General features: G+C 43.7%; 3 protein-coding genes, 1 long non-coding RNA gene, 1 other non-coding gene and 1 pseudogene across 12 annotated transcripts; 3 read left to right on the top strand and 3 right to left on the bottom strand.

Moving 5' to 3' along the window:
* Positions 1-7,443: 7,443 nt before the first annotated feature.
* On the bottom strand, positions 7,444-18,201 carry Selenbp1 (selenium binding protein 1). The gene is made up of 12 exons (XM_090341012.1): positions 18,089-18,201; positions 14,862-14,918; positions 14,588-14,700; positions 14,169-14,354; positions 12,980-13,100; positions 10,479-10,661; positions 10,092-10,270; positions 8,830-8,908; positions 8,623-8,744; positions 8,264-8,356; positions 7,992-8,110; positions 7,444-7,846 (listed from the first exon to the last, which is right to left on the bottom strand). The coding sequence occupies exons 1-12, from the start codon at positions 18,090-18,092 to the stop codon at positions 7,684-7,686; spliced, it is 1,419 nt and encodes a 472-aa protein (XP_090197138.1). The 5' UTR covers positions 18,093-18,201; the 3' UTR covers positions 7,444-7,683.
* Positions 18,202-24,777: 6,576 nt separating this feature from the next.
* LOC150058276 (small ribosomal subunit protein eS27-like pseudogene) lies at positions 24,778-27,541 on the bottom strand (annotated as a pseudogene).
* A 9,901-nt stretch (positions 27,542-37,442) lies between these two features.
* On the top strand, positions 37,443-40,211 carry Psmb4 (proteasome 20S subunit beta 4). Of its 2 annotated transcripts, XM_090341003.1 has the most exons (7): positions 37,443-37,614; positions 37,753-37,959; positions 38,451-38,597; positions 38,983-39,064; positions 39,390-39,506; positions 39,673-39,761; positions 40,091-40,211. In XM_090341003.1, the coding sequence occupies exons 1-7, from the start codon at positions 37,475-37,477 to the stop codon at positions 40,101-40,103; spliced, it is 795 nt and encodes a 264-aa protein (XP_090197129.1). In that variant the 5' UTR covers positions 37,443-37,474; the 3' UTR covers positions 40,104-40,211. The 2 variants fall into 2 exon arrangements, with proteins under 2 accessions (XP_090197129.1, XP_090197130.1); XM_090341004.1 differs by lacking the exon at positions 40,091-40,211 and having other exon boundaries at positions 39,673-39,765.
* A 1,882-nt stretch (positions 40,212-42,093) lies between these two features.
* On the bottom strand, positions 42,094-92,982 carry Pogz (pogo transposable element derived with ZNF domain). Of its 7 annotated transcripts, none has more exons than XM_090341005.1 (19): positions 92,687-92,982; positions 83,761-83,882; positions 82,662-82,820; positions 76,385-76,560; positions 74,878-74,986; positions 73,296-73,586; positions 72,998-73,216; positions 64,095-64,201; positions 62,569-62,906; positions 61,865-62,019; positions 54,259-54,359; positions 51,696-51,842; positions 48,106-48,240; positions 47,829-47,995; positions 47,416-47,556; positions 46,961-47,017; positions 46,180-46,292; positions 45,862-45,886; positions 42,094-45,739 (listed from the first exon to the last, which is right to left on the bottom strand). In XM_090341005.1, the coding sequence occupies exons 2-19, from the start codon at positions 83,879-83,881 to the stop codon at positions 44,068-44,070; spliced, it is 4,233 nt and encodes a 1,410-aa protein (XP_090197131.1). In that variant the 5' UTR covers position 83,882; positions 92,687-92,982; the 3' UTR covers positions 42,094-44,067. The 7 variants fall into 7 exon arrangements, with proteins under 7 accessions (XP_090197131.1, XP_090197132.1, XP_090197133.1 ...); XM_090341006.1 differs by lacking the exon at positions 92,687-92,982 and adding an exon at positions 91,530-91,977; XM_090341007.1 differs by lacking the exon at positions 92,687-92,982 and adding an exon at positions 91,609-91,977.
* LOC150058274 (U6 spliceosomal RNA) lies at positions 68,906-69,006 on the top strand. Its single transcript, XR_016536945.1, has one exon. It is a non-coding gene; the product is annotated as a U6 spliceosomal RNA (small nuclear RNA).
* Positions 92,595-93,707, top strand: LOC150058272 (uncharacterized). The gene is made up of 2 exons (XR_016536863.1): positions 92,595-92,707; positions 93,198-93,707. It is a non-coding gene; the product is annotated as an uncharacterized LOC150058272 (long non-coding RNA).
* The last annotated feature ends 16,999 nt before the right edge of the window (positions 93,708-110,706 follow it).

Raw genomic sequence — 110,706 nt, 5'->3', positions numbered from 1 at the left:
AAACAACAACAACAACAACAGCAAATGGATTTCCAAGGAATGGGGAAATGACTCAAAATTTCATCAAGAGGATAGAGAATATCACAGATTATTTCGACAACAACACTCCAAAAGTTAAGGTTGAATGGGGAAAGGCTATTATTGATGCCAGGTATTATACCAGGAGCTCGGAGACAGAAAGATAAGATGTGCTTTGCCCTGAGAATTGAAAAGAAAAAAATGTGAGCCGGGTGTGATGGTTCACACCTGTGATCCTAGCTACTCAGGAGGCTGAGCTCTGAGGATCAAAGTTCAAAGCCAGCCAGGGCGCAAAAGGACCTGAGACTCTTATCTCCAATTAACCTCTAGAAAATGGGAAGTGGGGCTTGGCTCAAGGGTAAGGTGGTAGCCTTGAGCTGAAGAGCTCAGGGACAGCGCCCAGGCTGAGTTCAAGCCTCAAGACCCCCCCAAAACAAGAAAAAGAAAAAATGTGGCCAACCACTGGAGTGACTTATGTCTGTAACCTTAGCTACTTGGAAGACTGAGACTGGGAGAATTGCAGCCTGGGGGAAAATTCTAGAGACCCCTTTCCCAGCTGAGAACTAGATACCAGTTATCCTAGCCTAAAATAGGTAGTTCCTGCCAGATGAGCTACTGTTAGCACAAAAAAGGGCTGTGCATGACTAAAACGGTATAGCCCTGCCTAGCAGGTGTGTGGGGTTCTGAGTTCAAATCCTAGAACCACCATAAATAAACGAATGAATAAGAAATAAACCAAGTTGGATGCCCGGTGACTTTTGCCTATAATCCTAGCTACTCAGGAGGCTGAGATTTGAGAATCATGATTCAGAGCCAGCTCAGGCAAGAAAGGCTGTGAAACTCTTATCTCCAATAAGCTACTCAGAAATGGTGCTGTGGTTCAAGTGGTAGGGCACTAGCCTTGAGGAAAAGAAGCTCAGGGACAGCACCCAAACCTTGAGTTCAAATCCCAGGACCAGCCAAAAAAGAAAAGAAAAGAATAAATATTGTCTCATAACTATCATCACAACAATGACAAATATTTCTATAGCTATATTATTATGTTCTGAGACTGGACAGAGCACTCACAGGTGCTAACATATTGTTTTATGACATGCATCAGAAGAGGGCTATGGATACTCCCGATGTACAGATGCAGAGATGGAGGCATTGAGAGTTTAATTATTTGCCCGAGGTTACACAATTAGTAGGCCATAGAATCAGAATCAGAATTAAGGCATCTAGGTTCAGAATTTTCTCCTTGGCACTATGGTACAGTGGCGCCTAATACTGACAATCAACATATTGAACAAACATGAAAGAAAATATTGATGAACTTAGAGATATTATTAGGAGCACATGGCAGTCAGGAGCAGATATAACCTTCAAAGGCACTTCCCCAAGGTGACCTGCCTCCTGAAGCTAATCCCTAAAGTTTCCAGAACCTTCTCCAAAGTGCCACCAGTTTGAGTCCAATTGGGAAGCAAGTTCCTGCTCAAGGCATTGCATGCCTCTGTGAATGGAATGTTCAAGAATGATTCTGCAAGTCTGGGTGAGACTGTCACTAGAGCTTCCTCTTTGCTCTTGGTGAGTAAACTAGCCCCTTTGGAGCCTAGACACCAAGGTGCGAGGGAGCCAAGCAGTCACATGGAAAGGCCATGTGTCCATGTTCTGACCATAGTCCCAGCTGAGGCTGCACGTGACAGGCAGTAGGAGTGGACAAACATGTGAGAGAGTGAGAGTGAGTGAGCCAGAAGATGATTCTTCCTCTAGCCTTTAAATTGCCCCAGGCCAGAGGGAAGTGGACAAAGGCCAGCTGGTCCTACTGAATCCTGTCCAACCTGCAGATGAGTGAGCAAAAATTATGGCAGTTTTTGAGGTGGCTTTGTGACACAGAACTAGATCACTGGAACCTTATGTATTATGTATTTACATTTGCAGATTGCTTTTAGAACAGTTTGTTAAGTTTCAATAGAAATTCCTTTCCCTTTGCTGGGCAGGGTGGCTCATGCCTGTAATCTTAGCTACTTAGGAGGCTGATATCTGAGGATCACAGTTCAAAGCCAGCCTGGGCACTAAAGAACCTGAGACTCTTATCTCTGGTTAATCACTAGAAAACAGGAAGTAGGGCTGTGGCTCAAAGAGTAGGGCGGTAAGCCTTGAGCTGATCTAGGACAGGGCCCAGGCCCAGAGTTCAAGCCCCAGGACCCACCAAAAAAAAAAAATCCTTTCCCTTAATATATAATATATTTAGGAAAATATCTTCCCATCCCCATTTCCATATTCTTATAAACATACAAGATTTTCGTTGCTGCTGTGGTTGAGTTTAATCCTAGAATGGACAGAATGGAGAGGGGTACCAGTGGTTCATGCCTTCCTTCTGGGAAGGAAGGATTCTCTAAGAACTGTGATCTGAAGCCAGCCTGGGTAGACAGTTCTGACAGACTCATCTCTAATGAACCAGCAAAATCCAAAAGTGGAAGTGTGGTTCAAGTGGCAGAGCACAGCTTGGAGCAAAAAAGGCAAGTGAGAGCATGTGGTCCTGAGTTCAAGCCCCAGTTCGTGTGTACTCTTACATGTGCACACACACACACACCCCGCAGGTGGGGGCAAGGGATTAAGGGACAGAGGATTATCTCAATGACAGATCACTTGCCTAAATGTATGCAGCCTGGGGTTTGATCCCCAATATCCTACTTTTGTTGCACACGTAGTACCCAGGATACAGGGTAACAGTACACAGGCTAATTTGTATGTATTCCTGAAGGTCAGGTGGTGTTCAGAGCAGAGACTCCTAAGCATTAAAACCAGTGGGTCAGGGTAGAGACTCCTAATAGCATTCCAGAAAGATGGCTGGGAGAGGATGGAGCATGCCGCTGGTCAATCAAATACTTGGAAGATTCCAGTAGGGAGGGCTGGATGGAGGTTTGAAAGAGGAGGAAGGGGCTCTGCCATTCCCAAGAAGATACAAACTGTGTAACAGCTTGTGTGAGGGCTGTTCCCGGGGCCGCTGCTGGCTCGGCTGTAGTCCTCCATGCTCTCTCATGTCCTTTGGGTGTTTCTCAACTTGGCAAACTCTTTAGAAGCTTCCACATGGCCTCACAGGCGAACCTGTGGAGCTGGCCGTGGTGCTAACAGGAGAGCCTTTGTTAGTGGCAGGCTCAGCGATTACTCTTGTTTGTCTAGCCCAGTGCTGGTGTGGGAGGGTGTATAATGTTTGTGGGTTTCAGCAGAGAGAGATGGCAGGGTGGGCAAAGCAGTCCTTACTCAGGTGGGTGTGGGTGCCTGCGTGGGCAGTGAGGGGGGCCTCTCTTGTTTTGGGAGTATCTGTCTTCAAGATGTAGGCCCGGACAGAGATGAGACCAGGATCTGCAGGAAGGTAAGCAGAGTTTCTAATATTTTCATTTTTGTTTGCCAGTCCAGTCCTGGGGCTTGAACTAGGGCTTGGGCTTCGTCCCTGAGGCTAACTTTGCTCCAGGCTAGGACTCTACCACTTGAGCCACAACACCACTTCCAGCTTTTTCTGTGTAGTTTATTGTAGATAAGAGTCCTATGGACTTTCCTGCCTGGGCTGGCTTTGAATCATGATCCTTAAATCTCAGTCTCCTAGCCATCGCAGTGGCTCACGACTGTAATCCTAGCTACTCTGGAGGCTGAGATCTGAGGATCAAGGTTCTAAGCCAGGAGCAAAAGGACCTGAGACTATTTTTTTTTTTTGCCAGTCCTGGGCTTGAGCTCAGGGCCTGAGCACTGTCCTTGGACTTTCTCAAGGCTAGAGCTCTACCACTTGAGCCTCAGCACCACTTCCGGCTTTTTTCTATGTATGTGGTACCGAGGAATCGAACCCGGGTCTTCATGCATGCTAGACAAGCACTCTACCACTAGGCCAAACTCCCAAGGACCTGAGACTCTTATCTCCAATTAACCTCTAGAAAATGGGAAGTGGGACTTGGCTCAAGGGTAGGCCGGTAGCCTTGTGCTGAAGAGCTCAGGGACAGTGCCTAGACCGAGTTCAAGCCCCATGATCCACAAAAACCAAAACAAAACAAAAAAAACCTCAGCCTCCTGAGTAACTAGGATAACAGGCATGAGCCACCTGTGCCTGATAATATGGATTTTTTTAAAGCATAAGTTTTATGTTTTATTGTATATATTTAAGTTATATATACTATGAGATACATAGAAACCATTTTTTAAGGGTTTTAAGCTAGACAATTGATCTATGCCCATTCCATAATCCCAGCTATGGAGCAGAATGGCCCTGAACTAAAAATGAGACTCTATCTGAAAAATAACCAAGGCAAAAAAGGGCTTAAGTGCTAGAGTGCTTGCCTAGCAAACTTGAGGCCCTGAGTTCAAAATTCCAGTACTGCCAAAAACTCTTTCTTTTTTTTTTTGTGGGTCATGGAGCTTGAACTCTGGGCCTGGGCAGTGTCCCTGAGCTCTTCAGCTGAAGACTAATGCTCTACCACGTTGAACCACAGGGCCAGTTCCTGTTTTCTGGTGGTTAAATGGAGATAAGAGTTTCTCGGTCTTTAGTGCCTGGGCTGGCTTTGAACCTTGATCCTCAAATCCCAGTGTCCTGAGTAGGCAGGATTACAGGTGTGAGCCACCTCGTCTAGCTGCCAAGCTGTTTTTGTCGGTCATAGAGTGGGCCTGGTCGCTGTCTTTGAACTTTTTTTGCCAAGGCTAGGTCTCTACCACTTTGAGCCACAAAGTGATTTTTGTTTGGTTAATTGCAGATAAGAGTCTCATGGACTTCCTTGCCCCAGCTGGTACTGAATCATCATCCTCAAATCTCAGCCTCCTGAATAGCTGGAGTTACAGGCATCAGCCAGCAGTGCCCGAGTACTTTTTATTTTAAATTTTATTTATTTATTTATTGCTAGTCCCGGGGCTTGAATTCGGGGCCTGGGCACTGTCCCTGAGCCTCTGTACTCAAGGCTAGTGCTCTACCACTTGAGCCACAGCACAGTTCCGGCTCTTTCTGTATATGTGGTAACAAGGAATCCAACGCAAGGTTTCGTGCATGCTAGGCAAGCACTCTACCTAGGCCATGCTCCTGGCCCCTTAATTTTAATTTTTTATTGTTATTATAAAGGTGATATACAGAGATATTACAATTATATAAGTTAGGTAATGAGTACATTCCTTTTTGAACTATTTTTTTAGAGTGATTGCTTCTTTTATAACCTTTTTTTTTTTTTGGCAGTCCTGGGGCTTGAACTTGGGGTCTGGGCACTGTCCTTGGGCTTTCTCAAGGCTAGTGCTCTACCACTTGTGCCATAGCACTACTTCTGGCTTTTTTTGTGTATGTGATACCTAGGGCTTCATGCATGCTAGGCAGGCACTCTGCCACTAGGCCATGCTCCTGTCTGCCTCCCCCACTTTTTAGCTTTTTTTTTTTGGTCAGTCATGGGGCTTGAACTCTGATCCTGGGTGCTGTCCCTAAGCTCTTCAGCTCAAGACTAATGCTCTACCACAGGGTCACTTCCTGTTTTCTGGTGGTTAATTAGAGATGAGAATCTCATAGACTTTTGTGCCTGGCCTGGCTTTGAACCTTGATCACAGATCTCAGCCTCCCGAGTAGCTAGGATTACAGGGTTGAGCCACTATATCATAGTTTTTTGTTTTTTTGCCAGTCCCAGGGGGCTTGAACTCAGGGCCTGAGCACTGTCCTTGGGCTTTCACAAGGCCTAGTCCTCTGCCACTTGAGCCACAGCACCATTTCCAGCTTATTTCTATGTACGTGGTACCAAGGAATCGAACTCAGCCCTCCATCATATTTTTGACCTCAGTGTCCCTAGTGAATAATGAGTTGACCGTCTTTTCATGGGCTCATTTACTATCTGTAAACATCTGTGCATGTCTTTTTCCCATTTGTTAATTGTACTGTTTCATTTTCTGGTGTTGAGTTTTGAGAGTTTTCTATGTACTCTGGATGCAGAATATGTTTCTTTTGTTAGAAATATTATGTGTTTGGGCTGGGAGTTTGGCTGGCCTAGTGATAAGAGTGCTTGCCTAACATGCATGAAGACCTGGGTTCGATTCCTTAGTACCAGATACATAGACTGGAAGTGGGGCTGTGGCTCAAGTGATAGAGCACTAGCCTTGAGCTGAAGAGCTCAGGGACAGTGCTCAGGCCCAGAGTTCAAGCCTCATGACCAACCAAGAAAAAAACAAAACAAAACAATGTATGAAGAAAGGTACAGGTAGAGTTATTCATTCTAGTGTGGCCTCGAGTTCAAACTCCAGTACTACTAAAAGAGAAAAGAAAAAAAAAGTGGGGGAGAAACAAAGAAAGGAAGGAAAGAAGGAAAGAAGCAACAAAAGAAAGAAATACAGATAGATAGTAGGTAGTTAGATAGGACTCTGTTGTCTGTGCTTTCATTTTCTATCTACCTAGTTGTTGTTTTTTTTTTTTTTTCTGAGACTGGGATTGGTGCTGGCACTCTGCCACCTGAACCACACCTCTAACCCCCGGAGTCCTGTTTGAATGTTTGATTTAGGCAAGGGTCTAAGGGTGGAGGCAACAACCGTCTCTCAGGCTGGTTTACCTCAGTGTTCCCAGACCTCCTGTGCAGTCATGTGCCTGTCTCCCACGTGTGAGAGAGAAACAACAGAAAATTCTCCCAGCAGTCTCACTCATGGTAGAAATCAATTCAACTACCTACATGAGAGGTCTACGGTGTGTGTGAAGATGCACGTTATATTCCCTTCGGTTGTTAAGACTTTAGTTCCATTAAAAGAAAGCATGTACAGGGGCCGGGAGTTTGGCCTAGTGGTTAAAGTGCTTGCCTAGCATGCACGAAGACCCGGGTTCGATTCCTCGGTACCACATACATAGAAAAAAGCCGGAAGTGGTGCTGAGGCTCAAGTGGTAGAGCTCTAGCCTTGAGAGAAGTCCAAGGACAGTGCTCAGGCCCTGAGCTCAAGCCCAGGACTGGCAAAAAAAAAAAAAAGCAAGCATGTACAGAAATGGAGAGACAAACAGTGAACAAATGCAGCAGTGCTGCTCACTAGACACTATGGTGAAATGAACTGGACAATTTGTGGGTGAGATGGAAGGAGAAAAACTAGGAGAGAGCAAAGGACAGGGTAATATTATCCCAAAAGAAATGTATTCATGACCTGACTTATGTAACTATAACCCATCTTTATATCACCTTTATAACAACAATTTTAAAAATCTAAAAAAAAAAGCATGAATTTTAAAATAGGGTAGAAACACTAATGGACATTCTCTGTCCCTGGGTATCCTTATAGCAACCACATTCCAAAACATTAAGTTCTCTATGACCCCCAATCTCTACTGGAGTTTCATTAGCATCCCTAGTGTGCACTAAATCACTGAGCCCCTGGAAATCCTCAGCAGGCCCCTCATACAGGAAGGGATGGGTGCGCAGAAGAGGAGTCAGGTGCCTCAGAGACAAGACAACCTGAGGATAGAGTCACCAGTTTATTTCCCAGTGCTTCTGAGAGCTTGTGTACAAACAGCACAGTGAGCAACAAGCGACAGTGGTTAGGAAGGGAGATGGCATTTGACATGTTTGGAATGCCTCTTTTCAGTTTCAGTGGGGCCCACTGCCCCGGGTGAGGGTCAAGAGCGAGCAGAGTGAAGCCAGGCGCATCCTCTCATCCTCCGTGGACGCCGAGGATGAGAGGAAGAGGCTCTGAGGTCAGACTTCAGAGCCAGATGTCTGAGCTGCAGTCACCTCCTGGGTAGCGGAGTTCGTGGGCTAAGGCTGGGCCCAGGGGCTCCTTCCCAAAGTCCACAAGGAAGTTGGGGTTCAACTTCAGGCCCCCATTGACGGTGTCTACATCAATCTGCAACATCACAGAGCCTTCCCTGGTAGAATGAGGAAGTGGGTAAAGAAGGGGTGAGAGGTGACTGCTTCCTTCCTGTAATCTGAGTTTATGGGGGTGGGTTCCCCATGGGTCTTTAGCCAAATAACCCCTCTGAGAGAGGAAGGTGGGGGAGGTAAACCTCTTACCTGACTAGGTCAGGGTAAAACTGCTTGTCCCAGGCACTGTACAAGGATGTGGTGAGGTACAGACGCTTGCCGTCTAGGCTAAGCTGGATCATCTGAGGGCCTCCAGGCACCCGTTTTCCCTTGGGAAAGCCAAGGGTCAGACTTCAAGGCAGCACCCAGATCTGGGGAGGGAACTGCAGGCAGCACCCACATCCCCCACACATGCTCCCACGTGCCCGGCTTCCTCCTGGAGCATGGAGGCAAAGGGGGCATGCACAGGGAACAGTCCTCACCTTGACCACCAGTGGCTCTGGCGGGCACTGCAGCTCCCGGTCCTCTAGCACTTGCACGGGGCCTCCCTTAACAATGCTGCCCCCAAGGAAGATCTGGATGGGGAGGAGCAAGGGACAAAGTGGGGGGCAATAGTGAGAGGCACAGACATGGCAGGAAAAGCAGCTGGCCTCGGGCGGGTTTCCACCCCTTCCACACATGACCCTTTGTTCACTCATGGTTTCCACAGCCCTGAGCCTGATTCTTCCCTTGGCCCTCAGTTGTACTTTTCCCATTCCTCCCTCATCATCTTCCAGCTCCTTCACAGCCTTCTCTTCATCGCAGACTCCCCCCTCTTTCCCTTTCCTTGCCCAGTCCCTACCTGTCCCACGAGGCGGGGCTGGTGCGGGTTGGAGATGTCATACTGCCGCACATCTCCATGCAGCCAGTTGCTGAAGTAGAGGAAGCGGTCATCCAGCGACAGCAAGATGTCAGTGATCAAGCCTGGGAAAGTGGGTTCAGGTGCTCAAAGGCCTCTTGCTTCCCAGACTGGATTCAACCTCTGATTCCACCCCTACCAAGCACTCACCTGGCATTTCTGGCAGCATCCAGCCCTTCACTTTCTTGGGCGGCACCTGAATCACCTTCTCCACTGACCAAGTACCTCCCTACATCAGAGAGTGGAGGTAGGTTAGGAGGCAGACAGGGACACTCATCAGTCAGGAGCCAACAGAAACGGGGGACTTCTTGCCAGAAGGGTCTCCTCCCTGCTTCACCATGGCATGGCTGGCGCTTCTTATCAGAAGTGCCTGACTTACAAGATCACAAAATTGTTTGGGAATCAGTCAATTAATATGGCCAGTTAGGATTCAAGTGTGCTTGTGTGTGTGTGTGTGACAGTACTGGGGTTTGAACTCAGGGTCTCATGTCATCACTTGGTTTTTTACTCAAGCCTGGTTTCCAGTGTGTTCATGTTGAAATGTAATCCTCGTGAAGCATGAAGAGGTGGTACAGGGAGGATCTCTGAGAGGGGAACATCCATCCTGGGGGCCACAGAAGGCCCTCAAACGCATTTAGTCCAGTAGGTAGGCATGTAATGTTTCTCTTGTGTTTATTGGCTGTCTTCCTGTATTGATCATTATAAGTATTCAAATAGCCTTTGGCAGAGAGATGATCTCCCATCCCTGGGGATAGTTGGTGCATTATTTCCTGGATGGGTTTGTTATAAACAACATTTTCTCTCTTATACATGCCTCGGTCACCAGGTGGTACCCTGTGCTATCTCAAGACTCTGCAAAGAGTTACCAATAGCCCAAAAGCTAGTGGCTCACACCTGTAATCCTAACTAGTCAGGAGGCTGAGATCTGAGGATCACAGTTCAAAGCCAGCCCAAGGAAGAAATGTCTGTAAGACTCTTATCTCCAATTAACTACTAAACAGCTTAACATGGAGCTGTACCTCAAATGGTAGAGTGCTGTCCTTGAGTACAAAAGCTCAGGGACAAAGGTCAAGCCCTGAGTTCGAGTCTCAGGAACAGTATGCACCCCTTCACACACAAACCACCACTAGCAAGAAGGCTCTTACCAGATACCCCTCCTCAACCTTGACTCTTTCAATCTCTAGACTCACGAGTGAAATCAATCTCTAGTCTTTATTCCCTGTCTGTGATGTTTAATTGTGGCAACAGAAAACAGACTCAGATGAGAGGGGGATGAGTCTGGCACTGAGAGAAGAGAGCCAAGGCATGTGGCCTTGTTTCTGTTCCTGGAGAAGCCTGAGCTGGTGGAAGCAGGGAGCAGGGCTCTGAAGCCTGGGCACAGGTGCTGAGCCTGCTGGGAGGGGCACAGGTACCTCATTCTTGTAGAAGTGCTGGATGGTGGAGCTGAGGGCACAGCCCACAAAACCATGGGCAGCATCTGGGTTGTGCAGGAAGCGGACCTCCAGGGGAGCCAGCCCGTCTTTCATATGCAGGGTCTGGATGATCTCATGGCGCTGCCAGTCCCACACATGGATGCTGCTTCCATACCGTCCTGGAGTGAGGGTGACACCCAAGAGTGGCCTCAGAATCAGGGCCAGGGGTAAGGACTAGGGCAGAGGGTTAGACAGTGGGTTCAGGGGACATAAACAAATCTTCATTACTCCAACAGTCTGGATCTATAGGAGGAGGCAAAGAGGGGTGTAGGTCTGGAGTGGGGCTTGGGAGAAGACCGCTCCTGCCTGGCCCAGCGTGGTCCTCACCTGCTTCTGCGTCAGCTGGATTGAAGCCATCTTTCAGGACATTAGGAGGGCCCCACTCAGTGCTGATCATGACATTGTGTCGAGGCTGGTACCAGAAGTCGTAGCCCATGGGGGCAGCGCCCCCAGGCCGCTCCCACGACCCCTTCACCTCAAAGGTCTCCCCATCCAGGAGCACGAAACCTCCTGTGCAGGGGAGGAGGAGGAGAGTAAGGTTGAGGTAGAGACTCCTCCCGCCCAGTCCTTATCTCTAAAGCTCCTCTGCCCACCGCCCTGGTTCTGCCAGCTCCTTAAATTCACAGGTCCTGGGCCGGGAGTTTGGCCTAGTGGTTAAAGTGCTTGCCTAGCATGCATGAAGACCCGGGTTCAATTCCTTGGTACCACATATAGCAAAAAGCTGGAAGTGGTGCTGAGGCTCAAGTGGTAGAGCTGTAGCCTTGAGAAAGTCCAAGGACAGTGCTCAGGCCCTGAGCTCAAGCCCAGGACTGGCAAACAAACAAACAAACAAACAAACAAAAAAAACAAATTCACAGGTCCAAAAGATCCCTCTCAGAGCCAGCCAGGCGGGAGGTGATGCTCCTGCCTTGCCTTCCACCTTTATCCCCAGACTACAGAGGCCATTGTTTTCTCCCTCTGACCCAAGAGAACTTTCTAGAATTCAAAACCTGGGCTTTTCTTGCCCAGTTTCCTACAGCTATAGCAGGATTCTTCCCAGGGTCTACATTCTACTCTGTTCCCTGCATTTTCCCCCTCATAGAGCAGGTATTTCTCTGTTACACGTTGCTCCTTTGCTGAGTATGTTATGGTGCCTTGACACATCTTTGCAATTGCAGGCAGCTGTCTACTCCTAGGCATTACTAAAGGTGCATCCTTTCCATCAGGACAAGGCAGTCAGGTGACATCTAGTGTAGTCACTGCATGGCCTAATCCATATCCCACTCGGCACCTGTACATGGAGGTCTCTGGTGCAGTGTGACAGAGGCAGTAGGTATTGGGGATTAGGACATAGATTCTGGAGGCAGAAGCCAAGTGTGACGGTGCATGCCTGTGATCCCAACACTCAGGAGGATTGCACTGTGTGTGGCTAGTATGATGCTTAAAAAAGAATAAAAGAAAAGCTGGGAGTGTGGCCTCCTGTTGAGCCAGCCGACCTTGAATGGAAAACCTCAGTATTACCGAAAACCAACGATTCTGGAGCCAGATGGCTGGATTTGAGTTCCAGCTCTGGAATTTATTGGCTATGTGACCTTGGGTCAGTCACTTAAATAGTCTGTGATTTAGTATTCTCACCTGCAAAATGAATTTTAATGGGCCGACCTCATAGATTGTATCTAGTACACAGTAGACATTTTGTAAGTGTCAGACTTGATCATAACCATAAATGAGGTAAAGACTCTCAGGGACCCGAGCTCGGTGGCTCACACCTGTAATCCTAGTTACTCAGGAGGCTGAAATCTGAGGATCATAGTTCAAAGTCAGCACAGGCACTAAAGAACATGAGACTCTTATCTCCAATTAATCACTAGAAAAGGGGGAGGGGTAGTAGGCTGGTAGCCTTGAGCTGAAGAGCTCAGGGACAGCACCCAGGCCCAGAGTTCAAGCCCTATGACCCACCCCCTGAAGAAAGACTCTCAGGAACTGAGAAACTTGCTCATAATCCATGAAGACTGGTATTAAGTATGTGTATTTTCTGGGGCCATGAATCCATTTGTATTCCTCAAGAGCTTCTGCTTGCCAGGCAGTTCTGTAGCACTGAGCCACTCCTGTTCTTCACTGCACTGGTCATACACAGGTATGACAGGTGAATGATATTGCATCTAGCTTCATCCACTGTGATGTAGTATCGCAGACTTTTCTTGAACTTTTCTAGAATCATGGCCTAGAACCATGATCCTCTTGATTCTAGCTTTCCATGTAGCTTAGTATAATAGACATGTGTCATTGTGCACAGCTGTTGTCTGAAAGTGTTTCTCAAACTTTTCTACTGACACTGTCATGATCCTCGAATCTCAGCTTCCTAAGTAGTTAGAATGACAGGTGCTAGCCACCAGTATCCAGCCCATTCTGGCTATACTTCAAACTTCAGTTTAGGTTCATCTTCATAGGAATGCCCAATACAATTAAAGTTACTTGCTAACTTTTTTTTTTTGTTTCCAGTCCTGGGCTTGAGCTCAGGGCCTGAGCACTGTCCTTGGACTTTCTCAAGGCTAGTGCTCTACCACTTGAGCCTCAGCATCCACTTCCAGCTTTTTTTCTATGCATGCGGTACCGAGGAATCAAATCCAAGTCTTCGTGCATGCTAGGCAAGCACTCTACCACTAGGCCAAACTCCTGGCCCCTACTTGCTAACTTTTAAAGCATTGGATGGTTCTCACCAGCTGGCTTTCCCCCATTCTCTATCCTATAGCTCCCCAAGCTTGGGATCTGTTCCCCGCATACATACAAATGCCACGCCCTCCCCCCAGCTACATTAGCTTTCACAAGCTGACAGTGCCAGGGGATACCTTTGCCATTGCCCTTAAGGTCTCCCAAGGTGCTGATCATCAACTCCCCGCTGGCCAGGCAATGGCTGGTATGCAGGCAGCTCACATCGCATTTAGCTTGAATCTCCTTGGCCTCGATGACCTAGACAGGGGTGGGGAATGGGGTCAGAATTTTACATAGCCTGGAGTCCCTATTCTCTATCCCCACACTCCCCTATTTTATTGGCTTTTTTCCTTTAAAAAAAAAATTAAGGAGCCATGTGCCAGTGGTTCATGTCTGTAATCCTAGCTACTCAGGAGGCTGAGATCTGAGGATCCCAGTTCAGAGTCAGCCCAGGCCGGCAAGTCTGTGAGATTTTTTTTTTTTCCAGTTCTGGGCTTGAGCTCAGGGCCTGAGCACTGTCCTTGGACTTTCTCAAGGCTAGAGCTCTACCACGTGAGCCTCAGCACCACTTCCGGCTTTTTTTCTATGTATGTGGTACCGAGGAATGGAACCCGGGTCTTCATGCATGCTAGGCAAGCACTTTAACCACTAGGCCAAACTCCTGGCCCCATCTGTGAGATTCTTATGCCCAGTTGACCACTAAAAACTCAGAAGTGGAGCTGTCACTCACATGATAGAGTTTTAGCCTTAAGCTAGAACAGTGCCCAGGCCCTGAGTTCAAGTTCCAGGACTAGTGTGCACATGTGCATGAGTGCATGTGCACACACACACACACACACACATACACACACACACACACACACACACACACACACACACACACAAATTACAGGACATTTCAACAAAAAGAAAAAGAATTGAAGGAAATTTCAACAGCTCTCTCCCCACAGGAACATGGTACAGAATCTGGTAACTTCTACAGAACAGCAAGGGAAAGTCAGCCTGCTAAAGATGTCCTTCTAGTGGAAGGCCTGGAGGCTCCAGCCTCAGGGAAACTGAGCTCTTCATTGGGTGTGGGGGCGGGGGAGGTAAACTGGATCTCTTCCTTCTCTGTAAAAGAAGCCTCTTCCCTCTCCTCTGGCATTCTGGCTGAGCAGCTGAGTAATGCCAGCTCAGCGTGCCTCGGTAACTCTTCTCAAGCCTGCCCTCCCTGCCCCCTCTCTGCTGCTGACCCTGACCCTGTGTCGGAGCAGGCAGCAGCTCAGTTGGGGCTGACTTCCCACCCATGGCGGGTTAGAGCTCCCAGCTGAAGAGCAGAGAACATGCCTTGTGCAGCTTAGGGGCGCGGGGCTCGGAGCCCACGTCCACTATGTAGACGCGGGAGGAGATGAAGCAGGGCAGCACCAGTTTGTTGCGTGACTTGCTGCTGTCCCCGAAGCAGCTGCTGCAGGTGTTCCAGCCTGAGTGATGCAGCTCGTCTTTCAGGTAAGGCATGGGCAGCCGGTGGATGACCTGGAGAGAGGCAGCAAGGCCGGGGGTGCTCACCAGGTAAAGCCTCAGGGGCTCCCCCACCACCACCCCTGCCTGACAGCACAGCACAGATTGGGTCTCTACACTCCCTTTGTCCCACAGGCAGCCTTGTGCAGTGAACAGCGAGAACAAAGGATGGAGTTAGGGAGGGACGGCCCTGGCACCATGCCCAGGGGTAGAGTCCTGGAGGTGCCAGTGTCCACACCCTGCCTCACCTGGCTATACTGGGGTGACCTGGGGTCCACGTCCACTGTAGCCACATAGTCCGGGGCCTCAATGCCCGTGTTTCGGTAAATACAGGGTAGGTAGAGAATCTCCTCTCGGGGTCCTGGGGTGGGGTGGGGGGAAGTAGCCAGTGGGGTGGTAGGTTAGGAAACGGTGGAAGCTTACATGCACCAGGGGACTAAAGCCAGGCCTGAGGCTCCCAACCCTACCAGCCATGGGGGCAGTGGAGGGAGGGACACTGGCTCTCACTCATTGGGCAATTACCTTTCATGGCTTCCAGAGGGGTGGGGTAGCCAGGGCCACACTTGGAACATTTTGTAGCTGTGGAAACAATGGGGCATGTTGGCAGCCGGCCTGCACGGGAGGATAAAGGCTCCCTTTTCTGCTTACCTGGCTGGCTGGCTTGGGCAGACCAGCTCTGCCCAGGTTCTCACTCCAGCCCCACCACCCGGTCACCTGTACCTGTGGTGAGCATGTGGCAGTGGAGCTGGAGGTGGGTTAACACTGTAGTGGGGTTTAGGAGGCAAGCCAGGCCAAGCACAGTAGAGGCTGTGCTTGTGCCTAGGTATGCCTAATAGCCTAGCACTGCCTAGCCATAGGAACTTGAGCAAGTTACCTAATCCTTAACCTCAGCTGCTACTTTGTCTGTGGAAAGAGGATAATGAGAGCACCACACATGGGGCTGGGAGTGTGAGGCCTAGTGGTAGAGCACTTGCCTAGCATGCACAAAGCCCTGGGTTTGATTCCTCAGTACAGCCAGAAATGGCTCTGTGGCTCAGGGGTTGAGTGCTAGCCTTGAGAACAGTTCCTAGGCCCTGAGTTAAAGCCCCAGGACTGGCCAAGGCGAAGGGGGCGGGTGGAGAGACTACCACACAAATATACTAGTTGTGTTCTCTTGTAATCCCATCATTAGGGAAGCTGAGACAAGAGGATAGAAAGTTCAAGGCTACCCTGGGCTATATAGTGAGACCTAGTCTCAAAAACATAAGGACTGGAGAGATAGCTTTGGGACAGAGCACTTACCTAGCACATGCAAGACTCTAATCTCCAGCACCATAAAACAAACCAAACAAGCAAATAATGGAACTGTTCTTGGGGAACTGCACTTAGGGAGAAAGTAGCATGCTGAGTCAAGGTGGGTGGGGGCCTTTGGCTCATACCTCTAATCCTAACTACTCAAGGGGCTGAGATCTGAGGAACACAGCTGGAAGCCAGCTTGGGCTGAGAGCCTTATCTCCAATTAACCACTCAAGAACCAGAAGTAGAGCTGCAGCTCAAAGTAGTAGAGTAGGGGCAGCACCTATGCCCAGAGTGCAAGCCCCACAATGGACAAAACAAAAAACAAACTCAGGCACATGCCCAGGCTCCCAGTGCAAGCCCATGACAGATGGAAAAGGAAAGAAAAAGAAAAGAATGTAGGGTGTTGGGCTCAATACTCTCCACCAAGGCACTTCACTGGCAGGGGCCAGGCTTCATTCCTGCTTCTCTCTCCCTGGTCCTGAGCCAGGCTGCTGGTCACATCCTGAGGTTATATAACTGAACCAGGGGAGGAGACTGGAGGTCAAGGCTGGGTGCCGGTCCACTTTCTGCCTCCTCCCCTCTGCCTGGAGAAGGACAGCCCTCTCAGAACCTGGGAAGAAAGGTCATGTTGACCACTGGAAAAAAGTTGCCTCTGAAGGACAGTGGCCAGGACCCAAAGCTGAGAAGTTCGGGACTTGCTAGGAAAAGGAGTTGAAGGACATCTTGGGGGAAGCTGCAGGGTAAAAGAAATCCTGGAGTGGAGTTCCCTGCCAAGTCTCATGGCCACAAGTGAGAATCCTGGAGTAGTCAGAGTGGAGCCTCTACCAGTGCCTGGGAGCCAAATGACTTAGGAGACCAGGAGGCAGCAACAGCATTCAATTCCAGAAGCCTGACTTCCATTTTCTTTCATTTCCCCAAAGCAGGTGATAGTATAATTTACCTACTTCTCCAGCTGGATTTTAAGATAACATAGTCAGGGCTGGGAGTTTGGCCTAGTGGTTAAAGTGCTTGCCTAGCATGCACGAAGACCGGGGTTCGATTCCTTGGTACCACATACATAGAAAAAAGCCAGAAGTGGTGTTGAGGGTCAAGTGGTAGAGCTCTAGCCTTGAGAAAGTCCAAGGACAGTGCTCAGGCCCTGAGCTCAAGCCCAGGACTGGCAAAAAAAAAAAAAAAAAAAAAAAAAAAAAGATAACATAGTCAAAAGCACTTTTCCAAGTAAGAGAAAATATAAAAAGGAAATGTGTAGCAATATGAGTTACTAAGACAATGTATGCAAAAGTTTTTCATGCAGCTGAAATAAAGGTTATAAAAATAGGAGTAGGTTGCCAGAGGAGGGAGAACATGTTATCCATGCTCAGAGAAAGAGGAAAAGGCCAGAGAAAGGGGACCGGGGTGGGGATGGGAGGGGGGGGAGAGAACCAGTGAGAGAGATAAAGTGAGAGGAAGAAAGAGAGGAGATAATGAGAGAGGAGAGAACCAGAGAGGGGGGAGGGAGAGAGAAAAAGAGAGAGTGAGGGAAAGAGAAAGAGAGAGAGAGAGAGAGAGGGAGAGAGGGAGAGAGAGAGAGAGAGAGAATACCAGTCTCAATGAATAGAATTTGAGGCTTGTTGCTGTTAGCAGGGTTTGGCATGTGATTCCAAGGAGAGAGAAAAGAAGTTGCTGGGAACAGGAGGGAGATTCATAAACTTCAAGACATCAAGATAGAGACAAATACTACAAAGAGAGTGAGAGATGTAAAGATGTCGTGAAAGCATGGCTCTTTCCACAGCATCTGCCAGGCAGCTCTGTCTCTCTCAGTCTTCCCAAGTGTCAGACTCCTAAGTCTACTCCAGTTGCAGCGAGTATCTCTTCTGCTTGAGGGGGTTATAATGCCCCCCCCCTCAGCATTTCAAGCAAGGTATCTGACCATTTTGAGTTGGCAATAAACTCAGGCAAAAGCTCAGTGGATTTTCTAGGCTAGCCCAGAGAAGAACCAGCTCCAAAGGGACAAAAAACAGGTCCCCAGGAGCAAACAGAAGCTCGAGGGACTCATTTTGTTCCCTGATAGTATGGAGCTTCTAGAGACCCACACCCCAAAGCCTGGCATTGCCTACAACTCTCCCAAGGAGAAGCTGAAACCAGGACTGCCTGCCTCCTCCATCACTGCTGCGCTACGAATCTGCTTATTTGCTACAGGAAGCCCCTCTCCTGCTGAAAGAGCAGGAGGATCCCAGGACCACCCTTCCCAGCCATCCCTCTGTCCTTCTTCAGAACGTAGCCAAAGCTGGTGTGTGCACTGTCTAGGTTTGATGAGTTGTGCTTGCCTCTCTGTGTGTAAGTGTGGACACACGTCTACGTGTGTGCGTTTGTGGTACAAAGATAAATCCAGCTCCTCTTCCTCTGACTGCTCCCTCCCCCTGGTTTTGGATCATTTCTGGAAGGAAGACCCTACTAGGATCTGGCACCGGGTAGGCACTGCACAGTCTTACCCATGCTGCTGCTGGCTGGTACAATTTGGTCCTGGATGGTTTGCTAGGAGAGGGCAGAAGCCAGGTACAGTGCTGTCCTTGTGTCACAGGCTGGCTGTGTTGTTGAAGGGGCAAAGGGAGGGAATTTATGCAAGTGTTAGGGGGATGGGTGAGGCGAGGCGAGGGGAGGGACTGGGCTGCAGTCCAGGGCAGGAGGCCAGAACACGCTCAAGTGGCTTGACTGCTGGTGTTTGAGTTAAGGGGTGTGTGTGTGTGTGTGTGTGTGTGTGTGTGTGTGTGTGTATGTGTGAACTTGGGCACATGCAGCTTGGTCTGTGCCTTCAGTAGGTGCCTGGGCATGGTGTGTGTGTGTGTGTGTGTGTGTGTGTGTGTGTGTGTGTGCGCGCGCGCGCGCACGTGCACGCGCATGCTCCTAGGTAACTGTGTGTTCCTATGTGTGTACAGTGTGCATTTGTGTAGGTGTGTGTGAACTTGTGTTTATGACTGTATGTGTGCACATACCTGTGTCTGAATTTGTGTATATTTGTGTGTGACTGTGTGCCTGTCATAGTATTCATGGCCTGTGCAAGCATGTACACACGTATTTGTGTGTCTCCAAATGTTCATCTACATATTTGGTCAGGACTCTTGGCATTGTGGGGTACCCAGGGATATGAGCCCGTTTGTCTCTCTTTCATAGCCAGGGTCTGCTCTGCCCTACTGTCCTTATTTCAGACACAGATGCTCCAAAAGACACAGGACTATGTCTTCCTTAACTATGTCTTCCTGCCCTGGCTGCCCCAACAGAGCTGGGCTTGAGGGAAGATCCAAGTTCTACTTTTCTCAGAGCTATTCAGTTTGTTTGCCCCGAGCTGAGCTTTGAAGTAGAAGAAAGGAGGCAGTGCCCATTATTATCCTCATTACCCTCATAAACCTCAGGAGGTGAAAGTGGAGTACCTCCCCCTCATCTCCCAGTCTGATGCCTCAGCAGGCCCCAGGGGCTGGAGGGCAGAGTGTGAGGGTAGCCCAACACACGCCAGCCACTGTTCCTAGCTGAGCCATGACAGTTAGAAAACCCTCAGGGTCCCTGTCTATCTTGGAAGATGGATCCCTCCAGCCAAAAGAGTCGGGGGCTCTCCAGGTGGCATGCCCTCCTGGGGCCGGGCACATGACTGCTGCTTGCAGAAGAGGTGGACACAGGGTCATTCAAGGCAGGTGTGAGGCCTGATCCCGTTAACTTGCTCTGAGGCTGCTAGTGGTGGAAGAGTTGGATCAGAGACAGAACAAGAGAATCCTCCCAACCTGGTCTGAGCCTTAGAGCTAGGGGCTCTCTTTCCTGAGCACTGGCTGCTTGCCCAGGGAAACCCCTGTCCCCTCTCTTCAGGAAATCTGCTGACGCTGTGTCTGCAGAAGCCACTTTCATCTCCTTGGATGAAAGCTCTACTATGAGGTTTTTATTGGATAGGGAAAAGGGTACAGTTTGGGCTTGAGAGCATTGCCAGGAGAAAGGGCTACAGGTATCGTTAAAAGAAAGGAGAAGCCTTTGAGGGGACAGATGCAGCTTGTGGGATGCTTGTGTGAAGCTTTGTGTGATGCTTCTGGTACAAGAAGCTAGAGTTATACTAATAAGCCAACATTTCTTTCTTTCTCTGTCTGTCTCTCTCTCTTTTCTCTCTCTATGTCAGACAACTCAAGGCCTGGGCACTGTTTCTGAACTATTTTGCTCAAGGCTAGCATTCTACCACTGGAGTTACAGCTCCACTTCTGGGGTTTTGGTAGTTAATTGGAGATAAGAGTCTTGCAGACTTCCTGCCCAGGTTGATCCCCAGACCGCAAGCTTCTACCTAGCTAGGATTATAGAAATGAGCCACCATTGCACAGTGAGGAATCTCTTTGAACTAAACAACTGTGTATGGATCACTTATATACATTTATTATGTCCAAAAAGGAAGAAGCCAGGTGCTGGTGGCTTCTGCCATAATCCTAGCTCTCTCAGGAGGCTGAGATCTGAGGATCATGATTTGAAGTCAGCTGAAACAGAAAAGTCTTACCTCAAATAAACAATTCAGAAGTGGTTCTATGGCTCAAAGAGTAGAGCACCAACCTTGAGCCAAAGCAGGTGAGGGATAGTGAGTGTTCAGGCCCTGAGTTTAAGCCCCAGTACCAGCACAAAGACAAAGAAAGAAAGGAAGGAAGGAAGAAAGGAAGGAAAGAAAGAAAGAAAGAAAGAAAGAAAGAAAGAAAGAAAAAAGAAGGAAAGCAGAAGAGAGAGAGAGAGAGAGAGAGAGAGAGAGAGAGAGAGAGAGAGAGAGAGAGAGAGAGAGAGAGAGGAGTCATGGCATTTCTAAACCCTAGAGAGCAGGGGAGCAAAATGACCTTGAGCCTGATAGCAGTGGCTCACATCTGTAATCCTAGCTACTCAGGAGGCTGAGATCTGAGGATGGAAGTTGGAAGCCAGCCAGGGCAGGAAAAAGTCCATGAGATTCTTATTTCCATCTAACCACGAAAAAGGAAGAAGCAGAGCTATGGCTCAACTGGTGGAGTGATAGTATTGCGCAAAAAAGCTCACAGATAGTGCCTAAGCTCTGCGTTCAAGCCCTAGTACTGGCACAAAAACAAAACAAAGAAACCTAGGCCTTGTGCCTGTTCCCCTGGTTTTCATCACGTAAGATCATGTACCCATCAAGGAAGGAAGACTATGTTTCTCAACTCTTGGATCTGTCCTCTGTCACCACTGTGTGTGTGTGTGTGTGTGTGTGTGTGTGTGTATGTGTGTGTGCGTGCATGCATGTACACACATGCGTGTGCCTATATTGGAGCTTGAACTAGGATTTTGTGCCCTTGATTGACACATTTACTCACAGCTGGAGCTCTACTATCTGAGCCAACCTCCAGTTATAGCTTTTTGTTGGTTAGCTGAAGATACAAATCTTAGATTTGTCTGCCTGGGTTGGCTTTGAACTGTCATCTTCAGATTTGAGATTGAGGAGCTAGAACAATAGGTATGAACCACTAGTGCCCTGTTCTTATTTTTTTTTTGCCAGTCCTGGGCTTGAGCTCAGGGCTTGAGCACTGTCCTTGGACTTTCTCAAGGTTAGCACTCTACCACTTGAGTCTCAGCACCACTTCTGGCTTTTTGCTATGTATGTGGGGTACCGAGGAATCGAACCCAGGTCTTCGTGCATGCTAGGCAAGCACTCTACCACTAGGCCAAACTCCTGGCCCCTCTTATGTCCTTTTTACCTTGCATAGTCATAATGAGGCCATCAAAGTCAGCCTTATAGCTGGGTGTGGATGTATCCTGTTGCACTGGGGCACAGGGTACATCAGTTAAGGTACATCTTTATGGGGATAACCGATACAACTAAAGTTACTTACTAACTTTTAAAATAGTGGATGAAGGGGCCGGGAGTTTGGCCTAGTGGTTAAAGTGCTTGCCTAGCATGCACGAAGACCCGGGTTCGATTCCTCGGTACCACATACATAGAAAAAAGCCAGAAGTGGTGCTGAGGCTCAAGTGGTAGAGCTCTAACCTTGAGAAAGTCCAAGGGCAGTGCTCAGGCCCTGAGCTGAAGCCCAGGACTGGCAAAAAAAAAAAATAGTGGATGAAGCCAGATGCTGATAGCTCATACCTGTAATCCAGCTACGTAGGAGGCTGAGATCTGAGGAATGGGGTTCAAAGCCATCCTGGCAGGAAAGTCTGTAAGAATCTTATATCCAATTAGCTATCAGAAAACTGGAAGTGGCCCTGTGATTCAAAAAGGTAGAGTGCTAATCTTGAGCAGAAAAGTCCCTAAATTCAAGTCCCATGGCTGACAAAAACAAAACAAAACAAAATTCATGAGATGCTATTTGAAAAGTAAAGTAAAAAGGTCTAAGAAAAGAATAAAAAAGGGCTAAATGTGTGTCTCAAGTGGTAGAATACTTGCTCAACAAGTTTAAAAGGTCGTGAGTTTAAACTTCAGTACTAAAAAATAGAAATCAGTCTCCCATACACAGTGGCCTCGCAGGGGAAACCTCGTGGAGATGGTTCCTTGCACGCACTTACCATCTCCTAAGCTATTTGCACTCACCCTGCCTTCATCCAGAACCTCCGGCCTTTCTCCTCTCCTCAGGTCTCCATTTCCTACCTTCTCTCTATTCTCATGTTTTTGGCTTGAGCTAGCTCACCATCTAAGATCTGCCAGGGGAAGAAATCCCCACCCCACCTTCTTAATACAAGTTCTTGAGGTGGGCGCTGGTGACTCACACCTGTTATCCTAGCTACTCAGGAGGCCAATATTTGAAGAACACAGTTTAAAGCCAGCGTAGCCAGGAAAAGCTGTGAGATTCTTATCTCTAATAACTACCAAGAAGTTGGAAGTAGTCCTGTGGCTCAAAGCTAAAGAACACCTGCAAAAAAACAACAACAAGGGCTGGAAGTCTGACCTAGTGGTACAGTGTTTGCCTAGCATGCACAAAGAGCCGGGTTTGATTCCTCAGTACCACATGCACAGAAAAAAAAGCCAGAAGAGGTGCTGTGGCTCAAGTGGTAGAGTTCTAGCCTTGAGAAATCCCCCCCAAGGACAGTACTCAGGCCTTGAACTCAAGGCCCAGGACCATCAAAAAAATTAAAAAAAAAAATAAAAACCACTACCACCACCAACAAACTTCAAGCTCTGAACCTGCACCAAAAAAAAAAAAAAAAAAAAAGAAAGAAAGAAAGAAAGAAAGAAAGAAAAAAAGAAAGAAAAGAAAGCGAGAAAAGCTAAGTGACAGTGCCCAGACCCCAAGTTCAAGCCCCAGTACTGAAACAACAAAAGTTATTGAGTCATTAACTCCCCCAAAAGAAGCTTATTTTGTTGTTGTTTTTGGGTGTGTTGTTGACCACCAGTTCTTTCACTGATCCTGTTCTCTGACTTGGCTGCATTCAGTGACTTCTCTCTCTTTTTTTTTTGCCAGTCCTGGGCTTGAGCTCTACCACTTGAGCCTCAGCACCACTTCTGGCTTTTTCCTATGTATGTGGTGCCAAGGAATCGAACCCAGGTCTTCATGCATGGTAGGCAAGCACTTTAACCACTAGGCCAAACTCCTGGCCTTCAGTGACTTCTCTACAGCACCTCTAACCTCTTCCTGCTGCTTTCTCAACCATATTTTGCTGTAGAGCCAGCCAGCTGGCTGGGGAAAGCTGGGCTGAGGAAGGAGGGAGGAGGCCAGTGCCTGAGAGGGTCTTCCTTTCTGGTACAGACAAAAGAGCCTGGGCTTTGGGCAGCAGCATCTGCTAAGACCTGAGTTTGTTTCTCAGGAACAAAGGTCTTCCTTTCCAATCTGATTTGCCCTTCCCTCACAGAAGTGGAGCACACCAGCTCAGGATTCACAAGCAAGAGCTGTGACCAGGGAGCATTTCAAGCTGAGTTGGCACCCTCTCCCCCAGAACAGTGTGTGCAGAAGGCCGGGCTAGCTGAGGCATTTTTGTTGTTTGGTATCCAGAAAGCATTAGAGCTCTGGGCCTGGTTATCAGGCTGGTGATTGCGTAACTGCTGCTTAGGAACTTTAGCCCTGTCCCTTCCTTCAACAGAAAGTGGAATGTGGGTTGTGGAGTGTGTGTGTGTGTGTGTGTGTGTGTGGTGTTTTTGTGTTTGTGTATGATGTGGGAGGTAGGAGGAGGGGGTTGGACATCAGGATTCTTGGGGTGCATCTCCTTCTTACTACCCTCAGACAGATTTGGGAGGCATCTTTCAACCAATCTCAAATCTGTTAACAGGGGTGGCAGAAAAGTGAGGGAAATAAACTAAATCCTATGAAGAGAAGAGAAGGAGATGATGCAGTTACCTTTCACTGGACACTTTGTGGTTCATAATCTATAATCCTAGCCAGGCTTGAGCAAAAAAGGTAAGGGACAGTGCCCAGGCCCTTAGTTTCAGCTCCAGTACTGGCACAAAGAACTAAGTAGGAGAAGGGGAAGAAGGAAGAAGTAAAGGAAGAAAGGAAGAAGGAAGAAAGGAAGGAAGGAAGGGAAGAAAATCCAATTGAGCTGAGCACTGAGTTGGGCTGAGTTTCTGAGGATCATAGGTTTTTTTGTTTTGTTTTGTTTTGTTTTTTTGGCCAGTCCTGGGCTTGAGCTCAGGGCCTGAGCACTGTCCTTGAACTTTCTCAAGGCTAGAGCTCTACCACTTGAGCCTTAGCACCGCTTCCGGTTTTTCGGCTTTTTTCTATGTATGTGGTACCAAGGAATCAAACCCGGGTCTTCGTGCATGCTAGGCAAGCACTCAGCCACTAGGCCAAACTCCCGGCCTGAGGATCATAGTTTGAAGGCAGCCAGGGCAGGAAAGACCTTTAGACTCTTTTTTTTTTTTTTTTTTTTTTTTTGCTGGTCCCGAGGACTGAACTCAGGGACTGAGCACTGTCCTTGGGCTTTCTTCAAAGAGAGCTCTACCACTTGAGCCACAGCACCACTTCCAGCCTTTCTATGTATGTGAAACCAAGGGATTGAACCCGGGTCTTCGTGCATGATAAGCAAGCACACTTACCTCTAGGCCAAACTCCCAGCCAGATCTTGAGACCCATCTCCAATTAACTACCAAAAAGCTGGCAGTGGAGCTCTGTGGTAGAATACTAGTTCTGAGCAAAAAAGTTAAAAAACAGCTCCTAAGCCCTGAGTTCAAGCCCCAGTACTGGCACAAAAGGAAACAAACAAACAAACAGGTACAGAAAAGCATCAGACATATCCGTCAAATTGTCAATGCCTTCTTATCATCTTAAAGGAAACAGCCGAAAAGTCAGGCGACCACAGACCTGGCATTTCATTCCTGTCCCCATTGCAGTGATAAATGCTAACCTGTGGAATTCCTCCAAGGAGATAATGGTCAAGCCTGTGATTTGGAACTATTTTAACTATGCATATTTTTCCCACCCCATCCCTCCAATTCTCCCTGTTTGACTGTACTCCTGAAGAAGGCTGAAGATGTACTGAAGAGCTGTCAACCCTTGGCTTCCGTGTAATAACTCTCCTTTCTCTGCTCTTCTGCGCATCTTTATGGGAGTCGGTGGCAGGACCTCACTGGGGACTCCTGAGTTTTGGGCCTGGGGACCTAAAATCTCAGTTTCCATACCATCTTCATTTTACCTCTGAGAAAACTGAGGCTTAGGAGGGGCCAAAACTACTGACAGATGGCAGAGCTAGGTTCTCAGCCAGACCCCCGGACTCCAGAGCAGAGTTTGTTTTTGTTTTTGTTTTACAGGAACTGCATGCTGTTTTACATTTTGCTTTGATTTGTTTGGTTTTGGGGAAAAGGAGAGAGGAGACAGAAGAACTGGAAGAAAGTATAAAAGCTGGAGATTTTGTTTCTGGGAATCCCATGAGAGAGAGGGAGAGGATAAAGAAGTTGTGTGTGGAACTCAAAAGTAAGATCTTCATGGAAAAGGCAGGGAGGAATGGGGAGCATTAAAGGGGCTGATAGGATATACACACCCCAAGTGCTAGTCACCTTAAGAGAAGGTAATGGAAAGAGGGCATGATTTTCCATCTTTCATATATATATATATATATATATATAGATAGATAGATAGATAGATAGATAGATAGATAGATATAGATAGATAAATAGATACAGTGTGTGTGTGTGTGTCTCCTGAGGTTTGAACTCAGGGCCTGGGTGCTGTTCATAAGCTTCTATACTTAAAAGTTAGGGCTCTATTGAGCCACAACTCCATGTGTGTGTGTGTGTGTGTGTGTATGTGTGTGTGTGTGTGTGTGGTTTCTTTTTTTGTTTTGTAGTTAATTAGAGACAAGTCTCACAGATATTTCTGCTTATGCTGGCTTCAGTTTCCTGAATAGATAAGATTATAGGTATGAGTCATTCGTACTCAACCTTTATATAATTTTTGTGTGTGAGTGCTGGTACTGAGACTTCATGCTCCTGCTTGGCTTTTTTATTTAAGGAAGGAGCAAGGATAATGCAAGCATGTTCAGTATTCCATAAGATTGTCTCATAAGTACACTCAAGAATTTGTATGCAAATACACAATATAAACAAACTAAAGATAGCAGCTCCCCACCCCCTCAAAATTCCAAATAAATGTAAAATGTCTAAAAGACATAAAAAGCAGCAGCTTGGGAAGCCTGAGATGAGACTGGCTGGCTAGGTTGAGCTTTGCTCATCTAAACAGAGTTTCTGAGCACTCTCCTGCTCAATTCTCCAGTGTATGCAACCCTCAAAGGAGGAGCACAACATGAACTAAGAGCATGTTACCAGATGTGTTAGGCTTTTAGTCACAGCCTGCTCTCCAGCAGTTACCCAGGGGCAGTCCTCTAGTCTAAGACTAGAGTGGCATGCAGCTCTTTTCTTCCTCTTCCTCTGTCATATGTTATGTATGTATGTATGTATGTATGTATGTATGTATGCATACATGCATGTATTATGGGGCCTGGGCGCTGTTCCTAAGCTTCTTTTGCTCAAGGCTAGCTCCATTTCTGGCTTCTTCTAAATAGTTTATTGGAGAGAAGAGTCTCATGGACTTTTATGCTCCAGCTGGCTTCCAACTTGGAACCTCAGATCTTAGCCTCCTGAGTAGCTAGGATTACTGACAAGCACCACTGGCACATTATCTATCTTTCTTCCTCTCCCCCCCTTTTTTTGGTGGGTCTTGAGGCTTGAACTCATTCTTGGCGCTGTCCCTGAGCTCTTCAGCTCAAGACTACCACCCTATCCTTGAGCCAGCCCCCACTTCCCATTTTCTAGAGGTTAATTGGAGATGAGAGTCTCAGATTCTTTTGTGCCCAGACTGTCTTTGAACCTTGATCCCCAGATTTCAGCCTCCTGAGTAGCTAGGATTATAGGATATGAGCCACCACGCCTGGCTTGCTTGCTTGCTTGCTTGCTTTTTTTCTTTCTTTCTTTCTTTCTTTCTTTCTTTTTTTTTTTTTTTGCCAGTTCTGGGCTTGAGCCAGGGCCTGAGCACTGTCCTTGGACTTTCTCAAGGCTAGAGCTCTACCACTTGAGCCTCAGCACCACTTCCAGCTTTTTTCTATGTATATGGTACCGAGGAATCGAACCCGGGTCTTCGTGCATGCTAGGCAAGCACTTTAACCACTAGGCCAAACTCCCGGTCCCCCGGCTTTTTTATAAGTATGTGGTAACAAGGAATCGAACCTGGGTCTTTGTGCAGGCCAGACAAGCACTCTACCACTAGGCCAAACTCCCGGCCCTCTTTCTTTCTTCTTTCTTTTTTAATATTCAAAATATGTTTATTGGGACGGTTTCCCACGCATTTTGGTTCACGGTGCTCTTGGTGCTGCTTCCTTCTGAAGGAACATCCTTCTGTAGGAACATCCTTCTGTAAGCCTCGCTTTTTCTCCTGTAGGCTGGCAGAGGACAGTGGATCAACCAACACACAAAACTACTGTTTGTGAATGGCTTTAAATACCGTGGTTAAAAAAAAAAAAAAAAAAAAAAGCGTGGTGATTTTATAGCATCCTGGGCCTTTCACATCCATGAGGATCCCTAAATACTGATTTTTCTGTGTAAATAAAGGAGGGCTTGACTAGAGCAGGAGGTAGGTCTCTTGTTCTGCATCAGTGGACAGGCATAGAAGGTGACCTGGGCTAGAGTGCACAGTGAGCAGCAACACTGATTGCAGGGGCAGATACAGGTAGAAAGTTTGTCATCACCAACACCCTCCCTTCAGCCCTCCACCTGTGCCAAGCCTGGCTCCAGAAGAGCTGGCACAACAGCCATAAAATGGCTTTGATGCAACAGTCTTCATCTTTGCAGAAACCTGCTGGGCTAACACCCTCGTGGTGAAGAGCCCTAGCAAGAAAGAATTACATCAGTCTTGGTTAATGGTCCAAATTAAACCATCCACCTTCCTAATAAAGTTTCCATTTTGGACATGTTACAAAACAAATAAAATATCCAAAGCGGGGCTGGGGGGTGGGACGCTCCTTTCTCTGAGGCTGGATGGACCTTTGGTCCCTAGAGTCATATCCTGAGTTACAGCTTCTCTACGAAGGCTCAGGACAGACAAAAACGGATCCCCCACTTCTCAGGGGGAGCCCAGAGCCACCACTTCTCCCCTCAGCACCTGAATGCTACCTGTGAAGAAAGTAGAGATCCTTCTTGCATTATGCCAAAAAGATAGGACTCTAGAGACTGGTGACTTGTCTTCAATTCTGCTCAGAATCAGGAAGTTGCTGGGCGGTCCTCAATTCTGCTCAGAATCAGGAAGTTGCTGGGCGACTCATTGCCTGTCCTGGATTTGTTCAGCATTCACTAGGCCATTTTAGTTGCTGGCTTCCACTAAGATCTCCCCAAGATTGTTGCTGACTCAAAAATATTAAAAATGCTCATGGGATGGGCAAGGAATATGGCTTAGTGGTAGAGTGCTTGCCTAGCATGCATGAGGCCCTGGGTTCAATCCCTTTGTACTGCATAAAAACAAAAAATAATGTTAAAAATTCACAAAAGTGCTGGGTGCAGTGGCTCCTGCCTGTAATCCTAGCTACTCAGGAGGCTGAGATCTGAGGATCTAGATTCAAAGCCAGCCTGGGCACTAAAGATTGTGAGACTCTTATCTAGTGGTTAATTGAAATTAACCACTAGAGAACTGGAAGTAGTGCTGTGGTTCAAGGGGTAGGGTGGTAGCCTTGAGCTGAAGAGCTCAAGGACAGTGCCCAGACCCAGAGTTCAAACCCCATGACTGACAAAAAAAATTCACAAAACTTTAAGAAAAATGCTCATGGGATATGAATAGTGTGGGATATGGGACCCCAGGATTTCTAGTACCTACACTGAAAAACAAATAACAGTTTAAAATGTTGTGATCCTAGCTACTCAGGAGGCTGAAATATGAGAATGGAGGTTTGAAGCCATCCCAGGCAGAAAAGTCTGTGAGAGAGTTAGGATGTAGCTAAATGGCAAAGCGCTTGCTTAGCAAGAGCCAACATCCTGGCTTGAACACCTGTTCAGCAAGTAAGAAAGCTGAGCAAGCAGAAGGCCCCAAGGTCAAAGAGCCAGCAAAAAATGATACATTCATTGATTTAGTTATATGTACATGGAAAAGAATTTGTAAACATTCCCTTATAGAATGCAACTATGGAAGTGGCACTGTGGCTCAAAATGGTAGAGCCCTAGCCTTGAGCTGAAGAGCTCAGGAACAGCACCCAGGCCAATGACCCATTAAAAAAAAAAAAAATCAGCCTAGGGGCTTGAACTCAGCCCCACTTCTTTTCTTTTCTTTTTTAATAATTTTTTATTGTGATTAATAGAAGGGTTACATTATATTCACCAGATAGAAGGTGCATAACTTCACAAACATTGATACTCTTTCTCATGACATGGTCCCCATTTCCCTTCCACCCCCACCCCCACTTCTCCTTTTCTAGTGGTTAATTGGAGATAAGACTCTCACAGTTTTTAGTGCCCAGACTGGCTTTGAACCTCAGTCCTCAGATCTCAGCCTCCTGAGATTAAGGTCTGTGAGCCATTATGCCCAGCTGATTTTTTTTTTAATATAACAGTCATTCCTTGGAAGATTTGTATTGTGAAGAGCTATTTTTATTTTTCTTATTTTCATAACCAGTTAGATGCTCAATTTTCCATTAGGTTTGATAAGCATGTAAAATTTAAGAATTGAAATAGTGAAAGAATACAAAAATGTTGCTTCCTATTACACTTAATGGTTAAAATCTACTGGTGGGCCAGGTGCTGGGTTCATGCCTGCAATTCTAGCTAGTCAGGAGGCTGAGAATTGCTTTGTTTAGAGGCAGCTTGGACAGACAAATCTGAGATTCTTTTTTTTTTTTTTGTGGGTCATGGGGCTTGAACTCGGCCTGGGCACTGTCCCTGAGCTCTTCAGCTCAAGGCTACCGTCCTATCCTTGAGCCAAACCCCACTTCCCATTTTCTAGAGGTTAATTGGAGATAAGAGTCACAGGTCCTTTTGTGCCTGCTGGCTTTGAACTTTGATACTCAGATCTCAGCCTCTTGAGTACCTAGGATTACAGGTGTGAGCCAACCACACCTGGCTTCCGAGATTCTTATCTCAACAAACAAAAAATTTAAACCAGGCATAATATTTTGCTAGGAATTCTAGGATATAATCCTACAAATACCTACACAAGGAGGCAAGAAATAGGTAACATAGAAACAACTATTACTTATTAAATTCTATGTCCTGGTGCTGTTCTAAGCATTTAGGGATGGGATAAAGAAAGAGAGATGGACCACTCCTATCTCATATGAAAGCTGACTAGGTACTTAGTGTGTTTAGGTCCTAAACATTTAAGTACTAATGCCTCTAAGTTCTTTACGTTTGTTCTTCTTAATCTTTACAAGTCTGAACAATTCTGCGAAGTGAGCAAGCTTTTTAAATCCAGTTTACAAGTAAGGAAGTTACTGCATAGTAACTTGATCACACAGCTGGTGAACAGCAAAATTCAAGATTTGAATGTAGGCAGTCAGATGTTTTCGTTTTGTTGTTCTTTTTGCCAGTCCTGGGGCTTGAACTCAGGGCCTGGGTGCTGCCCCTGATCTTTTGTGCTCAAGGCTAGCCCTCTACTACTTTGAAGCACAGTGCCACTTCTGGCTTTCTAGTAGTTAATTGGAGATAAGAGGCTCACAGACTTTCCTGCCCAGACTGGCTCTGAACTGGCTCTCAGTCTCTAGAGTAGCTAGGATTACAGGTATAAGCCACTAGTACCTGGCTTTCAGAGTCTTACACTCTGAATCCATAACCCTTGCACTACAGTGCCATTAAGTTGTACTACATTCACAAGAGCCCCTGAGCCAGATGTTTTCTTTCATTGTTCTTGTTTATTATTTTTATAGCATTTGCTGGTTGGCAAAAGACCAAATATGCTTTCCTTCTCTGGCTTGTTTGCAGAGGACAGCCAGCTTGTGACTGGCCTTGGACACATCCAAACATGCCCCTTGAAGACTCTGACCTGGAGAAGTAGGGCTGGTGGGGAGTGGGCTTTGAATGATGGGGGAGGGGGTCCTGGCAGCGTTACAGAAGCTCCCAGGGCCCACACTGCCAGCTGGGGTGTAGGAGGGGGCAGTTGGAATGTGAGGGACACAGTGTTCTCTGAGAACTTGGATCAGGAAAAGCTCTCTGGCTATTTCCAACTGTATTCCAACCACATCTGCCTCTGGGGTCTTATGACTCTGCCAAACCCAATAGTGCTTAGCAAACTGGGGTGATCTGTGAGACCATGGGGAAAGCCTCAGGGAGTGGCCAGGAAGGCATGAAGCAGAGCAAAGCCCATCCTATACAGCAAGAAAAAAGTATCCAGCCTGAATGCTGGTGGCTCTTACCTATGGCCCAAGCTTCTCAGGAGGCTGAAAGCTGAAGATCCCAGTTTGAAGCCAGTTGGGGCAGGAAAACTCATGAGACTCATCTCCAATTAATTACCAAAAAGCTTGAAGTGAAGCTGTGTCAAGTGGTAGAATACCTAGCCTTGAGCACGCACTCTAGGGCCAGGAATTTGGCCTAGTTGTAAAGGGCTTGCCTAGTATGCACGAAGACCCGGGTTTGAGCACACACTCTAAGGGAAAGTGAAGGAAAGGGTAATGTCCAAAAGAGAAATATACACATTACTTGAATTGTGAAAAGATGGAACCCCACTTTAAGAATATAATCTATTTTTTTTTTTGCCAGTCCTGGGGCTTGAACTCAAGGTCTGGGCACTATCCTTGGACACTTTTTGCTCAAAGCTAGCCCTCTGCCACTTGAGCCACAGCACCACTTCTGGCTTTTTCTGTGTATGTGGTATCAAGGAATGGAATCCTGGCTTTGTGAATGCTAGGTGAGCATGCTACCACTATGCCACATTCTTGGCCCTAAAATCTTTTTTTTTTTTTTAAGGGCTAGCACTCAGGCCTAAAGTTCAAACTCTGAAAAAATAAAATAATTACAAGTATAAATTAGCCAGGAGTGTGGCATAGTAGTAGAATGCTTGCCTAGTATGCATGAAGCTCTGGGTTCCATTCCTCAGTACTACATACATAGAAAAACCTGAAAGTGCTGCTGTAGCTCAAGTGGCAGAGCACTAGCCTTCAGCAAAAAAAAGGTCAAGGACAGTGTCAGGCCCTGAGTTCATGTCCCAGGACTGGCAAAAAAAAAAAAAAAGGAGGAGGAGGAAGAAAAGTCCCACTCTAGCTTGGCTTACAGGTGGCTAGCTTCACACCATCCACCATCATCAGTCAGCTGGCCTATTATTAAGAGATTAACAGCATTAGAGCCAGCTTTCTCAAGTTTGTTTGACTTGTAGTTCCACTAGTTACTAGCCAAACAAATGTAGGCAAATAATTTCACCTCTCCATAACTCATCTTCCTCCTCTCTATAAGCTTGTCTCCACAAAAAGAGGACGGAATTGCTTCACTGAGCCAGAATTAGAGGGACTGCTCGCTGGCTAGTTTGTTCTCTTCCAAGCATGGGATGAATAGGCAAAAAGGTGAGGTATGTGTTCAGGGACTGAACCTAACAGCTCCATGACTTAGAGAAAGTAGTGTCACTGTTACACATAGGTTCTGGGGTAGGATGGGGTAATCCAGGGCAACCCCCAGTGGTACTATTTCCAATAGTTAAGGCTAACAGAAGATCAAAGTAGCCAAAATAAGAAAGCTGAGTCCAGAGCATCCACCAGAAGTAGACTTTATTTACTCCACAGGAAAGAGCCCCAGTAGCCTGAAGTCATGGCCTTGTAACCCGTGGTTTAAGAGGTAGCCCAATTCACCTGGGCTCAACTCTAAGTGTTTATAAATGCTGGCTGTGTACCTCTCTCTTCATTAGTTCCCACATCAGTTAAATGTGGGAAGAGGGGTGATAATAATTCATACCTCAAATGGTAATTGTGAGAATTAAGTGGTACTTTTAATGTAGTTTGTACAGGGTCTGGCATGTAATAAACACTGTAAAAATGTAAGTTATTAGTAAGGTACAGGAATAAGAAGCAATAGAGGAAACACCAACTGCATACAGCCTCAGGGCCGGTTGTGAAAATAAAAGCAGTGAGCACAAACCTGCACAGAAATGCTTGGGCCGGTTTTATTTGTAACTGCCAATACTGGGCATAAAATATCCCAGATCTCAGTCAATGTGTGATTGAGGAAATGAACTGCACATGGCAAGCCCACATGGCTATTGTTAGCTGGCCATAGAAAAGAACAATTACTCCAGACCAACCACTGTGTGAGTGACAAAAGCCTAATGCTGTATGATTCTCAAAGTGACAAAAATTATAGTACTAAGAACAGATTAGAAGTTGAGTTAAGGGGATGTAGGGAGGAAGGGAGGGAGTCTGGTTATAAAAGGCAAAATGAGGTATCTTTGTGATTAAAATTGTCTACCTTGTGCCGAGTGTGTCCACTGAAATTCTAGCCCTTGACAGCTGATGTAGGAAGACAGAATTGGAGGATAATTTGAGTTACATAAAAAAGGCAGGAAAGCCACTCCACTCTTAGTTTTCTGGTGATTAATTGGAGTCTCATGGACTTTCCTGCCTGGGCTGGCTTTGAACTGCAATCCTCAGACCTGAGTAGCTGGGATTACAGACGTGAGCCACTGACACTCAGCTTTTACTCAAAATTTTATGTCACTTTTTAACTTTTTTTTGGTCAGTCGTGAGGCTTGAACTCTGGGCTTGGGCACTGTCCCTGAGCTCTTCAGCTCAAGGCTACCACCCTACCTCTTGAGCACCACTTCCAGTTTTCTGGTGGTTAAATGGAGATAAGAGTCTCTTGGACTTTAGTGCCCAGGCTGGCTTTGAACTGTGATCCTCATATCTCAGCCTTCTGAGTAGCTAGAATTATAGGAATGAGCCACCATGCCTGGTACTTTTTTACTTTCTTATTTCTTCAGTTCCATAGAGGCAAAAATGATGATTAGTAAGTGCTTGTACAAAGAGATTACATTCTGTCATGAATACAGTGACTTTTGGTCAGTGGTATCCCTCCCATTGGTCTCTCCTGTTGTTCATCTTCTCATCCTTTTTTTAATTTTTTTTTTTTTTTTTTGCCAGTCCTGAGCTTGAGCTCAGGGCCTGAGCACTGTCCTTGGACTTTTTCAAGGCTAGAGCTCTACCACTTGAGCCTCAGCACCACTTCCAGCTTTTTTCTATGTATGTGGCACTAAGGAATCGAACTGGGGTCTTCGTGCATGCTAGGCAAGCACTCTACCACTAGGCCAAACTCCCGGCCCCTATTATAATTTTTTAATTTCAATGTATAGAGGAGTTACTATCCTCTCATCCTTATCTGCAAATAAAATGCTGTAGTTCAATTTTTACATTATGTACAATGAATATAAGGAGTTCTTTTGCTCAACCATCCTCCCTCCATTCCTGTGCCATTTCTCATTGTTCTTCCCCTCAAACACATTGCTGCTTCCTGGCTTTTATTTTTCTAAGCTGTTCATTAGTTATTCAGAGGAATTACCCCTTTGAATTCCCCCCCTCTGCATACCATCCTTTAGTCAGCTTGTGTATATATGCAGAAAATCCTAAATACGTTAAAACATATGCTTGTATTTTAGTGGGTCTTTTTGTTTTGTCAGTCCTGGGTCATTAACTCAGGGGCTGGGCACTGTTTCTGAGGTTTTTTGATTAAGGCTACTGCTCTACCACTTGAACCACAGTTTCATTTCCTGCTTTTTGATGTTTAATTGGGCATAAGATATTTATGGACTTTCCTGTCCTAGCTGGCTTCAAACTGCGATCCTCAGATCTCAGTCTCCTGACCAATCAGGATTACAGACATGAACTACTGGCACTCAACAATGCTTACACTTTGAACCTAACTTCTACTTATGAGAAAACAAAAAACAAAAACAAAACATGTGAGAGGCAGTTGGGCACAGTGGCTCATGCCTCTAATTCTAGCTACTAAAGAGGGTCGAGGTTCAAAGCCAGCCCAGGCACTTAGAATGTGAGACTCTTATCTCCAATTAACCACTAGAAAATGTGAAGTGGGGCTGTGGCCCGAGGGTAGGGTGGTAGCCTTGAGCTGAAGAGTTCAGGGACAGTGCCCAGGCCCACAGTTCAAGGTCCATGACCCACAAAAACAAAACAAAAGCAAAACAACAAAAAACAAACAAACAAAAAAATGTGAGAGGCAATTTTTTATTTGTCAGCTAAAATCTTCAAAATGGCATCGAACAATTATAATGACTGTGAACTTGCTTGTTTCCATTACAGAACCCAAGCCCTTTACTCTCCACTTGAAAAGGCTAAATTATTGAGGCAACATCTTTGAACAAGCATGAAGAACCCAAGTTCAATCTCCAGTTCTGAAATAAACAGACATGACTCTACAGAAAATGGTGGAATGCCATTCCTTTCAAACTAATAAATTCATTTCTATTAAGAGTGCAAGAAATGGAATCAGGAGTTTGGCCTAGTGGGAAGAGTGCTTGCCCAGCATGCATGAAGACCCCCCGATTCGCTTCCACATACATAGAACAAAGCCGAAGTGGTGCTGAGGCTCAAGTAGTAAAGCTCTGGCCTTGACAGTGCTCAGGCCCTGAGCTCAAACAGGGAGGGGCGGGGAGAGTGCAAGAAATTATTTTTTATTTATTTATTTATTTATTTATTTTTTTGCCAGTCCTAGGCTTGAGCTCAGGGCCTGAGCACTGTCCTTGGATTTTCTCAAGGCTAGAGCTCTACCACTTGAGCCTCAGCACCACTTCCGGCTTTTTTCTATGTATGTGGTACCGAGGGATCGAACCCGGGTCTTCATGCATGCTAGGCAAGCACTTTAACCACTAGGCCAAACTCCCGGCCCCAAGAAATTATTTTATTTTATAGTTCATATTGGAGAATGCCTGAAAATTGCCAAGAAAATTATAAAAATGTAATGTCTGAAGCTATTGTTTTACTCTACATTAAAACCTATTACAGTTGGGAATTTGGCCTAGTGATAGAATGCTTGCATGCACGAAGACCTGGGTTCAATTCCTTGGTACCAAATACATAGAAAAAGCCAGAAGTGGTGCTGCGGTTCAAGTGGTAAAGCTCTAGCCTTGAGAAAGCCCAAGGAACAATGCTTGGGCCCTGAGTTCAAGTCCCTGGACTGGCAACACCCCCAAAACAAACAAACAAAAAACCTATTACAATTGGAATAGTAGTGCCCAGCCATAATCCTAGCACTTGAGGCTGAGACAGGAGGACAGAGAATTTGAGGTCAGCATGGATACACAGTAAGACCCTGTCTCAAGACAAGCAAACCAACCAAAAAAATCTCCAATTACAAAGTAACTGTGTGGCTGGGAATGTAGCTTAGTGGTAGAGTGCTTCCCCTTGCCTAGCACCCATGAAGCCCTGGGTTCAATTCCTCAGTGTCACATACATAGAAAAAGCCAGAAGTGATGCTGTGGCTCAAGTGGCAGAGTGCTAGCCTTGAGCAAAAGAAGCTCAGGGACAGTGCCCAGGCCCTGTGACAAAGCCCCAGGATTGACAAAAACAAAAGCAAAAAACAAAACAACCCTCCCCCCCCAAAAAAAAACCTCTGTGAAACAGATCTGTGGAGTAGATCCTACAAACAAATTTTAAGATTTACATGCAAAAGAAAAGGTGGTTTAGTAATCCAGTCTTGGATTGCTTTGGGAAAAAAACTAGATTCAGAATCTCATAAGATATACACACACACACACCCCACAATGAAAGAGAATAAAAGATCCAAAATTTCAAAGTAAATCAAACAAAGTATAAAAATTACCTGGGGGTTCTGGGTGCCAGTACCTGGCCCTTGTAATCTCAGCTGAGATCTGAGGATCTGCTTTGAGCACAGATATAGTTGATTGAGTTTGTTGGTGTGGATTTTTTCCCCCTGGTACTATGGTTTGAACTTAGGGCTTTGTGCTTTCTCGTCCAGAGCTCTACCACTTGAGCTGCACACTCTCATCCGTCCACCCACCCACCCATCCATCATTGTAGGTCCTGGGACTTGAACTCGGGGCAAGGCTGGAGCTCTACCACTTTGAGCCACACCTCCTCCACTTCAGGCTTTTTGGTAGTTAAGTGTCTCACAGACTTCAGCCCCGAGTCAGGCTAGGATCGCCGGGCGCCGGGGGCTCCTCAGGAGTCTGAGCCATGCGGCTCACAGTTCGAAGCCAGCCTGGCGGGAAAGTCCCCGGAAGTGGCGCCGTGGCTCCAGTGGTAGAGCGCTGGCCTTGAGGAATCCCCCAGGACAGTGCCCAGGAGTTCAAGCCTCAGGACAGGCAAACAACAACAACATCAACCGACACCACCTCAGATCGATTCCTAACTCTCCCGCGTGGCGGCGACTGGGCGACCGGTGGCGGCGGAGGCCGTGACCTCATCAAGATGGCTGCGAGAAGTGGCTTACCGGAAGAAGCCGGTCGCGCCGCCGAGGATCACTTCCGCTTCCGTTGGCGCATGCGCTTTCATTTCCTCCCACCGCGACCGTGACTAAGATGGAAGCGTTTTGGGAGTCCCGGTGTGGTCACTGGGCCGGGGGCCCGGCCCCGGGACAGTTTTACCGCGTCCCGTCCACTCCCGGATGCGTGGGGGAGCCGGTGTCGGCGCTCTACGACTCGCCCGTCACGCGCACGCAGTGAGTTCCCCGCCGCGCCCTCCGGGGACGCGCGCAGCCCCGCGGCCTCCGCTTCCACGGCGGGCGCCCCGCGCGCGCCCACGGCTCGGGCTCTGTCCCCGTGCCGCCCGTCCCCCAGAAACGCTTCTCCTTCTCCAGGAACCCCATGGTGACCGGGACCTCGGTGCTGGGCGTTAAGTTCGACGGCGGAGTGGTGATCGCTGCTGACATGCTGGGCTCCTACGGCTCCCTCGCTCGTTTCCGCAACATCTCTCGCATTATGCGAGTCAACAACAGCACCATGCTGGGTGCCTCCGGGGATTATGCTGATTTTCAGTATTTGAAGCAAGTGCTCGGCCAGATGGTGTAAGTGGTCCGGAGGACGGGAGATGGAGCCCCCCAGGGCTTTACAAGTACTAATGTGAGGGAAGGGTTCTTTAAAGTCTGGGATTTTATCGGTCGTGGGCCTTGAACTCAGGGCCTGGGCGTTGTCCCTGAGCTCTTTTGTTCCAAGGCTAACACTACCACTTTGAGCCACAGTGCCACAATCCAGTTTTCTGGTAGTTAATTGGAAACCAGACTGGCTTCTGTCCGAGATCTTCCGTTCTCAACCTCCTGCGTAGCTTAGGAGTGCTTGGCTGAGGGTATGTATATGATCAAACTACAAGTATATACGTCTATAGAAATACCACCGTAAAATAAATCCCTTGGTAAAATTAAAGCCAATGAAAGTTTTTAAATGTGCATCTGTTTCGGCATTAGGGAGTATAAAATGAGGATGACTGGGGCAATTTCTTTTGGAGGTGAGTGGTGAACCCAACTTGTGTTTCTCTTTTCTTTTAATCAATTGCTTTAAGGATTGATGAAGAGCTGTTGGGAGACGGACACAGCTATAGTCCTAAAGCTATTCATTCGTGGCTGACCAGGGCCATGTACAGCCGCCGCTCCAAGATGAACCCTCTGTGGAACACCATGGTCATTGGAGGATATGCTGACGGAGAAAGGTTGATTTGAATACAGTTTCCTTGAGCTCCCAACCTGACCATCTGGTGTTTGGCCTTTCCCACTTTTTTTTTTTTTTGGTGGGTCATGGGGCTTGAACTCAGCCTGGGTGCTATCTCTGAGCTCTTCAGCTCAAGGCTACCCCTTGAACCACAGTGCCACTTCTGGTTTTCTAGTGGTTAATTGGAGATAAGAGTCTCACATTCTTAGTGTCTGGGCTGGCTTTGAACCTCTATCTTCAGATCTTAGTCTCCTGAGTAACTAGGATCACAGGCATGAGCCTCTGTGCCCCACTCTTTTTCCACTTTTTCTCCCCCAATCATTCCCTCTTTGAACTCAAAACACTTAATATTAAATGAGTTCTTTGAATTTTTTTTCTTCCGTTAGCTTCCTTGGTTATGTGGACATGCTTGGTGTAGCCTATGAAGCCCCTTCGCTGGCCACTGGTTATGGTGCGTACTTGGCTCAGGTAAGAAGTAAGTCTAGAGGTGAGGGGAAATGGAGAGAAAGGAAAATGGGCCCTATGGATTATTTTCCCCCTGGGATCCTACTGTGGTTAGTTAGTTTCTTGGTATCTGAAGACAAGTAGAGTAGGTACTTTGGTTCCAGGGACAAGATGAGATAGAAGTCAGTTGATTGATACAGATTGAATATTCTAAAACTGCCCTTTTAAGAGGGTCTTAGTAAGCAAGCAAGCAGAGAAGTTGTCTTTCCACCTACTGTACTTGACACAGTTAAAATACATATAACTCAATCTGTGATATCTGCCATGTTTTTTTCCACCATCTCCCTAGCCTCTGCTTCGAGAAGTTCTGGAGAAGCAGCCGGTATTGACTCAGACTGAGGCCCGAGAGCTGGTAGAACGCTGCATGCGAGTGTTGTACTATCGTGATGCACGCTCTTATAACCGGGTGAGGAGTGGTATGAAAAAGTTCTGGTGAACCTAATTGTTAGGCTGTGGATTCTTGAATTCCTAGGTCTCACCTCTGTGACTGGGGGAAGACCCTCTTTTTGACCTTTGATCAGGCCTCAGGGACTTCCTTTCAGGATAAACATTTCACTGGGTTTTCTTTTCAGTTTCAAATCGCCACTGTCACTGAAAAGGGTGTAGAAATTGAGGGACCACTGTCTTCAGAGACTAACTGGGATATCGCTCATATGATCAGGTGAGTCCTTTGGTTTGCATTAAGCTCATCCTTTTTTTTTTTTTTTTTTTCTAGTCCTGGGGCTTTTACTCGGGGCCTGGGCTCTGTCCTTTGACTTTATTTTGCTCAAGGCTAGAGCTTTGCCACTTGAGCCACAGCACCACTTCTGGCTTTTTCTATGTTTGTGGTACTGGGAATCAAACCCAGGGTTTTATGCATGCTAGGCGAGCATTCTACCACTAGGCCAAACTCCCTGCCTAAGCTGATCTTTTTTAAAGGATTCAACTGGGAGGGTAGAGCTTTTAGGGATTGATTCTTTTATGCTTCACAATTCTTTTTTTTCTTTTTAGTGGTTTTGAATGAAGTACACATGCCTTATCAAGAGTTGACATTTTACCCTCCTTTTACACTTGAACTTGTCTAGTTCAAAGGTAGACTTTCTTTTGTAAAATAAATCAGTCTTGCAAAGTGTGTGCCGAGTGGTTTATTCTGAATCACCACAAGAACTACACTGCCGGTAGTGGTGCTGTGGTTCAAGTGGTAGAGCACATTAGCTTTGAGCTGAAATGCTCAAAGACAACGCCAAGGCCCAGAGTTCAAGTCCCACAACCCACCAAAAAAAGTTTCATGGACTTTTCTGCTTTTCGTGGACTGGCTTTGAACTGTGGTCTTCAGATCTCAGCCTCCTGAGTTTCTAGGTAAGATTACAGGTGTCAGTTACCAGTACCCAGTTCATAAATGGCTTTGTGTTTAAATTTTCCCAGGATTATTTTCCCTTTGCTAATTTTCCTTCTGGCTAATGTTAGCTGCAGATGTGCTTTAAAGGCACAATGTCAAAGATATGCAGTGTCTCAGTGGAGCTGCTCTTCATAAGGAGGCTGCCTGAAAGTGGCACTCCAGCCCACGCCAAGTCCAGTCTCTTGTCATACAGGGAACATGAAACAGTGTAAATGTCTATAGCTTGAACCTAAAGTCTTGTCAGAAAACTTTGAAGTATTGTATTGCTGATCATCATGAAAATTTAAAAAATGATTCTTCAAACCCACTAGGATGTCTACTATACTGCAAGAATATATTTTTAATTTTTATTTTTAATTTTATTATTTTAAATTTTTTAAATTATTTTTATTTATTTTTTTTTGCCAGTCCTGGGCTTGAGCTCAGGGCATGAGCACTGTCCTTGGACTTTCTCAAGGCTAGAGCTCTACCACTTGAGCCTCAGCACCACTTCCGGCTTTTTTCTATATATGTGGTACCGAGGAATCGAACCCGGGTATTCGTGCATGCTCTGCAAGCACTCTACCACTAGGCCAAACCCGCGGCCCATAAATTTTATTTTTTTAGGGTTTGATTTCTGGGCCTGAGCACTGTCCTTGAGTTTTCTCAAAGGTAGCGCTCTAGACTGGGTGTGGTGGCTCACACGTATAATCCTAGCTACTCTGGAGGCTGAGATCTAGGATCAAGGTTCAGAGCCACCCCTGGCACAAAAGGACCTGAGACTTATCTCCAATTAACCTCTAGAAAGCAGGAAGTGGGGCTTGGCTCAAGGGTAGGGTGGTAGCCTTGAGCTGAAGAGTTCAGGGACAGCATCCAGGCTGAGTTGAAGCCACATGACCCACACAAAAAAAGTGCTCTACCACTTGAGCTATGGAACCACTTCCAGCCTTTTCTGTGTATATGGTACCAAGGAATCAAACCCAGGGCTTTATGCATGCTAGGCAAACACTCTACCACTAGACCACCCTCCTGGCATTTTCTTAATTTTTAAAGAATATATTAATTCTTAGTTGAGCCCTCGAGTGTGATTTTAGAGGCTTTGCTATTAGAAATACTCATGCCAAATCACCTAGCTATGCCATCTGCGTTTCTGACCCCTCATTGTGAAATGGTTTTAAGGGGGAAAAGGTATGTGTTCATTACAAAGTGGGAAATATAGCTGTGGGTTAAGTCAGCATGTCAGCCACATGCCATTGCTACAGGTCCATTTTATTTGGGAGTCGGGGGGGGGGGGGGGTTCTGGTACTAGGGCTTGAACTTGGGGCTTCACACTCAAGTTTAGCACTGTGCCACTTAAGCTACAATTCCAGTTTTGCTAATTGGAGCAAGAGCCTCTGATTTGTCTTCCTGGGCTGACTCTGATCCTGAACTCTCAGATCTCAGCCTTCTGAGTGGCAAGGGTTATTCAGGTGTGTCATTCCTGCTGAGCCCCTAAGTGATTCTTCTGCATATCCTCTCCAAACTTTTTTCTTCTGAGAAATGGGTAAGGCATCAGCAAACAAGTGAACTAGTAAATGTAAGCAAGAACTATGAACTTACAATTGAAAACCTCCACACATGTAGTCTCAACACAAAGTAAGTCAATAAATACGTGTTTATTGATTAAACTGAATTATAAAAAAAACAACCAAAAAAACTTCTTTCTACTACTAAGCCATGCAGGCGGAGTCCACAAAGACAACTTCCTGGCCAAAACCCAGTTGATCCATTGCTATGATCTTAGAAAAATTTACCCATCCAGAAAGTCAAGAGTGCAGAGACAAGGAACCCAGCTCTGCTAAGGCTGTGGCTGCTGCAGAGACTACCAAAGAGGAGGGTTAGGGTGTAGACAGAAGTGACCAATCATAGTTCTTCAAATTTCTCAAAAGCAGAGGGTTGAACGTTCAGTCCTTCAAGAAAATGGCATTGGGCAAAAAGCTGGGGAAGTGAAACCCAGATGGATCCTTAGTTCAGTTTTGAGATGCCATGGGTGGAAAGCTGGCCAAGCTGTTCTGGAAGAGAATGCTCCAGTTCACTATATTATAGTGTGCTGGATGTTCTTTAAAACAAAACAGCAGGGAGAGGAACTGGTAGTAAATATCATACCTGTAACCCACCAGTGTGACATCTTGAGTGTCTGAAAGCCTACAGGGTCACCTAGGGTCTGGGGGAAATTTATAAAATGTTCCCGTTCATTTTATTAAATGTTCCATTTATGTACATTTTAAAGATGAACCATTTACAAGCTTGTGCAGGTTGTCTCCTTGGCTCATAGGAGGAAAAATTGCTGAAAGCCTCAGGATGGACAGAATGGTGTAGCTGTGGGAAAGGTAGACTTGGTTTTTTTGCTCTTTTTCTCTATATGGTACAGTACATTTTGGCTTATAACCATGAATTTTTTATTTTTATTAAAAAAAATCCCTCATGCAAATTGTAGAAAAGAATTTTCCTTCAAGCTGGCAGTGAAAAATAAAGATTCATGGTTTCTTTTCTTTGCACACACTCCCATGTTTTTCCTTCGCATCAGATTCTTCTCTATTAAGAGAAATAGGGGAAAGCCACAAGGTGATAAGCACGATTTCAGCACTTAAGTTTGCATAATTAGTTCCTGGCTGTAGGATCTGTGATGCTGTCCACTTAAGAGGATGAAGTTCAAAAAGGAGGGAGGGCTCGAAGGGCTTGCAGGATGAAGACAAACTGAGAATGGCTTCCACCCTAACACTCTGATGACCTCAGGACCTCTGCTAAGGATATGTGTGTTCCTTTGTCCAGAGTGATGGGCAGTGTGAGACTGGGGCAAGGAGAGTTCAGGGATCCCCAAGAGCAAAATACTGTTTTTGTTGGAGGGAGGATGGTGAGAAAAAGACAAATCTATTCATTCTGAATAATTAAGGGTGGTTTCATGCATTTTTAAAGCCACAATTTTATATCTAGAGTTGTTGAAACCAACATCTCTGGAGAGGGAAGGTAAGAAAAGGAGAAGGAAGAAGAGGGTTTTTTTTTTTTTCCTTGCATTTTCATTTTTATATAAAAGTGTTAAGACCACAATGAAAAAGTTTATCCATATACATAGTAAACCAGTTTGAACTACATATTTTTGTCTTTCCCATCTTCAGAAATGTTCTCACATTAACAATGGTTATTAGATAGTATCATGCCCAAAGACATTGGCCACACACAGTAAAACAAACAAAAAACCCGGAAGTACTATGATACAATTGAGGTAAAGGGGGAAACAAAACAACATTCACCCACAAAGGGTTTTTTTTTTTTGTTGTTTTTCTTGATTTTTTTCAGAAAAATACTGAACACAGTGATTTAAATTTAGAAAAAAAAAGTCACAAAAGCGCCTTTTTTAGCAGAAGTGAATGACCAATGGGGTCAGCTCCTCGGCTCAGAAATGATCACTATTGACTTCCTAATCACAAATTCACAGGGAAGTATAAGTCAACATCGGGGAAATGGCATAAAATTAAAAATATAAACCAAGTACCCCACCTGGTATGTCCTTTTCCCTAACCCCCTCTACCCTCCCCCACTTTCCAACCTGGCTCCACACTCATGATCCCGCTCAGATCTCCATCAGATCCAAGTCCGCCTCCTCAAAGCCATAGAAAGACTCTGTTTCACTTTCCCCCTCAAACAGCTGGTGAAGGCTTTCAGGCTCAACTGTCTCTTCAGGAGATGATCTGAGTCGGGGAGTGGAACATGAGGGTTCCTCAGACTGTTCCCCACTCAGCTTTAGCTGCTCCTCTAGGGAGGCAATGAGCTCTTCCTGCATGTCAGCATTGCGTGTAGGTGAGTTAATGTTGCCATCAGGCCCTGGCAGAACGCTAGCCACAAGGAAGGACCGCTGAACTAGTTCTGGGCAGTCTCCAATGACGCCCAACACCTCACTCAGCCAGACTAGCACTAGCTGAAGCAGGACACCAGAATCACAAGCAGTATCTGCCATTTCCCGAGCCTGCTCCTTCCACTTTTTGTGCAGAAAGTTCTTAACAGTCCGTTTGATACACACATCTAATGGCTGGATTTTGGAGCTGCAGCCTGCTGGGACCACTGCAGGCAAAGTGCTAGAGGCACTAAGCAGGGCCAGTACCTCTTCAGACAAATGAGTGCGATGACAGTCCATTACTAGCATTCCCTTGCTACGTTGGCAAGCTGTGTGCTTCCTCCACACGCGAGCTGACCACAGCTCCATGATCTCATCGTCACTGTAACCACTTTCCTTTGCTTCTAGCAATATAGACTCTGGCACATTAGCAGGCTGATCTATGTGTCCTCGATAGAAAACCAGGGTAGGGAGAATAGTGCCATCTGCCAGAATGGCCAGCACAACATCACACCAGGGTTCCCCTGTGCCCACTGTCTGCAGGGCATTCTCCTTGCGGTCATCACTGCTCAGCACCTCTGTATCCAGGAACAAGGAGATCTCATCAATAGCTACAATCATAGACAAGGGCAAGTCTTGGTTGTGAATTTGCCGCTGTACAAATTCAATGAAGAGTCCTGCATTTTCTGCTACATCCTTTGGTAGGGTGTGAGCCACAGCTCGCCGGGCATGGGGAGTCAGATGGTGCCGCAACATGAAGCGCACAGCCCATTCATAGGAGATCTTAAACCCCCCCTCCAAAGAACGTCCTATTTTAGTGGCCTTCTGGAACAAGGTCTCCTCATTCACAGGGAGCTGTTGTTCCCTTTGGGTCAGCACCCACTCAGCCAGTTTCTCTTCTGCCTCAAAGCTGAGGTATTTGCCCTCTAGATTCTCCCCTTGGGAGGCCTGGAATCGACGAAGCCAACGCCGAATACGTCGCTGGGGGTTTCGGAAATGTTCAGCTGCCTGTTCTGTATTGCAGCAGAGAGCAAACAGTACTACTCGTAGCTTCTTCACTGATAGCTGCTCTTTCTTGCCAATTCCACTATTACCTCCACCCCCTGATGCTGGCTCAGCTTCCTGGATGACTGGTCTGCCTTCATCCTGGTCATCAACATTCAGACACTTGGTCCCCTCTGGGGCCAAGGGTGGAAGGACTAAAGGCTGCGAGTGAGTGGGGGTTGGCGGCGGGGTTGCAGTTGAGGCTGGTGATGGGAGTGCTTGAGCCACAGGCATTGGGAGCTCTTCAGGCTCAACGGGGGTGGCTCCCGCAGATTTCACAGTGGCAGCTTTGTTAGGCAGGGAAGAAAGAGGAGGGTATATATTCTTCAAGTTCCGGTCATGTACTCGGTCATGAGTCTGACCATGCCTAAAGTGTAGGTAGGGGAGCAAAGAAGAAAGAAAGACAAGTTAAACAAGGAAAGTGAAATAGTAGAAATAAGAGCACACACTGCAAAACAGCAACTTAATCATTAAGTGAGAATTTGTTACCTTGAGTGAGATAGCCAATTGAGTCCTAGGGAAAAGGAGGGGAGGAAAAAAAAAAAAAAAAGCTCAGTGAAGAAAGGAGTCCTCCAAAAGACGGCATCTAGTATTTCAAACACTACATCCAAATACACTGCAGAGAGCCTTATAAACTTCAAGTTCCAATGTTTCTAATTTAATGCAGTGTATCTAAATAGTGAGTAGGTGACACTGAAGAATATTCATGGCTTACAAAGAATGACAGCAAGTATCTTTTTTTTTTTGGGATAGGCATTCCCTCGCTCCCCCCACTCGGCCCCAGTAACCTTCATCTCTCCTACTTACCCCGTGGCAGAATACTACTGGATCTGTGGGAGGGGTTGAAAACCAAATGCTTGGCCATGGCATCTCCCACAGAGGTAGTAAAGGTACATGAGGTGCAGGCCAGCTTGATTCCACTGTGGAAGAGAGTCAAGAGTATAAGACGAATATGGCAATGACACTAGAGAAAGTTAAAATTTTTAGGCTTAGTAAATGAGAAGCCAGTGACTCATGCCTGTAATTCTAGCTACTCAGGAGGCTGAGATCTGAGGATTGTGGTTTAAAGCCAGCCAGGGCAGGAAAATACTCGAGACTTTTATCTCCAATTACTGGGACACCAAAAAACAAAAACAAGGGCCGGGAGTTTGGCCTAGTGGTAGAGTGCTTGCCTAGCATGCACGAAGACCTAGGTTCGATTCCTTGGTACCACATACTTAGAAAAACCCAGAAGTGGTGCTGAGGCTCAAGTGGTAGAGTTCTAGCCTTGAGAAAAATCCAAGGACAGTCCTCAGGCCTTGAGCTTAAGCCCAAGACTGGCAAAAACAAAAACAAAAAAACAAAAAACTGCAAGTGAAGCTGTGGCTTAAATGGTAAATCATTAACCTCAAGCTGAAAAAGCTCAAGGAAAGTACCCAGATCCTGAGTTCAAGTCCAAGACCAGCAAAAGAGAAAGAAAAAAAAAAGGGGAAAGAAAAATATATTCCCTTTTCTCTCAATCCACACTATCAACCACCCTATAGAACAACTAAAAGCATATAATGTAAAGATTTAGAAAATTACAAGACTACCATAAGCTTTTCCTTACCTCACAGAGTTTTTAAACAAAGCCAAATACTTGGGGCTCTTCCGTGGAACATGATTGCTGGGAAAGACAAAATGTGAAATAAGGTTTTGCCAGCTAAGCTAGAGGTTACCAGCCAATGACAATGTGCAACGTAAGATGCTTTCTATCATATATGATACTTCCTTCAACTGTAATACACATATGAAATCACGTCAGGACCAATTACAATTCACACCTTGATCTCAATTAGGTGGACTGAGAAAGTGTTTCTAACAAGCTCCCACCTAATGTTGGTGTTTGGTCCACACTTTTGAGTAGGAAGATCCTACAGAATCAGGAATACACACCATTAAAATCAAGTGAACATGGCTTTGGTCTCTTATCTTGCCTGCAGAAATAGTTCTCTAAGAGTTCAAAACAAATTAGGAAACAAACTATGAGCAGGGAAGGGAGTGAAATGATTCTGAACAACTTACTTGATCATGTGGTTGGCATAGGCTCGGGAGCAGCAGGTACTATAGCGACAGAGAGAGCAGTGGACGTAAGTAGGGAAATGATTAGGGAAATCTGGGATCTCAAAGCTACATTCCAGACATGTCTGCCGGCCCATGACACTCCTGAGGAGAAGAAAGAAAAAAAAAAAGAAACAAGAAAGGAAAAGTCTCATTACTGTTCCAAGTATCCTCAAGTTAAGATTAAAGGCAGTAGACGCTGTTGATGCTTACACTGCATCAGAAATACCCCTGCCCAGGGCTGGGAGTTTGTCCTATTGGTAGAGTGCTTGCCTAGCATGCACAAAGACTGGGGTTTGATTCCTCAGTACAAGAAAAGAAAAGAAATAACCCTGCCCACACAGACCTCTCCCAACCAGCATTTAGAAAGCACTGACATTTTCCTCACGGCTCTCTTCTGGACATTGCGTTGGACAGGGGGATAAAGGAAAACAGGCAGGGGGTCTGCTGAGGTCAGTGGTGCTGCCTCCTGCAAGGTGCTGGGAAGTGTATCACTGGAGGATATCACAGTTCTTGGCTGCCCTCGGGATGCCCGGATTGTCACCTGACAGTTAGGAAAGAAACAGTAAGATTCTACCCACAGTAACCATGGAATACTGAAAATCTCTACCTTCCCCTTTCTGGTTCTGTAAAAGACTTTGGCAAACCCTTTACCTTGGTTCCTGGTTTCAAGCCTTCTAGCTGCTTGGGTTTACGGAAGGTTTTATGATGCTGAAGCTTGTGTTCAATTTTGTCCTTGGCAAAGAGAAACTGCAGCCGGCACTTGTTGCAGTGATAAACATTTCTCTTCTGAAGGGGAAAGGCAAGAATTCTTTAAAGGTCCCCAATAACTTTCCTTCACTGAAAAGGTAGTTCAGCATTACTCAATGTAGGGTTCTTTCCAAAGAGAGGTAGAATCAAGGCTAAGATGAGTAAGCCATTAATTCCTGACTTGTCATAACTTGGACCAGTGTCATAAACTTACTGGTTCCTACTTTATATAACCCCATCCTTACATTGTTGTCAGTGCTACCCATTCCTGGAAATGCTTCTTTTTTGACTCTTTAAAAGATAATAAATGGCCCTGGAGTGTGGCCTAGTGGTAGAGTGCTTGACTAGCATGCAGTAAGCCTTGGGTTCAATTCCTCAGTATCATATACACAGAAAAAGCCATTAGTGGTGCTGTGGCTCAAGTGGTAGAGTGCTAGTCTTGAGATAGCTCAAGGACAGTGCCCAGCTACTGAATTCAAGCCCAAGTACTGGGGGGGGGGAAGGGGGGATAAACATGGTAAAACTATCAAACAAATCAACTTATACCTTCAACCCAACCTATGTTGTAGATTTTTTTTTTTTTTTGCCAGTCTTGGGCTTGGGCTCAGGGCCTAAGCACTGTCCTTGGACTTTCTCAAGGTTAGAGCTCTACCACTTGAGCCTCAGCACCATTTTCGGCTTTTTTCTATGTATGTGGTACCAAGGAATCGAACCCGGGTGTTCGTGCATGCTAGGTAAGCACTCTACCACTAGGCCAAACTCCCGGCCCTGCAGATTTGTTTTAATTCTTCCCCTCAGTTCCTTTCCACATTAATAGCTCATTACTCGTTTTCCTTCTTTCTTTTCTTTTCTTTCGTTCTTTGTCAGTCCTGGGGCTTGAACTCAGGGCCTGAGCACTGTCCTTGGGCTTTCTCAAGGCTAGAGTTCTACCATTTGAGCCACAGTGCCACTTCAGGCTTTTCTATGTATAAACTCCTGGCCCCCTAGTTTGTTCTCTCTCTCTCCTTCCTCCCTCCTTCTCCCTCTTTCTTTCCCTCCCTCCCCTCCTCTCTTTCTTTCTTGTCGGTCATGGGGCTTGAATTCAGGGCCTCAGAGCTTGTCCCGGGGCTCTTTTGCTCAAGGCTAGTCGCTACCACTTTGAAACTCAGTACCACTTCTGGTTTTCTGGTGGTTAACAAGAGATTGAGTCTCAGAGACTTTCATGCCTGGGCTACCTTGATCCTCAGAACTCAGTCTCCTGACTCGCTAGGATTACAGCTTTTTTTTTTGACAGTCCTGGGGCTTGAACTCAGAGAATTGTCTTTAGATACATTTTACTCAAGGCTAGAGCTCTACCACTTGAGTCACAGCACCATTTCTGGCTAGTTCTGTGTACATGGCAACAAGGAATCAAATCCTGGTCTTTGTTCATGCTGGATGAACACTCTAGCATTAGGCCACACTCCTGGCCTCATTTTGTATTCTTTTAATATGCCTTCCTTTCCTGTTTTAGTGATTCCTTTCTGGATAGTATTTTAAAACAATGTCACATTTATTCTATCTCCTAAAAAAATATACCACGGCCACCCAAAACCTAAATTTTCTCATATTTTGCTTATCACTTCATAAGCATCTTTAAGTTATGTTTCCTTCCCTCTTGTTTATTTCTAGAATTTGACTTTAACAACAAAATGGTTCTTGTTTATACAAATTAATGTCTATCTTGCTTGCTACCTTTTTGCAGTATGTGACATTTTCATCTTTTTTGAAATACTTCTTAGCTTCCCTTACAAGTCTGCTGCTTCCCTCTAAAACTATTGTGCTGGCTTTATGGATACAGACTTTAAGAATCCTAAGCCTTTTGTTCCCCTGTTCCAGACAAGGCTGGAGAGTTCATGACACTTAAGAAGTTAAAAATCTACTGGATTTATATAATAATGATGCCCAAGTATCTTTTTATTTTTATTATTATTATTTTTTTTGTCAGTCCTGGGCTTGAGCTCAAGCCTGAGCACTGTCTTGAGACTTTCTCAAGGCTAGAGCTCTATCACTTGAGCCTCAGCACCAGTTCCGGCTTTTTTCTATGTATGTGCTACCGAAGAATTGAACCCCGGTCTGTGTGCATGCTAGGCAAGGACCCTACCACTCGGCCAAACTCCTGGCCCCCCAAGTATCTTTTCAACACAAGTTTTTTTTTTTTTTTGTCAGTCCTGGGCTTGGGCTCAGGGCATGAGCACTGTCCGTGGGTTTTTTCAAGGCTAGAGCTCTACCACTTGGAGCCACACCACTTCTGGCTTTTTCCTATGTATGTGGTACTGAGGAGTTGAAACTGGGTCTTCATGCATGCTAGACAAGCACTCTATCACCAGGCCAAACTGCTGGCCGACTTTAGACTATTTTTATACCTATGAGGGCCTGAAGGATTTCATACTTGCTCTGCTACTTGTTTCATTGTTTTTTTGTTTTTGTTTTTTTAACAACTAGTATCTACCACTCCAGCCATGATCCAGCGTGGCTGTTTGATAATTAATTGGAGATACAGTCTCCTGGAATTTTCTTCCCAGATTAGCTTTCAGCCTCCTGAGTAGCTAGGATTATAGGCATGAGCCACCAGCACCCAGCTTTTCCTACTAATTGCCTAATACATCTCCAGGTCATAAATATCAATATATCCTCAATTCCTCATATATATCCTTTTTTTCATTTCAAAAACCAATAATCAGGGCCGGAAGTTGAGTCTAGTGGTAGAGTGCTTGCCTAGCACGCATGAAGACCCAGGTTCAATTCCTCGGTACCACATACATAGATAAGCCAGCAGTAGTGCTGTGGCTCAAGTGGTAGAGCACTAGCCTTGAGGAAAGCCCAAGGACAGTGCTCAGGCCCTAGATTTTAAGCCCCAGGACTGGCAAAATCATCATCATCATCATCATCATCATCATCATCATCATCATCATCACCACCACTATATAATCAATTAAACCAATAATCATTTCTTCAGCAGTTTTACTGCTGAAAGAGCCTTTTGACTAGTCTTATTTCTATCTTAATCTTTTCATCCATTTGCCTCAGAAGAACCAGAATAAAATTGTAATAAGATCCTCCCCTCCTGTTCTGTCCTTCCTAACTTCCCATCCTCATCATCTACATTGAACATACCTTAACTTTGTAAATCTCCAGTAAAAAAAAAAACTCCTGTGCCCACAGGTATACTATTTTCTATTCTATTTTACTTGGGTGTCATTTTTACTCATCCTTCAGGTCTATAATACTACTACATTCTGGTTCCAAAAGAGATACATAATTTTCTGTATCTATACTTTCTCCTAACAAAAACTCTTGTCATATTCACTGCACCATCATTTATCTACCACTACCACCTACCTTAGAAGATGGCACATAGTTGAAAATGAGTAATTTTTGCAAGCATATGTCTATTATGTTCCCTAGCACAACTATTTGCTCAGCATTAATAAATGAAACAAATAAGAACATAGGAATGACTTGGTGCCTGGTACCTGGTGTCTCATGTAATGTAGTTGGAATGCATTGCCATTTTTGAAGACCTTCAGGCAATAAGGGCAGAGTAAATGCCGGGTATCTTCATGGATCATTCGAAAATGGACATCAACCTCAGAGTAGAGGGAGGAGCGATACTGACACACCTGAGTCACAGAAGAAGAAAAACAAGGCTAAGAGTGAACAACTGATTTAAAACAAGGTAACAAAAAATGGTCAATATGAGAAGTTTTCCTAATCCAAGTCTACATCTGTAGTGATCTTACCCATGACTTAGGATAAACACTGTGAGGAAAGGAAAACATTACTACAATCTATTCAATAAGGAATAAAACATTCCCTGTATATCTTTAAAAGTCCAGGAAAATAAATCACCCTGGCTGGGTGCAGTAGCTCACACCTGTAATCCTAGCTACTCAGGAGCCTGAGATCTGAGGATCAAGGTTCAAAGCTAGCTCGGGCACAAATGGACCTGAGACTTTTTTTTTTTTTTTTTTTTGCCAGTCCTGGGCTTGAGCTCAGGGCCTGAGCACTGTCCTTGGACTTTCTCAAGGCTAGAGCTCTACCACTTGAGCCTCAGCACCACTTCTGGCTTTTTTCTATGTATGTGGTACTGAGGAATCGAACCCGGGTCTTCATGCATGCTAGGCAAGCACTTTAACCACTAGGCCAAACTCCCGACCCTGGACCTGAGACTCTTATCTCCAGTTAACTTCTAGAAAATGGGAAGTGGGGCTTGGCTCAAGGGTAGGGCAGTGGCCTTAGGCTGAAGAGCTCAGGGACAATGCCCAGGCCAAGTTCAAGACCCATGACCCACAAAACAAATCAAATCAAAATGAAGAATTATTTGCATTCACACATTTCAGATTCCATCTCACCCTAGATTGACCACTATGAAGAATTCAAATAATCACAAATGCTGGTAGGGATGGGGGTGGAAAGGACTCCTAGTGCATTGCTGGTGAGACTGTAATTAGCACAACCATTCTGGAAGGCAGTTTAGAGATTCCTCCAAAAACTAAACATAGAACATCCCTATGACCCCACCATACCACTGTTGGGCATCTATCCAGAATGGCACAAGTCAGGATACCATAAAGAGACTTGCATATCCTTATGGTCACCTATTGCACTATTGACAAGATCCAAAATGTGGAAACAGCCCAGATGCCTTTGAGTGGATGAGTGAATCCAAAAAAGAAGTAGCTACACATAATGTGATTTTGCACAGCTATGAAATAACAAGATGATGTTATTGGTGGGGCTGGTGGCTCACATCTATAATCCTAGCTACTCAAGAGGCTGAGATCTGAGGATCAAGGTTCAAAGCCAGCCCAGCACAAAAGAACCTCTAGAAAATGGGGCACAAATTTACCTCTAAAAAACAGGGAAGTGAGGCTTAGCTCGAGGGTAGGGCGACAGCCTTGAGCTGAAGAGCTCAGAGACAACGTCCAGCCTCAGGGGTAGAGTTGTAGCCTTGGGCTGAAGAACTCAGGGACAGCACACAGGCTGAATTCAAGCCCCATGACCACCACAAAAGAAAAAAAAAAAAAAAAAGATAATGTTATTTGCAGGTAGATAGATGGACCTAGAAAAAATTATCTTAAGTGAGGCAAGACAAGCTCAGAGACACAAAGGGTGCATGTTTTCTCTCATATGCAGAAGCTAGATCTGAAATATAACTGGATGTGATAACTTACATATGATTCCAGGCATTCACAAACAATAGTCAGACCAAAGGAGGATACCAGTAGGGGAGAAATCCCATAGGTCTTAAAATACTATTTATTGGAACAAATTCTGAGAAATGGAAACACAGGTGGCACCTTTTTTCTTTCTCTTCTGTTTTTTCTTTGGGGGGGACAGTAAAGGGGGCACATGGAAGGATAAACAAAAGTAATCATGATATTCAGTACACACTATGTGGAAAATGAACTATGCAACTTGTGAGCAAGGATGGGAGGAGGAAACTGGAGGAAAGCAAAGGAAGTAGTGACACTGTCCAAAAGAGAAATGTATTACCTAAATTATAAATGGTAACCCCTACATATACCATCTTAAAACAAACACACAGATATATACTTACTGATGGTCACAGGACTGGGTGCTGGTACCTGAGCTTTTATACCCAAGGCTAGTACTCTATCACTTTGAGCTACAGCACCACTTCCAGTTTTCTAGGGCTAATTGGAGATAGGGTTTCACAGACTTTCTTCCCTAAGGTGGTTTTGAACTGTGATCCTCAGATCTGTCTTATGAATAGCTAGGATGACAGGTTTGAGCCACTGGTGCTCTGATATATATATATATATATATATATATATATATGTGTGTGTGTGTGTGTGTGTGTGTGTGTGTGTGTGTGTGTGTGTGTGTGTGTGTGTGTGTGTGTGTGTGTGTGTATTATTTTTAAAAAAATAATTATTTGCCTTCAGCCTGAGAGCAATGTGTGTGTGTGTGTGTGTGTGTGTGTGTGTGTGTGTATTATTTTTAAAAAAATAATTATTTGCATTCAGCCTGAGAGCAAACTGGACTAAAATTAGAGGGAGGAAAGGGCAATACCTGACAAACATAAGGCATCTCTCCAGGCTTGTGTGTATCCTTCATATGCTGGAGAAACAGTGGTTCACTTTCAAATGCCCATTCACAGATCTTGCATTTGGCTGTAAGAATAAGAATCAATAAATTGACCTTAAGTAAAACCAAAATCCTCCTGATCAGTTCCATTTCCCTCCTCCACCTCCTCCCCTTCTTTCCTGCCAATTCTGGGGCTTGAACTCAGGGCCTGGGCACTGTCCTTGAACACTTTTTGTTCAAGGCCACTTGAGTCACAGCACCACTTCTGGCTTTTTCTGTGTATGTGGTTCTGGGGAATCAAACCCAGGGCTTCGTGCATGCTAGGCCAAGCACGACACCACTAGACCACGCTCTGGGCCATTCCCTTCATTTTTAACAGTCAACACATAATTTTCTGCTGGACTTTCTTTAAATCAAGTTGTTTTTGCATCAGCATTTGAATTTCTAATAACTAACCTTTCTCTAGCTCTGAATTCTTACCATAGGTTCACTCTAGATTATGAACTATTTACATTTAATTTAAGCACAACTCAATTCTTCTGCTTATTATACCCTTCTCCTCACTTCAACTTCTTCTTTTTTTTTTTTTTGCCAGTCCTGGGCTTGAGCTCAGGGCCTGAACACTGTCCTTGGACTTTCTCAAGGCTAGAGCTCTATCACTTGAGCCTCAGCACCACTTCTGGCTTTTTTCTATGTATGTGGTACCGAGGAATCGAACCCGGGTCTTCGTGCATGCTAGGCAAGTATTATACCATTAGGCCAAACTCCCGGCCCCTCACTTCAACTTCTTCTACCTTAAAACACTGTATTGTCTCAGATTCTATAGGCATCTTCTGATACTGTTATTTCAAAATGATCTAGGAATTATTTATTTATTCATTACTATAGGCAAAAACACGATGGAAATTCCATTTCCTATAACTGACAATCAACATTTGTAGTCTCTCAAATAAATCTACAAAGTTACAAGGTATTTCCATTCTTTACACACGACTAACGCATTTTTTTTTTTTTTTTTTTTTAAACTCAGGGCTTAGATACCGTCCCTGAGCTTTTTCAAGCTGGTGCTCTACCACTTTGAGCTACAGCATCAATTCTGGTTTTCTGGTAGTTAATTGGGGATTAAAAAAAAAAAAATCCCTCAGACTCTCTTGCCCAGGCTGACTTTGAATTGTGATCCTCAGAGCTCAGCCACCTAAGTATTTAGGATTACAAGCACAGACTATTAGCACACAGGTGATGCATGGATTCTTTAAAAAATTCCACGTACTACATTTCTATCATTAAGGGCAACAATTCTGTGGCTAATAAAACAAATACCTGAGTATTTACATCTGAGTATAATTAAGAATTTGCTCCCAAGAGACAATAATTTGGCCGGGAGTTTGGCCTAGTGGTAGAGTGCTTGCTTCCCATGCATGAAGACCTGAGTTCAAATCTTTGGTACCACAAACATACAAAAAGCCAGAAGTGGTGCTGTAGCTCACATGGTAGAGCACTAGCCTTGAGAAAGCCCAAGGACAGTTCTCAGTCCTTCAGTTCAAACCCCAGGACTGGCAAACATAAATAAAAATAAAAATGATCCTTGGTTATCTCATATTGTTACACTATCTCACTTTGTTACCTGATATATCGGATATATTTGTATTTGGTTATCTGAAATTGGATAGGGAACGGGGGAAAACAAGATGAGGGATGGGGGGTGGGGGAGAGGGAAATGGGGACCAAGACATGTGAAAGGGTATCAATGTATGGGAATTAATGCACCATCTATCTGGCAAATATCATGTAACCCTTCTATTCATTACAATAAAAAAATACATGGGAAAAATAAATAAATAAAAATGATGAGCTAGGTGTAGTGGCTCATGCTTGTAATTCTAGCTATTCAGGAGGCTGAGACCTGAAGATCAAGGTTCAAAGTCAGTCAGGGCACAAAAGGATCTGAGACTCTAATCTCTAATTAACCTCTAGAAAATGAAAGTGGGGCTTGGCTTAAGGGTAGGGCGGAAGCCTTGAGCTCAGGGACAGGGCCCAGGCCGACTTCAAGCTCCATGACACACAACATAAATAAATAAACAAATAAATGATGGGCGGGTGCTGGTGGCTCACACCTATAATCCTAGCTCCTCAGGAGGCTGAGATCTGAGGATCTCAGTTCAAAACCAGCCTGGGTACTAAAGACTATAAGACTCTTTTCTCCGGGCTGGGAGTCTGGCCTAGTGGTTAAAGTGCTTGCCTAGCATGCATGAAGACCCGGGTTCGATTCCTTGGTACCACATACATAGAAAAAAGCCAGAGGTGGTAGAGCTCTAGCCTTGAGAAAGTCCAAGTCCAAGGACAGTGCTCAGGCCCTGAGCTCAGTCCCAGGACTAGCAAAAAAAAAAAAAAAAAAACACTCTTTTCTCCAATTAACCACTAGGAAACTGCAAGTGGGTGCTGTGACTCAAGGGGTAGCCATAGAGCCTTGAGCTCAGGGACAGTGCTCAGGCCCAGAGTCCAAGCCCCACCAACAAAGAGAGTAAAATGTCTAAATTTCCAGAAGAGTTCCAAGATTTTGTGCTTATTCTCCAAGAAAACTAATTGCACAAAAGTACTGCTCAAGATTATATATAGATTCCCTTCTTGAATACCTGTTTGTTAAACAAATCATTTGAAATATGATGTAAAAATCAATGTTAATAAATTCTTTAATTAAAAATAAATAAAGTGAGATTAAACAATGAAAAATAAAGTACTGCTCAAGAGTGTTGTTAGGTGCTACAAGGACAGAGATGAATAAGACAGTCTGCTTGGAGGAATGAGGAAAGACTGTGAGAAATACAAGTTGAACCTTTAAAGAACAAGGGATTCCAAGATAGGAGCCAAGAGTAGCAGAAGAAAACATATTTAGGGAGAGAAGTTCACATTTGTAACTTTGTCCTTTTCCTCTTACCTCTCAATTTGCTTATCTCTTTTAAGTTAGTTCTCCCTCTCTCTTTTTTTCTAGAACATCTTCAAGTGTTAATGCCTTCAACTGTTATGTCCAGGTTATACTTCCTTTTTCTCTCTTGGACAAACTCATTCCATTTCAATGGGTTTTCCTACATAATTGCATGACCTGAGTTTAGGCCCCAGGTTTGGCATCAAAAGCAAAAAATAACAACCAACAAACCCAAGAGTGAAACAGATGGAAGTATAGTGTAAATGTGTGGAGATGTAACAGTGATATTCTCTCCCTTTTTTTTTTTTTTTTTTTTTTGCCAGACCTGGGCTTGAGCTCAGGGCCTGAGCACTGTCCTTGGACTTTCTCAAGGCTAGAGCTCTACCATTTGAGCCTCAGCACCACTTCCAGCTTTTTTCTATGTATGTGGTACCAAGGAATCGAACCCAGGTCTTAGTGCATGCTAGGCAAGCACTTTATCACTAGGCCAAACTCAGCCCCAATTCTCTCCCTTTTATAATATATGCCAATCACAAAATAACCCACTAAACAAAAAACCCTCAACAACAGGGGCTGGGAGTTTAGCCTAGTGCTTGCCTAGTATGCACAAAGATCTGGATTCAATTCCTTGGTACTACATACACAGAAAAAATTTAAAAAAAAGCCAGAAATGGTGCTGTGGCTCAAGTGGTAGAGCTCTAGCCTTGACAAAGTCCAAGAACAGTACCCAGGTCCTGAGCTCAAGGCCCAGGATTGGCAAAAGACAAAAAACCTCAACAACAACAACAAAAGACTAAGAACCACGCACTTAAAGCATCTACTGCCCTTAAACAAGCATAGGGGGTGGGGAGGAAAGCACTATTAAAATTATGTGCCAGTAATTCTAGCTACTCAAGAGGCTGAAATCTAAGGACCATAGTTCTACTCCACCCCAAGCAGATAAATCCTCAAGATTCTTATCTCTGATTAAGAAGGAAAAAGCTAAAAGTATAGGCATGGCTCAAGAGGTCAAGTAGAATACCTAGAGTTCAAGGTCAAAACAAAGACTTTACAATGAAATCCAAAAATAAAATTGAAACCTATTAATGAAAGGTTGGCAAGTTATTAAGCTGTTGATAAGAACAAATTCTGGCCAGGTGAGATGGCTCACACCTGTAATCCTAGCTACTCAGGAGGCTGAGATCTGAAGATCACAGTTCAAAACCAGCCTAGGCACTAAAGTCCTGATACTCATATCTCCAATTAACCACTAGAAAACCGGAAAGGGTGCTGTGGCTCCAGGGGTAGGGCGATAGCCTTGAGCTGAACTCAGGGACAGAGCCCAGGCGGACTTCAAGCCTCACAACAAAAACAAACAAATTCTGTCATAAGCAACTTAAAAAATTCAAAGTCAGGGTTAAGAGAATAGGAAGTCAAGGGGGAAAAAATGCAAACAGCTTGCACTTTTTTCCTCAAGAAAAAATTTACCTTTCCAATGTGGAGCCCATATGTATGTGAAACAAAGACCTAACAATATTTATTCTGCTACAAAACAATAAAAAGTTTTACTATCCAATAAGGAAGCTATATGCAACATATGGTTACTGAACACTTGAAATGTAACAAAATCAACTGAGATTTACATTTCAAAAAACTTTTTCATGAGATCTTGTAGGAGGCAGAGTAGGGTTTGGGGGGGTGGTTACCAGCAGAAGTGGCTTGGGCCAACAGGGGTGTGTGAATATAGTGCCCAGCATTGGTGGCTCACGCCTATAATCTTAGTTACTCAAGAGGCAGAGATGTGAGCATCAAAGTACAGAGTCAGCCCAGGTACAAAAGGATCTGAGAGTCTCATCTCCAATTAACCTCTAGAAAATAGGAAATAGGGCTTGGCCCAAAGGTAGGGTGGTAGCCTACCCTGAGCTGAAATGCTCAGACCGAGGGGTAGGGGTAGGGCGGTAGTCTTGAGCTGAAGAGCTCAGGGACAGAGCCCAGTCCAAGTTCAAGCCCTATAACCCATTCCCCCCCAAAAAAAAAATTAAAAAAAGAAAAAGAAGAATGAATATAGTCAAAGATGTTTGCTGTCAGGAAGGAGAATAATAAAATCTGTTGAAATTATTTTAAGAAGGGTAAGAGAGGGGCTGGGAGTTTGGCCTAATGGTAGAGTGCTTGCCTACATACCTGTGTGCATACAGACCTGGGTTCAATTTCTCTGTACCACATACATAGAAAAAGCCAAAAGTAGTGCTGTGGCTCAAGCGGTAGAGCTCTAGCCTTGAGAAAGCCTAAGGACAGTGCTCAGGCCCTGAGTTCGGTCCCCAGGACTGGCAAAAAAAAAAAAAAAAAAGAAGGGTAAGAGAATGCTAGAGAATGATTAATTGGGATATATGTTTGGAAATGTAACATGTAACCCTCCTTGGTACTACTCAGAAAAAGCCAGAGCACTGTGCCTCAAAAGGTAGAATGCTACCCTTTAACATAAGCACCTTAGGGACAGCATTCAGGCCCAGAGTTTAAGCCCAAAGATGAGGAAAAAAGAAAAAGAAAAAAAAAAAAAAAGAAAAAGGCTCAGGACATAGGAAAAATAAATCTGTGTTAAATAATTCTATATGCAGATATAGGGCCTGAGACTAACTCAGCTACTCTGCCACGAGCCACAAACCATTAAGACACAGCAAGGTAGAGAATGTCTGAGCTTAAAGCCTGTTCTCTCAATCTCTTATAATTCATGTCTTTTGTTTAATGCATTGTCTATATGTTTTAAACCACATTGTTTCCAATCACCCAAAAGCTTTTTTACTAATTTTCCATTAGTCCAAAGACATCTATCTATCTGTATCTATATCTACATATCTATATATTCCTCCCCTCCCCACCAGTCCTAAGCTTGAGCTCAGGGCCTGAGCAATGTCCTTGGACTTTCTCAAGGCTAGAGCTCTACCACTTGAGTCTCAGCACCACTTCTGGCTTTTTTCTATGTATGCGGTACCAAGGAATTGAACCTAGGTCTTCATGCATCCTAGGCAAGCCCTCTACCATTAAGCCAAACTCCTAGTCCTTAACTACCACTTTTTGTGATACAGGGCCAAAAGATCTTTTCCAATCTCTAAATTATCTCATTTATGACTGATATCATACAGGACATGTGTTCATAATATATTGTCTTGTTCTCACAGCTGTGATTACAACTTACATAATTTTTGTCTTTTCTACAAAATTAGAAATTCCTTAAAGGATATTAAAATTAGTCTGAAGACCAGGTTCAAATTCTTACAATATCATCTGAATATAAATGTAAGGGCAGGAGAGAAATGGCAGAAGCATGGCCTAGTGGTAGAGGGCTTTCCTAGCATGCATGAAACACTAGGTTTGATTCTGCGGTACCACATACACAGAAAAAGGAGGATGTGGTGCTATGGCTTCAAGTGTAGTGCTCTAGCCTTGAGAAAGCCCAAGGATAGTACTCCCGCCCTGAGTTCAAGCCCCAGGACTGGCAAAAAAAAGTCAGTGACTCAGAGTATGACCTAGTGGTAGAATGCTTGCCTAGTATGCATGAAGCCCTTGGTTTGATGCCCCAGTACCATGTATACAGAAGGAAAAAAAAAAAAGCTGGAAGTGATGCTGTGGTGATTCAACTGGTAGAGCACTAGCCTTGAGAAAGCTCAAGGACAATGCCCACATCCTAAGTTAAAGCCTCAAGACTGGCACAAACAAAAAGAAAGAAAAAAATTTAAGTGGTTGTATATATACACGTGCTGATTCTAGGGCTTATACACAGGGTCTAGGCACTTCTTGGCTTTTCTGCTCAAGGTTGGAATTCTACTGCTTAAGTCACAGCTCCATTTCTGCCTTTCTGGTGATTAATTGGAGAATAGAGTCACACAGACTTTTCTGCCCCAGCTGGCTTCAAACTGTGATCCTCAGACATCAACTACCTGAGTAGCTAGGAGTGGCTCACTGAAATGTAGGGGTGTTGGGGTGTGTGTGTGGCTGTGCACATGCGGGTGCTGGTCTGGCCTGGCCTGGTGCTTTCTGGAGCTTGAATTCAAAGCCTAGACACTGTCCCTGAGCTTGTGTGTTTAAGGCTAGCACTCTACCACTTGAGCCACAGCTTCACTTCCAGCTTTTTTTTGGAAATAAGTCTCACAGACTTATCTGCCTATGGTGGGAACTATGTTCCTCCTGATTAATCTTGAATAGCTAGAATTACAGGCACAAGGTTACCAGCACCTGCCAGAAACATTGTTCCTCTTCTGTGAGATATATACTGTAGGTAACATTTCAACCCATCACACATTTCACCCTAAGTACTATTTAAATAAGTCTTATAAATGAGGCTTGCAAGAAAGTAGATTAAGTGAAGTTGGAAGATGGTTACAAACCCTAGTACTGGCCAGGAGTGGTAGAGGGCTTGTCTAGCATGCATGAAGCCCTGGGTTCAATTCTTTGGTATCACATACATAGAAAAAGCTGGAAGTGGTGCCGTGGCTCAAGTGGTAGAGCGCTAGCCTAGAGAAAGCTCAAAGACCGAGCCCAGGTCCTGAGTTCAAGCCCCAGGACTTGAAAGTAAGAAAAAAAACCCACTATGGTTACCTCATAAACACATATAAGATATAAGACCTCTTCTAGTATCACTCAATGATTGATGACTAAGATAGATCCCCCTGGGGTTTAAATTTCCAAACTTACTAGTAGATTCATAAGGACTATGGACATTTTCCAAGTGGCACTGGAGCTGGAAGGGAGTGGAAAACTGGCGGTAACAATGTTGGCAGATAGTATGACCATCCACCTCACCATTCTGTTGATCAAGTTCTACGTGGTGTTTCATATGGTTCATAAATCTGGAGCAGAAAGCAAAGAGAATATACAAGAAAACAAGGTCAGCAGCCTTTGAGAAACAATGATAGAATCCTCAAAACTTTGTACTTTATTTCATGTTCCCATGCTTCCCAACCTTCTCTACTGGGATAAACTTTCCTGATTCTAGAACAGTAGCAGGTTCTTGAAACTGAAAGTTCTATGGAAGAAGTTACAGCAACACCTCACCCCTTCTACAGTAGTATTTGATTCACTACTACCACTTAGAAAGAGTGCATCATAATTAGGACTTTTTGTTGTTGTTGTTGATCATGAGGCTTGAACTCTGGGCCTCTGCGTTGGCTCTGAGCTCTTTAGCTCAAGGCTACCGCCCTCCACTTGAGCCACAGTGCCACTTCCCATTTTCTGGTGGTTTCTCGTGGGAAACCTCGATCCTCAGATTTCAACCTCCTGAGTAGCTAGGATTACAGATGTGAGCCACCTTGTCCAGCAATTTTTTTTTTTAAACAAAAGCTGATGTAACAAAAACATTTTAGGTTTTCTTTTATGAAAGGTAATCTTCAAACACTTACCGAATGTTGTTTTTTAGTCTTTTGGTACAATGTGGGCATCGGAAAGATGTGGCGACCTTAGGAAAGCTTGTGAGCTGGGCTACTTTTCCACCATCCCGTCCATAGTAGAAATCATCTACTAGCATAATAAGCTTGGTCTGGACAGGATCACTGACATTCTCATTTGGCTCTGGTACTTTGGTAGGTGGTGACAGAGCAGGAATAGGTGTAGAAGAGGGTGTGGAAGTAACAGGAGCTGTTTTCTCAGGGGATGAGGGCTTTGCAGCTGATGGGACACTGGGTTCTGAATCCAGGGATTTTCCTTTCTTCTGGTATTCAACCATTTCTGGACAACAGTACTGTAAAGGAAGATGATATTTTTGATCATTCTAATTATCCTCTGACCTGAGATGTAGGCAATTTAGTATTACTTTTTTTTTTTTTAACCATAAGTGATAAGGTTGGGTTTTTTTTTTTGTGTGTGTGTGTGTGTGTGGTTTTGTTTTTTTTTTGCCAGTCCTGGGGTTTTCTTAAGGTTAGAACCCTACCACTTGAGCCCTAGCACCACTTCCAGCTTTTTTCTACGTATGTGGTATCGAGGAATCGAACCTGGGTCTTCATGCATGCTAGGCAAGCACTCTACCACTAGGCAAAACTCCTGACCCCTGAGGTTCTTTTTCCTATCATTCTTTCTTTTTTTGGAGATAAGGGTCTTGTTGCTCATGGGCTTTTTGGCTCAAGCAACTCTACTTCAGCCTCCTGATGAGATGTGACTATAAGTTATCATTCAGTATTTAAGGTATTCTTATCATTTCTCAGTTTTGTTTCTAAATCTCATTCTTTGTAGTTTATGTCCACAGCCATGTAAACTCTGAGCACTGAACTTTACAGTTCTTTCTCTTGCCTGTCTTAGATCACTTAACCTCTTACTAGCATCATTTGACTCTTCAGTTCTCTGGCAGGAAGAACTATATCAAAAAGTGAAAATGATAAGAATCAGTTAAGTTTCTAATTCACTCAATTATATAATTAATAGAAGCAGAACTAAGGTCAACATGGTTTATACTCTTATCTAGAGGCCTGTTTGTCTTCCTGGGCAGTTTCAAAAGTCTAGCATGTTAAGAAAATAAAGTTGTTGGGCACCAGTGGCTCATGCCTGTAATCCTAGCAACTCAGAAGGTTGAGATCTGAGGACTGCAGCCTGAAGCCAGCCCAGGCACAAAAGTCTGTAAAACTCTTATGTCTAATTAACCACCAGAAAACCGAAGTGGAACTGTAGCTCAAAGTGGTAGAGCATTAAGCCTTGAGCTGAAGAGCTCAGTGTCTACGTCTAGAGTTCAAGCCTCAAGAAAAAAAAAAAAAAGAGTTAATGTGTTAGTCCTATTGTATTCTTATTACATTTCCACTAACAGACTGAGAGAGAATAATTCTTTTAAAAAAGCTTCCAGGTTAGTTTAGAACCTCTCCTTCTCAGACTCCCAATAATAAAGAAGGTATATGGCAGAAACTACTTAATCATGGGCTAATCATGGGCACATATCACTTACACACATATGACCTCTCAAAGCTTCGGTAACACGAAATTGAGCATTACATCGTGGACATATTTTCCGCCCACCATCCTGGAGGTCAAATACTGGGATGGAAGAGGTCACTGGAAGAAATGAGAAATGGTAAGATTAATATGATAACCGCACCAAATGCTCCCTAAGAAAAATATCCAAGAGTTAATAAGCAAGTCTGAGAAATCATTTTGTCTATTCCTTTCACTATTCTAATTCTAGGTAAAAAAAAACTGGCAAATTACAGCCCAGTGACCAAATTCAGCCCAACTACTGTTTTTTGGTTTTTGCCACTTGCAGGGCTTAAACTCAGGGCCTGAGCACTGTCCTTGGGCTTTCTCAAGGCCAGCACTCTACCACTTGAGCCACAGCACTAATTCTGGCTTTTTCTATGTGGTACCAAGGAATCAAACCCAGAACTTTTGTGCATGTCAGGCAAGCACTCTACCACTAGGCCACACTCCTAACCTCAACACTACTGTTAAGTAATTTTTTTCCCCCCTGGATTATTAGTTAACTTATTTTGGTTTCTGAGACAGAGTCAAACCACAGAGCATAGGTTAGCCTTCAACTTAAAATCTTGCCTTAGATTTTGGAGTGCTGGATTATTGGTGTATACTACTATGCCTGGCAGATATTTTCTTAGTTGTTTATTTAGCCAGTTCTAGGGCTTGAACTCAGGGCCTGAGCACTGTCTCTGTGCTTCTTTTACTCTGGGCTAGCCCCTACCACTTGAATCATAACACCACTTCTAGCTTTTTCTGTGTATGTGGAACTGAGGAATCAAACCCTTGGCTTCATACATGCTAGACATTCTACCACTAAGCTACATTCTCAGCCTACTTTCTTTTTAAAAATCATGATAGAATATATAATGTATATAAAATAATCTCTACCATTGTAATTATTTAATGTATGCTTTAGTTGCATTAAGTACATTCTCTCTGTTGTACAATTTCCAGAACTCTTCAACTTATAAAACTGAAACTTAAAAAAAATTTTTTTTGTCCTAATCCTGGGGCTTGAACTCAGAAGAAACTTCTTTTTAAATCTGAGAATGAGCCATTATATGTAATATACACATACATATCAATTTGTGTAAACATACAATGTTTTTTGTCATCCATCATTTGATGAACACTTGGCTTACTTTCACCTTTCAGTTAGCATAGCTTTGAGTCTGGATGTAGAAATATCTGTTCCAATTCCTGCTTTTAATTCTTCTAGACATATCCATAAGTGGAATTCCTGGAGCAGAAATTGTGTGTGTGTGCTAGTCCAGGAACCTGAACTCTGGATCTGGGCTCTGTCCCTGAGTTTTTTTTGTGCTCAAGGATGGTACACTACCACTTGAGCCACAGCTCTACTTCCAGCTTTTTGCGGTTAATTTGATTTCTTGGGCTGACTTTGAGCCATGACCCTCAGATCTCAGCATCTTGAATAGCTAGAATTGTAGGTATGGGCCACCAGCACATGGCCAAATGTCTCTCTCTCTCTCTCTTTGGTACTCTAACAGGCTAAAGCTTTTACTTCCCACCTTTTGGCTGGTTAATACAAGGTAAGTGTGTTGTGGATTTTCCTGCCTGAGCTGGCTTTGAACTGCAATCCACAGCTCTTAAACCTCCTGGCAGATAGTATTATAGGTGTGAGTCACCAGCACTTAGCTACATTTTTTTCTTCTTTCTTTTTGGTATCACTATCTAACAGAGTATGAGATGGTATCTCAATGTAGTTTTGATTTGCATTTCCCTAGTGATTGGTGACACTAAACATCTTTTCGTGCTTACTGTATATTTTCTAGTTTCTTTGGAAAAATGTCTCTTCTAATTGTTTATTCTCCACTAAGGATGGAATGCAGTATCTCACATGTGGGAGACCATATATATTCCTAAACTCTATTTGACCTTTTTTTTTTTTCCCTGGAGCTATAGGTAGTCCTTGTTTTCTTGATATTAACCTCTTACAATGTACATAAATTGTACTTTTTTCATTCTGTAAATCATCTTTCATAGCTTTGGTAATTTTTTTTTCCATGCCAGTACCAGGGTTTGATCTCAGGGTCTCAGGTTCTTGCTTGACTTGCCTGCTTAAGGCCAGTCAATCCTGGCCTCAATCCTGGTCTTTTTGCTGGTTATTAGGGACAGAGACTCAGACCTTTTCTGTCTAGGCTGGTTTAAAACATCAATCTTCCTGAACTATACCCTTCCCTTACCACCTACAACACAGCTGTACTGGGATTGCCATATCCAGAAACAGAACTTGGCTGTAACCTCAACATAATAAAAGATCAACAACCAACATCATACCGAATGGTGAAAACCATAACCATTTCCTCTAAAATCAGGAAGAAGGCAAGGATGTCCACTCTCTCTGCTCCTTTTCAATATAATTTTGGGCCTCCCAACCAGAGTAATACGGCAAGAGAAAGAAATAAAAGGATTCACATAGGGAAATGAGAAGTCAAACTATCTTTTATTTGCAGACGACATGATTTTATATCTAAAGGACCTGGGAGGCTCTGTCCTCATGCTCCCAGAGCTGATTAATAACTGGCAAAGTAGTAGCAGGATACAAAATCAACCTACAAAAATCAGCGTTTTTGTTTTTTAGGTTTTTTGTTGTTTTATTTTTGCCAGTCTTGGAGCTTGAAGTCAGGGTCTGGACACAGTTCTTAAGCTTTCTCAAGGCTAGCATTCTATCACTATGCCACAGCATCATTTCTGGATTTTTCTGTGTATGTGGTACAAAGGAATAGAACTCAGGGGTTCATGCATGCTAGGCAAGCACTATATCACTAGGCCATACTCCTGGCCCTAGTAGTCTTTTTGTATGCCAATAATGTACAATCAGAGAAGGAAACCAGGAAAACAATTTCATCTGCAATAGCTTCACAAAATAAAATAAAATATTTAAGAATATATCTAATCAAGGAAACAAAATAACTCCGTAGGGAAGAAAGAAACTGAAGTCAACACCAGGAAATGGAAAGACTTCCCATGTTCATGGATAGGTAGACTTAATATGAAAATGAATATTCTGCCAAAGGTCATTTACTACTTTAACTCAATCCCACCAAAATCCCAATGACATTTTTCACTGAGACAGAGAAAACAATCCAAAAACTCATACAGAACAACAACAACAAAAACAACAACAAAGACCTCAAATAGGCAAAGCAATTTTAGGCAGAAAAAAAATACCGATGCTGATAGCATCACATTTCCAGACTTCAAGCTCTACTATAGAGCTACAATATCAGGAACAGTTTGGTTGTGAAAGAAAAGCAGGTCCAAAGCTCAGTGGCACAAAGTATAAGATGCAGAAATAAAGCTGTACAGTTAGAGTTACCTAATATTTGACAAGGGAGCCAACAATGTATGGTGAAAAAAAGATATTCTTCAATAATTGGTGTTGGGAAAAGTAAAATGGAAACCTGTTTGTCACCATGCATCAATGTCAACTCAAAATGGCTCAAAGACCTCAAGTAAGACCTGAAACACCCAGAACTACTACAAGATGGAGCAGGGGAAACATTAGAAGTTACAGGGATAGGCAGAAACTTTTTTATTTTTTGCCAGTCCTGGCTTGAATTCAGGGCCTGAACACTGTCCATGGGCTTTCTTAAGGCTAGAGCTCTACCACTTGAGCCTCAGCACCATTTCTGGCTTTTTTCTATATATGTGGTACCAAGGAATCAAGCCTGGGTCTAAGTGCATGCTAGGCAAGCACTCTACTACTAGGCCAAACTCCTGGCCCCATAGGCAGAAATATTTTAAGGAGACTTATCAAATGGGAGTCCATCAAAATAAAAAGCTTCTGCACAATACAGGACCTAATTACTGAACTAGAAAGACAGACCACAGACTGGGAGAAGTTATTTACCAGCAATACATCTAACAAAAGCTTACTATTGAAAACATACAAGGAGTCAGGTGATGGCTCATGCCTGTAATCCTAGCTACTCAGGCGGCTGAGATTTGAGCATCAAGGTTCAAAGTGAGCCCAGGCACTATAAAGATTTTTTTTTTGGCCAGTCCTGGGCTTGAGCTCAGAGCCTGAGCACTATCCTTGGACTTTCTCAAGGCTAGACCTCTACCCTGGAACCTCAGCACCACTTTCGGCTTTTTTTCTATGTATGTGGTACCGAGGAATCTAACCCAGGTCTTTGTGCATATTAGGCAAGCACTCTACCACTAGGTCAAACTCCCAGCCCAAGATTGTCAGACTCCTATCTCCAATTAACCACCAGAAAATGAAGTAGGCTGTGGCTCAAAGAGTAGGGTGGTAGCCTTGAGCAGAAGAGCCCAGGCCCAGAGTTCAAGCCCAAGACCGACAAAAAAAAAAAAACAAAACAAATAGAACTTCCCAGTTATACCATTCTTGGACATCTACCCAGCGCATTACAACTCAGGATACAGTATAGATACTTGTACATGCAAGTTCACTGCTGTACTATTCACAATAACCAAGTTACGGGAACAGCCCAGATGCTCTACAATAGATGAGTGGGTCAAAAAAAATGTAAATATATTCCATGGAATTTTGTTCATCCAGTAGAAAGACTATTATGTCATTTGCAAGTAAACAGATGAACCTAGAATAAATCATGTTAAGAGAGGTAAGCCAAGCTGAGAGAGACCAAGGGCACATGTAGAAACTAGATCTAAAATATAACTGGACATGGTAATCTAGACAGGACTCTAGACGTTCATACATAGTCAGACTAAAGGGCGATTATACTTAGGGGAAATAACCAAATAATCCTATTACTATTTATTACTACATTACTATTTACTGTGCTCACTTCAGCAGCACATTTACTAAAATTGGAATGATACAGCTTAGCATGGCCCCTGGGCAAAGGATGATGCAAATTCATGAAGTATTTCACATTTTTTTGAATGTTGGTTATCATTAAAAAAAAATGCTACTCGGGGCCGGGAGTTTGGCCTAGTGGTAGAGTGCTTGCCTAGCATGCACAAAGACCCGGGTTCGATTCCTCGGTACCACATACATAGCAAAAAGCCGGAAGTGGTGCTGAGGCTGAAGTGGTAGAGTGCTAGCCTTGAGAAAGTCCAAGGACAGTGCTCAAGCCCTGAGCTCAAGCCCAGGACTGGCAAAAAAAAAAAACAACACTATTTGTCAAAATGAATTCCAGGAAACAAACTTTTATGTAGTGGTGATATTTGTTGTTTTTTTTTTTTTGTCTTTTCTTTTTGTTGGGGGGGGGGGCAAAGGGAGCACAGAAAGGTAGGGAGGAAGGGGGAACAAATGCAATCATGACATTCAGAATATACTACCTGGAAAATAACAATTTCTGAGCAGAGATGAGAGGGGAGAAGCTAGGAGAAAGTGAAGGAAGGGGTGACACTATCCAAAAAAGAAATGTATTCATTATCCGAATTATGAAATGGTGACACCCCTATGTACTGCAACACCTTAAAAATGATAAAATTACATTTTAAGAAACAAAATAAAAGAACAAAAACCAAAAAGCCTCAGTCCCCCAAGTCTCAGCCTTCTAAGTGGCTAAGATCACTGGCAGTAGCACCTGAGAATAGTACTGTTTTGTTTTCGGTGCCAGTCTTGGAGCTTGAACTTAGGGCCTGGTGCTGTCACAGAGCTTTGCTCAAGGATAACATCCTACTACTTGAACCACAGCTCCATTTCTGGCTCTCTTTTTTGGTTGTGAGGCTTGAACTTAGGGCCGGGGCCCTCTCCTTGAGCCTTTTTGTTCAAGGCTATTGCTCTACCACTTTGAGTGACAGCTCCATTTCCAGTTTTCTGGGGGGTAACTGGAGACAAGAATCTTATAGATTCCTACCTGCTCTGGCTTTTGTGTGTGTGTGTGTGTGTATGTGGGGGGAGGGTCATGGGACTGGATCTCTGCCTGGGCACTGTCCCTGAGCTCTTCAGCTCAAGGCTACCACCTTACCCTTGAGACAAGCCCCACTTCCTGTTTTCTAGAGTCAGGTCCTTTTGTGCCCAGGCTGGCTTTGAACCTTGATCCTCAGATCTCAGGCTCTTAAGTAGCTAGGATTATAGGCATGCGCCACTGGCACCCCTCTGATAGTATTCTTTAGTGCAGAAAATTGAAAAATTTTTATGTCATTTAACTTAATAACTTTTATTTTCTTGCCTGTGCTTTTGATAATCAAGAGACAGAAATCACTGTCAAATCCACTACTGGGTCCGGGCACTGTCCCTCAGCTCTTCAACTCAAGGCTACTGACCTACCCTGGAGATTTACCCTTGAGCCACAGTGCCACTTGCCACTTCCTATTTTCTAGGTTAATTAGAGATAAGAGTCTCATGGTTGGCTGGGCATGCTAGCTCAGGCCTATAATCCTAGCTACTGAGGAGGCTGAGATCTGAGGATCAAGGTTCAGAGCCAGCCCAGCATACAAAAGGACTATCCAATTAACCTCAAGAAAAGAGAAGTGGGGCTTGGCTCAAGGGTAGGGTGATAGCCTTGAGCTGAAGAGCTCAGGGACAGCGCCTAGGCTGAGTTCAAGCCCTATGCGTGCCCCTCACCCCCCACCCCCACAAAGTCTCAGGGCTTTGTAGTGCCGGGACTGGCTTTGAATCACAATCCTCAGATCTCAGCCTCCTGAGTAGCTAGGATTACAGGCGTGAGCCACTGCACCCAACACTCCTCCTACAAATTTATTTTTTGCCAGTCCTGGGCTTAAGCTCAGGGCCTATGCACTGTCCTTGGACTTTCTCAAGGCTAGAGCTCTACCACCTGAGCCTCAGCACCACTTCTGGCTTTTTTCTTTTTCTTTTTATGTCTGAGACTGACTAAAGCTTGGAGCCTGGGAAATAGGCAGTGTGTTGATTAGCATAGTGGTTATGAGACTCCCGCTCATCTGTTTTTCATTAAAAAATATTGGATTATGTATAATTGGCAATGCCCCTGTTGTTTGCACATTCATCTTGTCTTAGAAGCTCTTAGATATCACCACAGAAGCATGCAGCTTTCATGCCTGCTAGGTAATTCGTATACCTTGTTACATGTTGTCATATGGCCTCTGCTATTTCAAATCCCCCTACTTCCATAGAAAGAACGCAGTTCTATAAAGGTGTATCTAACCATCAGTTCTAGAATTAGTCACACATGGGCTTAATGCTTTATGATGCCATTCTCTTCCTGACTAAGGCATCCTCCAACTTAGGGAAGGGAGTGTCTTCTGGAACCTTCTAGGAAACATGGGTCATTCCATATATTTTTTATTGTAATTAATAGAAGGGTTACATTATATTCACCAGATAGGTGGTGCATTAATTCACATACGTTAACACCCTTTCTCATGTCATGGTCCCCATTTCCCTCCCCCCCTTCTGGCCTTTTTCTATGTATGAACCCAGGTCTTTGTGCATGCTAGGCAAGCACTCTACCACTAGGCCAAACTCCTGGCCCTCCTGTATTTTTAAAATAGGTTTTCTCCCTCATCATTTTTTGGCGGTGGCTGAGGGTTGAAGCCAGTGCCTGTATATGCTAGCCAAGTGCTCCAACACCAGGATATAACCCAGCCTGTGTTTGTTTTTGAGAAAAGATTAGGAAATGTTGCCTAGGATACACTGAATTCTTGGGTTCAGGCAATTTTCCCACATTAGCCTCCCCAACAGCTGGGTCTAAAGACATATATAACCACATCAGCTCATATACTTAAGGCCTTAGATCTACTTTAAGTTTTATATTTCATGTAAGGAAGTCCAATTTCCTATTTATTGGATATTGTTATCCAGTTTCCAAATATCACGTTGTTGTAGTTGTTGTTGTTTAATTTAAAGAGCAAAGTCCACGAGACTGCCTGTGCTGGATACAAATTGTGATTCAAATCTCAGACTGTGGAGTAGCTAGGATTATAGGTGCAAGCTACCAGTGCTCAAAATCTTTTTTGGTTGGTTATGGGACTTGAACTCTGGGCCTGGGGGTTGTCCCTGAGCATTTCAGCTCAAGGCTACCACCCTACCATTTGAGCCACAGTGCCACTTGATTTTCTGGTGGTTAACTCGAGATAAGAGTCCTGGGCCTTGAACTCAGGGCCTGAGCACTATCCTTGGGTTTTCTCAAGGCTAGAGCTCTACTACTTGAGCCATAGCACCATTTCTTGCTTTTTCTATGTATGTGGTACGGAGGAAAAACCCAGGTCCTCCTACATGCTAGGCAAGCACTCTACCACCAGGCTAAACTCCTGGCCTCACACACTTTTTATGAAGGGGCTGGCTGGCTTTGAACCTAGAGCCTCAGATCTCAGCCTCCTAAGTAGCTAGGATTCTAGGCATGAGCCACCACGCCCAGGAAGCTTTAATATTTTTAAAGAGTTAAAGTAAAATAAACATTTCTGCCACATACAAATTATATTAAATTCAAATTTCAGTGTCCATATATTGTTAAAGTGGAGCCCAGCCCAGCTCATTATTTATGTACTGTCCACTGCCGCTGCTTCTGCACTACCACAGCACAGCTAAGTAGTTGCAATGGAGGCCATATTATACACAAAGCCTAATACATGAGGCCCTTTACAGAAAATCTGCCAACCCCTTTCCTCCTTCCTTCCTTCCTTTTTTTCTTTTTTTTTGCCAGTCCTGGGGCCTGAACTCAGGGCTTGGCCCTGAGCTGCTTCTGCTCAAGGCTAGCCCTCTACCACTTGAGCCACAGCACCATTTACGACTTTTTCTGTGTATGTGGTACTGAGGAATCGAACCCAGTAGCATTATATACAGAATTCCTTAGTAATTATCCCTGAAGTTTCTATATAAGACACAAATTGAAGCAACTATATTTTGTTATGTCTAATTTCAGAATGTAAATTTCTGATGGGAAAAATACTCGTCAATGGTTTTGAACCACTAGATACTCAAGGCCTCTCGCGGTACTATACCTTTCATTGAAGATTCAGGTCCGCTGGTTCTTTGAGCAACATGGGTAGAACTGTTGTTGGATACCACCAATGGCCCAGGACTCTGACCCAGGGAAGGGATGGTGTTAAGAGTATTCACCAATTTGGCCACTTCATTGCTATTTTCACCAGTAACCCCTGGTCGCTTCACAGTGACAAAGCTGGCAATGCTCACTGCAGGTGAAGAGGTGAAGGAGGGAGCTACATTGGCCAAATGATAAGCATCTGTTACCCACCCATTTCCCCATCCTGTCTACCATCTCCTCTTCCCAAGCCTCACCTAGCTTGGGATTTGAGGTCTGGTTGGACTGGCCTGCAGGTTGAAGAGCTAGTTGCCCCAATGAGGTTGGCTGTGTGGCAGTGGGAGTGGTGGAAGTGCTGGGAGTGGACTTGGTCTGCTGGGACTGGGACTGTGGGACGGTGCTCCGAATGGTTAGAGTAGCTGGGATGACAGTGGTGAAGGTGTTGGTGGTTGGCCTCACAGGCATTGTGGAGCCTGGCCTCACTGGGGTCATCTGAGAGAACACTTGTGGGACTCCAACTGTCGGCTTAACAAACTGTGTACCTGGGGCTTTTAAAAGAGACAGAGAAAAATATCAAATCTTGGTCAATGAGCTCACCTATACCTTCTCTTGCTTTTATTAGAAATACTCAGGAAAAAATTATTCTACAAACTGGTGCTCATCAGAGGTAATCAAGAATAGTACAGACTCTAAAATCTAAAACTGTAGTTGGTGTCCAAGGTGACAAAAGAAATTATTCTAAGTAATCTAAATTATTTTAAACTGAAGAGCCCCATCAATTTCTTCAAACCAACCTCCCAAACTACCTTTTTAAATTCTAAGAGCAGAATCAGTGGCTTAACCTTGGTACTAGAAAAGAGTGGGAGGCAGTTTGGATGTATGTATACAGGCCAAAGGGAAGACTTGGTTCTGAAAAAAGGATTCATTTCTCAGAACACTAAAATCTCCATCCTCTTATAAATTCAAATAGAGCACAGACTGTCAGTCTACCAGGAAGTCTCTAAGCATAATTATAGACAATTCCACCGAGAAACATTTAAGAAATATCAGAACATGATAGGATAAAATATCAGACTCATGGCCAAGAACAGAAAACAAAAACAAACAAACGAGCAAACAAAAAAAACCCCAAACCCAAACCCAATCAAAGATACCTTAGGAAGACAAGCTATAGCAGTACATTGACTAGAGTTTTGTTGTTCTGTTTTGTTTTTACAAGAAAACTAGAAAATTTTAGATAGAAGAAATGTGAGGATTTGGAGAAAATTATAAGATTCTATTTTTTTCTTAAGAAGAAAGGAATTTTTCTTGAATTCCTGAGAATTCAATGTAGGCCCTCTGAGTTAGAATGCGCTCTGAGTTAGACTCCTAGTCTCAAAAACCTTTAGTAGTATCTAGTCACTGGTAGTGTTAGCTTCAAAGAATATATCATTTAATTTATACCTAAAAATCAATTCTATAAAGTAAAATTTATAATCCCACTACTTAAAGGAGAAGTTCATAGAATATATTTGGGAATTGGGGAGTTTCCATGAATAATTCTTTCAGGATAATAAATTTAATAGCTAACTAAAACAGCTCTTGAAAAACTGTTAGATAAACTCTGTTTTACTACCTGCCTCACAAAGGGTGGTGAAAAGCTAAACAAAAAAATAAAACCACCACCCTGGCCAAAGGTTAGAAAGTTGTTTTTGAACTGGGCTTAAATCATGAAGATTTAAAAAAAAATATTTTCTTTAATATGAGAATATTTTCTTTTTAATATGAGAATATTTTGAGACAGTAAAAAACAAATCTTCTAATGCCAGTTTATTCCAAATGGATCAACATTTTCCTTACCTGGGACTAGTGTAATTGGTCTAACCGTTTGGCCTTGCTGTACGTTCAGCACAATCCCAACCTGATTCATTGCATTTTGTACAGGCCGAACATTCCTTACAGGAAATCCCTGTATTAAAAAGCAAAGTGATCTTTAATAAGGAGAACAACTAACACTAACATTGATTGCAGAATTTTTTTTTTATTGCCACCTGAGCCACAGCACAACTTCCAGCTTTCTCTGTGTATGTGGTACCAAAGAATTGAACCCAGAGCTTCATGCATGCTAGGTGAGCACTCTACCACTAGGCCACACTCCTAGCCAGCTGCAGCATATTTTTAAAAAATTCCCACATGCGCCGGGAGTTTGGCCTAGTGGTAGAGTGCTTGCCTAGCATGCACGAAGGCCCAGGTTCGATTCCTCGGTACCAGATACATAGAAAAAAGCTGGAAGTGGTGCTGAGGCTCAAGTGGTAGAGCTCTAGCCTTGAGAAAGTCCAAGGACAGTGCTCAGGCCCTGAGCTCAAGCCCAGGACTGGCAAAAAAAAAAAAAAAAAAAAAAAAAAAAAAAAATTCCCACACGCTAACCTAATACTTCTATCTCTATAGCTAACAGCCTTCAAATGATTTAGATAGAAAAATAAATTAAGGAAATTTTTGGCAAATTTTAAAAAATTATTTGGGTTTCTTTGTTCATTATTTGCTTTTTGAATTTGAGAGAGAGTCTTGCTATGTAGAGTTCAGGCTGATCTGGCTCTTACTGTATAGCCAAGTCTAATCTTGAACTTGTGGTCCTCCTTGTTTGGCAAACTTCTGAGTGACAAAACTCAAGACTGAATTAGTCAAAATGAAAAAGTGTTTCCTGACTTAACTGAGCTTCAGCTTAAAAAAAAAAAAAAAGCATCCATAGACTGACCTCTAAACCGCTAAAAGCATAGAAGGGGAAAAATCAATAATAAAAAATACTTGCAATATTCACTGAAGTGATTCAACACGTAAACAACCCTAAGAAATTGTTCCCAGAGTCCACTTTAAAGGCCGTAAACCACTAGCAAAATAAACAAGAGGAGGTTTTGTAAATTAGGAAGCTAAAGACAGAAGCATTTGTCTTTGGAGCTACATTCTCAGCTTTCAACCTAAAATGAGCTATCTTTCTTCACTTTCAGAGATCACTAATTTCATATGTAGACCCACAAAAGTCTTTTAACTTACCCCTTTTGAAGAAAAGCAGACCAAGCTTAAGTATCAATGTGAAGGCTTCATAAGCCTAGCTTTTCTACTAATTCCCACTAAGACTTAATCAAATCAATTAACAGACCTCAAAGAATATGAAGTAATCTTATTTGGCCAAAATGCTTTGTTGGGTTTTCCACAAAGGTCAGATATTAATGAATAGTAAATAAGAAAATCCTATCTGAGATAAGACATAACTATTTCTAATGGCAGTGAAGACCCTGTCTAAATTGAAGCCTCCAGAAGTTCAATAGTCTTAACTCCTTTACCAATCCCAACTGAGAGTCCTACTCACCTGAGTAGTGATGAATATTGGTTGTGAGGCCACAGGGGAACTAGTCACATGATTCGCGTTCTGCATGACCTGGACAGGCCTCAATACTGGTTGAGTAACCATTGTTCCCAAGCCTGGTGCTGGATTCTGGGTCAAAATAAGTGGCTGTCCACCTTGCTGGACCAAAGGACTGCCAGCTAATGGGTAAAAGGAAGGAGGAGAAGGGAGGGAGGGGAAAGGTATGTTAGAAACAATGCTAGCTCCATACTTAATATCCAAGACTGCCACTCACCTCAAGTTTAACATTACCAAACACACACCAAAAAGTTAAGTTTTATCTAAATCTACAACTAATAGAAAACCAAGTATGTCAAGATGGTTTACTAATATCTCACTCATGTATTAACTAGGGACAAGTGATACTCTAGCTAGCATGTCCAATCTGAAAAACTCAAGTCTTTTACAGATATGGGGAAAATCCTGTGGAGTGGTATCTCACTGTTTTTGTTTTGTTTCCTTAATGACTAATAATATTCATCTTTTGTTTGTTTCTTTTTTTTTTTTTTTTTGCTTGTCCTGGGGCTTGAACTCTGAGCCTGGGCTCTGTCCCCTAGCCTCATTGTGCTCAAGGCTAGTGCTCTACCACTTGAGCCACAATGCAACTTCCTGCTTTATATGAGTATAATTTACTGAAGTCTCATGGACTTTCCTGCACAGGCTGGCTTTAAACCATGATCTTCAGATTTTAGCCTTCTGAGTACCTAGGATTACAGGCATGAGCCTATAATTTGTCTTTTTTTTTTTTTTGACTAGTCCTGGGGCTTGAACTCAGGGCCTAGGCTCTGTCCTTGGGCTTTCTCCATGAGCCACAGCACCACTTCTGGCTTTTTCTGTATATGTGGTACTGAGGAATTGAACCCAGGACTTTGTGAATGCTAGACAAGCACTCTACCACTAGGCCACACTCCCGGCCCCTATCTTTTCATTTTCTTAATTGCATTCTTTGTAGCACTAAAAGATTAAAACTTGTGATAAAAGTTTGTCTATTTTTTTATTTATAATGACACCAGAAATCTTAAGTAATCAAATAAAAAAATAGACAACAACTATTGCCTAATGCATGATTCTAAAGATTTAGTTTGTGGTTTTTTTCTGGAACTTCTGTTTTAGTTCTATTTTGTTGTTGTTATTGTTGGTTTAATTCCAGTCCTAGAATTGGAACTCAGGGCCTAAATTTTTATATATTTATCTCTTGAGCCACAGCTCCGCTCCCAGTTTTCTTGTGGCTAATTGGTGGTAAGGCGTAGTAAGAATCTCAGACTTTCTTGCTATGACTGGCTTTGAACCATGATCCTCTGATCTCAACCTTCTTTTTTGTCTGGGCTCTTCATGTTATTGAGGGATGCCCTCAAAGGGCACTGTGAAATCTTCTCTTTTAGTTATGAGGTTAGTATTTTTTCCCTATCACTTGTTTCAATCATGGTGTGTTGCCATTGACCAGAGCAAGTATAGACCAAAAACTTAAAACTGCCTTTTTGTAAGCTAAGTTGATTATCACAGGCATTTATTACAGTGTCAGAAAACTAACACATACTTAACCAACACATACTTAAGAATAGTTAATTCTATATATGAAGTGAGGTTATAGATATAATTTCATTCTTTTCCATGTGCAAAAAGTATCCAGCTATCCCAGTATCCTTTTTTTTAAAAAAAAAAGTTATTGTTGAGCTAATGTATAGAGGGGGTACAGTTACCTTTGTCAGGTAGTGGGAGCATTATTTCTCACATATCGAAACCTCTTCCCATGTTTTTGTCCCCATTTCCCTCCCTCTACCCTCTCCCCCAATATCATTTGATTAAAAAGAAAAATTTCTTATTGAAATGTCTTGGCACCCTTGTTAAAAATCAACTAATCATAAAATACAGACTCAGCTGTGTTTCATTCCTTTTTTTTGCCTGTCCTGGGGCATGAACTCAGGGCCTGAGCACTGTCCTTGGGATTTTTATCCTCAAGGCTAGCATTCTGCCATTTGAGCCACAGCACCATTTCTGGCTCTTTCTATGTAGGTGGTACTGAGGAATTGAACCCGGGTCTTCATGCATGCTAGGCAAGCTCTCTATCACTAGGCCAAACTCCTGGCCCTGGATTACACATTCTTAATTGACTAATTATCACCCTCCATAAAACAAGAGACTCTGGACTATAAAGCAAAATTGTGCCCCCAAGCAATTGCCACCTATTCTTTTTATAATTTTCTTTACCTTAACTGTAACATTTGATCCACATAAAATGATTACAGGCATGAGCCACTGGCACCTGGCTCTGCATTGGTCACAGGTTTTTGTTTTGTTTTGTACCAATCCTAGGACTTAAACTCAGGGCCTTCATACTTAAGTTGCAGCTAAGGAATACAATGCCTGCAAGTAGAAGACCCCAGATTAAATTTCCCTTAGCAGACAATGTCAAGTTGCCTCAATGAGGTTGTTCTAAATAAGTGACCCCTAAATGAGTGTTTCTTCATATTGTTATGAATATTAGGAATTACCAGACTTTTAAATCTTTGTAGTTCTTAATTTGGGGATTTTGAAAATATGATGAATATTTCATGGAAAATCCTTTCTTTTTGAAAATTTAATTAATAGGAATTCTAGTATGTGTAAAGATGGGGAACCCTGCTGGACGCCAGTGGCTCCCATCTATAATCTTAATTCCTCAGGTTGCTGAGATCTGAGGAACATAGTTCAAAGCAAGCGTAGGCCAGACAGTTCATGAGAATGTCATCTCTAATTAATCACCAAAAAGATGAAAGTAGAGTGCCAACCTTAAGTGAAAAAGCTAAGGAACCTTGGAACCCAGATCCTGATGAGTTCACCAGCACACACACAAAAAAAGGAAATGGAGCTGTGGCCCAAATGGTAGAGTGCCAGCCTTGAATGAGCAAGCTAGGGGACAGTTCCCAGGCTCTGAGTTCAAGCCCCAGTACCAGCACAAAACCATACAACAACAAAACCAAAATCAATTCTGAAATGCTTGTAAGTTATTCTCCCTTGCTATGTTACTATTGTAATAAGTAGCAAAATACAAGTAAACTGAAGGTTTAAAGAAAATTTGGGTAGTAAGAAAGAATATCTTTTATTCATTCAATCCAAAGCCTCATCCTCATCTTTGGGTTAGCATTTTAAGAGGATCTGATGAAAAATGTGCCTCTTATACAAACTGCCTTTTTTTTCTTTCTTGCCAGTCCTGGGGCTTGAACTCAGGGCCTGGGTACTGTCCTTGAGCTTTCTCTAGACCAATGTTCTACCATTAGAGCCACAGCACCACTTCTGGCTTTTTCTGTGTATGTGGTACTGAGGAATCAAACTCAAGGCTTCTTGGATGCTAGGAAAGCACTCTACTAAGCCACACTATTAGCCCCTGCCTCTAAGATTTTACTCGAAGATAAACTTATATAATAGGCAAAGACACATCCCTGAGAATATTTACTACACCACTGTTAGAATAATGAAAAACCAGGTCACTAAAAAGTGTCCAATAATAGGTGAGTACATATATAAATGCTTCTTTCCAAAACTAAGAAAACAAGACTTTGGGGCCGGGAGTTTGGCCTAGTGGTAGAGTGCTTGCCTAGCATGCACGAAGACCCGGGTTCGATTCCTTGGTACCCCATATACATAGCAAAAAGCTGGAAGTGGTGCTGAGGCTCAAGTGGTAAAGTGGTAAGGTGCTAGCCTTGAGAAAGTCCAAGGACAGTGCTCAAGCCCTGAGCTCGAACCCAGGACTGGCAAAAAAAAAAAAAAAAAAAGAAAACAAGACATTGTTATTCTAAACAAAACAAACTTTTCTAGAGGGCTAACCCAGAAACAATATTGAGTAAATCAATGAAAACTGTGATAATTCTGATCCAATTAAATAATTATTAGCAATGTACTCTCAAATTAAAGGATCTGAGAAAAGATCCCAACAGACATATTATAGCCTTTAAAAATAGCAATAAATCATTTTACAATCTATTGCTAAATAAGTAACAGGAAATATAGTCAGTCACCAAAAATGAGAAATTATTCATTATCCCTCAAGGGCAAAAAGTAGGTGAAAGACAATTTAGGGTCTGTACAATTCCCTTTTGGGAGGGAAGAAGCTAGTACTAAAGATTGAGCTAAGGCCCTCGTGTTTATGCCATGTTCCAGTCCTGTATGAACTACTTTGTGAAAAACAAATCACTACATACAACATGTGTGTGTGTGTGTGTGTGTGTGTGTGTAAGTATATATAGAAGTCAGGCATGATGGCTCACGCCTGTAATCCTAGCTACTCAGGAGGCTGAAATCTGGGGATGGCAATTCAAAGCCAGCTTGGGCACTAAAGAACATGAGACTCTTATCTCCAATTAACCACTAGAAAACTGGAAGTGGTGCTATGGCTCCAGGGGTAGGGTGGCAGCCTTGAGCTGAAGAGCTCAGGGACAACACCCAGGTCCAGAGTTCAAGCCCCATGACCAACCGCACCCCCCCCCCCCCAAAAAAGTATATATAGGGCTGGGAGCATTGCCTAGTGGTAGTGAATTGCCTAGCATGTACAAAGCCCTGGGTTCCATTTCTTAGTACCACGGAGGTGGGGGTAGAGGGTGACCTACAGGCCACAAGTTTGGCCTAGTGGTAGAGTGCTTGCCTAGCATGCATGAAGATCCGGGTTTGATTCCTTGGTCCCACGTACATAGAAAAAAAAAAAAGCTTTAAGTGGTGCTGTGGCTCATGTGGTAGAACTCTAGCCCTGAGAAAGCCCAAGGACAGTGCCATGTTTTATTACATAGATTAATATGTATCTATGACACACAAACCCTAAGCCTAATTTTAATTATGTTCTAAAATCTAAGTGCCAGTGATTATATATAGAGATGCCCTTCTTGAATACTTGTTAAAGACGTCATTTGAAATATGATGTAAAAATCAATGTTAATAAATTCTTTAATTAAAAAAAAAAGAAAGAAAGAAAAGAAAAAGAAACCAGAAGTGCCAGAAGTGCGGGTCAAGTGGTAGAGTGCTAGACTTGAGAAAGCCAAGGACAATACTCAGGATCTGAGTTCAAGCCACAGGACTGGAAAAAAAGTATATGTGTGTGTGTGCAGGGTGCCAGTAGCTTATGTTTGTAATGCTAGCTCTCAGGATGCTGAAATCTGAGGATCATGGCGGTTTGATGCCAGCCTTGGCAGGAAAGTCCATGAGACTTTCATCTCCAATTAATTATCCAAAACTGGAAATGGAATTCTGCTTAAAGTAGTAGGACTTCTATCTGTGAGCACAAAAACTCTAAGACAGTGCTCAGGTTATGAGTTCAAACACCAGGACCAAAAAAAAAGTATATACATGCTTAGGGGAAGAATTACAAATAAGTTACCTTCAAGAGGTATGTTTTATTAAAAATAAAATAATAATGCAATTAATTCTGTGAGTGCTTTTTTTTGTTTGTTTTTGTTTGGGGGGGGGTGTCATGGGCTTGGGTACTGTCCCTGAGCTCTTCAGGTCAAGGTTACCACCCTATCCCTGACCCACAGCCCAACTTCCTGTTTCCTAGTGGTTAATTGGAGATAAGAGTTTCATGTTCTTTAGTGCCCGGGCTGGCTTTGAACCTCGATCCTCAGATCTCAACCTCCTGAGTAGCTAGGATTATAGGCGTGAGCCATTGTACTCAGCTTTGAGTGCTTATTTTCATTATAAACACTCAAACAGAACTTGCCAGTAACTCACTTTTAGTATAGAAAGCTATCAATAATGAAATAAAAACTAATACTATTTAGCCTCTCTAATCAATAAAAAATTGCTGCTCCTTCACCATTTCTTTCTAATAGATAATTCTGCCTTCATATACACAAGCCAATCACAAATTGAATTTACCAGAGAAACTACAAATCTAAGCTGTCCTGGAAAAATTCTTTCCAAACAAATAGGACTCTTCTAATTTAAAAGCATATAAGGAACACCAAAGAACCAACAACCCTAGATTTCTACAATAGTCCGGAACGCTGTGCTCACACTTCTCTCCTAGACAATCAACAGCAGCAAAAATCTGCTGGTCTACTTAAAACACCAGCATCAACTCAGCACTACCTTACAAGAAACAGCACCACCGCACCACCGACAGGATTACTTTCGTATTAGAGAATACATCACCAAAGTCATTCTCCAACTACTAGAACCACGTCAGTATCTAACCAAACAGATAAAGGTATCCCTAAGACCTTCTTTATTCTCTGCCCTTTCTAACCCAGAAGATTTTTCCAATAATCTCACTTACCATTGTTGTTCGCAATTAGTGTGACAAGGGTCTTCTTTGTACTGTCGCTGTTCTGTGCCCCGCTGCTACTAATGGTGGTGGATGTAGAGTGGTGCCCAGCAACAGAAGCATGGGCAGCGATGGGCACTGGAGCCGAGACTGGCTGCTGGCTCACAGAAACTGTGGGGAAGGGGAGGCATAGTCACTTGGAGATAGGGACAGATGACACTAAAGGATACTGCTCTTCCCTTTTCATTTTGTTGTTCTCTACAGCCAAAAAGTTTCCTGTTTCATTGATAAATCCAGCTGATCATCTGATCTTTTTTCCTAGAAGTCCTTCTGTCCACCATTTAGACACAATTCCTTCTTTGTCTCACATTTTCTGATTAAGTTAGATCACTGACCCTACTGAACCAGGATCGGAATACTTGCCTACATAACAATCTCTGGGATACAAAAGTTTGTTACTGCCACCACTAGCATTCACATAAGCCATCTGTAACACCTTACGCCATCCCCTTTCACCATAAATCAATGCCTTCTTTGGGTCTCAAGGCAAAGATTATTAAAAATAAAAATCAATTTAGATTAAGGGCTAAAAAAAAAAAGGAACTACTACCTACTTTCTGAATTCAGGGCAATCTACAACTTGACCCTCCAATATCTCCAAAATGACCTTTACAAAAGAGAAGTTAACAAGTCTCAACTTATAAATTGTCCATGTCCATGAAGGCAAACACAAAGCAATTTCTACTCAACTCACAAAGTAAACCAAGTTCAAGTAAAACAAACAAGGCAACCTGTTTTTGACTGGGTATGTAAATCAGTTCTGACACACACTACCACTTATATTTGTGTACATGAATCATTTGGTACAAGGACTGCAAGATGTTTTTTAGTTAATGTAACCTCTCAATGTTTTAAATGAATATAGTTATTTTTCCCCCTAGCTTTATGGATGAGGAAACCAAGATACTCATATTACAGCATGGAAAAGAAGATAGCATCAAGGCCATAATGAGGCACTCATGGGCTCTTTAAGTCCTTCTCCACCTCACATTTCTTAGCCAAAACATCAAATTAATTTAAATAATAATCTATGATCAAGAGCTTTTGTTACCTGTAGTTTTATCCACTGAATTATAATCTTCAACTACAGAGTCCTCAATGACATCACTAATTTTCTGCCACGGCTCCAACTCCTCCTCCTCACATTCCATAAACAAGTCGGTGTCTGCCATGCTACAAGAAAAAAAAAAGTTTAATAATATAGCAACCTAAGAACTGGAGACATTTTTTTTGGGGGGGGGGGGGGGCAGTCCTGGAGCTTGAACTCAGGGACTAGACACTGTCCTAACACTCTACCACTTGAATCACAACACCACATCCAGTTTTTCTCTGTGTAGGTGGTACTAAAGAATGGAGCTCAGCTTCATGCATGCTTGGTAAGCACTCTTCCATTAGGCCATGCTTCCAGCCCTTGGAGAAATTTTTATTTGTACAAAATATGAAATTGGGTTCTTGGTTCCATTAGCTATTTACACCTTGTGCTACAATTTTCCTTAATCCCACCTCATTTCCAAAAGATCAGAATTACAACTTTCATCTCTTGAATATTAAAATCTTTCTCAATTGGGTTCATGCCTGTAATCCTAACTACTTCAGTGGATAAGATCTGAGGATCACGGTTTCAAGCCAGCCTGGGCAGAAAAGCCAGTGAGACTCTTATCTCCAATAAAATACTCAGAAAAAAAACTGGAAGTGGCACTGTGATTCAAGTGGTAGAGTGCTAGCCTTGAGCATAAAGAAGCAGGGATAGGACCCAGGCCCTGAGTTCAAGCCACATAACTGACAAAAATGAATAAATCAGGGTGATATTGTCCAAAAAAGACATGTATTCTTTACCTGACTTATGTAACTTTAACCCCTCTGTATATCACCTTTCTAATAACAATTTAAAATTTAAAAAATAATAATCGACAGGTTGGTCAGTGATGGCTTATGCCTACAATCCTAAACTAGTCATGAATCTGAGATCCCAGTTAATAGATCATAGTTCAAAGCCAGCCTGGGCAGCCTGTTGTTCCTGAGATTCTTATCTCCAGCAAGAAGTTGGATATGAAGCTGTGACTCAAGGGGTAGAGTGCCTATCTCAAGTGGAAAAAGCTAAGGGACAACACCCAATCCCTGAGCTCAAGCCTCAGTACTGGCACACACAAAAAATAATAAGCCAGGCACCAGTGGCTCATGCCTATATCCTAGCTACTCAGGAGACTGAGATCTGAGGATCATGGTTCAAAGCCAGCCAGGGCACAAAAGTCCATGAGACTCTTATCTTCAACCATCAGAAAACAGAAATGGCCCTGTGGCTCAAAGTGGTAGAGCTGAAGAGTTGAAGAGCTCAGGGACAGGCCCAGAGTTCAAGTCCCACGGTGGAGGTAGGGGGGATGGGGGGGAGGGGAGGGGGCTGGGCAGAACTTCCCTATGATCTAGCCCTATCATTCTTGGGCATCTTCCCAGAACACCAGAACATTACAAGTCAGGATACCAGAACATTACAAGTCAGGATTCAGTAAAGGCAATGCATATCCATGTTCGCTGCTGCACTAGTCACAACAGCTAAGTTATGGAAACAGCCCAGATGCCCTACATTGATTGAGTGGATCAATTAAATGCGGTACATGCATACAAATGCAATTTTACTCATCAATTAGCAGGAATATTATTATGTCATTTGCAGGGAAATGAATGGACCTAAAGCAACTCATGTTAAGTGAGGAAAGCCAAGCTCAGAGAGACAAAGGGCACATGTTTTCTCTCATATGTGGAGGCTAGATCTAAAATGTTAACTGGCCATGATAACTTATACAGGACTCTAGGCATTCACACACAGTCAGACTAAAGCAGGATTCTCTCTAGGCAGGAAAAGCTGTGAGACTTTTCTAATAAACTACTCAAAAAGCCTGAAGTGGTGCTGTGGCTCAAGTGGTAGAGTGCTCGCCTTTCAGAAAGCCCAAGAACACCCAAGGCTGAGTTCAAGCCCCAGAACTGGCAAAAAAAAAAAAAAAAAAAAAAAATTTCAAGTCTAAAACATCCCTACAAACAGCTTCTACTGCTATTCTGCTATTCAATATTAGTTAACTGCCAATTTGCCTTAGAATGAGATTATTATTACACTCAAAGAAAACATTTATTGCAAAGGTTCTGGGTTCCCTTAATAATTGTTTTACCACATCCACAAGCCACCAAACCAAACCAACCTAACCATTCTATTTAAGTAGTTAGGTCCAAAAAAAGGATAGCAGTAATTTAGACAATGCCCAATAGATGGTGCTGTTTCCTCTGAAATTCTAAACTATCTTTTAATGCTCCAACTAGTTAGCTATAACCAAGCTCCCAATTCAGAAACCACAGTTCCAATGCATGTTTACCCTGACTTTAATTTGTCTCTGATCTTCCATTTTAATTATGTCTTCCAAGCTAAAATCAAAAAGGGAAAGGAGAAGATCTAAGGGATTTCCTTAAAATTCTCTTATTTTAACACACACACACACACACACACACACACAATTGCTGACAGAAACTGAACTACAGGGCCAGGAAGTTGGGCTAGTGGTAGAGTGTTTGCCTTACATGCATAAATCCCTGGGTACCACATACATAGAAAAAGCTGGAAAAGATGCTGGTTCACACCTGTAATTCTAACTATTCAGGAAGTGGAAACCTGAGAATCAAATTTGAAATCAGCCTGGCAGGAAAGTCCATGAAGCTTATTTCCAATTAAACACCAGAAAGCTAGAAGTAGAGCTATGTGTGGCTCAAGTGGTAGAGCACTGGACTTGAACAAAAAAGATTAGGAATAGTACCTAGGCCCCAAGCTGAAAGAAAGAAAGAGATGGGGGTAGGGAGAGAAGGACAGGGCAGAAGTGGAGAGAGAGGAAACCAAGCTCATGCCTGTAATTTTAGCTACTCAGGAGAATCCTAGCTACTCTGAGAATACAAGTTCAAAGGCCAGCTGTGGTAGAGTGCTAGTCTTGAGCAACAAGAGCTCAAGGATAGCAGCAAGAAGTGGTGCTGTAGATCAAGAGCTGGAATGCTGCTAGCCTTGAGTAAAACAAGCTCAGGGACAGTGCCCAGACTCTGAGTTCAAGCCCTAGGATTGGCAAACAACAACAACAACAAAACTCTTTCACTCTTCAGGAACATGACATTATTCTGTGTTTACTATTTCTGCCAAGATGCTCCAGAAAGGCAATTATTCTCTTTTATCCTTCAAGAGTTACCCATAGCATATATTAAGGTTAAGCAGAAAAAAATGATTCAGTAATTATCTAATAATCCTATTTAATGTGCATTTTTCTGTAAAAACAAAAACAGGCCTGGGAGGTGATTCACGCCTGTAATCCTAGCTACTCAGGAGGCTGAGCTCTGAGGATAGCAGTTCAAAGCCAGCCTGGACACTCCAAAACCATGAGACTCTTATCTCCAATATATACTTATCTCCAATTAATCAGTAGAAAAACGGGAAGTGGGGCTGAGGCTCAAGTGGTAGAGCAGTAGCCTTGAGCTGAAGAGCGCAAGGACAGTGCCTAGGCCCAGAGTTCAAGTCCCTCCACTGATCAAAAAAAAAAAGTCTACATAACTGAAAATACAGGATACTAAAAGACTCTTTACAAAGTACTATTTAAAAGAAGCAAACAACAACAACAACAAAACCGAAAGCAACCCTGCATATATATTTGCCTATTGCTGAGGTATTTAGTGAGCAACCAATATTTATCTTCACCAAAAAAAATTAAGAAAAGATCATGATTCTTCATACATACTTAGTTCTTGAAGCTTTGAATTACCTTATTTACTTATTTGCTTGGTATTAGGGGTTTGAACTCAGGCCTTATGCTTGCTAGACCCACACCTGCATCCCTGAATTACTTCTATTTGTTTTTCCTGCAGAAATAAAAATTCCAGAAATGGGGCTGGGAGTTTGGCCTAGTGGTTAAAGTGCTTGCCTAGCATGCACGAAGACCAGGGTTCGATTCCTTGGTACCACATACATAGAAAAAAGCTGGAAATGGTGCTGAGGCTCAAGTGGTAGAGCTCTAGCCTTGAGAAAGTCCAAGGACAGTGCTCAGGCCCTGAGCTCAAGCCCAGGACTGGCAAAAAAAAATTCCAGAAATGAAAAATTCACCCTATTATTTTTCAATTATCTGCTAGTACAAATCTGTCCATAAATCAAGATGAAAAGAATATTTGGAACAAGGCCAAAACATTAATCTTTTTAAATTTCTGAGTCAGGTTCATGTTATGTTGCCAGGCTGGCTTTGCACTTGTAGGTTCAAGCAACTTAAGTGATACTACAGATCCTTAAGAACATCATTGTTACTCCAGTGTTTAAAATTAAGTAATGATAATCCTAAAAAACAAAACTAGTATTTATGTTTCCATAGACAACCAGAATGTAGCCCACTGTGTCCTTCCATAGCACCTAACTGTATAGTACAGAACCTTAGATTGTCTTACTTTATAATCCCCTATATTTAATAACCATAAGTTTTCAAATACTCAATAGTCACAAACCCAAAATAAGTTCAATTTATGGTATCAAAAAGCAATGAGTATTATGTGCTCTTTACTAAAAAGAAGTTAAAATAAGTCCTCTAATTTTAAAAGGATTCCATCCTCCTTGGAAAGCTTTCCTCTTCTCTGACTGTTTCCCTTCCTTTCTTGTCCCCTCTTCCCCGCCTCTCTAGGCCTGGGCACTGTTTCTGAGCTTCATTTTTATTTTTAGTGGGTCTTGGGTCTTGAACTCTGGGCACTGTCCCTGAGCTCTACAGCTCAAGGCTCAAGCCTTACCTTGAGCCAAGCCCCACTTCCCAGTTTTCTAGAGGTTAATTAGAGATAAGGTCCTTTTGTGCTGCACCCAGCTGTTCCTTGGCTTCTTTTGCTCAAGACTAGGCTAGCACTCTACCACTTGAGCCACAGCTCCAATTCCAGGTTTTTCTTTTTCTTCTTTTTTTTTTTTTTTTTTTGCCAGTCTTGGGCTTGAGCTCAGGGCCCGAGCACTGTCCTTGGACTTTCTCAAGGGTAGAGCTCTACTACTTGAACCTCAGCACCATTTCCAGCTTTTTTCTATGTATGTGGTACCGAGGAATTGAACCCGGGTCTTTGTGCATGCTAGGCAAGCACTCTACCACTAGGCCAAGCACCCGGCCCCCAAGTTTTTCTTTTTATGTGGTACTGAGGAATCCAATACAGGGCTTCAGGCTTGCCAGGCAAGCACATTACCACTAAGCCACATTCCAAGCCCAACAGTTCCCATTTCTATCCCCTCAATTTAATTCTCTGTTTCTCTGTCTCTGTCCTTAGCTATATATAAAATTACCATTTATAGATATGGCTTACTATCACAAGCTAGAATATCAATGACTCAAACACTCTTAGCCCATTAATATGACAAATCCCCAAACCAGAAAGTTCACTTTCAATAAAAGCTAAAAACCTAAGCTGAAGAAGACTGAAATATTATCTGGACATGTTCATATTATGATATGCTAGGTAGTGTTATACACTTTACATTCACTGTCTCAATGAATTCTCCCAACCATTATATATTCAGTTACTACTTTTTACAGCTGAGGTCAAAAATCAAGATTCAGAGGATCCATGTTAATTCACTAGGTTACAGATAACTGCACTGATTAAAACCAAACTATTTTTTCTCCTATAACACTTCCCCAACTCATTCTTCTATTAACCCAACTAACATTTATAATTTTGTGTGCGTGGGGGGGGAGTCATGGGGCTTGAACTCTGGGCCTGGGCATGGTCCCTGAGCTCTTCAGCTCCAAGCTACCGCCCTATTCCTTGAGTCTCAGCCCCACTTCTGTTTTTTCTAGTGGTTAATTGGAGATAAGAATCCACAGCCACTAGACTTTGGTCCCTGGACTGGCTCTGAACCATGATCCTCAGATCTCAGCCTCCTGAATAACTGGGATTACGGGCATGAACTACCACATTTATATCAACATTTATAAATTTTGTAAATGTGGTTTAGGTTTTTGTTTTTTTTGCAAGTCCTAGGACTTTCCTCAAGCTTAGCACTCTACCATTTGAGCCACAACATGACTTCTGATTTTTCTAAGTATGTTGTAGCAAGGAATTGAACCTGGGTCTTTGTGCATGCTAAGTAAGTACTCTACCACCAGGCCAAACTCCTGACCCGTGTAAAGGTTCTTAAAGACAGGGTGAACTGAAGAGCTTAAGAGAGCAAATTTGATGTCCCCCCCACACACAATATTGTGGTTTCATGAATTCTCAAACCTTACTGCAAAGATTTTAATTCATGTAGCTTGTGGCTTTCCAAATTTAATATATTAGACATTAAAACATTTTAAAGCCAGGTGTGGTGGCCCAGGCCTGCAATCCAAGCTAGTCAGGAGGCTGAGATCTGAGGATCAAGGTACAAAGTCAGCCAGGGCACTAAAGTCTGTGAGATTCTTCTCTTCAATTAATCACCAGAAAACTGAAAGTGGTGCTGTGGCCCAAGGGGTAGGTAGCCTGGACCAGGTGAGCTCAGGGATAGTGTCCAGGCCAAGGGTTAGGGCAGTAGTCTTGAGCTGAAGAGCATGGGGAGAACAGTTAGGTCCAGAGTTCAAGCCCCACGACCAAAAAAAAAAAGACACGTATTAACAGAAATGTTAACAGAAATAATCTCGAAAAAAATACCATTTTCCCCCAAATTATAATACAAATACTTTTGTATTTTTCATCTAGCTTAACAGATTCTCAAAATTACTTGGATGGTAGTTCTACACCAGATATGGGGGAAAAAAACTCGGAGATGTAAATCAATAGTTTTCACAACTTATTGGGGACATATTCAAATAAGCAAAGCAGAGTCTAGTGCCACCACCTTGTTTTGTAGTAAGAACGGCCAGTAGTTTCGCTACTGTAGCATTATCTTTGGACAATCAATGACGATGTCAGAGAAAAATAGTGCTTTAGGTATTTTTTAATTGGTTCTGACCTCAAGACTCTCCTTAAAGGGTGACTGGGGGATCCCCAACAGCTGAGCACACTTTTGCAAACTGCTTTCCTAGTGATTACACTACTGGTTTAAGACAGGAAAAACAAGGTGCCAGTTGTTCACACCTGTAATCCCCGCTATTCAGGAATCACAGTGTGAAGGTAGCCCCAGAAGGAAAGTCCATGAGACTGTTATCTCCAACTGAACACACACACACACACACACACACGCACGCACGCACGCACGCACGTGTGGACTGTGGCCCACTAAACTTGAGCATAAAAGCTCAAGAGACATGGTCCAGGCCAAGTTCCAGGACAAACGCCAAAAAACTAAAAAAAATTTAAAAAGAGGGGGGTGGGTTTCAAAATCCTGTTGCCCCTTAGGATACCACTCCCCGGTAATCCTCAGTTTGAGAAACACCATCCACATAAAGGCAAGGGAATCAAGAGCACAAGACTGCCTGCCTGTGTTTTAATAGCACTGAGTATCTTCATGTAAGGCCAATAAAGCTGGTTTTCATTGTGGTTTTCTTAGTAAGCTGATGGACTTGCCCTTGCTGAGATGACACTGTCCCTTCTTCAAAATGCAGATTTAACAATCCAAGGAACTTCTTATGCACTCCGACATAGTTTATGCTAAAATAAGTAATTCTCAGCCCAAGCTCCCAAATCAGAACTGGGGGGGGAGGAGGTGTCTCAAATTCACTGTTGCTCACTGAACAGAAGCCTTTCCCGTTTCTCTTTCATCCAGTTGGGAAAATTCCTTTGAAACCCTACATTTTTGTGGAGTTGTTTTTTGCTACAGTGGAGGGGTGGGGGGTTGAGAGAGGGGCTATCATTTCTTACAGTTCTGAGCTCTACCTGAATCCCAATTGTCTTCAATAATGATCAATAATAACTGATCACTGCATCAGATGACAAACAAGACCTTCAACTCTACCTTTTTCTGAGCAGGTGTCTAAAGCAAGTGGAGTTGAGAAACGTCCGTTAGTTGCCAACAGTTCAAGGGAACTTCACAACCCGCGAAGGTGGGGGCGGGGAGGGCAGGGCAACTCGCGGAAAGAAGAGCGAGCAGGTGGTTGGGATGACAGGATTCCTTGGCAGGTTTCTTAGGAATCTTAACCAGAAAATAGTCCTTTAGATAAACATGGCGCCCACAGCGGCACGGCATAATCACCAGAAGGGGGAAAAAAAAGCTCTCATTTTATAAATCACGGCGCCAGCCTTGCATACATTTGGGGGCCCCGGGGGGGAGGAGACTCGCGCCGAGGCTCGGGATGCCCGGGAAGGCAGACCCGGGGTTACATAACACGAGGGCTCGCCAAGCAACCGCTCCTGCCCCGACTCCCGCTCAAACCCGGCGCCGGTACCGCCTCAGCGGGCGGGGCGGCGCGGCGCGGCGGCGGCTCCCACGCGGGGCCAGGGCCACCACCGCACCCCGCGTCCGCCCCGCCCCCGCCCGGCGCGGGCCTCGCCCCTCGCCCGCCCCGCCCGCCGCGCCGCCGCCGCCGCCGCCGCCGCGTCTCGCCCGGGCCGCCCGCGCCCCCGCCCCTTCCCCAGCGGGCCCGCAGCCCGCGCCCGCGCCGCCCACTCCTCCGAGACGCCTCGCACCCGGGCGTGCGTGTGGACGTCGCGCGCTGTGCGGGACCGTGGAGCGCGAGGACGCGCGCGCGCGTGCGCGCGGGCGCCGCGGTGGCGGCGGCGGCGGCGGCGGCAGGCGCCGGGGGGCGGGGGCGGCCGATCCGCCGGGCGGGCGAAGGGGGCCTCCGCCCGCCGGTCCCGCCGAACGGCTCCCGCGGCGGCGTTCACACGCACACGCCCGCGCGCCGCGCCCCACGGCCGCCGCGGCCCGCGCCGCCCGCGGCGGAGGGCGGACGGACGGGCGCGCGCCCCCACCCCCACTCCCGCCCGCCCCATCCCCCCCATTGTCTCGCTTCGGAAAACCTCGCCGGGCGAAAAGATAACGGAACCCCCGGGAGCAGGGGGTGGGGAGCGCCGCGGCTCGCTCGCTCACTCACCTCCCGTGGTCGTCGCCGCCGGTAGTCTGACCCAAGGAAGGCGCCGTCGCCTTAAAGGGACCTTGCACCCGGCGCCGGGAGGAGGGGGCTGGAGAAGGGGAGGGGACGGGGGCTTGAGGGGGGGGAGACGGAGAAGAGGCAACCGTTGAAAGCTCGTCTCCCCGAGGGTGAAAGGAAGCCTCCCTCGGGTTCGAGTGATTTGGGGGTGGATTTTTTTTCCCGAGGGGGGCGGGGGGCCCCGAGGGAGGGGGGGTGGGGGGGCCTCGGAATGCGGCTCCGTGTACGGGAGATGGCGCGGGGGAGAGAGACGCCGACTCCCCCCACCGACCCTCTCGCCCCGCGGAGGGATACGGCGCGTCACTTCCGCCCTCCCCCTCTCCTCGCCTTTCGATTGGCTGGAGCTCGTGGCACGTCATGGGCTCATCCTAACACCTTGCCTGGGCTTCTTTTTTAGCCAAGTTTGTCTGGGCTTGCAAATAAATAAATAAATAACATTTTTTTTTTTTTTAAGGAAAAATGAAATTGGCTTTAGAAGCAAATATCTGGATGTTGGTGAGAAACATGGAACTCCCAAACAAAAGATAACCTTACAGTTTGATTTCATGAAACTTTGCTGGGGAAAATGGGGAGTCTTCCCATCTTCCACTCAAGGCTTCTACCCAAGGGCGAGAGCTTCCACGCCATATGCAAGATGGTGAGCCCCAGAGGCACCCAACAATTATCACTGCAACAAAGAGAACAAAATAGCATTTACATTCTGCCTCAAGAGATGCATGTTTCATCCAGTGGCCTTGTGGCCTGGATTAAGTGACCAACTTTCAAGACCCATCTTTGTTTACCCTCAAGCACTTCCGGATTCTGGAAGGAAGTTGCCTACCACCCTTGTGATAGGGATCAGCTTTGAAACCATTGAGTCAAAGATTCCTCAACCTAAAATACCATAGATTCCACATCTTTGTATGATGTTTTGCTCCTGTCAAGGCGGAGGTGAATTGGCCCAAATAAATTAGTCCATTCAAGATCAGGTATGTCTTCCCCAATCATTAACCTCTTCTTCAAGTAGCTAAAGAAGTTTTGTCCTTTATTTGCCTAAGATGATAAAAATTTAACACTTCCCTTGGATATTTGAGAATGTTTGGTCATTAGGCAATACACAGATCTTTGTTCTCAAATCAAATTTGAAATTAACATACTTGATACGAAAAATGAGATTCAGAGGATATTTATTCCTTTGAATACATCCACCCCTCTAACTACTATGAAAATAAGCTTTCCAAATCATTCACACACGTATGTGCATGGACATACCCATATATACTGATAACACCCATTTCCACTCTCCCAAAATGTGTTTCCAATTAGCCATCCTTAGGGTCTTCATGAGCTGGACTGAAGCTTTTTCCTGAGCAAATCTGGGAAAGCCCAAACTGAGATTATGAATTTAATAACCAATAGGTGAATTCTACAGAAACTCTTAATTTTACTTTTTGCTGTCCTGCAGTAACTATAGCGTATGTAACTTACATTGGGGCTTGAAATCAGAATCGGGGCACTATCATTGTTTTTTTCGCTCAAAGCTGGAATCTACCACTTCAGCCACACCTCTACTTCCAGCTTTTTTTGGTGGTTATTTGGAGATACAAAACTCATGAACTTTCCTGCCCAGGCTGGCTTTGAACTGTGATCCTTAGATTTCAGTCTCTTGAGTAGCTAGAATTACAAGTATAAGCCACTGGCACCTAGTTTATAATTTACATATATATATATATATTATATGTCTTATTTACTTCTGAAAAGGTCCAATGTTATTTTCTCATGCTCTATGTGCCAATTTGGTATTAACTATACCATGTCTTGTTAAATAAACATTAGGCCACAAGTGTGGGCTAGTGGTAGCATGTTCGCCTAGCATGCACAAAGTCCTGGGTTTGATTCCTCAGTACTACATATACAGAAAAGGCCAGAAGCTGTTCTGTGGCGCAAATAGTAGAGTGCTGGCCTTGAGAAAGCTGAAGGACAGTGTCCTGGCTCTGAGTTCAAATCCAGAATAGCAAAAAAAAAAAAAAGCATAGGGCTTGGAGTGTGGCTTCATGATAGTGTACTTGCCTAGCATGCATGACATCCTGGGTTTGATTCCTCAGAGCTACATAAACAGAAAAAGCTGGAAAGTGGCACTGAGGCTCAAGTGTTAGAGTGCTAGCATGGAGCACAAAGAGGCTTAGGGACAGTGCCCAGACACTGAGTTCAAGCCCTAGGACTGGCAAAAAATAAATAAATAGCATATTGAAAATGCACCATGCATCCTTTAATTCATTCAGCAAATATTCTGTGAGTATTTGTCATGTGCCAGGCACTTGTCCTTACTGTAATTGAACATGTTGAAACTCTAAAAGGAAAGAGGAATCAAACATGCATGTCAAGTGTTCCATTGTTTACTATTTTTCATTTTCTTGTTTTGTTGTTTGTTTTCCAAGTCCTGGGACTTAAACTTATGGCCTAGTACTCTCCCTTGGCTATCTTGATCATGGCTGATGTTCTATCTCTTGAGCTACACCTTCAGCCTGATGTTTTTCTGGTTAATTGAAGATGGAGTCTATCCAGCTTTTTGACTGGTCTGGCTTTACACCTTGATTCCCCAGTTCTTGGCCTTCTGAGTGCCTAAAATTACAAGATTGAGCCACTGATGCCTAGTTTATTATTTACTATTAAATAACAGTCCCCAAATTTAGTAGCATAAAGGAACATTTTTATAATACTAAGGACTCAACAGAAGGCTTCATGCTCTACTGCTTGAACCATGCCCCCTTTGCATGTAGCTTTTCAGAAAGGATCTCAGATTGCCATCTAGCCTCTTCAGTGGCTAGGATCACAGAAATGTAAACATAGCCAGCACCCCCCTCAATACATGTCATTTTTCTGGTTTTGGAGCGTGTTTCACTATACAACCTAGACTAACCTGGAACTAATTTGGAATCATTTTGCCTTAGCCTCCTAAGAGCTAGGATAATAGGAAAGCACCATCACACCTGACTAAATAATTTATTATCTCAAGATTCTGGGAGATGATTAGACTCACCTAAATGGCTCTTACTTGTCTCACATACACTGACTGGTGCTTGAGTGACAGCTGGATGAAATGAAGGAGCAAAAACATTCTGTAACTTCATAGGAGTCACAAAGTTTAAAGGAAACTCAGCTCTCTAAAAGCTCTGGAGAAGCATTAAAAAAAAAAAAAAGAGGGGGGGAGGGAAATGGGTACCAAGCCATGTGAAAGGGTATCAATGTATGTGAATTAATGCACCTTCTATCTGGCAAATATCATGTAACCCTTTTACTAATTACAATTTTAAAAAAAGACTCATGCTCCCACTTCCAGAAACATATTCCCTGTGCTACACAGGGTAATGTTTGGACATTTTGTGTCATCAGCTAATAACACTGGTTCCTAGAGTGAAGTAACCAGACTGATAGTGGTGACAGTGACAGGAAACCAAAGCAGAAGGACCGAATAATCTAAATCCTTAGAAACCAACCCACACGTGGAAACATATTGGAAAAGTGTCTGAAGTCAATGTGGCTTGATATGTTGAAATTGTGCTCTAATCATGCCAACCCTAAAACTCTACCCCAGTCTTCAGAGCCAACTTAGAAACATTGAATCCTTTCCATTTGGTTTCTTGGGGTGGGGTTATTTTAATAGTTTTATTGTTATTATAAAGGTGATATACAGTGGGGTTACAGTTACATAAGTCAGGTAAAGAATATGTTTCTTTTGAACAATGTCACCCCTTCCCCTGCTCTCTCCCAAGTTTTCCTTCCAGTCGCCACTCACAAATTATATAGTTCATGGGCCAGGAGTTTGGCCTAGTGGTTAAAGTGCTTGCCTAGCATGCATGAAGACCCAGGTTCGATTCCTCGGTACCACATACATAGAAAAAAGCCAGAAGTGGTGCTGAGGCTCAAGTGGTAGAGCTCTAGCCTTGAGAAAGTCCAAGGACAGTGCTCAGGCCCTGAGCTCAAGCCCAGGACTGGCAAAAAAAAAAATTATATAGTTCATTTCCAGTATAGTGTCTACTGAGTGACACTGCCACATTTGTATTCCTCCTTACCCTTCCTTCCCAAAGTACATCTGGTTTCTAAAAGTAAAAGTCAAAGACTAATGGCAGTGAGCTTTTCATAGGACAGTGTTTCTTTTCCTACTGGTTATTGGAACACTTATTTGCTTCCTTGGCTTATGATTTCCACCACAAGTTGAAAACTGGAAGCACTTGCAGCTTGGAAAGTGTCCGGACAGAAAGATAAATGATTTCAGTGTGTCTTTGAAAGCAGAAAGTCATGAGCAACTCCTGCATTGACATTTGCTAATATATAGACATAGTCATTTCTCCCCTGCTCCCTAGTTTCTGTTGATCAGGGTGAGTTGGATGGGAAATGTAGTTAAGAGCGGGGAGGAACAGATCCTGAGTTCAGTTAGGGCAGAAAGCAGCTTTGAAGAGATAATGTCAGGTTTCCTTTTTTAAAAGTACACATGTCTCAGCTGGGTGCAGTGGCTCACACCTGTAATCCTAACTATTCAGGAGGCTGAGATCTGAGGATCAAGGTTCAAAGCCAGCCTAGGCACAAAAGGACCTGAGACTCTTATCTCCAATTAGCCTCTAGAAAATGGGAACTGGGGCTTGGTTCAAGGGGTAAGATGATAGTCTTGAGTTGAAGAGCTCAGGGCAACGCCCAGGCCGAGTTCTAGCCCCATGACCCACAGCGGGGAAAAACAAAAAGTACACATCTCACCCTCCAGTAGTCAAAGCTGAAAATCAAAGAAAGCTCATATTGGAAAATATAGGCAAAAAAAGAAGAAAAAGAAGAAGAAGAAGGAGGAGGAGGAGGAGGAGGAGGAGGAGGAGGAGGAGGAGGAGGAGGAAAAACAATGGAAGCCACATGGTTGCATCTGCAATCCGCTACTCAGAAGGCTAAGATCATGAGGATCACCATTCAAAGCCAAACTAGGAAGAAAAGTCCAACAGATTCTACCTTGAATTAAATAGCAATAAACCTGGGTTGAGGGGGAAATAAACCTGGACTGGAGGCATGGCTCAAGTGGTACAGTGCCAACTGAGTGTGAGACTGACTTCAAACCTTGGAGCTAGAGGGGAAAAAATATCAGTGGAGAAATTTTCATCATTGAAGCAGTTCTCAGATTGAAAAGACTGACAACTAATTGCAGGCTCTGGGTGTAGAGTCCACAAATGTAAGTGAAGAAGAGGACAATGAAATATCAAACTTAACAGAAACACTGTCATGAAATAAAGAGCAAGTGAAGATCTTTGTTTGACCATTGTCAAAGACTAAGGAGCTTGGAAGCTGTGACTGGATTTCACGTGGGAAAATTATTTGCTACCACCTTAGAACGTATGTAGAAGTGAATACCGGGAGATGAGAAGAAGCCAGAGCAAGTTTTCAGAGTGGGTTTCCTTTTATACAATTGATTTTTTTTTTTGCCCATCTTGGGGCTTGAACTTAGGGTCTGAGCACTGGCCTTAGGCTTTTTCCTCAAGGCTTGCACTCTGCCACTTGAGCCACAGCACACTTTTGGTTTTTCTGTGTATGTGGTACTGAAATTGAACCTGGGTCTTTGTGCATGGACAGGCAAACACTCTACCACTAGGCTAAACTCCTGGCCCCTAATTGATTTTTTTTATAATAGTGATTTTTTTACAAACAGAATTCTGCTTTCATATTTATCATACTTTCTTGGTTTGTGTGTGTGTGTGTGTATGTGTGTGTGTATGTGTATGCTGATCCTGGGGCTTGAACTCTGGGCCTGGGCACTGCTCCTAAGCTCTTCAGCCCAAGGCTAGTGCTCTACCACTTTGATCTACATTACCACTTCAGGTTTTTTTGCGGGTTACTTTGAGATAAGAGTTTCATGGACTTTCTTGCCCAGGCTGGCTTTAAACCTGGGGATCCTCTTGCCCCTTCCTGCTGAACCACAGCAGCTGCCTGCTTGGAAAGCACTTGAGTTTTCTCACGGCAATCTTGCTGGCTATCCCCAGCTTTGACCATTGCCATGATGATGCTGTTTATGGCCAATAATGGTATTTTGTGCCAAATAAATCATTCAACTACTTTGGGGTATACAATCAATCCTTCAGAGAAGTTCTGAAGTGTATTCAATATATGTATCTATGGTGAAGAAAGGCAAAAAAAAAAAAAAAATCACCAGGGGACGTTCAAACCACTCTGCAACAGGTTCATGATAAGGGTCACCAAGGCTGCAACAAGGCTCTAGCATGAGAGTTCTCAGAGATAGTATAGCATTTGAGCCAATCATCCATTCAAAGATCTTGAGTCCAAGGACAGTAACACTTCTCAACTGTGATTTGCTGAGCAGGCTTGCAATGCACGAAAGCTAAGGTCGGCAGACCAGTGTGTCCCTCAAGCCAAGGGTTCATTCTGGCAAGCTCTGGCAAAAGCAGGTCAAAGGCACGTCTAAGAACAATCCCATTTGTGTTGTCTCTGACATAACAGGAGATACCAGAAGATGAATAATGCCTGCTGCTTGGGACAACAGTGGCCAAACCACATCATGTTGTGACTATTTCTCTTCTTCAGCTGCCACCCTGATAGGATCTGTACACCTCTGATTTCATCTCCTGAACTGACGACAAACCCAAGATCCAGATTCTCACTATGCAGAGCAAAGAAGAAAATGGTGTCCTAGACTCAGACTCCAGTGCTGTCATTAACTTCATAGGCACAGCTAGGCCACAGCCAGAGCAGCTGTTTTGTCCAGAACTTGTACTGTAGCTGAACAGGCAACATATCTTCAGGCTGGCAGAGTGAGAAGCAAGTGGTAGCTGTCCTCCCTCCGCCATCCCTTACACTGACCTGATTTCTAAAGGGGGCGGGGGAATATTCCTATAGCTGTCAGTAAGAAGCAATTAAAGATCTCTGTCTTCAAAATATACGTTGTAAGAAATTCATGAGCAGCAACTTCATCAGTCATTGAGATTTCAGTTACTGGCTGATTTCATAGGAGATAATGATGCAGATTAACTTTGAATCAAATTATCATTATTTAAGAGATACTCTGAAGCAAGGGTATACTTGTCTCATGTAAGTTGTTGCCATGGTTTTGACCAGGTTTGATTACCTAATAATGAAATTGATTTCATAAAGCTTCATAAAGACATAAATTAGATAATTTTATAGACACTTGATATCTGCCTTATTATAATGGACTACCGAATAAATTTAATAAAATGTTCTTCTCTAGGACACATTCTTTTTTAATTTAGTAGTGTTTACATCTTATTGTAGTCATGAATAATTTTCAGAATAGAACTGTGATCTCAGGGTCACTGTTCAAAGCCAGCACGGGCACGAAAAGCCCAAGAGACTCATATCCAATTAACTACCAGATAACCGGAAGTGGTGCTATAGCACGAGTGGTAGAGCACTAGCTTTGAGCTGAAGAGCTCAGAGACAGTGCCCAGGTCCAGAGTTCAAGCCCTATGACTGAAAAAAAAAAAAAAAAAGATAAGAAGGAAGACATATCAGGAGCCAAGAGTATGGCGTAGTAGTAGAGTGCTTGTTTGCCTAGCATGCATGAAGCCCCAGGTTCAATTCCTTTGTGGCACATACACAGAGAAAAGCTGGAAGCGGTGCTGTGGCTCAAGAGCTCTAGCCTTGAGAGAAACCCCAAAACAGTGCTCAGCCCTGAGTTCCAGCCCAGGACTGGCAAAATAAAAATAAAAATAAAAAAATAAGAATAAAGTAAGAATAAAGCATCTTTCAGAATTAAATTTCCAAGATTTCTGGTCTGGATAAATGTTCATATCCATTTGGATCTCCTTTTATTGTTTTTGGGGTTTTTTTTTTTGTTTTTTTTTTTTGCCAGTCTTAGGCTTGGGCTCAGGGTCTGAGCACTGTCCTTGGACTTTCTCAAGGCTAGAGCTCTACCACTTGAGCCTCAGCACCACTTCTGGCTTTTTTCTATGTATGTGGTACCGAGGAATCGAACCCAGGTATTCGTGCATGCTAGGCAAGCACTCTACCACTAGGCCAAACTCATGGCTTATTTTTTTTTTCTTTTTTTTATGTTGTTTGTTTGTTCATTTCGCTGGTACCAGAGTTTGAACTCAGGGTCACCATTTAAGCCACACCTCCAGCTTTTTTCTTTTTTGTGGTTATTTTATGAGACAGAGTCTCACAAACTTTTTCAAATACTATAGCTAGGATTTTAGCCATAAATCACCAGCACCTGGCTCTTACTGTAGAGTGTGTACAATATGAGTAGAGATGGAAGCCATTTTCTAGCCAAGGATCTTTTTTTTTTTTTTTTTGCCACTCCTGGGCCCCAGTGCCCTGGGACCTGGGCACTGTCCTTGGACACTTTTTGCTCAAGGCTAGTGCTCTGCCACTTGAGCCACAGTTCCACTTCTGGCTTGTTCTGTATGCATGGTACTAAGGAATTGAACCCAGGGCTTCCGCCATGTTAGGCAAGCTCTGTACCACTCAGCCATGCTCCTAGCCCCAAGGATCCTTTTGTGAGGGTTGGTTTACTAGATTTTGAATTTAAAGCTTTGTACTTGTTAAGCGGGTGCTCTGTTGTTGAGCTTCACCTTCAGCCACCCTCTTCCTTTTATTTATTTATTTATTTATTTTTTGCCAGTCCTGGGCTTGAGCTCAGGGCCTGAGCACTGTCCTTGGACTTTCTCAAGGCTAGAGCTCTACCACTTGAGCCTCAGCACCACTTCCGGCTTTTTTCTATGTATGTGGTACCGAGGAATCGAACCCGGGTCTTCATGCATGCTAGGCAAGCACTTTAACCACTAGGCCAAACTCCCGGCCCCCTTTTATTTTTTTTATTGGTTATTTTTGAGATAGGGTCTCCTTTCCGTCCAGGACATGTGCCTGACTGCCATCAGCCCAGTTAGTCCTCTTGTTGTAACAGGGATGATAGGTATACCCTCCATTCCCAGCCTTTTACCTTGAGATGCAATCTCTTAGACTTATTTTTGCTCAGGCTGGCCTCAAACTGTGATCTTCCTAGGATCACAGTGATTCTAAATACGAGCTTTCTAAATAGCTAGAATTAGGATCTGCTTCTTTAGTGTGAATTTGCCTTTCCACTGAATGGGAGGCAGACTTTCCAATAATGATGGATTGATTGGTTGATTGACTCAGACAGGGTATGTCTAGGCAGTCCAGGCTCTGCCCTTGGTCTCAAGAACCTTCTCAATTTCCTGAGTGCTGAGATTACCTAAATGAACCACCATACCCATCTTGCTGATTTACCTTTAGCTCCTCTGAGCCCAGAAGTAATCCATCACCTGCTCTTACAAGGACTCTGCCTTGAAGCCCAATAACAGCTACAAGGAAGGCTTGGAATTACAGTATGTGCTACCTGTATTTTCAGTGAATTAGTCAATGAATCAGTGGAGGAGGGTTAAGCAACTCAGGAGAATCAGAGATAGCAAACTCACTATTCATGATAATCAATTTACCTGGCTGAAGTAGCTGGACTATCTGGTCATCGTTTGGATCTAGAGGTACCTGGGCTTTCTAGATGTTGAGAAATATCTTCTGTAATCCTAGAACTTAACTTGAGAGATTGCAGGAGGGAGGAAGAACACAAGTTAGAGGACAGCTTGGGCTACGTAGTGAGATCCTGCCTCAAGACAAAAAAGAATATCCTACTTGTAAAAAAAAAAAAAGGAGGAAGTAAAATAGTAAGAATAATTTCAGAGCTGGTGGCTCCTGCCTGTAATTCTCTCTACTTAGAAGGCTGAGATCTAACGATCAAAGTTTTAAGCCAGCCTAGGCAAGAAAGTCCTTGAGATTCACCAATTAACCACTAGTAGTGGAGCTATGGCTCAAGTTGTAGAGTGTTAGTCTTGAGGGCAATAAAAACCAAAAAACTTAGGGACAGTATGCAGACCTTGAACTCAAGCCCCAGGATCACACATCCTTGCAAAAAAAGAGTAATTAAAAAATGAATTAATTACTAGAGGAGAAAAATCTTTAGTACTTTGAGTATATCTATATCTATATATGTATAGATATATAGATACATAGATATTTCTCTGGGAAGACAGAGAATGATGGGAATCTTGTTCAAGGAGCCCAGGGCCTGGGGTGTTTTCTCAGGGGTTCATGAACACATCTTCAAATGAACTTTATGCCTGAAAGATTCTACAAAATTTTGCATCTAAATAGATGTATACTTTTCTGGGAAAGATAATCCATAACTTTCATTGGGGTTGTTGAGTTCATAGTGCAGAAAAATAAGGCTAGAAATAAGAACTGTGTAGGAGGAGCAGTGATCTCTGGGCTACTTCATGGAGAATTGCCAGCGTACATTTACCAAAATAACAGCAACAAAACCTTTTTGTGCTCAGCTATAAAGATTCCAAGATCTCTTTGATAATGCACAAATGTGATAAATATACTAACAGAAGTCAGGGCCGGGAGTTTGGCCTAGTGGTAGAGTGCTTTCCTAACATACATGAAGACCCAGGTTCAATTCCTCGGTACCACATATATAGAAAAAGCTGGAAGTGGTACTGTGGTCCAAGTGGTAGAGCTCTAGCCTTGAGAGAGTCTAAGTCTAAGAACAGTGCTCAGGCCCTGAGCTCAAGCCCTGGACTGGCAAAAGGAGAAGGAAAAGGAAGAGGACAGTATAAAGGATTCATTTTTTAAGAAGAGAAAGAAAGGAAGGAAGGAAGGAAGGAAGGAAGGAAGGAAGGAAGGAAGGAAGGAAGGGAGAGAGGAAAGAAGGAAGAAAAAATAAATTCTCAAGATGGGCTTCATATACCAAATCTGTAGTCCCGGTTACTAAATGTAACTGGAAGTGTAGGCAGGAGGATTGCCATGTGAGGTTTACCTCAGGAGAAAAAGCATGAAACTCTACCAAAAAATAGGTCTGGCTGGGCACTAGTGGCTCAAGCCTAGGATCCTAGCTACTCAGGAGGCTGAGATCTGAGGATTGCAGTTTGAAGCCCAACTGAGAAGGAGAGTTTCGGCGACTCCTATCTCTGATAAACTACTCAGAAAAAGCTCAAAGTGGTGCTGCAGCTCAAGTGGCGAGCACTACCCTTGAGCCCAAAGAAACTCAGGGACAGTATCCAGGCCCTGAGTTCAAGACCCTGGTCCAGAAAAACAGACAAAAAAGGTCCAAATGCAGTATATTTTCACTCTTTTGTCTCTGGGACAAAGTATGTAACTAAGATGTAGATACCGCTTGTAAGCTGGCCTTCCTTAGGTTGCCAGCCCATCCTGTAACTCCCCTCAGCTCTCTGATTCTACAGGACCCTCTCTGGCTTGTCTGAAAGATCACTTTGACCTTCACCTTGGAAGAATTGAAAAGGTAGAGCAATTAGATGTCAGTTCCCAAAGTGAGCTTTAAGGCATACCATCTTTTTCAGTGATGCCACAACTGCCTTTTAGACCAGACCCAATATTTAATGAGCCACTGAGAGAAAGAGAAAGGATGACACAGGAGACAGGTAAAGGATCTTGCCAGCTGTGTAACAAAAGGCAGGAAATCTGACCATCTGGATTTGTGAATCTTGCCTAAACTACTGACACTTTAGCTTGTCCAAACATCAGTTTTGATAGAGGTTATTAGGCAATTTTGTTAACTTAAGGGGTATTAGTACAGAAAAGTATTAAGGGTGACACTGTTTATGATGCATTTATGATGAATTTACATACTGAATTAAAATCTTTTTGTGTAGATAATTTTTATTTTATATGTTGACTTTCATATTATCTGTACCAGCAGCATTAATTTTTAAAAGAAGGAAAAATAAAACAAAGAACTATTAGAATTTAAAAATAAAATAAGATAAAGTAGACCTACAGGAGACTGTACTAGAGCTATACCTTTCGCACATATTGGAGCATATCCATTGCCTGGCAACAACAGGACAGAAAAGGAGTTGTAGACAGAAAAGAGAGCCTGGCAGAATTGCCTGTTTTAATTTATAGCTTTCCTAACAGAAGTAATAGTAGCTTTAAGGAGACAAATTATTCATAAATCATTAGTAGCAAATGTTGAGATGGGAAGATGATAAGCAAGAAAGATAATTAAAGGCTGTACTATTCTTAAAAATGAAATTCTGTCTAAGCATAGTGGAATAAATTAGATGACTTTTCAAACCTTTCAAATCTAAACATCCTTACAAAAAAAAAATCCTACTGTCTAGCACCATACTTTTTAAAGATCTTTTTTTTTTGACAGCAACACACAGTAAAAACAAAAAACAAACAAAAAACAAACATATTTATCCTACCAGCTCCCCATTTTGTGTGCACTGATACTCCATGTTCTCCCATGTTTCAGGTTTCAAACTGTTCCTCACTATGTAATATCTTTCTGTTCTTTGCTTTCCAACCTTCTCTCCTTTCCTCCCTCCCTCCTTCCTCCCTTCCTTCCCCTTCCCTCCCTCCTTCCCTCCCTCCTTTCCTTCTTCCCCTTCTCTTTGTCAAATTGGTTTTGCCACCTATTTTGATGATTACAGATCTAACGAGTTTTCCTAATCCTTCTAGATTCCTGCAGGTTTGTTTATTTTACAATATGGAAGGAATTCAACTCATCTTTCTGAAGGCACAGCTTTTGGGGTTTGACTTGTGTCTCTAGGATTCCTTCTGTGGGTGACTTGGGTTTCTCTACAGGTGAGCCCAGGACTGGGGGGGGGCTGGAGGAAGGTGGGGGTAGATACCATGAGAACCAGTGCAGAGAAATACCAAGCCTGAAGACAAGGATCATTTCTCCAATAGGATCTATTTCCTATCAATTTTCTTTAAAATCTCCATCTTGAATATTTAGCATCAAGATGGACCTGGAACAGCTAAGCCCACCACCACAACTCTGGCTTGGCTGCCCAGCGATGGCTTGGGATGGTCGAAAGCCCCTGTTTTCCGGGGCTCTGGTGGGGTGGCCGCAGCCCTGGGGCGCCCGCCCTGGGTAACTTTTCCCTCCAGTTTGGCGGAAGGTTACATCGGGAGAAAATAGTCCCTACTGTCTAGAAAGTTTTCAGGGGGAAAAGAAGGCGTTTGACGTGTGGGAGGCTGGGCGGGCTTACTGGGGGCCCCGGACGCTGCAGATGCCGTGCCAGGGCAGAGGCCATGGGATGGAGGAAGGGACGGCCCGTGACACCCCGAGCTCCCCAGTGAGGCTGGGCAGCCCTGCACTGCACTGCACAGCCCTGCACTGCACTGCACTGCCCCAGCCGCCTCCCCGGGAGCCGCGCTGGCCTCTGGTGGTGAACCCGGATTATGGACTGGGGTTCACCCCAGCTCTTTTAACCCCTAGACGCTCCCGGGGTTTGCCAGAGCCTCCTTTCCTTATCTATAATTTGTTGAGTTATGATGATCTCTTAGCCACAGCAAGAATGCAAGAAAATGAGGTGGCCTGCAGAAAAAATTAAAATGGGATTTCAAAAATACAGATTTTTTCCCCTCCTTCCTTCATACTAATTTACTTGTAAATTGTGCTGTGAGAAGATGAAGCTCAGCAGACTGTCTTCTGTCTTTGATTGACACTAGAATAAGATTGTGTGTGTGTGTGTGTGTGTGTGTGTGTGTGTGTGTGTGTAATAGTAATTTTTTCCAAATGAAGGCCTGCTCTCCAAAACAGCACCCTGGTAAGTAATGAATCCTCCATAGGTGATGACTGAGTTTTTGTTTCACTTCTTTCTAGTTTAAGACCCTGTTTCAAGTGGTAAGATTATGTACCTACCTCGGCTCAGGTTTAATTCTGATCATGTAAAATTTTTTCGGTTGTACATAATTTACCTACTTTGTTAGTGTAGGGCATTTTATTTTCTTGATATGTACATTTTAGGTTTTTTGTTTGTTTGTTTGTTTGGTTGGTTGGTTTATGTCTTTCTTAGTGCAAATTAAACAAAAAAACAAAGCAAGCTTAGGTGGCTCACATCTGGCCTGTAATCTTAACACACCAGAATGGGGACACTCAGGAGACTGAGACTGAAATTGCAGTTCAAAGCCAGACCAATCAGGGAAGTCCTTGAGACTCTTATTTCCAATTACCACCCAAAAGGTACAAGTGGAATAGTGGCTCAAGTGGTAAATTGCTAGCTTTGAGCAAAAAAGTACAGGGACAACACTCAGGCCCAGGATTTAAGCCCAGTACTCATGGGGGTTGGGATGTACACACACACACACACACACACACACACACACACACACACACACACATACAAACACACAATGAAAAAACCTGAACTTGTTTGTCTTGTTTACTCCTTCCCTTCCTCCCCCCACCCTCCTTTCCTCTCTGCTTTCTCTTGATTAGCATTGTCAACAAACATTTGGGACATACTTAGTTAAGTAGGCTGTTGGGTGTTACAGTCCAAACAACTGGCTCTCTAATCCTCATAGAAATAGTACTTAGAAGGGCTGAGAGTGTGGCCTAGTGGACTTAGCATGGACGAAGCCTTGGGTTCAATTCCCTGGAAGCACATACACAGAAAAAAACAGAAGTGGCTTTGTGGGTCAAGTGGCAGAGTGCTAGCTGGACTGGCAAAAAAAAAAAAAAAGTAATGTACCTACTACCTGACAAATATAACTGTAACCCTTCTATATGATACCCCTACAATAAAATACACTTTAAAAAAAGAAAGAAAAGAAATAGTACTTAGGATTATAGTCTATACCACGTTCTGTAGCAGCAATCTTTATAAAATGTAAACTCCTTTAAGACCCTGTATTATCTTCAGTGATATAGAGCTCTTTTCCTTACAATGGTTTGCATGTAAAAGCAGATAGGAAACAACGGAGACACACATTTAATGATAGCTTTCAAAGTGCTTTGCTCATGGCAAACAGTAAATACTAGTAGGCTGTATAAAGGTACCATGAGCCTGGTGCCTGAAATCCTAGATTCTTGAGGATCAAGGTTCAAAGCCAGCTCAGACATAAAAGGACCTGAGACTCATCTCCAATTAACCTCTAGAAAACAGGAAGTGGGGCTTGGCTCAAGGGTAGGCTTGTAGTCTTGAGTTGAAGAACTCGGGGACAACACCAAGGCCCAGGGGTAGGGCGGTAGCCTTGAGCTGAAGAGCTCAGGGATAGCGCCCAGGCCAAGTTCAAGACCCATGACCCACCAAAAAAAAAAAAAAAAAAAAGGTACCATGGCTCATATTCTGCCCATAGAGATGACACAACAGAATGGAGATACTAGCACTGTGACTTCATTTCATCAATGATATTTAGTATGGAGGCAATCATGTGGACACTTTAAAATTTTTTCTGGAAAAAAGAAGTGTATTTTGTTAGCTCACAGGACCTAATCTCTTGCCAGTCTAAAGCATAAAAGTTTGTCTACATACAGAAAAACTAAGTCACTTGACACAGATGAGGAGGAAAAAAGATTTCTACATGTTATTTATGTCAAAAGTGATTAGGAAACCTCAGCTTCTATTATACCATTCCTTAGAAAAGTGTGTGGTGGGGGCTCTGAAGGTCACATGGTTTGATGGAGGAATTAAGTCTGGATTTTCTTTATGTTTCTGTCCTTAGCTATATTCTGTTTTTAGTATGTTTGGGGAAAGATTGAGGCAGAACATGGAGATCTAGTTTATTTTAATGCTGTTGGACAGTTAAATGGTGGAAAGTTGTTGAACAGATTTACTGAGCCTGTTTCCTAGGATTAAAGACTTTAGTGAATTAATTTCAAAGGTTATGAGAGCTAGAATCTGCCAGAGCCTAACTGGCTCATAATATTGTACTTTCTTACTGATACGATATGACAGCTGAGTTCAGTACTTGTAAGACAGAAGGAAAATAATTCAAGATGTGTTCAAACTGGCCTTGACAACCAAGTCCGCTGGGCATTGGATTTACTACATTTTGTTCAAGCCCCTTGAGTTTAGTCACTTAGACTTCGACAAGGTGCTGAGTTATTTGGTGAAAATAAAGTCATGACTTTAGAAGAGCTTCATGGATGTTAACGTGTTAGCACTGTTTCATGTGTAAGCAGTGGGTTTTAGAATGTATACCTTAACATGGGCCTCAATTACTGAGCCACTCAGTTTCCAGTACAATTAGCTGAGCTGAACGCAAACTACAACCATAAGAAGACAAAAACTGTAGCTGGGAAGTTAGCTCAGTGGAAGAGTACTTGCCTGGCAAGTGCAAAGTCTTGAATTCAGTCCTCAGCTTGGCCAATAAAAAAGACAAAGATGACAAAAAAGATAAAGATGGCCATGTAATTTTTATAGACAAATAGAATTGAAATATGTAATTTGAGAAATGAGTAAACTTTTTATTGAAAGCTCAGGCAGTGCTTTAGCTGGTTCAGAAATGACAAAAAAAAAAAGTCACAAAGTTTCAACTTTGAAATTGAGAGCCAAGCTGAAGGCCTGGCTCAAGTGGTAGAGCAAATGCATGGCCTTGAATTCATACCTCAGTTACCACAACTACCCATACACAAGACATGAAAGTAGGTATGAACTTGAAGCCAGCTGGAGTATATGAAGAGACTCTGTCTCAAAAAAAAGTACACATTAGATCATTTCTTGCTTAAAACCTTAAATGCATGGTGAATGTACATTGAATAAACATAAGATGATGTTAAGCACCAAGCCCCAAAGTTTTATTGACTAAATTCAACTATCTTAATATCTTCCCTTCACTCTCTTCTTTTCTGCCTCCTGTTCTCTCCTGCCTGCCTTTTTGTCAACCTGCTCTTCATCACCTTCTTCTTCCTGTAACTTAACTCATTTGTCTTCTTGCCTTCCATTTTCTTCCTGCTTTTGTCTATTATAATATTGAATATAAATAGATTTAACTATTTACGTTGCCCCGGTTCCTTACTAAAAACAGAAGCGCTTGACCTTTTATCAGGATTAAGATTCTTTTGCCAGGTGCTGGTAGCTCATGCCTGTAATCCTAGCTACTCAGGAGGCTCAGATCTGAGGATCATGGTTCAAAGCCACTCTAGGCAGGAAAAAGATCATGAGAATCTTATCTCCAACTAACCATCAGAAAACCAGAAGTGGAGCTGTGACTCAGAGTGGTAGTGTACTAACTAGTCTTGAGTGAAAGAGCTCACGGACAGTACCCAGGCCCCGAGTTCAGCCCCATGACCTCTTCCCCTTCCAAACCCAAAAGATTCTTTCTCGTTGACATCATCTTTAGTTAACTTTTCTTGTAGATGAGTTTCTTTCTTTCTTTCTTTCTTTCTTTCTTTCTTTCTTTCTTTCTTTCTTTCTTTCTTTCTTTCTTTCTTCTTTGTTGGTTGTGGGGCTTGAATTCTGGGCCTGGACACTGTTCCTGAGTTCTTTAGCTCAAGGCTACTCCCCTACCCCTTGAGCCCCCTACCCCATCTACCACTTCTGGTTTTCTAGTGGTTAATTGGAGATAAGAATCTCATGGACTTTAGTGCCCAGGCTGGCTTTGAACCGTGATCCTCAGATCTCAGCCTCCTAAGTAGCTAGAATTACAGGTGTGAGCCACTGTGCCCCGCCGGATGAGTGAGTTTCTGTGGAGAAATATATATTATCTTCATCTTCTGGAAGGAAGAGAACAGTCTTCGCGATTAATAAAGGCGAAACGATGCAGTTACTTAACATGGGATCATTTAGTGAGTTGACATCCTGCAGAAGAACCCAGGCTTTGGCCTACAGGTAAGCAAATCTTAGGCTGATCTAGGTGTATCGCTGCTGCCTTCTGGCAATAGAGCAGTAAGACAAGTGAATAATTCAGTGTTTGTGGAGGTGAAAAAAGAAATAAAATGCCCAATTAAATAAAGCTTCAGGGTGCTGAGAGCTGGCAGGCTCTTTACACGCTTTCTTTGAAGTTAGGCCTATGGGCCAATTCCTTTCAGATATGAGAAAGCAGATTTATGACCCTTATGTACTCATCATCTACTACTTATAGCTCTAATATAAGCAATGTGCCATTGGCCCATTCTTTCTGCCTGAAGGAGCCAAGATTGCCCCTGAGACTTCAGAAGGAAAACTAGAAGTCACAAATAAGAAAGATTTATTGAT

The sequence above is a fragment of the Megascapheus bottae genome, chromosome 10 (genome assembly GCF_031878675.1).
Source record: "Megascapheus bottae isolate mThoBot1 chromosome 10, mThoBot2.hap1, whole genome shotgun sequence".
NCBI lineage: Eukaryota > Metazoa > Chordata > Mammalia > Rodentia > Geomyidae > Megascapheus > Megascapheus bottae.
The sequence above is the reverse complement of the archived record's forward strand: the minus strand, read 5'-3'. Positions and strand labels throughout refer to the sequence as shown.

Excerpts from the sequence above, each read along its gene's own strand:
- Selenbp1 (XM_090341012.1), bottom strand. Across the intron at positions 8,111-8,263 it reads CAGAGCCACTGGTGGTCAAG|GGAAAACGGGTGCCTGGAGG; the intron begins GTGAGGACTGTT and ends GGCTTTCCCAAG. Across the intron at positions 7,847-7,991 it reads TTTTACCCTGACCTAGTCAG|GGAAGGCTCTGTGATGTTGC; the intron begins GTAAGAGGTTTA and ends TCATTCTACCAG.
- Psmb4 (XM_090341003.1), top strand. The coding sequence starts at position 37,475 with ATGGAAGCGTTTTGGGAGTCCCGGTGTGGTCACTGGGCCGGGGGCCCG. Across the intron at positions 37,615-37,752 it reads TCGCCCGTCACGCGCACGCA|GAACCCCATGGTGACCGGGA; the intron begins GTGAGTTCCCCG and ends CTCCTTCTCCAG. Across the intron at positions 38,598-38,982 it reads GGATATGCTGACGGAGAAAG|CTTCCTTGGTTATGTGGACA; the intron begins GTTGATTTGAAT and ends TTCTTCCGTTAG.
- Pogz (XM_090341005.1), bottom strand. The coding sequence starts at position 83,881 with ATGGCAGACACCGACTTGTTTATGGAATGTGAGGAGGAGGAGTTGGAG. Across the intron at positions 74,987-76,384 it reads CAATATTCATCACTACTCAG|GGATTTCCTGTAAGGAATGT; the intron begins GTGAGTAGGACT and ends TTTTTAATACAG. Across the intron at positions 64,202-72,997 it reads ACCTGAATCTTCAATGAAAG|TGACCTCTTCCATCCCAGTA; the intron begins GTATAGTACCGC and ends CATTTCTTCCAG.